The sequence below is a fragment of the Caloenas nicobarica genome, chromosome 1 (genome assembly GCF_036013445.1).
Source record: "Caloenas nicobarica isolate bCalNic1 chromosome 1, bCalNic1.hap1, whole genome shotgun sequence".
Classification (NCBI taxonomy): Eukaryota; Metazoa; Chordata; class Aves; order Columbiformes; family Columbidae; genus Caloenas; species Caloenas nicobarica.
This window is the reverse complement of record NC_088245.1, coordinates 4,537,969-4,682,147: the sequence shown is the minus strand read 5'-3', so window position 1 is coordinate 4,682,147 and position 144,179 is coordinate 4,537,969. Positions and strand designations below refer to the sequence as shown.

Genomic DNA, 144,179 nt, shown 5'->3' with positions numbered 1-144,179 from the left:
TAAACAACATTGACCTAATCTAATCACCTGAGGCGTGAAAAAAGCAAAGTGAATGATTTGCATTTGCTGCGAGCATTCATATCGTAAGGTCCATTTTATGGGCTCGTTGGCCCCACATCCTGCAGGATCTGGAAGCTGTATCTACATGGCTTTTGCATAAACATGGTTTTGCTTTATCAAGCCTCTTTGGATCCCATGCAGCCCATGGCAGCCCAAGCTGCCAGCAGATATCCAGAGCTCAGCTCACTCAGAGCACTGTGTTATCATAGAATCATTTGGTTGGAAGAAACCTTCAAGATCATTGAGGCCAACCATTAACCTAACTCTAGCACTAAACCATGTCCCAAAGAACCTCATCTAAATGCCTTTTAAACATCTCCAGGGATGGTGACTCCACCACCGCCCTGGGCAGCCTGTTCCAATGCCTGACAACCATTTCTGGGAAGAAATTTTTCCTAATATCCAATCTAAACGTCCCCTGGTGCAACTTGAGGCCATTTCCTCTCACCCTACCACTTGTTGTTATGTTGTACAGGAGCAATCCCTCAGATAACCACTGTCACCTTACTCCAGTTACATCCCTGCACCACATAAGAGTAACTCAGGGATGACAGGTGTCAGACATCCCTTTGCTGTGTACCTGTAAAGATGCTTCTGGCACTCATATTGTGTTGGCTTTATTGGTATAATGATGGCTCTATCATCTTCCACTCTATCCTCAATTACGTATCACACTCCACTCGTGGTCCACATCAATATTGTCACCTCAGTATACACGGACCAGCTGACACTAGTTGCAAAAATAAAGTCAAAAAGAGAAGATGGAATGAGACTTAAGCACATCCAGAGCTGCAAGTCAGGCTTACCTGATGTAAAAAAAAAAAAGCTTTTTACAACTTTGTGACACGTATGTCTGGCAGTTGTGAAGCCAAGACTTAGTGCTCCTCAGAAGTTTGCTCCAAGGACGAATGTCCAGGCTGAGCCAAGGAGATGGGGGAGCTGGGGCTGCCCAGCTGCAGCCCTTCCACCTCATTTCAGTTCAGATACATTGCACAGCAGACACAGGAAATCGCTACCCAAGAACACAAACCAAAACATACACGGATCTCTAGTTTCATTTTAGCAACCTCAAAAAGCAGCTGTTTCTTATTAAAAGCATGATATCTGAAAAGCTGGGAGGAGGAAGGCACCTCTACAAGAGATGGGGATGGCAGGAGCCTAATAGATTATCCTCTCCATCCCTCTATCACAAGGCAAGATCAGTTGTACCCAAGACCTTCTCAGTAAATGTTTGTCTAAGTTATTTTGAAAAGAAAACAAAATAATGGAGTTCCCATCCCTTCCCCATGAAAGCTATTCCAATGCATTACTGGTCCTAGCATTAAAATGTTTTATCATTGTATAAACTAATAACACAAGATGAAAAGTTCAGTATGATTTCTCAGTCAAAAACTCTACTCTGTGAACATTCTCACCTCAGTTGTTTATTATCATTATTATTTTTATTACATTACTAGGATTATTTCAATTGCAGTGGAATCTAAAGGTCTCAGGGTCAGGACAAAATTGAAACAAGCCACCAGTTCAAACTGTCAGTCAATGCTATCAGTCAAACCATAGCTGTCAGCCAAACCAAACCAATCTGGTCTTATTGGGACACCCTACACATGCGAAGGCAAGGTCAGCCACAGGGGATATCTTTCTTAAAAAGCAATGATTCAGAGAGGGACTAGAAAGTGCATCCACATGTCTGACCCAACCAGCCCTTCCTGAAGTTTCAGGCTGTGATGTCTTGTCCTCAGTAAACACAGAGAAAAGATAAACCTCTTTCTTTGCCTCCATTGGCTTATTTTAAAGCTGTTGGAATATCTTGCTTTGCTGTTCATGTATTTTGATCTAAACATCCCCAATAGCTTCCTTCCTTTGCCATGTTCTTTAGACCCTCATCCTTGTTACCATCATCTGGCATCCTCCTGAAAAACCTCAGAGCCAACCTGGCACCAACTGCAGTCAAAGATGACTTCTGGATGGTCCAACCTTTAAATGTAGACTTCCCGGGCTGCACTAGAACAGTAGCTTTTCCCTTCACTTGGATTCTGTGCTCAGAGAGACTTGTCCATTGCATCCAGTCTAGGTGTATTTCTACTGTTCAAGCAACAAACTAAGCTTTGGTTGAAAGCATTTCCTTAATACTTTGATTTCCTCTTCAGTTCCTGTCCCCTTGTTTTGTTTAATTTAATAGCTGGGGATGATTCAGAAACTCACAGGAACCCAAGGGGATTGCAGCCACTGGGATTTATTTGCTACAGTAGCCCCGGAGGCAGCACAAAGCATCGAGCTGTGTCTTGTGCTGTGTTCCAGATCTTGCTATCTCTTCCTGCCTGTTGCTCTGTTTCCACCAGGTATCCCCATCCTTGGAGCAGAGTTGGCAGCATTAATGGCAAAACTGGTCCTGATCCTGTGAAATCAGTCCTCTGCACTGCTGTAAAGTATTCTTGCAATCTCTGTAGTGAAAGCCACTGGTCAGCTCTGGGGGAGGGTGGTAAAAACAGTAAGAATTGTTCACTTCTGAGATGCTTATAATGTATGTAAGTTTGTCAGCATGAGGATGCCACTATGACATGAGGAAGAATTTTTTTACAATGAGGGTATTAAGACCCTGGCCCAGGTTGGCCAGAGAGGTGGTGGATGAACCATCCCTGGAGACATCCCAGGCCAGGCTGGACGGGGCTCTGAGCAACCTGAGCTGGTGCAGATGTCCCTGCTCATGGCAGGGGGGGCACTGGATGAGCTTGGAAGGTCCCTTCCAACCCAAACTATTCTATGATTCTATGATGATTCTATGATACTTTTGAGGGTGAGAAGTGGAATCAACCTAGTAAAACTAGGACAAATTTTCAGATAGTCACTCTTATTTTGATGCAGGTAATCTTCTCTAGTAGAGTAAATCCAAGAAAGCAGGTTAAAGACAACTCAAAATGTATCAGTCTGTCAATTAAATAAATGCACCTTCCCAGTCATTTGTATTGACAAGACTGTATTAGGTTAATTAGCTTGGCAGTCAAGAACATTACACATCTTTTAATCTTTGCATTGAGCTTCTCAGTCATGGGTTTTTTCTCTCTTGAAAAAGAAAAATAAATGTTGGGGAAAGATGTCAAATCTTGAATGACTCCAGACAGCAGCTGGGACACAGATAAGTTTCTACTCATAAAAACGTTTCTCCAAAAGACTTTTAAGCGGGGCTTCTATGTCCATAACTTGGCAATTTTTTTTCCTCCCTAAATCAATCCATTTTTCTAAAAAAGTATTACTTTTCTCTACAAACCTTGTGTTACTTATATCCTCAGGACATCAGGCCTACAGAAACACTCCTATTAAAAAGTCAAATGAATAATACATTAAGGAGGATTTCTCTGTAAACATGTCTTTCATGTCTTGTCTTTACTTACTTGTAAAAAAAAAAACATGAAAGAGAGAGCTTTGCTCTACAGCTCAAGAAAGGTATGGAGAAGGATGACAAAGATGTCAAAGAAGTGTGGCATAGCAGCCCAAGGAGGAGCAATTAAATAACCTTGGACTCATTTTCAAGCTGAAGAGGTGGCTGAGGGAGTATGAGAAAGGTCTATGACACTTCTATCCATTTTCTAAATGATTTTCTGTTATTTGACATCAAACAGGTTGCAAGGAGCATTCCCATAGCGGCTCTCCTGGTTTTGCAGATGCTGTATAATGTAAGAGGGACAGGGAATAAGCTCAAGATGTGGGCTGCTGCTTGCAGGCTTCACACCCACCCATGTATCTTCATGCCACATCCCAAGGTAAAAAACATTTGCTGTCAGGTTCTTGCTATGAAGGACAACTCTAGCAGGGTCTGCTGCAGCCTTATTGTTGTAACCTTGACCTGAAAACAAGATAGTAAATGTGTGGAGATAATAAAGACAGTGCAGATAAACCTGTCTCAGGACCAGGGGAATATAAGACATGACAAGGAGAAGCGCCAAGGCCAAGTGCAATGCAGTGTGGATGTAGCCAGGAACCAGTCCCAGAACAGGCAGTTGGTGCCTGTTTTGATCTAGCAGTCTAGATATACCCACTGGTGCAGGATCAGGGATTATCAGAGAGCAGTGTAGGGGAAGGGGACCTGGGGGTCCTGGTGGACAGCAGGATGACCATGAGCCAGCACTGTGCCCTTGTGGCCAAGAAGGCCAATGGCATCCTGGGGTGTATTAGAAGGGGGGCGGTTAGCAGGTCGAGAGAGGTTCTGCTGCCCCTCTACTCTGCCCTGGTGAGACCTCATCTGGAATATTGTGTCCAGTTCTGGGCCCCTCAGTTCCAGAAGGACAGGGAACTGCTGGAGAGAGTCCAGCGCAGCCACGAAGATGCTGAAGGGAGTGGAGCATCTCCCTTATGAGGAAAGGCTGAGGGAGCTGGGGCTCTTCAGCTTGGAGAAGAGGAGACTGAGGAGTGACCTCATTAATGTTTATAAATATATAAAGGGTGGGTGTCAGGAGGATGGAGCCAGGCTCTTCTCGGTGGTGACCAACAGTGGACAAGGGGTAATAGGTTCAAGCTGGAACACAGGAGGTTCCACTTAAATTTGAGAATAAACTTCTTCTCAGTGAGGGTGACAGACACTGGAACAGGCTGCCCAGGGAGGTTGTGGAGTCTTCTTCTCTGGAGACATTCAAAACCCGCCTGGACGCCTTCCTGTGTAACCTCACCTAGGTGTTCCTGCTCTGGCAGGGAGATTGGACTGGATGATCTTTTGAGGTCCCTTCCCATCCCTAACTTTCTGTGATTCTGTGATTATAAATGTTTTTCGGTGTTTCTCCACACAGCAACAACCTCAGTGAGGCCAAAGACCAGAGGGACCAAATTTTGGTCAAGAAACAACCTTCATGGAGGCCCAGGTAAGGGCAACCTAGAGCAGAAAACCCATCTTTCATTCCTTGCCCCATCTGTGGCCCAAAGATGCCCTTTAGATGCTGAAGCTGACTCACAGTTCCTTCTTCCAAGTAACCTCTATTTTTCAAACATTATTCTCCTGTATTTCTAGCCACCTCTGCCAATGCTAAAACATTTTGGCCGTGCAAACACTTTGGTTCCTCAAGACAGGCCACTGGACCTGTGTATCCGATTTTTCTTCCAGTCCCAAACACACTGTGCCTGGTGCCATAAGTGGACCTGTAGTCCTGCAGCAATGGAAACAATTCATTATAATAATTAAATCAGTGTTTCATTTCTCAGTCTGATCTCATTTTTCCTGGCTGTTGGCCTGCAAGGATGCCTCTGGGATTTACTGCGATGTTGCACATTGCTGAGGGAGGCATCTTTGCTGTCTCCCAGCCTTACAGGGCAATTCTTCCTCTGGAGCACATGCTTTGTGCCGTGTCTCAGCCTTATTTCACATCACAATAAGGCTTCTGGAGCCATGTCCTGTGTCTGTCCCTTGCTCCATACCTTTGGGACAGCTGGAAGAAGATCAGACTGAGGGCTCTGAGTATTTCACATTTCACAAAAAGATGCAGATAGTCAAGATGGAGACCCATCTCCACCTACAAAGGTTGCAGTTGTAGACACAACACCTATTAGACCTTGAAGAATTCACACAGGAGAAAACTCTGTGCTGCTGCTTGGGACCCACAAGTAGGTGAAAGAGACCAGTCCCCTGCAGCAAATGCACAGGTAATTCATGGAATGACTTCTTTCTTCCTTAAACTGACAGCTTGGAAATAACTCACCCCAGAGCTGCGTTCTCCTTCTGTGGGAAAGGGAGAAACTGAGGCAGGGAACTTGCTCTGTGCTGTCAAAGGAAAGAAGATCCCAGATTTCCTGAGCTGGGTCCTTTATCTTCCACATCGCACCGCTATACAACAATTTAAGCCGCACAATTGCCAGATCTGCTTTCATGGGGCAGTGGCTGCAGGTTACAAGGAAGGAGCCCCAAAAACCCCTTTCCGCAGCTCTCGTGTAGTCTGCCAGCATCTGGACAGCCCACAGTTTCCTCAGTCTTAAACAATTCCCCCACCAATATTAAATATTCATTTCCTTGATGGGGAGGGAGGCCAGTCGATGTTTTGGGGAGAGGAGGAAACCAGTGTACTTGACTAGAACGTGGGAGGTGGCTAATCATGAAAGTTCATGGTAGAAATCATCAGTGAAAACACAGAAGACAGGATGTTATCTCCACCAGACCTGATTAAGAGCGTTGTTTGGATATCAGAGAACTGGTCAATGAATTTTTTGCCTTCAGGAGAATTGTGCTGCAGGATTTCAGTTTATATATATATATATATATAAACTTATTTCTAACTGGAGGGATGAGGTTGGAAAGTGGAAAGGACATATGGACCCAAGCCATATCCTGCATTTTCAATGTGCATCAGACAGCCTTTGAGTGAGGAAGTTTGTATGATTCCCTTCCACAGACTGTCAACTCTGAAAACTAATGATGACAGGTTACTCCAGGCTAGAATCAAAAAGCATGGGGAAACACCTGGAGATGAACATTCCGATGAAGAACATGGATCATGTTTTAATTGCCTTCTTTATTTCTGTGTTTCAGTGGAATGCTCCTAAAGCAATCATTAATCAATTAAATTCTCATGAGAAAGAGTCAGGGCTCGTTCTGCTTACCTAAACTTAGATGCCTGGGGCCATCTGAGGTGCTCAGGGTATCTGAGACATTCACATAAGGTTGGCTATGCAGGACCCGTGCTTTTCTGGATGTGTGGCTAGAAGATAAGTGTGACAGCATGATACTCTGGCACATCTAAAATGGCACTAGACAGATATGACAGAGCAACTGTCTGGCACTCTCAAAGTCCATGCACCCTGCTATAAAATCAGCTCAATTTTCTGCCTAGAATGTGACATTTAAGTGCAATCAAGCAAGTGATAAACCTGTAAATGCCGAGAAAAGTTAAAGAGCAGTCTGGCACTTCACAGCCAACCATCTAGTTCCCGAAGTATTTTACTAGCTTTTATTTTAAGCTTTTCTTTAGCAAATATAGAATGTCTGAATACAAATTATCACAAAGATCAAGATGTTCAGATCTGAAAACATCTCACTACTACTGTCTGCTTTAACCTTTTCATATTTTACATATCTTTTCCTTAGAATTGTATTGTACTAAAGGATTTCAGAAGCACCGGAAGGCAATGCTTCTACAGAGGGTATTTGTTAAAAGATAATACCTGCTATAAATTGTAGCTGGGAATTATTAGAAAGTGTTCTGGAATAAATGTTCTCCATTAGACCTATGCTAACTCTGAGGATCATATAATTTTGAAGCAAGAAAATATATGCAAATATCATCTGTCTCATAACTGGAAAATGGCCCCAGGCCTAAAAGTTCGAGTGTGGATCTAGATCTTACACCTCATGAAGTGTCAAGAGCTCCAGGCTTGGGATCTTGCTGAATAAAACATTAGAAACAAATTAGAAATAAGACTAACAGCAGCACAGAGAGGTCCCAGCACCCAGGGTCTCTGATGAACCCAACAGGCAAGTCAGGTGTGGAGGCACAGGCAGCAGATAAATTCAGCGATCAGGGGAGGAAGATCATACATCAAGTCTCTAACAGCTACAAGAATTAAATGCAGATGTACTATAACCGCCCACTGTTCCTTTAACCGTATAACTGACATTTCTGACACAGCTGTCCAGCATATCAGCCACATCGACCAGAGATGGAGCAGAATATGGTGAGGACAACTAGAGGTGGACAACCACATTTTCAAAGGAATGGGTTTACCTGGACAGTTATCAGGACTTTTAATCCCTCCCTTTCCTTTTCCCGTTAGCATGCTGGAAGAATAGATGTTCTTATATCACATTGATTTGCATACCGTAGATTTGCACCAGCCTGGGTCTGTTCATGAGAGATATTTATATCCAAAGGAAACAGCACTTTGGGGTGTAGAAATGGCAGCACAGATTGAAAAGAAAAAAAAAATAAAAAGAGAGACAAAATAAAAAAAGGTGAGTTAAGCCTGTTGTGTGTGGTGTCAGCTTGGTACTCATGGAAGATGAGGTCCAGCCTCCTCTTCAGGAACGATGTGGAACAGTAGAAGGTGGCAAGAAATATCTCAGAGGCTGAGAAAATATCATCTACAAGGAAAAGTAGACTGAATTGGAGCAATGTACCATTAAGACAGACAAATTCAGTGCAGACAGGTGGGTGCCCAGTCTCTGAGAGTTACTAATGGCAAATTAACAAAGGAAAGTCATAATATGCCAAGCACACAGTCATATTTCCTTTGATATTCCCAGCCTCCAGTAAGTTGTATTTCCAGGACTTCCTAAGACACAAGTGGTCTACTGGAATCTGATAACCCTCAAGGGATTTTTGTCTGTGTATTTGTCTAAAGTGCTTTTTGAACCTGCCTAAGCTTTCAATGATCACAACATCCTCCAGTGAGAGGTTTCATACATTAATTACAGGGCTTGTATGCTGCATGAAGAACTACGTCTGCAGGTTTCCTTTAACCTATTTCTTTCATATAATTTGATGATAATTTGATATTCTTGTACTAGAAAAGACTGTGGGAAATCATGTCTTATGTGTCATCTCAATGGTACTCATGATTTTATAGGTCTATGATATACCACAGGTTAAGAATCAAGAGGCTTTAGCTGCATTGTGGTGAATTTGAGTTGGACGTTAAGGAAAAAATCACCTTTCTAGTAGTAAAGAGAATGAAATGCTGAAATAGATTGGATGGTAAGAGTATTGAGCTTGACTGTATATGTGTCAAGAAAGCAGACAAGCAATGATGTTCATGGTGCAGTTTATCCCACTCTGAAGTATATGTCCACGTTCAGTCAATTAAATTGCACTTTAAACTCCACTGACTGTGGGCAAGATCTCAAATGACAACCGTGAAGCCTCACCAGCCTTGTCACAGGGAAATAACTAAAGTTAGAGGAGAAGAATCCCACCCATTTGAGACAACCCAGGCAAAGCAAGACTGCCAAACTTCCATCTTTAGCAAAACTGTGCAAATCATTAAAAGCTGCTGAAATGCCATGACAATGATTTGAGTTAATGCCTTCAAATACTTGTTTTTCCTATATGTTCTTTACTGCCAAGCACACATAACACCAGCTCAACTCCCATATACTCTTCTGGCTTTGCAAATTGTGTTGTGAGGCTGCCAACAGTGGTTGTGTTCTGCCAGGTCATGGAGTGGAAGTGAAGCCAAGACAATGAACTATGGTAGGAAAGGATAGCATACCTGTAACAGATATTTTCCCCACTTGACAGTTCAATGCTGTGGCTTTTCCCACCAGGATGCTTCTTCCTGTCCCGAATCTACAGCACTTTGAGGGATTCACAGCTGGTCTCCTCCTCTCTCAGTTGTCTTCAGTACCTTTTCTGTTTGAGTTTTGTCCTTCAGACCTTGCTTAGGCCCCAAGCCAGAAGCCCTCAAAGTTCATGAAGGGACATCCTCTGACTTCAGGAGGGCTTGGCTCACCCAAAAATTATTTCCATGGTGGAAATGATTTAAAAAGGACCTTGGCTTTGACAGGCATCACCAGCATCAAACACCCTCAGCACCAAGGACCTACCTGGATTCCACACCCCATTTGCAAATGAGTATTCAAACTCTTAAATCACAGCTACATTAAAAGCAGTGGAAAGAAGAAGCCTCAACAGTTCCATGTCCAAGCTTCCTCATGGAGCTGATTCCTAAATCACTGCAACCACTATGTCTAATTCCGTGTCAGATGGCTAATGCACCATCTCTCCATTCCTTCCAGGTACCTTTCATTATCCCTATGTCTAATTACCTAAATCTAAAGGAATGCTTTTTTTTTTTTTTTAAATAATGGCCCCTCTTAAATCTATGTACCATAATAACAGCAATTAATTTGAACTGGCCATTTAAAAGCTATTGTATTGAGCTCAGCACAAGCCCAATTGACATGCAAAAGCCTTTTATAACCTGGTACTCTTTGCACTATCATCAATTATCTTCTAATCAAACAACAAAAGTTCCCTTGCAATGCCCCAGTTAAATATCATTACTAAACATTTTGCCATCACTTAGAGGATTAATGGAGCTAATTAAACAACTTGCAGCATGGAATCAAGATCATGGCATAACACTTGAAACGAGGTGTGCACATTTCCATATATTGTTTGAAGTCAAAACCTGCTTGGCCTCTATTGACAGAAAGGATTACTTTAAATGTCAATATCTTTATTCTGTTATTGTTTTCCCCATCTTGGGTGAATAAAAACAACAACAACAAAAAAAACCAGCCCACAAACTCCAATAACAAATTGCTATTGGAAATGTTGGCTTTTCCATGCTCAAAGAAGAGACTGCTCACTTGCTCAAAGTTTTCAGGGGTTGGGAACATAAGGGTTTTAGACCAAGGATTTGATCAAAAATCTTCCAATAAATTTTCCATCAGCGATGAAATCTGAACCCTTCAGCTTTACCTATGTACCTGCTGGGAGGATCTCACTCCATACTGGAGCCCAGCTTCACATATAACTGGGAACTCCTGCTGGAACTGTTCATATGCCACTATATCCAGCAGAAAGAGTTTCGGGATGACTTCTTTCCTTCAGCAGGCTAACCTGCTGCTGAGACTGACCAAGCCCAGGTTAATAGAGCTGTGATTACATGAATATTTCAAGATCCAGTCTACTTCCAAGAAAAGTGTGGGTTTGCAGGTTCAGCAGCTGCCAGGTTTGATGCAGCTGTCACTTTCCAGCTGTTGTTGATAGAATCATATAATTATTTTGGTTGGAAAAGACCTTTAAGATCATCGAGTCCAACCATTAATCTAACACTGTCAAGTCCATCACTAAACCCTGTTCCTAAAAACCTCATGTACATGTCTTTTAAACCCCTCCAGGGATGGTGACTCCACCACTGCCCCGGGCAGCCTGTTCCAAGGCCCGACAACCCTTTCCTGGAAGAAATTGTTTCCGATATCCAATCTAAATCTCCCCTGGTGCAACCTGAGGCCATTTCCTCTCATCCTATCCCTTGTTCCTGGGGAGCAGAGCCCGACCCCCCCTGGCTCCAAGCTCCTTTCAGGCAGTTCAGAGATCAGAAGGTCTCCCCTCAGCTCCTGTTCTCCAGCTGAACCCCCAGCTCCCTCAGCCGCTCCCATCACACTTGTGCTCCAGCCCCTTCCCCAGCTCCGGTCCCTTCTCTCAACTCGCTCCAGTACCATCCACCTTGCAGGATCTCTGTTCTGAGTTATATTCTTCAGATCAACAGCTATGGTAAGACGTGAATGTCTATTTAACCTAAAGAGAGACAAGAGTTGCAAACGTATAATATATGTGAGGACACTTATAGTGCACCTGCCTGTCTCCACTCACCCCAGGTCATTAGCTGAAGTTAGACAGACGGCATTCAAATTTTGGAGTCAGAAATTCCTCATAACTCCCAGCACAATGGATTCCTAATCCACAGTGAGGTGCACACCACTAATGAAATGCTCATGATCCTTAAAGGAAAAGCCTCACCCAGGACAAAGTACAGCACTGCTATTTTGTGTTTACAGCAGCTGCAAGTGTGAAAAAAGTCATTTAGGATGTCTAAGATTCCTCATTGGAGCTGTATCAGGGACTATTCACATCTCCCAGTGACTCTGATGACTATGTTGCCACTCAAATCCACGACAGTGAAGTGCAAACCCAAATCACTGTTCTGCTACCCTAGGAAGAAGTAAAGCAGCAACCTGCCAGTGAAAAAATATCTTAGAAAAACACTATAAGGTGGTACAGCAATAAACAGCATGCTAGGTATTTTCATGTCCTAAGCTACATCTGACAAAGTGCGAAAGGTTCAGATTTGTATTCAGATAAGGCAATCACAGTGAAACTGAAACTCCCTGCATGATAATGAGTTCTTACTAAGGTTGAGGATGTTGGCTGAATGATTATAAAATTTGAAGCACCTACCCAGAAGCAAGCATGTCCAATATTATGTTGCCCAGTGGCACTGAAAAAATAGCCATGAAATAGTTGGTTTATACACCCTCCACATGGAGGCTGTCATTAAATCACTTTCCATTAGAAGGAGAAGACTGTGACTTTTCTCTTAACCTGCCCCACTGGATTGAGCAGTCACTGCTCTGTTCTTGTCTCTGTGTCAAATTGAGCACAGAAGGGTTCAAAGCACAAACACACATATGAAAATGATCCCTTTAGTTTTTCCGTGGTCCACAGTTGGATCATGGAACTGCCTTGGAAGACTGATTGACAGCTGACTGCATCTCTGGCAGGCTGGATGGAGATATCCTGGTTATCCATCTCTGTTCTGCTACGGCCTTCAGTGTGCTCTAGGATGCCACCGTCATGTGTCACATGAATTAGAATAAAGCCTACTCATGTACCGATGAGCGCTTCCTGCCTTCCTTTCAGCCTCGCATACATCGTCATCCTCTGCTTATTATAGTGCCCAGTGCCCGGTCACAAGTGATCGCTTCCTCTTTCTCCCTTTAGGCTGCAGAATGTTGCACAAACAGAGAAAAACAGCCCCTACCCAAACTGAATAAAACTCTCACATGGAGGGAAAGCACATTATTTGAGCAGGGGCTACAAATGCTTGCTAACGGGCTCAGCAGAGCAACCTGATGAAGAACAAGCAAACAGACCTGTGCAATAATAAACGTGATTATCACAGAGGCATCCCAAAAGCCAATTTAGGCATGCAACAAACTCCAAACAGACTTTATTCTAACCATCACTGTTTAGCAGAAAACCAGCTATGAATGGAGTTTATCCAAAATTTTTCAGCACTCCAACAACATTATAAAACACAGGTTTGGATACCAGTTAGGAGTTCAATTACTACACAGCCAATTCAAACTCAAGGGGATCATATCCCAAAAATCTAGAGTGATGATTCAAAACATGTCTTCCCACTCTTACAAAGTGTGGAATTTCAAGGGTATCCAGATGATTTACCAGGTTGGTAAAGTGTCTCAATCCCTGAGCAATGTTCCTTAGATGGCCAGTCTAAGGAGAAGAGTCTTCAACTGCAGACACTCTCCTCCAAAAAAACCGACAAAAAACAAACAAAAAAAAAAAACAACCAAAACCAAACCAAACAAACCAACCAACCAACCAAACAAACAAAAAAACACTCACTGAGAGGTTCCAGCAGCTGTATTTATAGCCCAGCTGACTCTGAGCTGTGGTTATTTATGGTAGTTGTCCAGAAACTTCTCTCAACCAAGGCACTTCATTGGTCAAAGGCCCTGTCTGTCAACCAAGGGACATGTGCATGACCATAGTGGTCCATCAGCCAAGAAGTTTCTGTTGATTTTGGGGTGGAGGAGATGAGAGGGAAGTCCATCTGCCACAGTGATACCTCAAAGTTCAGGTTGCAGGAGGAAGGCCAGATCCAGGACGTAGTTGGTAAGTGGATTAGCTGCGTAAGTTAGTGGTACAACTCCTTCAGCATGTGGGCGACAGCCCTCCCCTTGGTCAGCTGAAGAGCTACTGCCATCTCTACTGCAAGGAACCTTCCATCTCTACTGCAAAGAACCTGGAGAATAAGGTCTGATGTTTGGGGACACTTGGGCATCGCCTGGGATGGTGCTGTAGTTGCCAATCTTCACCTCCTGCTTCACATATGCTAGATTTTGTCCCCAAATACAGAGATGCACCTTCTGAAAGCTCTCCTACATTGTCTTTAGTTCTGTGTGTCTGTGTCTATCTCCGCAGTTTTTCTCAGTTTCCCTTGTGTCCATGAGTCTTTTCAGCTGAGGGACTGATGATGAGTCAGACACAGGACTGAGGCAGTGAAGCAAGGATCGAAGGTTCAAGCATGGAAGACTCAGTCTGTCCACTTTCACACTTCTTTCACATTAGAGAGGGAAAAGTGTCTGTACAGGTATAACAGCCTGAAACAGCTTCCCTGGCTTAGTCACGTCGTTGGTATTGCAATGTCCCCTCTCTTCCGATATCTGGACAAGTGCAATAAGAATATTCGCAAAACTGATAGAGACTGTTGGAGAAGAAAAATACACACATGTATAAATACTCACACAGGCAGGTGGGACACCAGACTGTTCTGTTACTGCAGCTCTCCTTTGTCATCTGGGCATTTCTTTTTAGATTTCCAAGCTGCTGCCACCTCCTGTTTGCCCTGCTCTCTACTTGGTCTTGGATTCAGACACCTGTGGCAATAACGTGGTGTGTCTGTGGGTGTTACATATGTTCATAGGCTCTTTTGATATCCTATGTAGATGATGCCCTTGCTACAGCCCTACATGTAAACATTTCTGCAGATTACAAATGGGTATGACTTGGCAGCCTTGAGTTTACAGCAGGACTAGATGATGTTATAGATCTTTTCCAACCTAAATAATTCTCTGATTCTATATATGAATGTGGATTTGTATGCATGAGTATCTTGCCTTTTGTTGTTTGCATGCCTTTAGATTAATGCACAATGGTTTCACTATTCAAAGATTTCTGGCTCTTAAAAAGCATGGTTTTTCTTCTTAAACTAAGGTCTTAGCCTGCATCTTATGGTACTTTCTTAGTAAACCCCAAACACAGACCAGTTCATATAACTTCTGGTTCCGGCCATTTCACCACCTTGCTTTCTCTCACAAGCACTTTCCTCATATCCCCAAAGACTCAGAAGAAAGAACTCCTTTCACTGACACTGAACCAAAATCATGTAAATATTTCTATTGATCCAGACTTCTAAAATGATTGGAGGTGTGACTACTGTGGTTTAAATGAGCACAACCCCGCTGGAGTCAATGAACTTCTTCTGATTTACAAGGAGCTGTCTCTTTGACTTTACCATCTTGACAAGTTGGATGCTAATTAGACGGTCAGTTCTTCATGAAAGTGAAATTCTACATGAATTTCAGAAGCCAAAGATATGATTCCTAAAGGGAATATATACTGCCTTATCACCACAGTTATTATTTAGCATCCATATTTCACTAGCATCTTGATATTGGCCATGGTGAGAAGCTATCATGTGAGAACATGTCCAGAGCTGTAGAAGCGACAACTGCTGTCCCAAAGAGCTTGAAGATACAAATAAAAAAGAACTGGGGGGAGTGGAGTGGGACACTGCTAGAATGAAATTACAAAAAACAGATGTACAGTCTTAAATGCTAAGTGCAGTAACGTTGCAAAAAGTCATGGCCCTGTGTTCCACATGACCTTCCAATTGCAATATGGAGCTGATTCCCCATTACTGAACATGCAACGGCCTAAGAAATAATATGAATTGAGAGATTGTGCAGTGACATTTTTAAATGTGCGCTAACTTTTAGAGAAAGCCCACGATGAATACTAAACAAGCCCCTGCATTTCCTAGGGTTGGTGGGTAGTATCTGACTTTCCTTTCTCGGTTATGTGTGGTGACCTTTTAAAATCATTCTTGTCACTGCACAATTCCTCTGCTTATTCAGACGAATATTATTTGTTATTCATTCTGGGATTTCAAGAGAATTAAGTGTCTTCTTTTGCTAATAAGTGGAGCCCTGGATTCCCTCACCTGAAAGAGGACTTTTGACTAATGCTACTGTGCATGGAAGAGTGCTCAGAAATTGTAAGAGCATTTGAGTACAAACCAGAGGCACAAATGAAAAGAACTGGTGGTTTCGGTTGTTAGTTCTGAAGCATTTAGCGTTATAGCACCTTGATGCCTCACACGACACCTGGATTAAGTCTAAATCTGCAAGGCTGTGCTGAAAGATAAAACACAAAGCCTACTTATTACCTAAGTCCTACTTAAGCCTTCAAAATAGACTTCAAGTACAACTGGAGTGCTGCACTTGCCTCCTGCACGGGGGACCTTCTATGATACAGTAATGTAATTTCAGAATATGTCTGAGCTTTTCCTTATATATCCTGAAGCAAAAAACAGGATAAATCACTTTGAATCTGACAGCAGAAAAGCAATTGTACGTTTGTTTTTCCTCACCATCTTGTGTTTTTCTTCTCATTAGCAGGCACTACTGAGCAGGATTCCAGCCATCTAATCCTTTCTAAGAACCAAATGAAGCTGGAGGTAAAAAATTGTTCATATACAGACATGTTTTTCATTGTCTGGAAAGTAAAGTGTTCTAATGAAATCTGCCAGAGACAAAATAGCCTGAGCTCCTACCGTAATGACCTAGCATCATAGGGTCATTTTGGCTGGAAAAGACATTTAAGGATCACCAAGTCCAACCATTAACCCAACACTGGCAGTAAACCATGTCCCTAAGAACCTCATCTATGTGTCTTTTAAACGCCGCCCGGGATGGTGACGCCACCACTGCCCTGGGCAGCCTGTTCCAATGCCTGACAACCCTTCCCAAGAAGAAATTTTTCCTAATATCCAATCTAAACCTCCCCTGGTGCAACTTGAGGATGTTTCCTCTCATCCTATCACTTGCTACTTGGGAGAACAGACCAACACCCTGCATGCTACAACCTCCTTTCACATAGTTGTAGAGAGCGAGAAGGTCTCCCCTCAGCCTCCTTTTCTCCAGGCTGAACAGCCCTACTTCCCTACTTTTAATAATAAGTGAATGTTCCAGGACTATGCAGCTGGGGTAAATGTGTAAGGACCCTGGAGTGTGGCTAGGCGATATACTATGGGAAAGGAGGCTATACAGTCTTTTCATCCCTCAGATCTCAGTCTTCTCTGAAGATGTGACTAGACCATGCAGTAGAACCATGGGATTCATTTGTTTACCAACGCACAACAAGAGCTCTGAAGATGCAGCAGCCCAGGCTTTATTGCATGCCAGGGGTCCAGATGACTAGCAGCCACTTGTTAGGATATCCCAAAGCTTCATTTTCACTGCTGTAGTGACAAGGACAATATACAAAGAAGACTGTGATCTAGTGCACAGATATCAACTTCTTGATATGATTGCTCAGCCCTTCCTCCCCTACACCTGTACTGTCACAGAGCAACTCCTTGAAATAGCTACAGGAGCTTGTTTCAAATGAGCTCAGATATTTCCGCACTGTACTGCAAGACAGGCAGCAGCATCAGCATCCCCAAAACCAACCCCAGTGAGGCAATATCCTCCGTGTTCACACCTCCCCAGAGCAGGTGTCTTCACTGCGTGCTGCCCTGAATCACCCCTACACTGTACGTGTGCTCTTCCTGTCCCTCCACCACAACCTTCTCCTCTTCCCACACTTCATGGCTTAGACAGGGTACTGAAGGTCACTTACGGCACTAATCTGTCCTTAATTTCTTTCTTTTTTCTCCTCTGCTCTCCTAACATGAGTGCGAAGTTTTCAGTGCTTCAATTTACCCTGCCAGGCCCCTTGGACCACAGTGGACATAAAGATCTCACAGAGCTGAGTTTCTAAGGGGTTGATGGAGTGGCCTTCAGTCATTCAAAGGAAAGTAGTAATGAACAGTGAGCACACAGCCAAGCCACAGCCATCAAATGCCTGAGGATCTCCCTTTTATTTCTCCCCTCACTGAAATCCCATTTCTACTCCTGCTGGCAATGCTGGAGATACTTGGGTACCTGAGTGGGTTGTAACCCATTGACTGTGGCCAGTGACAGAAAGAGAGGATCATAGCTTACCTTACCATCGTAGAATCATAGAATAGTTTGGGTTGGAAGGGACCTTCAAAGCTCATCCAGTCCAACCCCTGCCATGAGCAGGGACATCTTCACCCAGATCAGGTTGCTCAGAGCCCTGCCCAAGCTGGCCTGGGATGTCTCCAGGGATGAGGTGTCTACCATTCACCTGGGCAACGTGTGCCCATGTTTTACCACCCTCATCGTAAAAAATTTCTTCCCCATGTCCAGCCTGAATCTCCCCTCCTTTAGTTTAAAACCATTACCCCTTGTCCTGTCACAACAGGCCCTGCTAAAACGTCTGTCCCCATCTTTCTCATAAGCTCCTTTTAAGTACTGAAAGGCTGCAATAAGGTCTCCCTAGAGCCTTCTCCAGGCTGAACAACCCCAATTCTCTCATCCTGTCCTCACAGGAGAGGCTTCATGTACCATCCTAACACTGCAGCTGCTCAGGACATTGCTCCAATTACCTTCTCCTCTTCCTAGCTGAGATGTCTATAGCATCTACATCTGAGGACCAGCTATTGCAACTGCCAGAGCTGGCCTGTGGGCACTTGGTTTTCAGAGGGAAGCTAACATGTTTAACGTCATGTCATCTTATTCTCTTCCATGCTGCTGAAAATTGAGTCCATCATGCCTCTTGCTGGGTGTCCCAAAGACGAGGTCATTGATGGAAAAAGCATTCTGGACACCCAGTGAACAGAGGCTATCATGGAAAATCATAATTTTGAGAATTTTATGGCCATAATAGAAAGGATGTGGCATTGGTTCCCTTAATCAGACCCTGATATGTTTCCATCAGCCAGCACTGATGGTAAATGCTCTCACTCCACATATTTTCCTAGCACTGAAAAGAAAAAGTGTTGACCTTTCACCATAACCACTAAAAGAAAGCAAGCCAGCAAACCCATTCCTCACCCAAAACATTCACCACAAGGAGGTCAGGTCTGAAATGTTACCGTCAGCAGCCTCCGCTCGCCCCAGCTTACGTTAACTCTGCAGCAGAGAAAACAGATTTCTGGGAAGTTCAGAAGGAGTGAGCACACTGCAGCACTCAACTGAATAACTCTTTATTAGCAAAATTTCACTGGAAATCACCACTGTCTGCTGGCATCCTTGTTTCTCAAAATAGTTCAAAATAATTAGCTTGCCAGCTCATGTGAGAAACAGAGAATTCAGAGAAATATAAGTAAAAGACCTTCACTGGTCCTCTTTGGCTCATGTCTGCTCATGGAGAGGTTAGAGAGGAGAGGTCAAAAGTGCAGAAAGGGCTGGTTTTTGGCTGGCTGCTCCCAGCTCGGAGGTGACGCTGGTGCAAACCAAGCGCAGGAGGTAGGTCAGTGCTCATTTTGCAGCATGGCCAGAGCGCACAGTGGAGTAGTGGGACATGTAACTCATGCCATGCCTTGGGAAAGACTTTCCAACGGCACAAGTCTTCATCTTCTCCTCGGCCAGGCCTGACCTGTCAGTTCTCACCACATGCCTTGCAGCCAGGTCCAAGTGCAAAAGATGCCTTCAGAGAAGATGTCTGGGGACTCATAACGTGGGGATGTGTGACTGTTTACCCCAAAACTAGACAACACCCTTCTGTGTCCCCACGCTTGAGTCTCCTGTCTACACAAGTGGGAAAGCTGTTCATTTTTAGGGCACAATAAGAATAAATGCATTAAAAACTAGGAGGTACTAATATAGAATCACAGTATCAGAATTATTGCAGTGTATAACCCAGAATCAAAACTTCTCAACTCCTCACCATTAAAACTTCTCAACTCCTCACCATTATGCGAGACAGCACTCAAGATCCAAATTTGTATTAACATCACGGTGTCTGACTGCTCTTTCTGAAAAACTGTTTTATTTGAAAAATAGGAATGTGTGACTGTCTGTCTGCTGAAACTGCACAGATAATAATAATAAAAAAAGAACATTTGTGGATTCCTAGGGGGAGGGTTCAAACCCATTATGAGTGTATGTCAAATGCAAGAGCCCTTACCAGCTGGGCTGCTGGAGCCCATTAGTTTAAAGGAGGTGACTATGCCTCCAAGGAGAACATCTGCCCCACATCAGCAAGCATCATAAGCATCTTCTGGCCATCATGCTTATTTCAGATTTCAGTTACGCTGCAGCTTAAATCTTGGTACAGACATCAGTCATGGCAGGACAACATGGCGTGAGTTGTCAGCAACAAGGCTCAAAACCCAGACATCCAGATCTAAAACTGAAAATATGTCTCATGTTCAGAACAAAAAGCCTCGTATTGTTAGCATAGTGGCAGCAGAAGATGGATCAACCTCCCAGTCATCTTGTCTTTAGAGTACCCTCTAGAGGGGTACAAATTTTCTGTGCTGAATACCGACGCGAGTTACAAAGATAAATGTGAGCATACTTGAAATCCTGATGATCTCTTGACCTCTGTGACCTCCCTGGGCAAAGACTTATGCTAATCTCAACTGAATTTAAACTTAAGTTCTTTTAGCTGGTAAGACAGTAAATACAGAGGATACATAAATACATTACAAAATGAGCCAATTTCATTTCGTTGCCCAAAGAGGTTGTGGAATCTCCATCCTTGGAGACATTTAATAGCTGTCTGGACATGGTCCTGAGCAACCAGCTCCATGTGGCTTTGACAGAGCAAGGGGTTTGGACAAGATGACCTGCAGAGGTTCCTTCCAGCCTCAACCATTCTGTGACTTTGTGATTACAAAAATGACTACTGTTGATTTTGCTTCAGATTCCCCATGCAAGTAATTAATGTTCTCAAAGGATATGTGTGCCAGCAGTCCCGCAAACCCCAAACCCGGCAGTTTGTCTCCAAGGGTCATCAACAGCAAACGCTCAGGCATAGGAACAGGCCAAGATTGGTGTTGGCTTTCAATGATTGTCATTTCAGGGAGACTTACCAGAGATGGTGTCTTTGTGCAGAAATCAGTGAAGGGGTATTTCTTTCACACAATCTATGGGGGGCTATTCTTCAGGAGAGTAAAGGAGCTTTTAATCACAAATTATTTTGTATTTTTCTAGCAGTTTCAAAGTGCCACACCTCTCATGTGGTGTTGACTGAAGCGTGTGGTCACACACCATGAACTTTCTGGCTATGGAGCTGGCTGGGGAGGTTTTCACCCACTCCCATCCATCCATCGCTCACCCCACCTCTTCCCCACCACTGCTGTGTTCACCCAGCCCTTCATGTGGCCGTGCCTTTCTCTCTCTCTCTTTTCCCCCCCCCCCCCCAGTTTTGCTTTGCTTGTTTTTCTTAAATCCAAACCATTTTGCTGCTCTGGCTGAGCGCACGGCGAGGCGATGGGTTGAGTCAGCAAAGCGAGGAAGCCGTAACATGGGGTGGGGAGGCAGGACACAGACAGGAGGGAGGCAGAGTGTGGGAACCAGCAGGTGAGGGTGGGCAGCAGCTTTACCTCCCTCAACCTGTGCCCTAAAATGCATTCTATGTATCTGCTTAAATGGATTATTTTGAAAGCCACCAGCTCATAGCTTATAGAATCATAGAATCATAAAATCATAGAATCATAGAATCATTTTGGCTAGAATAGACCCTCAGGATCATCGAGTCCAACCATAACCTAATTCTGGCACTAACCCATGTCCCTAGGAACCTCATCTATGTGCCCTTTAAATCCCTGCAGGGGTGGTGACTCCACCTCTGCCCTGGGCAGCCTCTTAGTATTGAGCCCAAAATAACCAAGTAAGGACTGAGAAAAAGCTTTGGACCTCTGCAAAATCACAGTTAAGCAAACTTTATGGGTTGGGAATAAATTTTGCTTCGTACATTTGGTTGGTCCTTGGTATGAGACTAGCAGCTCTTGGAGGGTACTGCAACAACACCCGTGATAAGACCAGTATGATGATTTATTTCTCTTTATAGCTTGAAAGAGACAACACACATCTCCACTCAAGGAGTTCCAAGGAAGTTAAATCAGACTGGACCCTGGAGAAATATTCTCCCATAATTACTCAAGCTTTTCTGGTGAAGCCTGGGAGATGTGCACCGTCACACAGTATTTTGCAAGTGGTTTGATTTGCTCACTGTATTTCCTGTCCTCTTCTGCAGAGGACGGGGAGCTCCTGAGCTGGAAGTCTGTGACGGCCGGATGGACAGACCTCTCTTGAGAATGGGTGGTTTGGGGAGCGTTGGACCTGTTGTGTAGTAGAAGGGATAAAATGACCTCTCTGGTCCTTTCCAAGCCTTTTTTTTACAACTGCTAGAAGAGACCAAAATGTAAGCCTCGTGTTAACACGTAGTGCACACTTTGAGCAGAAATGGAAACTGCTAGGGAGGAAAAGGAGAAGAAAAAGCCCAGTTTTAGTGTTATTCTGACACTGAAAATTACCTAACCTGCTGTATTTTCTTCTTTATTTTTCAAGCACATTGACTCATTAACTGAGTTGCAATTAATAGAAAACAAAGAGGAATATCGTACCTTCTTTCTCAGCAGTTATTAAATATGTAACCTAGTTATTTTTCCCACACCTCCTTTAAATTAACAATAAACTGCAAATAATCATCCTTAAAAACCAAACATCAGAGACCAAATATTTTGAGAATGAAACTCTTCAGAAAGGCCCATTGCCCAAGCAGAATGCTCAATCAGTTTATTTTTTTTTTCTTACTGAAAATGTGGGTGGTTTTCAAATACAGGAAAGAAAACACGATGGCTTGTGGTGATATTTTCCACCAGAAAGATGCAGCTTTAAGGGCTTTTGGTTTCCAAATAACCTACACCCACAGGAGTGGCCTCGCCTGTTGTAGAAGGCAATGCCTGATTAGATGTACAAGTCAAGTTAAATGACTATAATAATGTACAGCAGTGTTTCAGTGGAAGCTCTGCGTCAGCTGCGTAATTAATATGGCAGGTGTCTCCCAGACTACAGCGCTGCCGGTTTTAAATATGCAAAAAGTTGCTGCAAAAAAGAAGGGGAAAATCTGTTCTTTGCGAGCCTGGTGGGTAGGACCTAGTTGAAGATGTTCCTGCTCATGGCAGGGGGTTGGACTAAATGACCTTTGAAGATCCCTTCCAACCCAAACCATTCTATGATTCTATACCTGGAAGTGGTCTTAAATCACAGTAAGGAAGGTTTAGGTTACACATCAAGGGAATGCTTTCTGGCAGTGAAGGACAGCTTTGGGACATGCTGCAGTGGGCAAGTGTGGAGCTGTCACCAGAGGTCTGGAGGGACAAGATGGGCAAATAGCCCCATAGAAAGGGCTCATGCTGCTTTTTTTCCTTAGGGGCAGGCGACAGAAGATGCTCTGAGACCTTGTTGTTGCACAGCCAAATGTTTTAGAATCACAGAATCATAGAATGGTTTGGGTTGGAAGGGACCTTCACAGCTCATCCAGTCCAACCCCTGCCATGAGCAGGGACATCTGCACCAGCTCAGGTTGCTCAGAGCCCCGTCCAGCCTGGCCTGGGATGTCTCCAGGGCTGGTTCATCCACCACCTCTCTGGCCAACCTGGGCCAGTGTTTCACCACCCTCATTGTAAAAAATTTCTTCCTCATGTCTGGCCTTGCTGGAAGAGGATGCAAGCTGAAGAATTTTTCTGCCCCTACATCAGAGCTAAGTGGCCCAATGCACTGTTTTGTGTGTGGTACACAGAAACTAACCCTGAGCCTAAATATTTGCACATCTGCAAAGTGATCCTCATGTAACTGGCTGCTGTGTCATGCTCTGTCCCCCAGGTGGGATCTGGTTTATGTGGGGGAGCAATATAAATGGGGTCAGGGAATGAGAGACCATGGGGCTTCATCGCAGCTGGGGATACGTCACTGCAAAGCCCAAAGCTTGCACTTGTCCAGTTGAAGTGCAGGTGGATATGATGGTCCTTCAACCGTCATGTTCCCGCGCAAATTGGAGCAACAGCATCAGCAGCCAGTGGAGCTGAAAACTGAAGTTTGGGATGGACATACATGAGATTTTAATTATCTACAGCTCACCTTCACTTGGAGTGAGACAACCTCTTCTGCATGCTTGCGGTATCAACTTTCTGATGCAAATGGTGGAGGAGCCGACTAGGAGAGGTGCGCTGCTGGATCTCGTCCTCGCTAACAAGGAGGGTCTGGTCGAAGCAGTAAAGGTGGGGGGCTGCCTTGGTTGCAGTGACCATGAGATGGTGGAGTTCAGAATCTCCTGTGGTGGGAGCAGAATACCGAGCAGAATTGCAACCCTGGACTTCAGCAGGGCCGACTTTGGCCTTTTCAAACAGTTGCTGGAGGGAATCCCGTGGGCAAGGCTGCTTGAAGGTAAAGGCGCCCAAGATAGCTGGTTAACATTCAGGGACTGCTTCTACCAAGCTCAAGATCAGTGCATCCCGACGCGCAGGAAGTCAAGGAAGGGAGCCAGGAGACCTGCGTGGTTAAACAGGGAACTGCTGGGCAAACTCAAGTGGAAGAGGAGGGTTTACAAATCATGGAAGGAGGGGCTGGCCACTTGGGAAGAATATAAGGCTGTTGTCAGAGGATGTAGGGAGGCAACTAGGAAAGCTAAGGCCTCCTTAGAGTTAAACCTGGCGAGAGGGGTCAAGGACAACAGGAAGAGGTTCTTCAAATACATGGCAGATAAAACTAACACCAGAGGCAATGTAGGCCCACTGATGAACGGGGTGGGTGCCCTGGTGACAGAAGATACAGAGAAGGCAGAATTACTGAATGCCTTCTTTGTCTCTGTCTACTCTGCCGGAGGCTGTCCTGAGGAGCCCCGTACCCCTGAGGCCCCAGAGGAAGGCAGGACAATGGAGGAGTCTGCCTCAGTTGATGAGGACTGGGTTAGGGAGCAATTAAGCAATCTGGACATCCATAAATCCATGGGTCCAGATGGGATGCACCCGCGGGTGCTGAGGGAGCTGGCTGAAGTCATTGCTGGACCGCTCTCCATCATCTTTGCCAAGTCTTGGGAAACGGGAGAGGTGCCTGAGGACTGGAGGAAAGCAAATGTCACTCCGGTCTTCAAAAAGGGCAAGAAGGAGGACCCGGGCAACTATAGACCGGTCAGCCTCACCTCCATCCCTGGGAAAGTGATGGAACACCTTATCCTTGGTGCCATCTTAAGACATATCAAGGATAAGAGGGTCATCAGGGACAGTCAACATGGCTTCACCAAGGGGAAGTCGTGTTTGACCAACCTCATAGCCTTTTATGAAGACGTAACAAGGTGGATTGACGATGGCAGAGCAGTGGATGTGGTCTACCTTGACTTCAGCAAAGCATTTGACACCGTCTCCCACAGCATCCTCACGGCAAAACTGAGGAAGTGTGGACTGGATGATCGGGTAGTGAGGTGGACTGCAAACTGGCTGAAGGAGAGAAGCCAGAGAGTTGTGATCAATGGGGCGGAGTCTGGTTGGAGGCCTGTATCTAGTGGAGTGCCTCAAGGGTCAGTTCTGGGACCAATACTGTTCAATATATTCATCAATGACTTGGATGAGGGAATTGAGTGTACTATCAGCAAGTTTGCTGATGACACCAAGCTGGGAGGAGTGGCTGACACGCCAGAGGGCTGTGCTGCCATCCAGCGAGATCTGGACAGGCTGGAGAGTTGGGCGGGGAAAAATTTAATGAAATATAACAAGGGGAAATGTAGAGTCTTACATCTGGGCAGGAACAACCCCAGGTTCCAGTACAGGTTGGGGAATGACCTATTAGAGAGCAGTGTAGGGGAAAGGGACCTGGGGGTCCTGGTGGACAGCAGGATGACCATGAGCCAGCACTGTGCCCTTGTGGCCAAGAAGGCCAATGGCATCCTGGGGTGTATTAGAAGGGGGGTGGTTAGTAGGTCCAGAGAGGTTCTCCTTCCCCTCTACTCTGCCCTGGTGAGACCTCATCTGGAATATTGTGTCCAGTTCTGGGCCCCTCAGTTCAAGAAGGACAGGGAACTGCTGGAGAGAGTCCAGCGCAGGGCCACAAAGATGATTAAGGGAGTGGAGCATCTCCCTTATGAGGAAAGGCTGAGGGAGCTGGGTCTCTTTAGCTTGGAGAAGAGGAGACTGAGGGGTGACCTCATCAATGTTTATAAATATGTAAAGGGTGGGTGTCACGAGGATGGAGCCAGGCTCTTCTCGGTGACAACCAACAGTAAGACAAGGGGTAATGGGTTCAAGCTGGAACACAAGAGGTTCCACTTAAATGTGAGAAGAAACTTCTTCTCAGTGAGGGTGACAGAGCACTGGAACAGGCTGCCCGGGGGGGTTGTGGATTCTCCTTCTCTGGAGACATTCAAAACCCGCCTGGACGCCTTCCTGTGTAACCTCACCTAAGTTTTCCTGCTCTGGCAGGGGGATTGGACTAGATGATCTTTTGAGGTCCCTTCCAATCCCTAACATTCTGTGATTCTGTGATTCTGTGATCAACACCACACCCCATGCCTCTCCAGTATAGTGCACTCTGATGTAGACAGGAAGGATGGATATGTAAGTTAATGGTGTGTGAGCAATTAAAATGCAAAATCATCTGCCTCATGAAATGTCTTTTTCTCTCCTGCTGGTAACAGGAATATGGATTATACTCAGCTCAAATTGTTCCAGAAAATAGGAGAGACCTACTCTTTAAAAGCAATTCATTTCCCCTGATTTCCAAAAGCCCAGCGGCCTTTCCCTTTACCTTGACTTGTCCCCCCTCCATCTCTATTTTACTCCATACTTTACATTTTAGGGATCAGTGGCAAGGGCAAAATCATCACAATGGTATTCAAAGAACCATCTCAGCCCATTCAAAGTGAACACCTACAGGTCCTAAAATTTCTAAACATCTCATTGGAATGGTCTGAAACAAAACATCTCTTTTTACAGGTCCGGCGGATGGCAATGTTCTGCATCTCCAATGCTGCATTGACCTTTCAGAGAAAGGCCATTTGAGATTCTTCACCAGAGCATTAGGACCCACACACTGTACCTGAACATGGCCTCATGTCATCTATGGGGGGTATGAAGGACATCCATAGGTCTCCTTGCTATAGCTGCAATCCTATTTGCTTGACTATTAGCAGCAGCAAAGCCCACTCATCTCACAGCGCTGGGTGGATTCCTGCAGGATTTCTCATTATCTTCTCCAAAACCCTTTGCTCCCCAAATTTATGGGGTTTCTTTTCCTTCTTGTTGCTCCTTTGCCAGGTTCACAGGTCAGTTTCCCACTCCAGATCCTCCTGTCTACCACCCCCAGCATCACACCTAATCTTACAGCACAGGAAGAAGCCACAGGACCCGTGGTGCTGAGAACGTCTCCCAGGGGATGTCCCAGGCAAAACCCACCTCTGACACCCTCAAGCCCTGAAAGAGGAGCACAAAACTGGTACCACCTGGCCTTTTTTCACACAACAACCTGGTCCGAGGTTAGGTGTGTCTGGAAGAGAAGATGTTTCAAACACCCATAGCTAAGAATGTGACATGATGGGACAAATGAACAAGGAAAGTCTTCTCTGTTGACTTCCCTCTGCACCCCTCAGCAAGCATCCCCTGCTATACACAAGAACAAAGCTCTGCAGCCTGAAAAAATTCAGCTCGTCTTAGTTATTTCAAATTTTTTTGGTGAGCATTTCTTTGCAGACATGCAAAGAAATGCCTGCAAAAGAAGGTTCCGTGCATACAGCCGCAAAGTGGGGTCCCCTTGCGAGGCTGGAGGTGATGCTCACCTCCCAGCCAGCACCAAGCCCCCGGGGATCGGGCCCTTTTTGGGGGCAAACGCAGGAGGAGGCCGGGGGGCCCAGGGGCGGAACGGGGTGGTGCCGAGGAGGAGGAGGAGGAGGAGGAAGAGGCGGTGAGGGCAGCCCCGGCGGGGCGGGGGCAGCTGCGGCAAGCAGCGATCTCTGCGCCGAGCCGAGCCGAGCCGGGCTTTGTCGGGCGGAGCCCAGCAGAGCTGGGCTGAACTGGGCTCAAGCCGTGCCAAGGAAAGGTGAGCAGAGCCGAACTGAACCCGGCTACATCGAGCCGAGCTGAACTTGGCTGAACCAGGCTGCGCCGAGCCGAGCTCAACTTAACCAGGCTGCACCGAGCTGAGCTGATCTGAACTGAACTAGGCAGCGCCGGGCCGAGCTGAGCCGAGCTGGGCTGTGTCGGGCAGAGCCCAGCAGAGCCGGGCTGAACTGGGTTCAAGCCGTGCCAAGGAAAGCTGAGCAGAGCCGAACTGAATCAGTCTACACCGAGCCGAGCCGAGCTAAACTGAACCAGGCTGCGCCGAGCCGAATTGAATCAGGCTGCACCGAGCTGAGCCGAGCTCAAATGAACCAGACTGCGCCGAGCCGAGCTGATCCGAGTCAAGCCGCTCCGAGCCAAGCCGAGTTTTGCTGAGCTGGGCCGAGCCGAGCCGAGCTGCGCGGGCAGCAGGTACAGCCTGCGGTGCGGAGCGGAGCGCGGCGGGGATGGCGCGGGCAGGGCCGGGCAGCGCTGCGCGGCCCCGTGCGGATGTGCGGGAGGTGCGCAAGGGAACGCGGTGCGCGCAGGAGGTGCGCAGGGCAGCGCGGGAGCCGTGTGCGGGCGGGAGGTGCTCAACGGGGCGGCAGCAGCGAGAAAGTTTGGGGCACCCTGATGCTGTTGGCACCTCATTTTACCTGGGGCGCTGCTCAGCTTCAGCTATCAGTTCTTGTTCTCTTACGGGATTTTAAAGCTCTCAACTTGAAACCTAGCCAGAGTTCTTTTTTCTCTTTTTTTTTTTTTTTTCTTAAGTAAGAGTCTAAATTGCTTTCAACTTCTACACCTGATGCCTTTTGCGACTGTTTGTGGTTTCATAATCACATTTTCCTGCCTTTAAAAAAGTGTTGTTTTCTCCCATGTGCCTCCGTGCAATACAAAGAGGGGAACATGAGAAAAAAACCAATGAAAACTGACTATAACCAAAGCGTTATTCAACTCAGTAAACAAACTGGGGAAAATATAGAGGGAAAATACTTTCCCCTGCTATGTTCTGTGATGTTTTGTAGGTGTTTCTTGGTTACAGCAGTGTGTAATAAGACAGCTGGATAGAGGTCTACTTCTAGAGGAGATGCTGTGTCTCAGTATCTGGGTATATAATTTTCGGATCAAATTCGTAATATTCTAAAAACTACCACTGTTTGAAAGTAGATTTAAGCGGTACAGAGAAATTAACTGCCTCCATCCCTCGTCTGCTGTGGAGTGTTGTGAGCTGCATTTCCTTTTGAAGGAGGGGTCTCAAAAACCCAGCCTGGCTGCTCAGTTTTGAGACTTGGGTTATGTTCCCTGCATGCACGTTGAATGCTGATGAAGTTAAAACTCCTGGGTGCAATCGAAGCCTTTTTAATTGTAACTACAGTGCAACTAACTTCTCAGCTGTATTCTCCGGTAGTGTGATACTTTGCAGGGACGGAAAGCTTTTTATGGGCTCTCTTTTAAATTTCCACCAGCGAAACAACAGTAGCAAAGAAAATGACTTCGGCAGCTGAAAGCCGCTCAATTGAGTCATGCTAATAGGAGATTATTTAGTGGGGTTACTAGAGCAGGAAGAGATAAAGTTTCACTGAACTTGCTATTAAAAAAAAAAAGGCAGCGGGTGGGAGGGAGAAGCAGAACTATTTGCGGCAGATAGGGCAACGTTCTGACTTTTGTATTTTTGAACAGCCAGACCCTTTTGTTCCTGGACCTGTGTTTTTTATATTTTTTTTTCTTCTTCTTCTTTTTGATTGAAGAAAGGACTCCACATCCCAGCTGAGGCAGCCAGGCATTTTGGGGTTTCTGGGGAATGTAGTTTAGGAGCCAAGTTGAGGGACCAGCAAGGAGCACCTGCTCCAAGGAGGTTCCTGTCCCACCTGGTCGCAGTAGAATAGGGCTGCATTTAACCGAAGGTATCAGATGGCCTCCTAAGAAAGCTGCTTTTGTGGACCTGCCGTTGGCTGAAAACCTGACATCAGCGTTGAACCTAGATCCCAGCGCAGGGCTCTGGGGTGTTGCCTTTGTCTCTTTTTTGGTGTCTAGGCTGGACACGAGACTTTGACATTCACCAGCCTTCACTTGCCAAAGCTGCCTGAGCCACGCTGAAGCCCTCACTTTCCTCACATGACTTTTTGGCCAACCCCTGTGAAAACACCTGATAAATTAATCATGCTCAGCCTGTGCAGAGGTTTCTGAGTTGAAAGACTCCCTCCTTTAGGATGATGCTACAGTTGCACTGGCATAGGCAATGCAGAGCTTGGTTAGACTTTCTCCCCACTTCTACGTGTCCTTTGGGATCATTTTCAAAGCCCTACCAAGGATTCAGGTCCCTATGCTGAACCTCCATCCTGCATCTCAGCAGCCCCCCTGTGCCCAGGATGTTTTTGTAATCGTGCTGCTACACTGGGTAAAACTTTTCTTTTTTTTTTTTGCACCTAGGAGAGCTATGAACAGAGGGTTATTACACTGCCAGGGTGGAGCTAACTGTTTTTTTTTTTTCCTGCCTCAAGTGTGCTTCCTTTCAAAGAAAGTCACTCAGTTGAGTCTCAGAGCTTCTCACGGGTGCACTGTGTGTCTCACCATCGCGTCAGAGGTGGAGACCTTCAAAGGAAAGGCTTAAAGGGAGAGACGAGGAAGGAGGGATGGAGGGAAGGAGGAGAACTGCAGCAGCTTAGCTTCCCAGCGTGACAAGTTTCTATTTTTCCTCCTTGGGATCTTTTCCAGGTTAGTCTCTCTATATCCTCCCACTGTGTTCTGAAGAAAGTGGTGTGGTGAATGTAACTTCTGATGTCAACTTTTTGGTTTCTTCTCTTATTGCCTGGGTTTAATTGCAAGTAGCTCCACAGCAGCCTAAAAAGGAGGTGAAGTACTGACCACCTTCCAGGGCTTTGTCAGGAGGGCTGCTCTATAGGAGCTGCTCTAGGCTTTTTTTCATATATGTTTGTGGATCTTAGTTAAAACACTTGGCTGCAAATTCTGCTGTCGCTTCCCATTTTGCTGAAGCCAAGACTTGTGTAAGCAGAGTGCTGTTCTTTGCCTAAGCTTTGAAAAAAACAATTCTCATAACAGAAAAGGAAGAGAAAGTCTATACGTTAGTATGAACATCCAAAACTTTTACGCGTGAAAACATCTGTAGGACTAACCAGAGCCTTGATTCTGTAATCACAGGTACCTACAGCTCGGTATGCGTGCACAGCTCCCTTGCAGGGTCACTCACGTGCCAGCTGCCCGTTCTCACATAGAAACGTTCGCTGGATGGTGTTTGTGATGGCCATCAGAAGGCAGTCGGTGTTAGCCTGCAAGCTCACCATGACGGCTTGTTTCCATTCCGTCGTGTTGTTCTCTGTTTGCCTGCACTTTCATCCTCACCAGAGAGTCTTACTGCTGGTTGTAGGCCTGGCTGGAAGGAAAACATTGGCAAAGGCAGCATGAACTACAAACCCTTCTCTGTAGCCAATTGCAAAGTACTTTATGTGTTGTTGCTTGTTTGTGTTAATTTTGTGATTTATAAGGCCTGTTGAAGTTTTTTGTCACCACCAACCAGGTCACGTGCAGCAGCATAGATAGGGTTTATTAACTTTGATGTGTGTGGAACAAATGCATGTTGCTTTTCAAATTAAAAACAGCTGTTTTAAGCAACAGATAATTCCTCTGGTTTGCATCGCACCTTGTAGCAACACCACTGCTTTGGAGCAGCTCGCTAGGGCAGAATCGTGCCATCCTATTTTGGTGATATTTTTAGTTCTACCTATGTGTAAGAATCCTTTCATGTGTTTGCTCCTTTTGGGCAGAAATGCTGCATGGAAGAGGTGTACGGTTGTATAGAATGTACCCAGGGCAGGACGAAAAGAAAATGGTGCAGCTTTCACAGAACTGTACCTTATCTCTCTTACCACTGTGCCATGTGTGTGGTGCGGATGCAGGGTTTAGTTATCTCTAAAGTGAATTTCTTGATATTTATCTGAGCTGTAAAGAGCCCTGAGATTTACAGACGATAAACTCTACATAACATTTTTCAGATTTTTGTGAATGGTCATTTCCACATCACGTTTGACCTGTTTTGGGCTGGATTGCTTCTCAGTAATCATCTGCCTCAACTATTATGTCTTTTAATTTGCTTGGCATTCATTCAAAAGAAGTGTAGCCCATTTTTCTTATCGCTGTCAAGTACAAATGTCCCACTTATCTTCAGGAGATACAACAATGTAGTCAGAACTTAGGCATAGGAAACACCAACCCTGAAAGACAAAAAAATTTCCAGTTGATAACCGAGTCATAACAAGGACATTGTGAATCTTGTGGCCATCTGTGTATCGTGCTCAGTCCCATTCTGTTGCTCCTGTGACTTCAGTTATGTCTCCTGAAATTGCCATTTCATCAGAGACGTGAAGGGAATCTTAATGCTGAGACTAGTTTAGGGTATCCTCACTCTGCCAGGTCAACAGGGGCAGAAGGGCTGGTGGGTACAGCTCAGCACTTTGTGCTGTGTCCTCTGCAGTGCTTTTCCTCCATGGGCAAGTATTTTAACCCGGAATTGTTTGACTGGCGCTCTGTCACTAAGCTGTCAAGTACTTGACCTGCATGTCAGTCTGGACCTGGCTATAAAAGAGGGGTAAAACCTCCATGCTTTACATAAAGATTGTGGAGGAAGTAGCTCTGAACTGCCTGGGAGGTGCTTGAAGGTGAAAAGAGGAATCTCGGCCAGCAGAACAATGTGAAAAACCCCAGGATATCCACAAACCAGGCCATGAACTTGACTGAGCGATGTTACTGGGGCTGGGCGTAGACTTCAAATGAAACAGAGCAGAAAAGATTATTCTGGCCTATTCTGTTGCCCAAGGTCAGGGCACTCTTGCCCTTCCATCAGGAGATGACGCCACTTCTCCATGGGCAGAAGAGACTTTTTGTGGAGAAACTGTACCTTTCATGGCATAACTTTTTATTTATATCTCATTGGTAATGCCTGCTGAATACCTGAGTTTAGAAAAAGAAAAAAGCCCTGCATCTTATCCCCACTGATTATGAACTAGAAAAACAGAAAAAAAAAAACCAATTACAAGAAGTGTCATTTTTTCCAAGAGAAATATGTATTAGTTTACCAAATTGTTGTTGATGTTTGAAACTGGTTTGAAAAGGTCATTCTAGGCACTGGGGGTAACATGGGAGAATATGTGAGCGTGCCTGCAGAAGTGGATCAATGAGTGGAGCTGGTGGAGTAGACCTCAGACTCATCACGACAGCAATGTGGGGCAGGAAAAACCCAGTGTAGGTAGACAGTCTGAGAAGAAGGTGCTGATTACAACGAGGTGGGCAGAAGATAGACAGGTACATGGTGAGAGATGGGTGTGGGACTGGAGGCAGCTAGTAGGTTCCTCCCTACTGCAGAAGGGTGAAGGTTTAAGCTAGGGATTCGCCTGTGTTTAGGTCTAGCACACTGTATGGAAATGATCTTCAGCCTTCTTGAAGCTTTGCCTCTTTCCTTGGCTTCATTAGCCTCATTCCCAGACATGAGGATTCATGCTTAAACACCTTGACAGAACAGCTAACACAAGAGCATCTTTGTTCTTTGCTCCTCGTAAGAAAGAAAGAGACACTTCCAGAAAATGTTCCTGAGACAGACTGAGCTAATTACATCCTGTTTGGTGACAGCCAATGCATAAGACCTTTCTGCCTGCTGCTTCTTTGTGGAAGGAAGTCCACGTAGCCCCAGAACTGGAGAGGACTCACTTGGTCTCTGCCATAGTGCAAACATGCCTTTTCCTGAAACTCCCACCTTATGGGCAATATGGAGCCACTGTTTACTTTCTGGGTGGAAGGTGAGGTCTCAGGAGATCCAGCTCAACTTAGTGAACCCAGATGTTTATCTTAGGTAGCCCAGAACAAGTCCCAGTCCAAACTAAAGTAACCCTGCCTGATCATGCTCCCACAGTGATATTTCTTTTCCTTGCTGGCACATCTTTCGTGTTAAGCAAAGGACTGGGACCTGCTGCCCACCCTTTCCTGCTGGGCAGGATGCACATCTCCATCTGATAGCTGGTGCAAGCCACAGGATGTGCTTCTGAGAGCAAGCGTGTCCCATTCTTTATTGTGTATCTGGAGTTACTGGATATGCTGCTAAAATAACAGGGCTGAGCACTGTTCTGCCATCAGCAAGACCATTTAAGTGTCAGCACAGTCCCACCTCTGGTTGTGACCAGTTCGAGCAGTACTCCGGCAGGCAATAGCATATGATAGGGACTGTTCCCTGTAGGCAGGATGGATGAGGATCTTCAAGGAAGGGAGATATACCAAAGGGGTGGATGTGCTTTTGCTCTTGGGACCGGGGAAGGTATCTTGGTCTACTTAGTGTGGGACATGTGTGTCCATGTTCTGCTGATCCCAACAGTATTGCTTCATTTCACAATATCAAAATGCCTGGTTTGCGTTTAGTAGGAACTTCATGGTGTTCCACAACTATCTGAAAGGAGGTTGGATCATGGAGGGTGTTGGTCTCTTCTTACAAGTTGCAAGTGATGGGATGAGAGGAAACAGCCTCAAGTTGCACCAGGGGAGGTTTAGATTGGATATTAAGAAAAATTTCTTCCAAGGAAGGGTTGTCAGGCATTGGAACAGGCTGCCCAGGGCAGTGGCGGAGTCACCATCCCTGGAGGGGTTTGAAAGGCATGTAGATGAGATTCTTAGGGAAATGGTTTAGTGCTAGTGTTAGGTTAACTGTTGGACTCCATGATCTTAAGGGTCTCTTCCAACCAAAATAATTCTATGATTTTATGATACTATGACCTAGAATCACCTACAGCCTACGAACTGGTCACAGGACAGAAAGCAGACATACCTTTGCCCTCAGGAAGGGATGTAGCCAGAAGCAGGCAATGAACCCAATGAATTGTCCTTGCATGCTGCATATAGCAAGTTTTGGACCTTGGCAGAGAAGGTGAGAAGAAATGGCTCTCCCTGGTCACCAGCATGGACCTGGTCCTCACTGCTGTGTCTGGGCCAAGTGTTGTGGACTAAATCACAGCCCTAAAAGTCATCTATGAGGGCACAGACTCCTCCAGACTCCTCTGTTTCTTACCCTGATAAGCATGAGGCATTCAAAAGATCTGGTAATGGTACAGCAGACAACTTCTAACCCAAACAAATTTTGCTCTAAGGCAAACATGGATTCCTCTTCTGTCATCACGCCTGGATATTTCTTTGCAGAGCAACCACCCACCCAGGCCAGGAAATGCAATTCCTGCCTCATACGCCATTGCACCACAGGTTTTCTGGAAAAAACAAATAAACCCAATCCATCCCAATAAGTAGAAAGGCTGTTGCACCACTATAAACGCACACATCTGCTGAGAGTGTGGATTTAATGTAACTCCTCTCGGGGATGCAGGGATCAAGGGTGAAAGAGGATGTGTCCTCAAAGCAGACTGGCTGTAGGGCTTTGGCTGACTCGTTTTGTGAAGTTATTCCGGTGTTTTCCAGGAGAAGAACCCCTCTAGCAAATGTACTCATAACTTTGGACTGCCAGTAAGGTTTTCTTGGGTTTGGTAGGTGTATATTTTGTCCCCGTCTGTCCTCATTGGTGCAGTAACTCAACACTTTGGAACCAGTTCTTTCCTTGGGACCAAACATGCAGCAGCAGTAGCGTCACTGTGAGCTAAATGTCTCTGTCTGAGGGGCTGAATTTAACCTGTAATCTAAATAAACCACCCAGGTATGTGGCCTTAATTTTATTTTGTAATTAAAAAAGAAAAAAAAAATAGAGAGAAATGCTAGTGGCAGCAGGATTATCTGCAAACACACACATGTAAGGTTGGACTAACTTTACTGAAACATTCAGGCTTGTTGCAGCTTTGCCTTGACACAAGTGAAGTACTAATTCAGCTTTGTCTTTTAACAACCCTGTGATATTGTAAGTAGCAGATAACAATCTACAGGGATACGCGAGGACTCCACAACCAGCAACAGGCCAGCATACTAATGAAGAGGCCAAGTTTTGGGTTCATCTAGCACTGTAAATCCCCATGAACTTCGCAATGGATTTCTGCAAGTGCACTGGGAGCAGAAATTTATATTCTATTTTATTGCAAAACTAAGCTTGCATATGATGAATTTTTTACTTGGATTCAAGCCTTTTCTTTTGAGGAGGTTTTTGATGTGGTCATTTGATTTTGCTGTGGAGTTTCTGTGTGCTGGCGAGCCTGCTTCTCTCCTGGTGTAAATCAGCCATGGAAGTCAGGAATAGCTGTGGTGGTGGAAGAATCAGTCTCAGTGAAAAAAGAGGCGTTTTGGGCCTGATATGTTGAAAACAGAAAGAGCAGCTGGGGCTTATAGAGATTTGTTCTGGCTTGCGAATGGGATTTAGACAAGGTCATACCCTACTTATCCACGGAAACCAGAGAGACAAATGCTGATGTGGGAGTCACTGTTCTTTGTCTTGAAGGACTGTGTGCATGTTGAGAGCTGAATTTCCCCTCCCACCCTTGCAGTAACACTTGCTATTTATGTTTTGATTTATAACATCAGTGAAATAGTAAAGAACGTGCATCCTCCAGCTTCCGTTTTCATCGCCTCTGTCCCCTCCTCCCCCTCATACAAGGGGAGGGTGTTTGTCAGAGCAACTACAGATGTTGGTGTTAAACCATTTGAGCAAATTAGATAAAGTCTTTTGAAAATGGCTCTGTCTTTCACTGTCCCCACCCCTCGTCAAAGCAAGGTGGTTCTTTGTAGTGTGTTTTCTAGAGAAAATGGAAAGGATGGTGCTTTTACCAAATCTTATAATTAGAAAATTCAGTTATATAGCTTGTGTCATTTTTTCCAGTTCCTAGTTATTAGCACTGTCCTTCTGCCCTATTTAAAGAGTTCAGAGTCCGTTGCACTTAGGCAAAGCTGTAGAACATCATTGTGTCTTCAGCTTATTCATCTCTCTTTGCACTACATGTGTCAGTTCATTTGGGTTTTGATGCAGAAAAACACCCATAAGCTGGTCTCTGAATTTGTTTAAGTGCTGACTGGTGAGACACCATGGCTGGGAGCCAGTCCCTCTCATCTCAGAAACCTACATGCCAGACAGACATCTCCACCTGAACTATCTGCCTGGTCTCCGTTGGCTCTTTCTCAAGAGGCATTTGAGGCCACCAGGCATTTGACCCATTTTAGTCATTTTAGTTTATATGGGGATAATGGAAATTGAAAACCCAGCAGGTCTCTCTCTTTCTGTCCATTATGAAGAGAGCCTGGGGTGAATAGTCCATTTGCAGTTGTATACGGAGTAGGTAGTAGAGTGAATTTCTGAGGTTAAGTGTCAGGAATCCCAGCTGTACATTGGTTTGTTTGGGCAAAGAGGAAAGGGAAGGGGACCTCCAGTGTGTCAGGATCAATATGGACCCATATCGATGTGGAACAGGTGGCCATAGGCTGGTTCCTGAAGACCGTGAGCCTTTCTTTGGGGCAGAGGGTCCCAGTAGTAGAAGCATCACCAGCTACAGCTCATGGACCTCTCTTGCTAATCACACAGAGAGAGGCTGTGGCGGTGGATGAGGAGTGAGCAGCGGGCAGGGGCATGGTAGACAAGCAGGATGTAGTGTTAATTAGATGAGCTTTGGACCACAGTACTGATGTGGGTCTCTGAGACCGCACCTGGAATATTGTGTCCAGTTCTGGGCCCCTCAGTTCCAGAAGGACAGGGAACTGCTGGAGAGAGTCCAGCGCAGGGCAATGAAGATGCTGAAGGGAGTGGAGCATCTCCCGTGTGGGGAAAGGCTGAGGAGCTGGGGCTCTTGAGCTTGGAGAAGAGGAGACTGAGGGGTGACCTCATTAATGTTTATAAATATGTAAAGGGTGAGTGTCAGGAGGATGGAGCCAGGCTCTTCTCGGTGACAACCAATGACAGGACAAGGGGCAATGGGTACAAACTGGAACACAGAAGGTTCCACTTAAATATGAGAAGAAACTTCTTCCCGGTGAGGGTGACAGAGCCTGGAACAGGCTGCCCAGGGAGGTTGTGGAGTCTCCTTCTCTGCAGACATTCCAACCCGCCTGGACACCTTCTGTGTAACCTCATCTGGGTGTTCCTGCTCCGGCGGGGGGGTTGGACTGGATGAGCTTTCGAGGTCCCTTCCAATCCCTAATTGTGATTCTGTGTGTTTCTGCGAGTCTGTAATTCAGTCCTTTCAGGGAATGCCATGCATGTTTGCTGAAGTCCCAGCAGCCACCGATATGCCCCTTCATGGTGCAGCTCCCACTTGCACAGCCCCTCTGAAAAATCAGCCTCTGCACTTCTACGTTAGACAACAGCTACACTGTCACCTCAGAAAAATGGACTCTCCTCCTTTTGGGAGTGGTGACGAAGGGGTGGTAACTGATTATAACCTTTGTTATTGCTAGAGCAAAGCACCACCTTGATTTCTTTGGTCATTTCTGATCATAGTAAAAAGAACCTCATTTGTCTAAAATAAACAATCATCTGTTGTATCTTTGCAAATCCTGCTATGGCTGTAACTCATTTCATCACACGGAGGTGACTTTTGAGGTAGTCGCCGTTTGGGATTTTGTGAGTGCACCAGGACTACCCGCGCTATTGCAACTGGATACCTGAGTGCACAACTGAGCTGTTCTCTGGCCAGGGGTGCATGCAGGAGGGACAAACGTCTTCCTTGCACACTGTGTTGATTAGCTGAGAGTGACGCTGAGGTGAATCCTTCGTGGTTCCTGGGGATCGCAAGCCACAGTATTCTCAAGATAGCTAGTGTGGGATGAACATTTGTTTGCTTTATGTGACGCTCTGTGCTACCTCCAGAGCTCAGGGAACAGTGTCAGCTAATTAAAACGGTGTGAGTTCTGGGGAAAAGGGAAGCAGATATTATCTGCTCGATCTTGAAAAGGCTCTGGGAAGACCTTATTTTGGCCTTTCCATACTTAAAAGGGGCCTAAAAGAAAGATGGGGACAGAGATTTTTAGCAGGACCTGTTGTGATAGGACAAGGAGTGATGGTTTTAAACTAAAAGAGGGGAGATTCAGGCCAGACACGAAGAAGAAATTTTTTACAATGAGGCTGATAAAACACTGTCCCAGGTTGCCCGGAGAGGTGGTGGATGCCCCATCCCTGGAGACATCCCAGGCCAGGCTGGACGGGGCTCTGAGCAACCTGAGCTGGTGCAGATGTCCCTGCTCATGGCAGGGGGGGGAATGGATGAGCGTTGAAGGTCCCTTCCAACCCAAACCATTCCTAAACCAAACAATTCCTAAAATTCATCTCCAAAGTCCCTTGTGTCACAGAGAAGGAAGGTGTGGATGTCCAGTGTGGACTTCAGTTACAATCTGAGGTTTCTCTGACAAATTCATCTACATTTTTTGAGGAGTATGTGGTAACACCAAGCACACAAGAAGCTTCGTTCCTGACAGATGGCTAGATAGATATGTCAAGGATGATGTAGATGTAGTCTGCCAGGAGGCAGAGGAATGAGCAAAAAGCTCTTTTCCTGCCCAACATTTCCTTGATTCTGTGTCCAAATATCTTTATCAGATTTCCAGATTAAATAAAGACATTAAACACCTCTACTGCTGAACAAGGTTAACTGCATGTATGAAATTGTCTCTGCAGAAGGAAGGATATTAATGTGTCCTATTATCGTCCTGCCTCCCTCCTTATGACTTTTTTGTTTAAGGTAAAATAAAAAATAAGTGCAGACACTGTCACTGGCAGGAAGTTCAGTGCATTAACAACCATCCTAATACAAGATAGTGAAGTATTTGAGGGAAATTCCACCTGTGTCATTAAATATATATATATATATATGTATATATATAACAAGAAGTCTGTGAACTAGTGCCAAAATCTTACAGAAATACAGGAACTGCTGGGCTAACGAACAAGAGGCCAAAGGAAAGGAGATATTGTAGCTGTATCTCAGTTCTAGATATTTTTATTTCCCTTGCTGCATTGAAAAGCTCTTTGAAATAACTTTGTGGGCAGTGTTTGAAGAACTGGGCATTACTGCTTCAAGTTTGTCCTGTGTTTGTCAGAAGGCAACTAAAACCTGAAAAGAGAATTCAGCATTTAAATACAATGGGTATAATTATTTTGAAAAAATTTATTTTGAGTTTGTGTCACCCAAGTGTTGCAGAAATAGAATGATACAGGAAATTAAATTAACCAGAAGCTCTCTGGTAAAATAGGAAAGCAAAACAAACAAGTTTTTTTAAATAATCTGAACACAAAGGGAAAAAAATGCACAAAAAATAAGAGATTTATAAAGGAGAGTAAACCGAAGAGTTGTGCATGTTTCAGATGGGACAGATGAGGGTGCAAGTTTGCTTTCTTTCAGGGCCACACAGGACAAAAATTAATTAAACGTGAGAAAAAAAACACATTATGACCTCGCTTCAGGGACAGGACCTGGAGGGGTTTATTCCCAATAGAGTCAGTGGATCTGCTCTGCTTCTCTTTCCAGTTTGCAGAAATAACAAGGATTTTAGCTTTCAAAATTTTGCCTCTCCAGAGGGAGGTAAATTCACATTGTTTACCGGAAAACAAGAGGCATATCTGAAAGATTCTTCTTTTGATGGCTCCTTCTATATGAGCAGAGTAATAAGGGTCGAGGAGTGTCCCTGAGCACTGGACTCTCTTTCCATTTCTAGAATGACTTTCAGAGCAGATGGCCCTGGACAGGTGGGACATGTGGGGTCCCCACCTGTATTTTACTTTATTTTCAAGCTATTATAACTGTTAGACATGAACGCATCTGGTCGTGGATCAAATCCTACAATCCGGGTCCTTTTCACTGGACATCAGAACATCAGCTGTAGATCTTACCTGATTTTGGCCATCTTTGGGGTAGACGTAATCACAGTGGGGAAACAGAAATTCCAGGATAGGATTGGAATAACCTATTTTAGATGTCTTCTTCAAGATGGGGTGATGTACACCCTACAAGTACTTATATCTCTTTATTGGATATGATGGGAGCTGGGGTGATAGCTCATATGTGCGGTGCAGTTGTCGGCATATATTCATGTGAATCCAGCCTTAATCTCTTCACTGACAGTGAAGCCAGGATTTCCCAGATTTCCCTTTATTCCAAACAAAATGCAGTTGCTGCATGTCGTCCTCCATGTCATCATTCCTGCTTGGTGCAGGCCCCTGTGTCCATGTTGGGTCAGTTGAATGGATGCAGCTACAAACTTGCTTGTCAAGTAAAGAAAAGAAGGAATGTTTTTAGAGAACTCTGTTCCCTGATCCCATACCATACACGGACACCGAATTCCTGGAAGAGGTTGAGAACTTGCAGTTTGAGAGGGAGTGGAAAGCTGAACCATGTCTTTGGACATAGCCTGCATTTAATTCAGGTTAAAGCAATTGTTTTGTGGAGACCTAAGGATAGCGAGGCATGAATTCCCTGTTGTTAAGACCCAGCTATACATGTGTCTGCTAGAATTTTTGTAGATCACATCCTAGAGTCCAAGGATGTATGCCAGGAGCACTAGCATTCCCAGCAGCAATTTTCTGCAATTTCCCCAGTAGGATGAATACTAACTCTTTCACAAACTTAAATCTGTTCACCTGTGTTAACTCCACTGCAGCTAAATTGCTTTGCAAGATCTGAAAATAATCCTGAGACTCCAGTCTTGTGCACAACAAATGCAACAGGAAGAAATCACATAAACACGGCAGACTCCAAACAGTCGTGTTTGTAGGCTATATATAAAAGACAAGATCCTGTTACTGATACATGCGACTTGCTCTTAATGCGACATCACAAGATGGCCCGGAGACTTTTAAAGAGAAATACCCATTCTAGTGCTTGCCACTGGCCCCAGAAAAGTCTGAAAGCCTCATTTCTACATGGCAGAGGAAATGCTTTTCCTGACTCCACTGTGTCTGCAAGTGACAGGGAATGGTTTGCATGGACAGCATCACAGAATGTTTTGAAATCAAGTTGTTCCATGATGTTTTGGAAAGCTCTTTGGTTGCACGGAGTCTGGGGTTGTGCCAATCCCACCAGAGACTGCTGGTCCTGCCTTTCCTTGTCCCCTCCCTCCACTGCCTTTGCAAAATGCTGCAAATGGAGTGACTCCTTTTTATGAACAGGCTGGTTTGATCTCCATTGAAATAACAGGTGATATGGGCACCCAAAATGAAAGTCACTTGAGAGTTATTTGGATCCCTGTTCCCTACCATATGGTCTGTGGGATATGAGGAGTCAGGGGGCAGCGGAAGGGACCTCAACCATCGCTGTTGTCATTCAGTGTCACTCCTGAAATCTCCAGGAACACCCTGAGGTGTGTTGGTTTATGCTCATGTGCAGGTCTCCACCAGCTGTATAAACAGATCTTTGCAAGGTCAGGACCTGCCTTTCTGGCTGGGTGGCACCTTTCAGGAGGTGAAGGGAAGTTCATACCCTTCAGCTGTAACTCCTGGTTCCTTTCCTTCTTGGTGATGCTGATCCTCAGATTATGAACTCATTTTGCGTGCACAGTTTTGCCTCAAAAATTGGAGAGAGTTGGAAATATTTCCTCTGACCTCTAGAAAATGAGGGTTTGATGACTTTAGGAAAGGAGCATCTCAAATCCAGAAATACTTCCCTTCCCCTCTCAGCTGGACTTCATTCAGTAAACTGCCGTTTTTACTGCATCATGCATCCTTTTTCATTCAGCAAAACACGAAAACGTAAAACCCACTAAAGGCAGCTGCCCTTAATGCAGTTCTTCCACTGACTAAGAGCAGGATCTCATTTCTTCCTCTGTCCTTAACCACAATTAAGGATATTAAGGAGTTTATTACTTCCTAATATAATCCGGGAATGATTTCCATATGTTGCATTATTCTCCAGAGTGGGCAAATCGCCTGCAAAGCAGGGCGCAGTATTGCCAAACCCCAATTACACTGTATTTGGTGCTTTACTGGAGAAGAGGTTGCAGGTGGCCCTTTATACAAAGACACATTTCATCCTTAGTTTTCAGATACCTTGTAGTATCCTTTCCACTGGGAAATTAAGCAGACACTTTCCATATCCATTGCAGCTGCTTCTAGTGTTAAATTAAACTGCTGCTATTACAGTGAGACGTTGCTGGAGCTGAGTCGTGTTGTTCCTTAATTGTTTATGGCTGTGGATTCCAGCCAAGCAGCAGTCCTGTAGTGGCAAATGCTGGAGATACGACCTGGAAAACAGATGTTTGGGCCAAAGCCAAGGTGGTTTCAGGAAAGACAGCAAGTGAGAAGCAGGAAACCAGTTATCTGTCTGATTTATTGGACAGGGTGAAGAAATTTGCCCCAGGGCAGAGTGTTCACACGGGGATGGTACAACAGTAAAGTCTGATTTTAGCTAGCTTTTAAACCAACCTTTGCAAGGCTTACGTAGAGAGCTGTTGATTTGCTAGTGCTAGCACTAGGTGTGCCAAACCTACATGCTTTGCAGCTGGGTAGAAAATTCTTGCTCGTTTGCTGGTGGCTGGAGAACATCTCACACAATAGACGGGTTTATGTTAAGTCCCAGCATAAGTCTTCTAGATCTGATACAACACAGGGGACTCTTTTAAATTTAATGGTTTGGGGAATCTCATCAATACCATATCTCTACAGTAGAGGTGCTCCATCCTCAGGCATTCCCCTTTGCCCTCAAAGGAGACAAATGAGTTCAGCATATGCTAGCACTAGGGTCTAAAATGGGACCATCTCATGACCTGAAGGTGCCAGTTTCTCTCTGTTCCTCTGTCAGGAGCCCAGGTAACTGCCTCACATGGAAACACCGATGCTGTAGACATCTAAGATTATGTGAGATCCGTCCCACCCATGTTTCCACAGAATCACAGGCTGGTTGAGGTTGGAAGGGGCCTCTGGAGGTTCTCTTGTCCAAGTCTCCTGCTCAAACAGGTCCACCTTGAGCCAGTTGCCCAGGACCATGTCCAGACAACTTTTAATATGTCCAAGGACAGAGACTCCACAACCTCTCTACGCAGCCAGTCTAGAGCTTCCTCACAAGGGCAGCAGGAGGGACAGGGCTGAGCTCTTCTCTCTGGTGACCTGTGACAGAACCCAAGGGAATGGCAGGAAGATGTGCCAGGGGTTTAGATTGGACATGAGGAAAAATTCTTCCCCCAGAGGTGCTGGACACTGGAACAGGCTCCCCAGGGAGGTGTCACGGCCCCAACCTGACAGTGTTCAAGAAGAGACTGGACAACGTCCTCAGACACATGGTGGGGTTGTCCTGTGCAGGGACAGGAGTTGGACTGCATGATCCCCGTGGGTCCCTTCCAACTAAAGACATTCTATTCTAGGAAACCTGTTCATGAAGCGCTTGATTGCACAGAGCCAAGATGGAGTATCACACTGCAGGGCGGCGGGGGGAAGGTGAGGGGGTGTCCAGCTTAGTTTTTCTTAGTCTTAAATGCCACTCTTTAGGGAGCAGATCCACAGATCTGAACAGGTATTTTGTAGCACATCAAATGAGTGATTTTTGAAACAGTGATATTAGTATTTAGCAGGACAAGATATTTTCACAGTTTTAACTATATTGTAACTACATTTATTTAACTGAAATGCGCCAGGCTTAAACTTTTAGCCCTAATTTTGTTTCTTTAAACTTGAGCCAGTTAGCATTACTACATATTGGTGCTGAGGAGTCATCAGAAAATGTTTGGCGCCCTTTAGCAACACTGATGTTCTCAGATGCCCGGTGTGTTGACTAGTAATTCTGGTTAGCACCCTGAATTTTTCAAGCTGAGTTTCAAAAGTCCTGGTAAGGGAGCACTTACAGCCCTCCCTGCACCTCCTCCTCCTCCTGTTTGTGGAACAATAGGTTCTTAAAGCCAAGGTTATGGGAACTGGAGATTTGGAAGAGGATCTATAATCTTCTCATGCCCAGCAGTCACCAGAAGAATTAATGGAATATGGTAGAGGCAGAGAGAACAGATCTCCTTTCACACAAGGGGCCTGATGCAGATGTTTTGACAGCTGGCTGTAGTCTTTGGATCTTGTTAACTTTCCATACTGATGCTACATTGCACAGACAGAACATGCAACTCCTTGGATTCCACTCCTGCTGTCAGAGACACTTTGTTTTGTTTTTCCTTTTGTCTTTAGACTAAGTAGGCTTCTTATTTTTTTAAACAAAGGGAATGCCTAAACAAACAGAGGGAAGAAATATATATGCATACATTTCTTCATGTTAAAGAGATTTTTCCTACCTAGTTTGGCCAGATTCCTCTGCTTCCGTCAGTCCAGGCAGATATTTCAGCCCTTTTGTGCCATGGACCACTCATACACCATTCACTGTGCTGTTGTGCAGTGCCACAAATGCCTGTCCTCAAAGAGCTATCTGTGCTTGAATATCTAAATGCAAGTGGCTTTCCAGAGTAAGTTCATCAGACGCTTGGCTATCGTGTATCTGAAACACCCTTCGGAGAGATGCCTCTCTCACCCAGAGAGTAGGATTATCCTAATCTCCTATATCCAGCCCCAGGTGGTGCTTTGCCTTTCCCACCAGCTTCTGTAAAACTTCAGAAGTGCTGATGTTTACCCAGTTGAGGGCAATGCCACATGCAGAGGTCCTCAGACAGTCTTCAGAGGAGATCTGATAGCTGCTGGTGGCCCATGATCTGTGCTTTCCTAGGGATACACAGTAGACGTGGGTCACAGGATTTTCATCCTATCCTGTCCTCCCCAGAAAGCTGGTGGTTTTCTTCTCTTTTAAGCACAGTATCTCTATCAGAGAATAGCTGCAGTTGGCTGCATGGGCCATCTGTTTTCAAAAGTGAGAGAAAGGGTTATAGTGTGAGTGCTCATTACTTGTGAGTATTCGGTCTAGAATAGCTGGTGTTGCAGTCCTACTGCTAATTGTAGCTGTTTATCTTCATTTCATAAAACAGGAAGAAGGACATCCTCGCCATCTCCAGGACACGAGCAAAACAACCTGCTGCGACCTGAGCACGTACTAACAAAAAGGTGTTCTGACTTTTACGGTTGCCCTAGACTTTTGCACAGGGAGGCTGATGGAAACTCATCGCTCCACACTGCTGGGTAAGAGAGAAGACACTCAAGCAAGGGTCTATGTCTTGGTTTCTCAAGTTTTCCTCTCTACTTTATGGTCTTGCCTCCTGTCTCCTTAAACAGAGAGTCCAAGTAGTAAAGCCAGCCCAGCCAGAGGAGCAGTTATCCTCATCTTTTCAGCTGCAAAAATCCTTTCCATGCTGTCCAAAACTGTGATGAAAAGAGAAGCCCCTCTTGCCAGAGACTGAAGTTGTCTGTCAGGAAAATACCATTTATAGGTAAGAAGATGCCTTTCCCAGCAATGAATCCTAATCTTCTGTGAAAGGATAGAGAAGATGCCCTTGGGATAGAGCATTTTATGTACAAAAGGGAAAAAATATACAGAAGGCTGCATTCCACATCACACGTCATTCAAATTTTTGCTGTTGTATTAGAATAATATATTGTTGTCAATATAGTTGACAGGTATCAGCTGGAGATAGGACTCAAGTCTTTTAACTTTGGTGGTCCAAGACGCAGATATCTGCAGCTGAGTTCAAAGTGCTTCTTGCTCCCCATTGACTACACAGGGAGCTGGGAACCACACGCTCAGAAGTTGACACAACAGTTGGGTGGTAAATCCCAGTCCTTGGGCCCAGGTGGCACAAGGATGGGCATAAGCTACAACAGTTAATAATTTAAACTTCTGGCTTCACTAAGTCTTCTCTTTGGAAGCTCTGAAAGAGTCTATAGAGAAGACCAGCCCAAAGTCTTTGTTGTGTTTCTTGGCATCGTGATTTTATATGTTTCTGTTTTCAGCTGCTTAAAATTATCCTGAGATACCTTTTTTTTTTTTTTCCTTCACTCTCTACACAGTGTGGATCATATGAGCTGAGTTTTCTCTTAATAGCTTCACTATGAATATGGGTCAGCACCCTGGCAGTTGAATGCCCGAGATCATTTCCATGCTGTATATAAATAGTACGCAGTTATTTCACAGTTTCATGTTCAACTTGCAGGCTTCCAACAGCCTCGTATTCCCGAAACCCTTTCTATTCTCATAGCATTTGGGTTCTTGAACACGTGGCTCAATATAAATTACAGCGGGGGCAATCCCCGCCAAGAAGGTCCCGATTTAGCATCTGTGTATTGTCCTTCTCATTCCTGACGGCTGGTGTCGAGTCACTAGTACTCAAAGCTGCTTTTACGGGTCTTTCCAGTCCTGCGATGAGTTCAGCTACACGTTTACGCCAACAGTTGAGTTACGCTACCTTACGCACGTTAAACGGTCAGTCCATCATCTTGAGAGACAGTGGAGGAAGTCAGAGAGTCTCCAGTTGGATGGATAACTAACGGCCGGCGTTCCCCTGCCCGACAGAGATAAGAGGCTGGTCAAAAACCAAGGGAATTTTTAGACTCTTCCCAAATATCGCCTGTCTTTTGTTTGACACAGGACTTGTCATGTCTCCCTTTCTGCGTATTGGTTTATCCAACTACGACAGTGGCCCTTACCTGCCGTCCCAGGGGGAGGTGATTAACCCTTACTGTGCTGTGATGGTGAAAGAAGCCGTGGAGTCAGGTAAGTGAGGAGTTGTTAAATATGCACGTGAGCTTTTACAAGTCATATATGCACCTTACTGTGTCGTTACTCGTGTGTAGGAAGCACACAGGTAAATCTTCATGAGGGTTTATAAAGTGATTTTTGTGTCTCAACACAGTGCGGGTTTGGGTTTGGCATGGCCCGCAAGACAATCTGATTTTAAGATGGTGCCTAACAAATCTATGTCTTCAATTTGAGATTATTACCAACTGAATTACAGGTCCCAGCATGTGACAGAGCAGATGAGCTGAGCTGTATTCAGTTTCACTTTTCTATGAGCAGTTGTTGGTTTGTCAGTGGGACTCCAGACAGATGAAATCCGGGTGTCCTAGAAATATCCTGGGAGGGCTGATTTTGTTTATCACGTATGTTTGAGTGACTGACAGGTCCAGCAACTTCCATTATTTAAAAAAAAAAATCAGCTCTAAACCAGCCCTAGTCTTTGCAGGGAGAGTTAATTTCTCTGTGTGATTACTGTGCCATGTAAAATATTTGAAAGTGAAACCTGCTGAACTGTTTTTTGTGCCTGGATATATGGATTGTTGCACAGTTTTCCTGATTGAACAACATTAATGAGTCTTCATTGGGAAAATGTTTCTTATATGCCTGATATATGAACATAGTCCCAGTGAGAGGATGAAAAGTTCTTCAGTTCTGCTTTTCAAGAAGCATGAAGAACTTCAGTGTTAGGGAATTCCTCATATTGGCTGTTATTTATCTTAAATACTTGATAAATTCCTCACTCGACTGCTGTGATCCTTTCAAAATTTAAGTCAACTCAAAATTTCTTTTCTATACGTTGGGAAACCCCATTATTCTAACCTCCAGAGGATGTTAATATAGTTTTTAAAAAATAGAATTTTAAAACAATTCATTATTTCACTCTTTGCCTCTTTATTTGGGGTTGGTTTGTTTGTTTGTTTAATTTTGTTTTGTTTTTAAAAAGAGTCAGAATTTATTACATTGAACTTTGTCTTGGCTTAAATTACACTTCAAATGATTCTGGAAGATGTGTTACTGGTAAATTCAAAAGGAAAGAAAATACTACATTACAAGGTATCCCTAAGATCTCACTTTTTACTGAAAATATGTCCTATTTCAGCTCTGTGCAGGGCTTGCCTGTTTAATGAGGCCTTTGAAAGCCATAACTCAGACTGAAGTCTCTGTTAGTTCAAAAGTGAATAAAATCAATTTGGACAGAACAAACCTATATTTATTTGTATTATACAAAGTTGAAGGCGTTTTCTGGCATCTAACGAACAAAAATATACTAACTGTGGGATATAATTTTTGTGCTCCTGAGGTCCATAATCGTAGTAATAATAATAATAATAATAATAATAATAATAATAATAATAATAATAATAATAATAATACCTTTACCAACAAGAAATTGAAAAGTGTGTTTGGGGGAACTTTCCTCCATTAGTGAGAACTGAATATAGGAAAAATTATGTTCTTCTATTAGAAGATTTCTGTTTGCTGGGGTGTAATTGCACTCATCCAGCCATTGCTCAGGGCATGATGGGGCAGCCAGAGAGACTCATCATGTCAGTGACAGCAGCAGGAACCTCCCAAGATGGATTCGTCTCAGACCGCCCCCTTATAGTGGGTTAAATCACCCATGGGAGCTGTTAATCTGCAGCTGGTGGAGGATGTTTAAATGTGTAGATGATGGCTAACTTTACCTTAAGGTGACTAAGAGAAGATGAGACCATGGTGGGACCCGTCTCCCTTATCATTCCAGCCTTCTGCAAGGATATTGATATCTGAGCAAGTCAGCTACCCTTACGTTATAGCCCAGGGATTTCTACGGTGGGATTCACCTCATCTTGAGGAAGACATCCTTAATGGGTCTGATGAATCACACCCTAGGAAAGCCCAGTGCTCTCCACTGACTCTGAGGGCAGTTTAGGCAGTCTGCTCAGATGTACACATCTGATGTTGAGTGAGATGAGCCCGACTCTAAATGCCAGAAATGGTCTCGACATGACCATCTCAGGGAGCTGTCATGCTCAAACAGGCTTAGAGAAGGCAAAAGGCAACACAGGTCTCAGGACAAACATTAGCTGAGAATATTCAAAATAGTTGCATCCCTGCTTTTTGATTTATTTGGTCATAGTTTTCTCTCCAACTCCCTGGTTTCACAAAACACTTGCTACTCAATGGTCATGGGATTAAAAGAAAAATTATATTGATGTCCTGATGTACAAATTTTGGCTAAAGTGGTATGTCTGAGCAGCAGGAGTGAATCAGCTGCATAGGTGTAAGAGATGTGAACAATCCTGATGCCCAGCCTTGTGCTCTGACACATGGTTATTAAGATTTCTTCAGGGCAAACGTTTGCTGTATATAGCAGTGAGTGCAGAATGCAGCGCAGGATGTGCCTAAACCCAGAACTGAATCCAGGATAGATCCAGTCCCAAACCCCTGCAATCTCTGTGCTGGAACCATTTTGGTAGATGACTCTGCTCCCACTTTTGCAATGTCATATTATGGATCAGATATATACCATGTGTAGCATTAGCAAAGCATGAGAAAGTGGGCCCCTTTTTTGGGTGAGAGCATTCTTTTTTGCAAAGGGAGCATTGGTAGGTGGTAGATATATTTGGTTCCCCCAAAAAGGGATCTTCAGTCTAACTTTGGGTTCATGCCAAAGGCTGCTTTGTCAACCAGACATCATGTCAACCAGTCATTGGGACAGAGGACCCCAAGGGTCTGGGGGTAATGCGCGTCATCTGTGGACACAACGGTATCACAACAAGGGCATCCTAAGAAATTTCAGAAGCTCAGGAAAGATATTGGGCAGCCTTTTTTTTTTTTTCCCACTTGTTCATTTTTTAAAAGGGATCCTGGTGGTTTTTTATTATATAATCTTAAACAAACAAAACCTCCGTGTAGTTAGGAGTGTTTATTACTGAAGAGAAACCATTTCAGAGATCATAAGTGCTTCTGAGGTATAAAAAAATCTGCCCTTTAAGAATGGCTTCTGCCTTCACGAGCCACCCGGCCCAGTGCCATTTCACCACCTGTCTTGGTGACATTTGCTTTGTGAAAGATCCTGCTCTGTGTTTGAACTCAGCAAAGCCTGCAGGAAAAAGTGCTCCCAGCTACAGTGGAAGCTGCTGCCTGGGAAGGACAGATTCTATTTTATTTTTCAGGAACACAGGGTTAAGTTAATCCCTGGCAGAATTCCACAGGCGTCAGTGGGGACGTGCTGGGGGTGACTGTCTGATCCCATATATTGCCCCGTTCATTCACATTCCAGAGTTTGTTTATTTAAGCTGTATGTTTTGGAGTGTGATGCAAACCAAAGCACTTATTTTGCAAGTGCTGTGTTTCACATCTGTGGAGTTTCACTGATGTAGCAGACAAATAACAGTCCTTACTGAGATTTCTGTTTTCCGTGATGCTGGGAAGTTTGTGTCTCATTTTCATGACTCCTTTCATCTGCTTTTGTTGAAAGAATGCCTTGAATATGTATTTGCAAGCTTGATAGGAATGAATTAAGCCTACAGACAATGAGCTCAGTATACGATTGCCTAAATCTGCACTTAGTGGATAGAGACAGATTCACCTTAGTTTGAGGTGCTCTAAATTTTGGCACAACTGAATTTGAACCTAAGATTTAGCTGCACAACTGCTTGTCATACGGGGCAGGGCAAGGGTGAGAAGTGATTTTATGCTGCAGGAATGATCTCCCCTCAGTTTTGCGACACAGAGCAGTGCTGATGGTCAGAGCAGACTGCAGCTCAAATAAATTTTATGTGATTGAATCAAGTGCAAAACTGCTTCGTGAGAGCCAGGTGTTGGGTTGTGGAGTGAAATTTCAACAAGTCAGTATGGGTTGCAGGATCCTGTGTGCCTCTCCTCAGGAAGATGCTTTCTCAACATAAATTTATCCAGTGAGTATAGTTTACATCAGTGGCTCTGGCAGTTGTTTCTCCTTTCATAGGAAATCAGTGTACGGGGTGGTGGAGGGAGATTTTTGTTATAATCTCACAGCCCTGATATTTGTTTGCTCCCCAATAAACTTTAATTTCCTGAGATGAATATTACACAACCAGGAATCGCTGTTTCTTTTTTTTCTCCTGCCTCCAATAATTTTGGAGCTTGTTTACCAATTTTAATCCATCCTGAAGGTGTAGTACAAACCTCAGAAATCCCTGAGTTCCTGCTTGTGTAAGTCAAAGCTGAGCAGAGGACAGAAACCTGAATTAGTTCTCCAATCTAGGGGAAGATTTTCTCCATCACATGTCCTGTTCCAGGCCATCAACTGTGTTTGCTTTTCCAGCTGGGTAGGATGAGGGAAAGGCTGAGATTATTGGAAATAGGAGCAGGGTCTTTAGGAGACAGGAGTCACAGGTCTGCCGATCACTCGACCGCTTTTTATTCTCTTATTCCACCAGCTTGGGCATTTTATGGGTCGAAAATTTACAGAGGGTAACTGTGACATAGAATTTACCTTGAGTAAGCACCCAAAACTTTTACAGGGATATATGAAATAAAATAGGTTGTATGAAATAAATAAAGCCGGCTGAGAATCTTTTGAGAGAGAACTAACTAAAGAGAGAACTCTCTTGGCAGCTGATGCTTGATCTCAGAGGTACCCTTCATTGTCCCTTTCTATGAAGGAGGAGGAGCCCTCAGCACAGGAAACACATGGACCTGCTGGAGAGGGGCCAGAGGAGCCACAAGAATGATCAGAGGGATGGAACACCTCTCCTATGAGGACAGGCTGAGAGAACTGGGGGTGTTCAGTCTCAAAAGAAGGCTCTGGGGAGACCTTATTGAGGCCTTTCCATACTTAAAAGGGGCCAATAAGAAAGACGAGGACAGACTTTTTAGATTGGCCTGTTGTGATAGGACAAGGAGTGATGTTTTTAAAGAAAAGGAGAGGAGATTCAGGCCAGACACGAGGAAGAAGTGTTTTACAATGAGGTTGGTGAGAGCCTGTCCCAGGTTGGCCAGAGAGGTGGTGGATGCCCCATCCCTGGAGACATCCCAGGCCAGGCTGGACGGGGCTCTGAGCAACCTGAGCTGGTGCAGATGTCCCTGCTCATGGCAGGGGGGGCACTGGGGGAGCTTGGAAGGTCCCTTCAACCCAAACTATTCTATGACTCTATGATTCTACGAATTAATGAATGCAGAAGAGGTACAGGAAAGTTTGCTAGGTTGAAAATTATGCATTGTTGTAGATATGATCGCAGATCTGCAAGACAGTTCATGTATTAACATCCCTGAGTTAGCTGGGACGTACCAACCGACCGGGCGTGCTCCAGCAGAATCTAATCACAAAAGTGCATCCAGCTTTTGGGGTATTGAAGTAAACCTGTTTGATTTTGCATTGCCATGGGGCAGATGATACATGTAGCTTGTTATCTATGAGAGGATTCACATGATTACAAGTGGATATCCATGGTGTCAGAGTCTACATTGGAGGTCTGCTCTACAGAGTTAATAGAGTCAAGAGTGGAAATTTCTTTTCCAAGGTAGATGTCTCTATTGGGTCAAATGAACACACCCTAACTCCCTTGATTTATATTGATTACATTCTCTTCACTGGCTCTGAATAGAGCCAATGTTCAGACAGCTCAGATATGGGCATACACATTGTAGACACCTAAAGTTACACGAGATTAATCTCACCCCAGGTTTCACTTCACACAGTAACCTCCTAAGGCACTCTAACAGCCCTTAGACACTGTGCCAGGAGAGATACCTTAAAGTGGGTAATAACACAGACCTCTCTCAAGGACTGTAGCGTGGTGGCCTTAGTGCAGATAAGAATCAAGTCCGGTCAATCCAAACCACTTCTTGTTGACAGAAAATGGCCAAGTATTTGTGCAGAAGAAGCCCACCATGTACCCACCCTGGAACAGCACTTTTGATGCCCACATCAACAATGGCAGGGTGATGCACATCGTCGTCAAGGACAAAAGTGCCGAAATGGTTTCGGAGACCACGGTGGAGCTCAAGGTGCTGGCGGAGAGATGCAAAAAGAGCAATGGGAAGACGGAGATATGGGTGAGCATCACTACCTCCTCTTGCAGGATGTGATGGGGAGATGCTGTGGGTTAGGAGAATGTCTTGTGTCCGTGCCAGGCTGTGACTCTAACAAGGAGGGCAGTAGAAACTGGCTGCCATCCAAAGAACAATGGTTTAAGTCTACTTGGGCATGACTTGAAGGAAAGAATCCCATGCATATCAGAAAAAAAACCCAAAAAACCAAAAAACCCTACATGACACATTTGTATTACCTGATGCTATTATATTAGCAAGGATTCTGGTTCATGTGAGCCGTGCCCATATATTAATCTTCACTTAGGAAACCCATTGGGGACAAACGGTAATATGAGTGGATAAGTGTGAATTATTTTATGTGCTCTGGGGAATCAGCTTTAAAAATTTAATCTAATATCGAGTAGTTGATTCACAGCTGCCTGACTTGAGAGTTATGCCAGAGGAACCCCTTTAAAATCACTGGAGTTATAGTGGAATAAATTTGAAGTAACAGTCTTCATAAGGATGCTAAATGTAAGGATGTGTTCCCTGGTAGTCCAAGCAAGAATGTTCTTGATAATAGTCTTTAACATGTAATATTCTGTAGCCATGTCATGAATAACAATAAAGTGGAAAGACATTTGGAAATAAACTGATTTCCTGATTTTTTTTTTTATTTTGTTCTATTTCTCATGCCAGTTCTCAGGCTAAGCTACTTGAGTTAAGCAGAGAGTAGAAAAGTCAAAAGATCTTGGTCACTTAACAGACATAAGAGCAAGATTTGGTGGAGATTTGCATATTTACCACATAACTTGGAAGGAATTGAGGTACATAGGGATGGAATTGTAAACCAAAAGGCTCTGCTCGGCATCACTCGAACTTCAAAGGCACAGGAAGCAGTAGCTTGGTGGAGAGGAGACAAGACACATAGGCTGGGGTGCTGCTTGCTTGCAGCAAGGGCAACAGGACCAAGATAAGTGGAATTGCAAGACCCTAGTTCTCTTGTGTCCCAGCCCGGTAGCAGCTCCTGAGGTCTTCTCTCAACTCACTCCCCAATACAAGTCATGACCTAGAGAGTGTGGTCCCAGATATCCCATCCTGCAAGGGTCAAGAGGGGAGAGAATAAGATTTTTCTCACTTTGATGTGGATGGGAAATGCTTCACCTGGAAGGTGAAGGTCACCTTGCTCGGGCTGTGCTGCAGGTGGGTGGGGAAGGCACAACTGTAGTTCTCAAGCTGAAGAAACCCTTGGATTTAGGTCTCCTTATTCCAAGGCAAGTGGATTTGGATTTATAAAGGCACCCATGGGTGGAGGTTCAGATAGGTGGGAATTTCCAGGTCCAGTGGGAAGGTCCAAAAAATGCCTGAGTAGTCTTGTAGAATCACTCACATTGACTGTAATAGAAGTTCAGACTTGCAGAACAAAGCTCCTAAAAGATTTCAGCATCTTTTAAGTACTTGTCTAAACTGGCTGGGATTTTTTCAACATACTCCCACTTCCCCCTTGAAAGATCCACTGGGAATTACAAGTTGTCTTTATAGATAATGCTGGTCCTGGGCTGGGTTCTAAAAACCTGCATAGAGCTTCTGTGATTTAGTCACATTTATCTCTTGTATCATGCTGCTCCAAGAGTTTGGTAAAAGATGATCTAACCTTCTCTTCCTATAGTCGCTCCTACGCTGCCTTGTTGCCCTACACAGGTATGAGCAACCCAAAAATTTGCTTTCATTGGCATTCATGAATTCCCAGTGGGAAAAAGAGAGTGCTTGAGTCATCTGAAATGATTGTTGCTTCTTGAAATAACTGTTTAATGGTTGCACTTGTCCTTTTTTTTTTCTTGTTTTCCACCAGCTAGAACTGAAACCTCAAGGCCGAATGCTGATGAATGCAAGATATTTCCTGGAAATAAGTGGCAAGTGATTTTGTTTGTTAACTGATAGATGTGATTTCTGGTTATATGGGGCAGACATGGTGTCTTCACTGAAAGCAGTGCCTATGTTATCATTGATTTATTCATAGGAACCATCATAAGAGTTTGTTATGGTTTAACCCGAGCTAGCAATATAACCACGATAGCCGCTCACTCACCCCCCTCCCCACCTCACAAATAGCGGAGAGAATCTAAAGGGAAGGGAGAAACTTGGACTGAGATAAACACAGTTTAATAAAATAACAAAATACTAATACACTTCTAGTAAATATGTACATAAAATAGAAATAGAATATAAAATAAATGATACTCAATGCAATTCTTAATGAACTCCATCCACACTGAGCAGCCAGTCCCAGGAAACAGCAGCTGGTCCCAAAACCGATCCTAGAGAGAGAAAAGAAGAAAAAAAGCAGAAGGGCCCAGAGGCCTCTGCAAAATGGCAGGATGGCAAAAAGCCAAACTAACGAAATTCCCAAACAGAACTCCCCCGAGCAGGTCTCTGAGAGCAAAGAGAACACAAGAGAGACTGGAAGATCCCGACTTTCCTCAAATATGAAGCATGATGCTAATGGGATGGATTACTCTAACTGATCAGTCTGGATGTCAGTCAAGCTCTGCCCCATCCATCCCCCCTTCCTCGATACCTCACACCTGTGGGCAGAGCTCAGAATGTCCTTGGGTCTCAGACCAGAGCAATTAAAAACATTAACTCTGTGCTGGGGTGTTATCTTCTTGTCTCAAACTAAATAATGACCATGCTAGTTATGAAAAATATAGGTTTTTAACTGCATGAAGAAAATTAACTCATTTTCAGTCAAACCAGTACAGGGTTTTAAATGAACTCTCCAGAAAAACCATTTTTATTATACAGTGGGGATGAAGATCGATTATTTCTCTGTTGTTTGCAAGGCAGATTTTTGGCCATTTTACCACCAAAATTGTAGATTTTCTCATTATGCTAAGTAAGATAGAATAGATACATAAGGAGCCAGCTCACTCTGAAGTAATTCTACTTGTATGTATGCATGTGACATGTGCTGTGATGTGCATTATAGTGTCGATGTAAAGATCGGGGTACAATTTACAGTTGACAACACCTCAGTATACGTGTTAGTTGGGCTTTTAAGATCAAGAACAATCTAGGCAAAACAGGAAAAGAACCTAGAGAGTGATTCATCTGATCAAATGCAGGTTTCTGATGCAAGGTGAGCTGAGTCATTCACTGGGATCCATCATCTGCTCCAGCTTGATCTCCAGGGACATGCCAGCAGCTTAGTCACGCTGGACAGGGGACATAAAACCATTACCATGTCTCCACTGGGAACAAAATGCCACCTGCAGTTTGATGTCCATGTGAAATGCATTTTGCTTTATTGAAGAAAACGTGCTGCAGTCCAGTGCTCGGTCTTCTGTCTTTGATGCCAAAGTTCTCGCTGCCTTTCACAGATGTGGGGTGAAGCTCTAAGGTGTAGGTATCTAAAAGGACCTTCCATTTATAGAAACACAGAAGTACTGAAAGCAGCTAATAGCATGTCTGTATTGATATTTCCTTCATCCATTCCTACCTTTAATAAGGAATAGATTATTGTTGCCTCCTTTTACGTTGTAAGATATCAGCGAGGCCAAAGCATAGAAAATGTAATCTGTATTTGTATTACAAATAGCAAAATCAGCATCAGATCACACAGGGGGGCAGTTTCCACAGAATACCTATGTAACCTGCTGTGCAATGCGTAAGTAAATCAAAACACAGACTGAGAGTGAGGTATTGTGTGCACATCTAGATTTGTAGACACAAGCAACATATATAAGTGCACTTGTACATGAGTGGTCAGAATTGGTTTGTTAGCTGTTCTGAAAAGTTTAAACGTGAACTGTGAATAATGGCTTAGACACAGCAAATAGCAAAGCAATTTTTGGCATGGAAAAATAAGAAAAATAATATCTTGGGAACATACATATGTGCTTACACACACACATACAAGCACACAAAAAAGCTTCAATTAAATGCCCACATATGCATATATACACATTTACATTTGTGTGCATACATGAATAATTATTATTTTTTATGTAATTTAATCTTTTTTAAGGTATAGTTCTTCAGTGCTATACAAATTTAGAATTTTATGTTTAACTGCAAATTATCTATCCTTGGGAATTTTCTGGTCTATGTTTCAAAAGCAGTGTTATGAATATTCAAGGAAGATAAGAGTCCCAATTTTAAAGTCATTTTAGTGTCCCTGTAGGAATGGTAGATTAAAAAAAATCCAGATGTGTGGGTTTCATAAAACAGTATTTCTTAAAAATATTCATTCAAATGAGTAAATCATCAACTCCAAGCACTTAGTGTTTCAGCAGCTGCGTTTTCTCAAGATGCCTCATCAAGACAGGGTACCCTAAGAAATCTTCTGTTCCCTTTCCCCCCAGATGCAAAGGACCTATCTGACTGTGAGAATGAAGGCTTCTTCTCCTTGCACCAGCGCAGGGGAGCCATCAAACAGGCCAAAATCCACAATGTCAAGTGTCACGAGTTCACGGCCACCTTCTTCCCACAACCCACCTTCTGCTCTGTCTGTCATGAGTTTGTATGGTAAATGAAAATAGATCTGTGCTTTTTCCCCGTTTAAGTCTAGGGACCAGTTCTGCTTCTCCAGTGACTATCTGTGCTTCTGCTGTCAGTAAAGGCAGCAGGACTGGACCCTTGGCATCTTACATGTAGAGTTATTGCATCACTTCAAGGATGTGGTTCGCAGTTTTAATTCCAACTGTGAAAATTCCCTTCATTTCTTAGTTTATTTTTTAGGAATATTTTTGTCTTTGGCCAAATCCACAGATGTTTTTCATCAGCCAAGTTTGCTATTTGGGTATTGTGAAATTTGGAATGTGAATATGTGCTGAAAAGGCTGTGAAAACCAAAGAAAATCACGCCACAGTTATATTGAAGATATTTAGATCAGAAAAGCACTATAAAGACTGATAAGAAAACAAAGCTATTTTATTCTGTTTCTTTCATAAATGTTGCTGTCCCTTTTTCTGTGGAGGCTTTCAGAAAATTCAGAATTAACCATTTCTCTGTTTATTTCAGGGGTCTGAATAAACAAGGCTATCAATGCAGACGTAAGAAAATTTTTGTTGTTGCTACTATCATTTTTCACTTGATCTTTTCTTAAGGCATTATTATATTAACACCATGACATGCTTGTTCTTTCAGAATGTAATGCTGCCATTCACAAGAAGTGCATTGATAAAGTAATAGCCAAATGTACAGGATCAGCAGTCAATAGCAGGGAAACAATGGTATGTATTATTATTTGACTGCTTCTAAAAAACCTGAGCATCATTCAGATATCTCCTACATCACTGTGAAACAATTTCTGATGAAGCAAAAGATGCTATTGAACTAAAAGCAAAAAGTTCTATTGAACTAAAAGCTGTGTGATCAGATCTGTGCCTTTTGTTTTTCATGTTCCCAGTGGTTTCATTACCTCCTACTTGCAATTTACTCAAATGCAGTCACTGAGTAAGCAGTCGCTGAATCAGGACTGATATTTTTCTAATGTATTACATGAAGCATTGCTCGGAGGGAAGTCGTGGACATGAGGTGGAGGTTTACTGGAGGAAGTTCTTCACTGTTGGATGCTAGGCAGGATGTCACACAATTTTCAGAGCAGTATTTTAACAACTCACTCTGTGTTATCTGAAATTTCCAAGCAGTCAGTGTAAGATCTAGCATCTCCACTATTGTTTATTTTGTTTTTCTCATAACCGTTTATAATAAACATTCCTTTTTGGTGGCCAAAAGTGGAACTTTAACTCTCAATAGGACTATTCCCTTTCTCTTACTTGTGTCCCACAGGTTCTGTTTCCTTCCAGTCCCACCCTGGCTCCTGTTCTCCTTTTACAGTCTTTAGAGATGAGATGCATCTCACTTGCCTTCTGACATCTCCAGGGTAGATGTATCCAACTTTGTCATCACCTTTGACTACCTGGATATTAACAGAAGAATAGTTTGGGTTGGAAGGGACCTTCCAAGCTCATCCAGTGCCCCCCCTGCCATGAGCAGGGACATCTTCACCAGCTCAGGTTGCTCAGAGCCCCGTCCAGCCTGGCCTGGGATGTCTCCAGGGATGGGGCATCCACCGCCTCTCTGGGCAACCTGGGCCAGGCTCTCACCACCCTCAGTGTCAAAAATTTCATCATCATGTCTGGCCTGAATCTCCCCTCTTTTAGTTTGAAACCATAACCCCTTGATTAGTAATTTTAGAAGTACTCCTGTTTTTCCATTAAGCATTAAAGGAATCTGGGTGTCTAGCTGAGATGCAAGCAACTCTCTGGTCAGATAATCAAGCCCAGGGATTACCTAAGTGCCACTGAATTGCACAGACGTTATATATCAAATGTTGGCTTTGTATATCTGAAGGATAGTTATCAACAGTTTCTTCTTGTTGTTCATACCCAAGGATACATGGGCAGTAGGCATCCCATCTTCTGTGGTACAAATCTGGGGGCTGTTATTTTCCATGCAGAGCTGAGATGGAGAGGAGTGAATTGCCAACATGACTTTTCTCTTGCAGTTCCACAAAGAGCGGTTCAAGATTGACATGCCTCACCGCTTCAAAGTCTACAACTACAAGAGCCCAACTTTCTGTGAGCACTGTGGCACTCTCCTCTGGGGCCTTGCACGGCAAGGGCTGAAATGTGATGGTGAGTTCCTGATGTCTGTGGCATGAGCTGAGCATGGGAGTGGGATGTTGTCTTTAGAGAGTTGCAACCTAAAGAGACAAATCTCATTTATCACATTTGTCTATGAGACCTGTATGAGATGGCATCCCGGGTGGTTAAGGAGTGGTCAAGGGGACTGTTCTTCAAGGAGAATCATTCTTCAAGGACACCACTGTCAGCATATAGAAAGATATGTGGTCTATGAGACTGAAGAGTCAATTCCAAGAGAGGCAAAGAATATCTCAGTGCCACCTTTGATCTTCCCAAATGACTACTGGTATTGACTTTCATACTCTATTTTCACTATCAAACAGACCGAAGACACTTCACCATCTTCATAATCCTATACCAACAGGGAGATCCTGTTCTGTGATTGTGATTTACCTATGAACTGATAGACTGTGGAGTTTTGGTAGCCTGTCAGCAAAGGCTGACAGATGTGGCAATACAACCTTTTGCCCTGAAGAAGATATAAAAAAACCCTTTGTTTTCATAGAGAACCAAAAAACTACCTGAGTGCCATCTCATGAGACATAAATGGTGCCCAAGCTTTGAGCTGTTTATGCAGCTGATCTTCACCCTTGGCCAAGAGTAGCTCATGTTCCCGCCCAACCTACTGTCAAACCCTCTACAGCATATCTGTTCTTTGTTGTCCTGAAACCTCTTATTCTTTCTTTCAGCATGTGGCATGAATGTCCATCACAAGTGCCAGACAAAAGTAGCAAACCTTTGTGGAGTCAACCAGAAACTAATGGCCGAAGCTCTGGCAATGATAGGTAGCACCCAGCAGGTAAATACTTTTAAGCTGTAAGTGACCTGGAGAAAGGAGGATCAATTATTCAATGTTTGTTTCAGTGCAAGAAATAAGGGCATTGAGTGCAGCACTGTGGGTAACAAGTTCAAAGCCAAGAATAGGAAATGAGACCTTCATGGAATAGGTAAACTCATTGCAGCAACTTCTGGAGGTCAAAAGTTTTCATGGGTGCAATTGACAATCGCTAGTGTTCATGGAGTGGAAATCCATTCAGGATTAATAGAATAATTAATTCTCTTAATAGAAAAGTACTGCCTTTGAATCAGGAAATCTCTGAGAGGCATATCTTTGGAGTTAGGGAAAATATTCTAAGGAGATGGCTTTGCATGCCTGAACTCTTCTCATGTCTTTATCTGGTATCTACTTGACCTTCACTGCACTGCAGAGAGGACAAGACCTGGATGGATTTCATCCTGTTTTGATACAGCTGTAGTTGTTAATATATTATTTTTGTAACTGAGATTGTGTAACATGGTCCAAGGCAGAGTGAGAGAAACTTGGTTGTCACTTGACAATTTCTTCTGTGACTCTGTGATCTGTTTGGAATGAAACTCCCCAGATCAGGGACTCTCATGAAGAGACGTGGGCCCTGAGGAGAGGATCTAGATACTACTGTCATATAAACAGTGTATGAACACAGAAAATTGAATTAAAAAGAAGGAAAAGTAATTTGTCACAAGACCAAAACCATAAAATAATTTAGAGACACTAGTTCAAATTCAGGATTGTTAGGACACCTCTCAGCTGTTGAGTAACCTCAGAGAAGGACAATATCTGTAGGTACTCAGTCTTCCATATTTAGGTTACTTGGGTATCCCAAGGCAACATCGTCATCTATACAGCAGGTATTTTTCCGTCTATACCTTCCTGAAGAGCTCTCTACCAGGCTTAGCTCTGCAGAGTTCTCACATTTATTTGATAGGTAGTGCTACCAAATCTCCAAAGATGAGTTTTTTCTGCTCTTGCTTCTTTATTTCCTACCTACTGTCTCCCTACAGCTCCGTGCAAGGCGTACTTTGAGTCACCAGTAAGAGGTGAAGAGGGTAAGCAATGGATACTTTTCCCAAAGTACTTTTCTAATTTCCATAAACTTAGACTTTGGGGACTTCTTGAGCTGTAGCTGCAGTCTTAGTGTTTAGTAGTCCTCAGAGGATTTATCTTTCATGCTTTTGCCTCATCACTCTTGAATCCAGACAAACTCTTACCCTCCACAACACCCTGGGACAAGGGTCCTCTCCACCACTCCTTCAGAGTGACATGTGGACACTGTACAGGGGTGAGGCTACAACATGATCCAGCTTCTGGTATTTTTCCAGATTTCTCTACAAAGAGAGCTATTAGGAAGGAAGTTGTTAATTAAAATGTCGTTTGTGTGGATAGCCAGGGACTCAGACCACTGTGCAAAATAGGGGATCTCTATACTGGCAGTACAAACACCTGTTAACACCCACACGTATCTCAGAAGAAGACTCGCTGAAGGCTGTGGATTCCTCTAAAAGTTAGGTACAGAGATGCTTTTCTCATAAGCAAAGACCTTTTCTAGACCTTGGCTTCTGCGACAGTCACACTCAAGAAGCTGCACTGTCCATAAGCTCAGAACATGACGTTTGGCTCAGAAGTCATTTGCTGTTTTCTGTAATCCAGGCTCGCTGTCAGCGTGACACTGAACAGGTCTCCAGGGATGGACCTCTTGAAATTGGCTTCCCAGTTCCTGTGAAGGAGGCAACAACGCTTCAGGCATTGCCAGCATCTACAACAGGAAAAAAAGGTAGTTTCCCTTAGTGATATGGGGTGGCAGCCTTTGATAATTTTTTTGTTTGTACATGGTTAGGTGGAGGTGATAAATCCTGCATGCATTTTTCCAGGCTAGAGCAGAACATATCCTTTCTCATCCCAGGATATCCACAACTTTTCCAAGACGCGTTGCTTGGGCATAGCAGATATCTCGGATCCCAGCCTGGTTCCTTCCTTCTCTATAAACCTGCCCTTCCACCATGACATCCCATCCTCTGGTGGCATGAGGCACCAACCACCACTCATTCAGCTAAACTCTAAACTCTCTTTGTGACTCAGCACTTGAGCACACCTCATTCTTCCACTGGCAATAATGTGTTTATTCCCTTCTTGGGACTCATAGACTGTAAAATCTGAGAATTTCAAAGAGCAACCAAGCTCTAAACAGGAGATTGGGAAGTTCTGCTGAACATCATGGTCAGTTCTCTTTGATTTCACATTTTTGCGTGGGGGTTGACATCCAGTACTTTCAAAAACCATTGACAAATTCCCACTTCATTCAACCAGGAGCTGATCTAGGTGTCACAGCCCTCTGTGCTACAAAAGCAGACATTTAGGAGGGTGAATGAGAGATTGGGGTAGAGTGTTGATTAACAGACCTTGGACAAAGCTACTGGGGGCTCAGGGGCCTGAAATTAAAATTACAGTCTCCTGGGGGGATCCCTTGTTTGTCTGGTTTGTGCTTGGGTCAGAGAACTCTGAATATTAGGAGGAAAAATGTCACTATCTTTTATTAGACTCTTGTGGTGTGGGGAACGAACTCAAAGTCTACAAAGTCATTTTAACCCCCCCCAGCTTCATGGTTCATGGTGCTCCTCCAAGCACTGTACTGTAACTGCAAAAGACCTCCAATGGCACAAGCTTTATCTGCTAGAAAAAGGAGGGGAAAAAGTACAAGCGAATCAATACTTGAACCTAGCAAGGATTGGGACAGTGGGTCCTCAGCTCCAACCCTAACCAAGCGTAAAGATGAGAGCCCAGACCCCACCAACATCTACTTTCTCAATGAAAGTTAATAACTTCCCTGCGTGGAGATAATATCCCAAACCCAAACCTAGAGCAAAATGTCAGAAGGCACTGGCTAAAGTACAGCAGAGCCACATTATACCAGTGCTCTGGCTTTGGTCCTGTGCAGCATCAGGCTACCAAGTCTCAGAGGCTGGTTTTGGTACCATCTGAGCTAAGAGGACAGTGCCCTCTGGCCCCCCAGGGGAAATAAATGATGTCCCCATCTGTGGTTATTTTCTTTCTTTTCAACGAGTAGAACTGGCCATGCTGATGTGAATCAGTAAAGCCCCAAATAGTTTCACATCTGTCTTACACGTGGGTCTGTTTGTCTACTGAATAGTGTTCTTGCTGTTCAGCAACTTAGGACAGTACAGCTAACGTGCACATGAGTGCATGGGATAAATCCAGTAACGGACAGGATTCCTTAGAAGTTCATGTACATCCAAGTGAATGGAGTATTGAAGAAACTCTGAGTAGTTCCACTCCAGGAGAGCTGGAGAACTTGATCAGAGCTTCACATCCAGAGCAGGGACCCGAAATGAAAGTGCTGTCCCATTATTTCACATGCCATGTTTTCCAAGGGTCTTGAAAAGCACTTAAAAATATGGGACCAAATCATAACATCAACCAGCAAGATGGAATGGAGAACACAGGAGGCCAGAAATAAAGGGTTTGCTCATGTTTTTCTGCCACAAAATATAAAGACAGATGGAGGACTTCGTAATGCTACTGAAGTCAAGATGGAGTTACACTGGAGTAAAATTTCCTCTGGAGAGAAAGCAATGTGGGAGCAGAGCCAGTCTAATTAGTAGATGTGGCCACCTCATTTCTATTTACTTGAAACACACTTTTAAAACTCTAAACACAATACCTCTAAGTGTTCTGGGGATTTTCTGCTCGTTTCCAGGGGTTTATTTCATAGAATCACAGAATCATTTCAGTTGGAAGAGACCCTCAGGATCATCGGGTCCAACCATAACCCAACTCCAGCACTAAACCACGTCCCTAAGAACCTCATCTAAATGCCTTTTAAACACCTCCAGGGACGGTGACTCCACCACTTCCCTGGGCAGGATGTTCCAATGCCTGACAAGCCTTTCTGTGAATAATTTTTTCCTAATATCCAATCTAAACCTTCCCTGGCGCAACTTGAGGCCATTTCCTCTTGTCCTATAATTTTCTTCTTGTCCTGTAATCATTTGAATGTTGTGATGTGTGTTGCAGAGCCACAGGGCATCTCCTGGGAGACTCCGGTGGAGGGCACAACGAAGGGGGAATCTCTGATAGAGTCAGACTCAGCAGAACACCCCCAGGAGCAGCAGGAGCACCAAGTGCAGCTAAAACTAACCATTGAAGATTTTGTCCTGCACAAGATGCTGGGGAAGGGCAGTTTTGGCAAGGTAAGCATCAGGGGACTGAGACAACACTGCATATATCTGCAAATAGCTTTTATGGCACTAAATAGCATATTGTTTGAAGGCCGCTTATGAATAAACATCTCCAAGCCTTCAAAGAACTCTTACTCTGGCATGGCTGAATCTTGAACTCAGTCTTCTCCTTGACTAAGACAAAGGTCTTCCTTGCCCTTTCCTCCATCTCGTTAGTTGTTGTCTCATGAGAGTCCATGACAGGAGAGGAAAGTAGCAAAGTAAAGCCACAACTTCCCTTTCTACACAGGTTGAGAGGGTCTGGGCATCCACAGAGAGCTGGTGGGAAAGAATCTCTGTGCTGTCCTGCTCCATGCAGCCACTCTTGCCAGCTTAGCACAGCCAGCTCCGTGGGAGGTGGAAGCGTTAGTTGAAAAGATGAGTGTGGGTCACCTCCCCTCTCCAGAGCAGCAGGTCCCCAGCTGGAAATGCTAACTGCTCTTTCCCAGCTCCGATCTGTGCTGGAGCGTGAAGCGGATTTTGCAACAGCCAAGAATTTGTGCTTCTGAAACAAGAACCACCTGTTTTCAGTGGATTCATTAATCTTGATGAATTGTAGATTGTTCTTCCTTCTTGCAGATGTCCCCTGGAAGGGGACTCATGTTTTTCAGTGCCAGCGGAGAGCTGCGTGAAGTAATTTCAGAGGAACTCACCATTGTGTTTTCTCAGCCAATACTGAGAATGAGTATCATTATGTATCGCCTTGCTCAGATTCCCAAACATTTCCAAGGTGGAAACTGTGCTTTAACAAAGGGCTGCTTTTTGCTTTCTAAGTGATCTGGAGGAATTGCTGCAGCCAGTTCTTAAACTGGTGACATATATGCTGTGTTGGCTTTCCATACTTGAAAACACTTGGCATGTCTACACTCTGCATGAGAAGCAGAGCTGAGGCATCTCAGAGCTAAGCCAGAACATCCCAAAATCCACAACCCAGACTAACCTGGACTCAAGAGCATAGATGTTATATAAACATTTATGTTGAAAGGAAAGGACATGTGGAGGTCATCTAATCCAACCTGCTGCTCAAAACAGGTCTAATCAGATGAGGTTGCTCAGGGATTTGTCTAGTCAAGTTTTGAATTCCTCCATGGAAGCAGATTCTGTACCTTGCTTCAGCCCCCTGTGTTAACATGAACTCTCTGAGCCTGCAAGCATCTGCATCTCTCTGCAGTGCACCATGTGGGTGTGGAGAGGATGGGCTATTTCGTGCCCTTCTGCAACAAATGTCACCCACCAGTTTCCTGTGTAGGTGTTGCTCCTGGTGCCCTTATTTGCCTGGAGCGAGATTCACTTCCCCATAGAGGGGACAGGGTGTGCAGATATTAGAGCCTGAGGGGTTTCTCCAGCTTTGCATGGACCAGGGAGCTTGAGAGCCAGGCCCGTAAGAAAGTCCCCTCTGCATGAGGTCTGGCATTGCTACCTGCACCTTGGAGGTCACAGCACAAGTCAGAAATGCATTGCATTTCCCAGTTTCCCCAGGAGAGCAGTGCCCGGCACAGAAATGTGGATAAAAAGGGTGTTTGCAGCATCAGCACTGCTAGCATTTCTGGTCATTCACTGCAGAGACAGAGGGAGGCTCTAGGCTCTACTCTCTGTCTCGTGCTACAAAGTGAAATGCAGTAGTAGCCAAAAGAGTAAATAAAAGTTTTGTCAGGGCTAAAAAATGTCTGAGCTTACTCAGTAAATAGTGTCCGATAGAGAACTTCAAAGGCCTTTTTGATGAATCTTACGCATTTATTCGGTCTATGGGAAACAGCGTCGACAGTCTGTTAGCGTAGAGACCAGGACTGGCACTGCCTTCCAGTGGAGACTTAGTTGCTTTGTAGTCTATAGAAAACCCTTCTCTACTGCTCCTTGTCTCAGTTTTCCTGCCTATTAAAAATAGAGGTGCTAACTCCTTTGGGACATGTTTTGCTCGTCTCAGAGAAGAAGTCTTGCAAAATCATGGGGGTCCCAACCTGCCTGCTCAGATGTCCCACTAACTGGGAGGAAGGGGAGAAAGGCATATCTGATCTAGATCATCTAACTACTGGTGGACATCAGTTTACACCTGCTGAGGAGCTGGTGCAGGATATTTGCATTTCACAGGTTGACAAAGCAATATTCTATGTTTTGTTATTTAAAGTCAGAAAACAGGAAATGTATCTCATGAGGATTTGCATAAAGGTAGTTTCTGTTATCAGAAGCGTTTGGCTTTCTGACATGTCCTGTCCATGTAGGCATGTAGCTCCTGCTCTTGTAATCACCAAGACCTTCTTCATCCTTCCCAGGGGTTCAGCTTCATAAAATTATCCTGCGTGTGGGGAACGAACTCAAAGTCTACAAAGTCTTAATGGTGGAATTTGGCCTTAAACATTACCTTTGTTAAGGTCTACCCTAGTAGAGCTCAGCTTCCAGCCTTGCATTGCTGTGTTGCCCATGATCTTCTCTATTCTGAGAGAAGAGCATTGCCCTTTCTGAGCAGCTGTTTCAACTCTAGGTGTTCCTTGCTGAGCTGAAGAGCACAGACCAGTATTTCGCTGTGAAAGCCCTGAAGAAGGATGTGGTGCTGATGGATGATGATGTTGAATGTACGATGGTGGAGAAGAGAGTCCTCTCCTTAGCTTGGGAGCACCCATTCCTGACTCATGTCTTCTGTACGTTTCAGACCAAGGTAAGACAAGGATCTGTCACCTTCCTCCATGGGGTGAGGATGGTTTGCTGAGATACAGATACTTAGCGAAGTGCTAAAGTCTCCTAGATGTTAGGGAGTAGCTTGGACATGAGGTGGCGTGAAGGGAAGGGATTTTCAGGTTAACCACTTGGGAAGTGGCTCCAGAAATTTCATCTGCCTTTCTCACATTAATGTGGGGGGTGCATTGGAGGATAATGGCATCCAAGACAGATTGAGGTGGTTGTGCAGAGACCCACTCTTAAAATCTGCATCTTAAAATGCGCAAAGGCCACATCCACAGCCAGGGTGTAGATGTGCCCACAGTGGTGTTATCTCAACCTGCTGGACCACGAAGCGGTATGCTGCAGTGACTAGCCTGGATCAGAGCCAGCTCAAGAAACTCTGTTTATGGAGAATAAACATACTGTCATTCACTTTGGGAATCTTCTTTGTCCCCAGTTACTGTTAAATTGCATCAGACTCTTCCTAATTTGTGCAGGACCACTGGTGGTGAAGGATGGAGTTCAGAGGGGCAGCACAAAGCATCTTCATCTGAAATCCTGCTTAGGACTCCAGCCCAAGATTGAAGTGACATTTAAGTGGTTTATATATCTTTATGGCCCTATATGGCAATGAACCACCAACTGATTATCTTTCCAGAGACTTTTCTACAGTCATGACCAATCATCTTAACACCAAAGCACACATAAGGCACAGAAATAGATGATGGAAGGAAATCTGAGAGATTATCTTATCTATTCAACCTACCAAAACCACTCCTGAGAGATGTTTGCTATCCCAAAGCTCGAATTCAGAGGAACATCACTCTCTCAAGGCTGCTTGTTCAGGGTTTTGTTAGGATGCTCTCGGTCCCTGCTCAGTCCCAGGATTTAGTGATACAAAACACTGCTCGATGTGAGGTTAGGACCTGCTCAGTAAGAGCCTTGCTGCTTCTGCAGTGTCAGGAGAAACAAATATAGCCTCTGTGGTATATCCCAGTCACCCATGGGATGTGGCACCTGTCTAAAGACAGATTAAATTTATAACAGGGAACGTCTGGGAACTGCTGTAAGTGATGTGACACTAAGCCCAGGCATTCATGTTTAACCCCTTCAGGACTGTCAGTGAGTACAGCATGTCCTGGGAATGGATCTTTGCCTGGAGAGGAAAGGAATTAATTCCTTTTTTTTTTTTTTTTGAGGGGGAGCTAGATTTCAGAGGAAAATATAAATGACCGAACTCCAAAATCAAAGAAAATTAAGACTTACTTACAAAGATAAAATATTCACATCAGTCACGGCTCTACAAGGGAGCTTATACTCCAGGGAGAGCTGCTTGTGCTGCCTTTATCTCTGGGTGCCCAAGGGGATGTGGACTGATGCAGCAGCAGGATCGTTTTGTGGTCCAGCCCTGGTCCAACCCTGATATGGAAGCTGGAGGTCAGGTTTGGGATGGACACAGCAGTGGCAGCCTGCAGCTCAGGTTTCAGGCAGTGCCTTCGTGCAAGTACCCGCTTCCCTCGGGAGACCACAGCAAGAAGATGACAGACGAAACAGAGCCATGACAGGAGCCAGATGGGATTTACTGATCATTTAGGGGGTTAACCGTGCTTCTGGCTGTGGCTGAGGCAAGGAAAACCTGCAGGATGGAAAAGCAATAAGTGCCAGGCTCAAAAATCCAAGTGATCTTTTCCTACACTGTCTTATGGGCAGCATCACAGTATAGCCCTCTTGTCATACAGAAAGACTCTCCATCCATCTCACCATTGCCAGCATTGCCATTTTAAATTCATTTGATCTCTCATTTTGCCCTCAAGTTCACAGATAGAGAAGCCGGAATGTGGCTGAAACCGGGATGTGGCCAAAGCTGCTCTGGACTGTGAATGATTTCTAGCTTATGTTTTTCTCCTCTGACCTTTGCAAGCCAAGGGGTGATGCCTCAACACATGAAAGTCATTGAGAGCAGGAGAGCCGTGACAAGCCCTGGACAGTCTTTCACAGCTCAAAGGACAGCACGGTTCAGTTGTAATATCTTTTAGAGCAATTATTTTAGAAGCCAGGGCACTGCTGTGTAGTCCCTCTCTGGACTTAAATATTGAAAATTTGAATTTTCCATTGAAAAATTGATTTTTTTTTTAAGGTTTCACTAGATAGATAAGTAGTTTCAAACAGAAATTCATATATCAATGTCTTTCTGAATCTCTAATGCTTTGGCTTGCAAGGTTTCTGAGCTGATTCAGTTATTGAGTCCTCTGCGAAGGACAGTAAAAATAGGAATATTCCTACACTGAAACAAGAACCTCAGTATTCCCCATGTCTCCAGAGGGGAAAAAAAAAAAAAAAAAAGAAAGTCATATAATTTGTTGACAGTTCTTTGAGCTCTGGGATGAGTTTCTTCCTGGCCTCAACCCAGGTAATTAGTGAATGCTCCAAAAATATATAAAGCTTGACAGCCCTTCAGACAGGTTTTTATAGGCACCAGGCACCTAATGCTCCTTTTTATCCTGCAGGGATATCCTGAATGATCAGTGCTTTCAAAACTCAGAATACTTGTCATGTTTTGCTACATGAGAACAAATTCAAATTCATGAGGTTTTTTTTCCCCAATCTGTTTCTGAACTTGACTGTTTTATTTCACTGCAGTAATCTTTGCATCCAGATATTCAGCTAACATAATTATATGGTGTGAATTTTAACAACAAGCTCAGAGAACTATTCTGTTGTATTACACTTAAAGGGACACTGTTATGTTAACGAGGAGGAAAAACATGTTCATCATTCTGTGAAACCCCAAAATTAGTAATGCCAAAAAAATGACTAGCATCCCAGTGTTTATGTTTTATTCTTCTTTTTGCATTTCACTGATCTTCTGGGATAAAACTAGGATTTTCCTTTTTGAACATCACTTTTGCTTCTGTTTCTTTACTTCATTGACACGTTATTCACACCTTTTACCTAAATGCAAATTAAGTCCTTAGTCATTTTGGCTTGTAGCACAAAATAGTAACAGAAAAGCCTATCTCAACCAAAAGAGAAGTAATCTTTATAGCAATTTAAAAGGCAGTGTTACAGAAACATTTCATTCTTTCTTTGCTAATGTATTATGTCTTTTCAAAGTCCTAGTGATGAACATTCTCACATGCTGTGCTGTTTTGATATGCTCAATACTGACTTCAAAATCTTTTACATTGGCAGGAAGGAGAAAAGATTTTAAATAAGGACTGTGATCCTCATTTAAAAATTCTTAGGCTCTGTAGTGTTTTCTATTAGTATTTTCAGGAGATTTCTCATTAAAATTTCTCCTCAGAGGAAACTAATTCCTACAAAATTTTCCAAGGGCAATTTCAGTTTTCTTCTGTCTCTGCCTTGCCATTAGAAGGACGGGGCTGAATTACTTGACCTGAATCAGAGCATGTAGGTTGGCACATTTGTGTTTCACACTCATTTGATGTTCAGCTCCATTGCCTTCTGTGCCATGGACCCGCTGAGCAGCCCTGGATCAGGCCCACCTGCCCTCCCCAAGCAACGCAGGATCCTCTATGACCACAGCATGGCTGCAGGATGCTGATGGATTGCAGGAGAATCATAGAATTGTAGAAGCATTTTAGTTGGAAGACACCCTCAAGATCATTGAGTCCAACCATTAACCCAACTCTGGCACTAAACCATGTCCCTAAGAACCTCATCTATGTGTCTTTTAAACCTCTCCAGGGATGGTGACTCCACCACTGCCCTGGGCAGCCTGTTCCAGTGCCTGACAGCCCTTTCTGGGAAGAAATTTTTCCTAATATCCAATCTAAACCCCCCCTGGTGCAACTTGAGGCCATTTCCTCTGATCTTGCCACTTACTACTTGGGAGACCACCACCCTCCATGCTACAACCCCCTTTCATGTTGTTGTAGGGAGCGATAAGGTCTCCCCTGAGCCTGAGAAGTCATCCTGCAGGGAGATGAGGTTGTAAGCCTGGACTTCCAGCACTGATGAACCACTGAAACACAACAAAATATCATAGAATTGTAGAATCGTAGAATAGTTTGTGTTGAAAGGGACCTTCAAAGCTCATCCAGTCCAACTCCTGCCATGAGCAGGGACAACTGCACCAGCTCAGGTTGCTCAGAGCCCCGTCCAGCCTGGCCTGGGATGTCTCCAGGGATGGGGCATCTACCACCTCTCTGGCCAACCTGGGCCACGGTCTCATTACCCTCAATTGGACTGACTAAACTAAATGCATGACAACAATCTTGGTCACAGGATGAAGTGTTCTATGGGGTCAGACCAGATATCTTTCTAGCCAGCATCCAGTTTTTGGTGTTGACCAGGAAGGAAGAGTAAGGAAAGTACAGGGCAACACAGTGATTTTTCCCTTGCACAAACCATCCTATGCCCTGGTATTCAGCCATTTGGGAGACATGGTCTTGAAGCTTCAAGGTTTCTAGATCTCCATCCTCTTAGTATTTTTTGTGGGATAAATCAGCTTGGAAATGTCTAATTCAAGGCCACTTGGCCAAATTTGAGCCAACTGTTGGGAAAGCTGGGGAAGAACTGGGAAATTTAAGGAGGCTTCAGGGATTTTTACCTCTTGCAACCAGCAGGCAGGAAAATTGGCAAGTTCTCACTCTATCCTGGCCAAAATTTCAACATGGTTCAGTAGAAATAGCAGTGTCTCAACAGAGATTTGGGATTTCAACAAGGTTCTGCCAAAGAAGGTGTGAGCAGCTGTAATTATAACATCAAAAATACAAAGTCTTAACAAGACACTTCTAGATGGTGTCAGCCCATGTGGCAGAGTATATTGGCAAGGAAAAGAGGGATCCAGCTCATAAGCATAATTTTTTAAAGTGATTCATTAAATATCAAGTATACATGTTCTAATTGACTTCCTGGTGTCCAACTCTGCGAAAAATCAGCCCAAAATGCATTCAGCTTTGCCTGAGATTTCTATAATTCTACAACGTAACTGCTCCTTGTACTGGATAAAGAAAAGTTGACATTTCAAAATGAAAACATCACTCTCTTTCCCTCTGCTTTTCAGCTGAAAAAATACTTATGTTTCATAAATTTGACTACTTTTTGTTTAGTTTTTGGTCTGGTGACTTTTTTTATCCCCACATTTTCACAGAAATTTTTATTTCTCGCATTAAGAAAATTAGTCTCTTTCCAAGATCCCACCCAGTGCTGATAGGGAAAACCACTTGTTCTGGCAAGACAGGGCTGATAGTAACTCAGTTTACCACTGTTAGTGATGTACTCTGCCTGCCCTGAGCTGTGAGAAAGGGTCTTGGGATCTCAGAACTCAAGTGAATGGAGCTTTGCCAGCCATCTTTCCGGCTTTATACATATATATTTTTATATATGTGTATAAATACATTAATGTGCTTTGTACCAAGTAGACGGGCACGCAAAGCTGAGCATCCCAGATGAGCAGTTTAACATGCAGTCAAAAATGCTGACAGTGCAAAGATTAGAGTGAAAAATAGGTCATGATATCAGGGATTGAATTATTTGACAGATGTAAGAAATGCTGCCATCTCCAGAAGATAGACTGGTATTACACAAGAGGAAAAACGTGTTTAAACCAGAGAACAAAATGAAGCCTGAGGTTGCTTTAATCTGTAACAAATTGGCTTTGCTAGTCCCCAGGCAGTGCAAACAGCAATGTTAATACCTCCTTTCGTCACCTATTAGCAAAGAGTGACCCCGTGTTAGATGTTCCTTGTGGGAATGTTCCCACTAGATGGGATGCTGTGATGGGACTGCAACACTAGGTGGGCGATGTGGTGGAGAAGGACTGAGAGGCCTTTGGCTCCCACCTATCCCATGAGATCAAATAGATCCATATCATGGACGAGCACCCAGACTGGGCTGGGCTGAGCTGCAATAAATTGTGAGACAAGAATTAACTGCAGGAGTTGCATCATGTCAAACCTTTCTCTTGGCAACAGCCAACCTAATTCAATGGGCATGCAGTGGGTTTAGGTCATATAACGTGCATTGAGAAGCCTTCTCCACATGGAGCTATTTGCTAAGGTAACTGCTCTAAATACAGGTAAAGCCACACTGCCCTGAAGCATAATTATTATTAATAGTTATTCTGATATTCATCCACCTGGAAGGCCTGGGAAGAAGAATTTTTGCTCTTCAGTAAATGGTGCTAAATTGTATATTTGTATGTATGCAAGTGCTTTCAAATGCAAAAACAAAATCTGAAAATCTCTACAGAAAAAGTGCTCTCGAGGGCTTCCAGCTGTTTTGAGGATGTTAAGAGCCTATTATAGGATGTACCTTCAAAAAAGATCAATTTAAATGCTGCCTGCTTTATACGCATTGTTTATAAAGTTGAAAGCAAGTCTGATAGTGACTATTCATTCTCACAGCAGTTTTGTTCAGAACAGAAGCAGGTTGGCTAAACTCCATCCCTGCCACGTCCTGGAGAGGCAAAGAGAGTGTGTGGCTCTGCAGAGAGAGGTTCAGGTCAGCACAGGGACTGAGGGATTGATAGGGAAAAAAATTGGGTTCTTGCAGTAATCAAGTCTTCCAGCACCTGGCAGGATCAGATTGACTCGGGAACCGTGTTATTTTGTGTGCAGGATGCAATGGACAAGGCCCTGGAAGATGAGGGAATGGCTGATATGTGGATGTCCACAAGATAACTAATGCCAGCTATCCTGTGTCAATATCCATCACTGAGCACAGAAAATGCTTTTACAGTCCTCCTTGAGCTCTGTGGTTCTAAAAGATGGCCCCAAACTCGGCCAAGAAACCAGACTTGTTCTGATCTATTGTGCAGGTCTGGAACCATGACCAGAAGTTTTGTCTGAGTGTTTGCTACCCAAGGATGCTCTCACGGGGGGGTCGTCTTTTATCTGTCTGTGAGGTGGGCAGGTAGGGTGAAGGGGCTCCTCCTAAGCCTCCTTCAGAGCTCTGTAGGTCTCATCATTGAGGAACAACATTCCTGTTTGTTTGCTTAGCATCCCAGAGCCAGGGCCATCATAGGGGAGAAGAGCGTGATAAAGACACACCATCCCAGCTGCCGCATCTTGAGAAATAACCACTTAACCAAATCCCATCTGCTCCAGGTGCTGACAGACTTCAGAGCGTGGCAGTAGCAGACAGGAGCCATCAGATAACTTTCCAAGGACAAAAAGAAGTGTAGGTCAGAGCCTGTCGGCAGACATGCCCTCCATGACATTCTAACCCTTTAACCTCTAGCTCACTGTCGAATTTTTGGTGGTTTCAAGCACGGGTTTTGCCACTTCCCATTTTTAAAGTGTTCTATGCCTCTGTAGATCTCAGGCTTAGGAAGCTGTCTCCCAAAACTGGTTGCAGCTTGCACTGTTTGATTGTACCTTGCTACTCATAGTGACTTAGGGCTAATCGCAACTAATTTTTCTCCATGGGCCATTCCAGTCAACTGACCTTTGTAAGAAGCAAAGGGAATTTCCAAGTCTCAGAGCAAAAAACTCAAAATGATGCCATCTTCCTTTTCAACGGCATTTATGTACAACTCTGTAGCACCTGGTAGATTATGAACTTCAGTATTAATAATGCCTAAGCCAAGTCCATAGTCTTCAGCTTCATAGCTTTAGACAGTTGAGCAACTGAGTTCACATAAAGATCTTTGGATGACAATTAATCTGAGAGGCTCTTCACCTTTTCATTCCTCAGATGGCAGAAGGATGCTGCCAAAGTCCACAGTTTCAAGCTAGAGTCCCCAGTTCAATCAAATAGGTGCATCAGATGGTTGCTCAAATCCATGAGCAAGCAGAGCATGACTGCTGAATAAACGTGGACTTCAAGTCATGCTTAAAGATGTGTGAAAAGTTGTAGCCAAACTCAGTGGACTTTCAGGAAAACCCAAGGGCTTTCTCCTTCCCAGTCCACTGAAGCTGAATCTGGACCGTTTGAAGACCCATGAGGTTTCTTCTGCCCCAGTGTGATACACGTGGCTGCTGGTCTGTCGCTCACTAAACCTCATCACATCCCTGAGTACCTTCGCACAGAGCATCTGTTCAAGTGTTTTCCTGGACGGGCTCCTGAGCCCACATCGCTTCCATGATTCATGCATTTCTATACTAAATTGCCCATCTTCACTTTACCTTCTTACTCACTTAAACCAACTTATCTACACAGACCTCTACAGATGCAAGACCTTCAAACTGAAAACCTGCACCCATGTGGTTTATTGGCAAAATTTGTATTCTTTCCTTGGGAGGCCAGATCTGGCCCTGTGCTTTTTGGATGACAGGTGGGATTTCTAGCCAGACATCCGTTTAAATAAGAGTACTGTAATTAAAAGGATCTGGCTAAAGAAATTGCACAAATTAGAGCAGGCAGCTGCTACTTGAAAGGAACAAACACTGCTGTTTTTTGAAATAGCCAGCTCTTGGCTTGCTGCCAGACATGCTTACATTAGAACTTATGGATAAAAATCTTCCTTCAACTGTTAAAAATATAAGTGAATAGAACTCTATTTTCCTCACAAAAAAATTGTGATGGGGAATAGGCAACAAATGGAAGATATTCATAAACTTTAGCAGAGCCTGGAGATGACAAACTTCAGATGGGTACAGAACAGAGGGAGGCTTTTGAGGAAAAGAAAAAAAAAATGTACTGCATCCATTTTATTTTATTCATCCATTTATGCACAAAAGCTGAGATTCCCAAAACAGAAGTTTAAAGTGGGAACATAACTCATTGTGCAGTTACTCTTCTTTCAGAAAAGGGTGCCACTCCTGCTTTGTAGGTGCAATTCGAACTGGAAGGGAATGGTCTGAATCTGCCTTCAGCTGCAACCAGCGAAGTGGTTGAGTCACCATCCCTGGCGGTATTTTAAAGATGTATAGGTGAGGTTCTTAGGGACATGGTTTAGTGCCAGAGAGGGTTTCTAACAACCAAAATGATTCTATGATTCTGCAGGGGCCTGGTGGTGAAGTTATGGCTGATGAGATAACGAGAGTATCAGTGTTGTGTATATCACGGACTGGAAAGGAAACCTTGGTGGTCGGTTCTGCTCTTTACTCAATACAGAAATTCCCCTCATCATTTCTGTGTACCATAAGGAGAGTTTTCCACTGCCCTGGTAGAACAGCTGATGGTTGCATTCAACTGGGGACAAGGACTGGATCTTTCTCCAGTCTTCTCTCACATGCAAATACTCAACAGGTATCTAGAAATATGATTAATTCATGAATCTTTCCTCTAGCAAGTTAAGTCCTGCCTTATTTAATAGACCAGCCTCCAGGCTTAAAATCAAGTGTGTGCTTAAAACAGGTCACTGCATCTGGCCAGTGCCTCTGATAACCTGATGAAGTCAGACTCATGTGCCTCCCCAAAAGATGAGCAGGAATGCAGGTAACACCAGCTTGAGATCACTCCGTGGAATGGACAATGCACTGGGCTGAGGACCAGAGGAGACCTGGGATTTATTTCTGCCTCTTCCATTAGTCCCCCAGGAAGTTTGTCCATCCATCTTTCTGTTAACACAGGCACTGCAGAGTTGCTCATCACCTTCTAGCAAGCCTTTAGGTCTGTTGGTAAAAATCAATGGCACCAGCTGGTTATTAAGTGGATTTGCAATGTTTGCTAATGCTGTTTATACAAATCAGAGCAGAGAGGGTGAGTACGGGCTTAGAGAACAAAGAGAAGAAATGAGGAATCTGAAAAAGAAACTGCTTTATTTCCAAAACCTTTGCTGTAATCTTTTTCTTCCTCTTTTTGAGTACTTCCTGGGTGATTTTTTTTTTTTTTTTGACTTTTATCTTGCCCATCCTCACCCCGTATTGTCGTCTTGTCTCATTCTCTAGGAAAACCTCTTTTTTGTGATGGAATACCTCAATGGAGGAGACCTCATGTTCCATATCCAGAGTTGTCATAAGTTTGACCTTCCCAGAGCAACGTAAGATGTTACTATCAGTTTTTGGCTTGCAGGTCGCACACATGGTAGAAGCAAAGGCAGCACCTGGGAACACCAGGGATCTTCATTTTGTACCCAGCTCAGCTACTGTCCTGTAGAGGAAACCTTGGGCAAATCATTTGACCTCTCTGCTCCTTACTCAACCGCAAAGTGGTGACAATGCTTGTGCTGGAAGCAGGATCACGCTCCATCCCAGCTCTCTCCAAACTGAACAAATCAGACATGCAGGTTATCACCCTGACTCAACAATGGACATGGAGCAAGTCACTTCCCCTCCCTGTCCTCTTTCCCCTCCCACAGAAGGCTTTTTAGAGCCCATCCACACAGTTGCTTTGAGTCAGATGTGACCTTGTTTTGCATTCTTGGTCAACCAGTGAAGCTATTTCTGTCTGGAAGCATTGCCGATGCTGCTACACCCTCATCAGCATTGCACGTAGCCTGCAAACCAGGGACCTCCTTCTAGCCTGTGACCTGGCTCCTGTATTTTGCACTAATCTCAGCATATTCCCACAAACATTTGTTCAGAGCCAAGAGCCGGGCTGGATAGGACCTGTCCCTTAGGCTGCCCTGCTTGCTGGATCAGTCCCCTTCCCAGGGCTGCAGGCCCTCAAACAGAGAGGGGCTCCAGAAGGGCCATTCAATCCACCTGAGATCATAGAATCATAGAATAGTTTGGGTTGGAAGGGACCTTCAAAGCTCATCTAGTCCAACCCCCCTGCAATGAGCCGGGACATCTTCACCCAGATCAGGTTGAAGCGCCTGCACTGTCCATAAACAGCCCCAAGCATGCCTAAGGTCTTATTTGCATGGCCCATGGTTGAGCGTCATTTTAAAGCAACCTGCAGGTGTCTTCTGTGGATTACAGCAGCTCTGGGGTTGCTCTTTGTTGTACTCATTAAGTTCTTGCTCAGCCCATAATTGGAGGCCCAAATAATCATGGACCCAACCTCCACCCTGGGCTTACCACCATCAAAGAAATCTCACAGATGCATTTTCAGCCATTTCTGGAACCAAATGTCTCATTCTTTACAACACTGCATGGCCTATAGCCAAGCTGCGGACCTGCTTAAGCTGAGGTTCCCAGTCCAGTGATCAGATGTGAAGCTGATGTTTATTAGGAATAATGGGATTTTCCCTTTTTCCCCTTAAGGTTCAGGAGGAGAAAAAAAAAGGGGAGAGATAAAACCTAGCAAAAATGGAAAAGGTAAATTTAAACAAAAAACTAATACACCAACAGGGAGCTAAAAATTTATTTCACTTTGATTAAAGTAAATAGAAGAATTAAATTAAATGAAAGGTGCTTCTAATCCTTCTATGAGCAAAAGGTATTTTAAAAGTCAATATTGAAACCACTATATGAATTAATTTTTATTTAATAATTTAAAAAAGCCAGACATCCTAATATAAATCAGTGCTTAATTTGATGATTTTTTCAAAAACATTTGAATGTTCAGAATTAAGGGCCAATGCGCTGAAGACTGAGGGATCAGAACTGTACAACACTGGAGGGACATATGACCCCGCGGTTACATTTCCTTCTGGGAGAAAACTTAGATTGTGCAGCAGTGCTTCAGCCTTATGCTGCCTCTTTGCAGCAGGATGTGGTGGTGTGTTTTAGGCAGAAACCTGTTGAGAACAAAGATCTCAAACTCAAAAGCACTCCAGAGAAAAGCCACCGAGCTGCTAGTTCATATCTTGGGTAAAATTTCCAAAGCAAGTCGTAAATCTGAGCAGTGAAGAGGTTGGTTTGACAAGCCGAGGAGACTGTGGTCCCCAAACCCAGGTGCCCACCTTCCTATCCCCTTGCTGGGGCCACTCCAATGTTTGCATAGCAGCTACTGAACATGGCAAATTATAGCTTCTCATTTGACATCTGAGGCATTAACTGTAATTTGCATTTTGCAGTCTGGTGCATAACTGTAAATTATTGATTTACTTTAAATATGTAAATAAGGCAGAAGGATAGATACCACCCATTTTGCCTTCTTTGCAACAGGGATGATATCTTAAGGTGAGGCAGAGTAGGCTGTAGGAGCTGAATGGTGGTTTTTGCTCCACAGTTGATCTGGAGACATGCTTGGGTACTGACGGAAACGTCCTCAGAGTCAGTTACACATGAAAAAGATGCAGCTAGCCATGCAGTGTGCCTTCCAAATCCTGAAGATGAGTAGGCTCCAAATCCCTACCATTTCCAAAGTAGTTTCAATGGGAGTTGGGCTGCTAGCTGTGTGGCATGCTTTTGGGAATCTCATATCATCCATCAGTAAAACCCAGTTACCCTCAAGCCTTCTGGAGGGCCTGCAAGCTTCCTGGGAACTTAATGAAATTTGGGACAAAGTTTCCACCTTTTTGGGTCTAGACGAAGTTTCCACCTTTCTGGGTCTAGTTGAAAGCAACTGTTCAGAAGCATCCGTTCTAACTTGTGCCTTCTGCCACTCAGGTTTTATGCTGCTGAAATCATATGCGGGCTCCAGTTCCTCCATTCCAAGGGCATAATATACAGGTAATTTTACTTTGTAGTGTCTAGCACATTAAACCTTTTCTGCTGCCCTTGCCATCACTAATGGTAACTGAGAGGCTGTTGCTTGGATGTTCTTACTAGTATTTCATTTCTATGCAGATTTCTTTTTTACAGAGTCTGGCTCTTTTATTTTGAAATGTGTAGGAAAGACAGTTTTGAGCCCTTTTTGAGAATCCACTCCTATTTCAGTTAATATTAAAGCAAGCCCTTTGATGCTTTTACACTGAGTCATTCATACAGCACCCAGTATAGGCACCCAGTTTGAGTTTTCCATGTATGAAGGTATATAAGGTCAAGCTAGGCATGAGAAATTTGGTATACCTGCTGTGCTGGTTATCCTGGTGACAAGCTCAGCTTAAGTAACAGCAGGGAGACAGTGATACACCTTTATTTGGGGTTATTAATAGGTTTGCTGTGCGCAGTTCCATGGGGAGATGGGACTCATCTCACCTACTGTCATTAATCTGATCTAGCCACTCAAGCTCTTCATGTAGTAAGCAGATTGGGCTTTTTTAGGTTCATCAAACCTGTGTTAGAGTGTGTATGAGTAGTGCCCATCTCCACCAGCAGGCTCTACAGGGAGCAGATGGGGACTAGGTGGGACAATGCAGGCAGCTGCACTCAGACAGAAGAGTCTTCTCCTGAAGTTACTGGTGTAAACTTAGTCCACAGTGCATCAGTCTACCAAATCCTGAGAAGTCCTCTACAAAATCGCCCATTCCGGCTTTTGCTTGACTTCCCTAGGAGCTTCAAAATTATGCACAGATGCTTTGAACTAATGCATAATTATTGTGCTTCAGACTTATATAAAAGGACAGAGATAAGATAAGAGCAAGAAAGGCTGTAGAAATCAGGCCATAGTCTGCTTTCCCATGTCCTAACAAAGGAACTAAATTCCTAGGGAGCTCTGGTCCAGGACACCTTCATGGCAAAAGTTAGTTACTACATTGCAGCCCTCTGTAAAAGCAGGAAGAAAATAGCTTGTCACAAACAAATGAGAAAGCTCACTAGAGCAATGATGTTTGCTGAAACCAAAATGAGCTTATTTCAATGTTTGTCATGTAGCGTGAACATCAGAACAAATGCTAAAAGTGAATGAGTTGGTTACAATCCACTCTCCCATTAGAACGCAAAATTGATTTGTATAAACTCTCCTTATTATTCAATATTGGTACTCATGTGGGAGCCATTTATAGCCTTTATTGACCAATGATGGCGATTGCGTAAACATGAAATCAATATCATCGGCACTAAGCTAAGATGATCTTTGGGGTCTTAGCAACTTTCAGGCTTTAATTATTGTTCTGGAGGACTGAAGTGGAAGAAGCATTTTCTGAAGTGCCCAAATCACTTAGCCACGTCTGTCATTTTAACTCAGGCTTCTCAGAAAAGTTGATTTAAAATATCTGCAGGACATTGTGAGTTTGTGGCAGGGCTGTTAATGCTGACATTTTGTTTATAATTCATATTTTTATTTGGAATTGCTGTATCAGTGGTGTGTCAGGGTTTGGGACCTGTTTCCTTGTGAAAGGAGAGATGGTTAAGAGTCTGGATTCTTGGGAAACGTGGGCAAATTGGGCTAGCTGGACATTGGGCAGCATGGTGACAGGAAGAAACAGCTCATTTTGAGGAGTCAGGGCAGCATTGCTTTGGGTACCGAGCTTTCAGATACTCCTTTTTCCTTTTTTCATTGACGACAATGACAACAAGGTCAGTTGACAATGCAAAGCCATCAGTATCTCAGTCAGAGATAACTAAGCACTTAAGAAAGTTAATAGAAATCATTTTTGAAACTACATCGCTTGCGATGTAGTGAGAATAATGAATCCAGCTGTTCTGTCTCGCACACCCACATTTGGAAATGTTGGCTTAAATTTTAATGAATGAGCTGAGGCGTTTTTGGCAGAAACTCCAGTCCCTGGAGCCAATGAGTTTGAGACTCATCAAAATAATGAAAGTGAACTGTAGGTGATGGGTTTTTTGTTTTGCTTCAATCTACCAGATGAATAAAAGCAATGCTGGCAGCCAGAGATTGATCTCAATGGTGTAACTAAAATAAGTCATTCCAGCTGGAAATTGTGAGATGAGTGTCTGCCACTTGGAAGGCAAATATCTCAGTTGTCTCTGTACTTATTTTTGATTGATGACTCCCACTTTTTCTTGGGCCATATTCTAGCAGCAAAGAACAATTGCCTCATGACATTAATTTAATGTGTAGACACCACAAGGTCCCCCACCCTGATTGGGACCTGGCCGAAGGAAGATGAGCTTTGCACAGAGGGAGGCTGAACATCCTTCTTTCCTGCAATTGTAGGTGATCATCTCAGGATCATCATACATTAGAAATTACCGTCTTTGACAGAATCGAAGCCATTTCTGAAAAAAACCCACACTGTAAACCAGTTGTGACCAGGAGGGTGGCTATATAGCAGCCTCGTGGTTAGGACTCTTGCATGAGATGTGGAAAATATGCGTAGGCTGTGAATCAGCAGTGGTTGGAAAAGATCAGTGGTAACCTCGACTGTGAGCACAAGCAAAAGTTGTTTCTCTGTGCTTCAAGAGCCCTGCGAAGGAGCAGTGATTGATAGCACAGGGTAGGCAGTGCAGGAACATGGGTGTTCTGAGACCCCATAAGCCAAATCCTACCTGCATCCCAAATGAAGTGCATCATCAATGATCCTAACACCTCCCCGAGTCATTATTTCAATGAAAAGCAAAACTTTTGGATAAGATATAAATAATTTAACATAGAAGCCAGGCCAGCCTTCCTTTCTTTCTGCCTTTTTCTTTCTTTCTTTACAAGCTTTTCTCTCCTTTCAGAAGTTGTTCCCATGTGAGGACCTCTTTGTTCTCTGTCAATGGCCATGAGTCATCAGCTAGCTTGCTTTTATTTCCTGCTCTGTGCATTTCTTTTTTTTTTCCCACTCTGGGCTCTTTGCTTCCCACACTATCTCAGAGCCTGAAACCTCTGACAAGAGCTTGGCAGCTGTGTGTGAAGGGTTTTGCAAATCCCTGGGGCTCAGATAGTGCAGCCCAGCAGTGAAGAGGTGGTGGGTATTCTGGTGGTGTCTGGGATTATTCTGAACTTCTTGCAAGCCATGCAGGGCTTGTGAGTCCTTTCTTCTTCCAACATTTGTAGAGCCTGCACTGGGAAGGAGAGCTGGCAGCAGCTTCAGAGAGAGTCCTGAGACTCCCAGTGAAGGAGAAAGGGTCCATTAGCTGGTCCCTTCTTGCTCACCTTCTCCAGGTTGTGTTGGGGCAGAAGCACCAGCTGTTGCAAAGCCCTTTTTAGCTTCACTATTCTGCATCCTCGAAGGAGACAGCTTTTAGAAGATGTCTTGCATAAAATCTTCGCCAGCAAATGAATCAGTGCTAGGACAGGAGGAATGAGGAAGAGGGATGCTGAAGTCCAAGAGCAGATCCTCGTTCGGCCCTCAGCCTTCCTTTGTGATTGTGACGTGTAGGCACTACATGGAGGCAGATAGCACATTAATAAGTGTCACCTACTTAAATAACTTGTGTAGCTCTGCAACAGTTTAAAAGATGGGTTTCTTTCTCTTCCTCTGCAGAGACTTGAAGCTAGACAATGTCCTCTTGGACAATGAGGGGCACATCAAAATTGCTGACTTTGGGATGTGCAAAGAGAACATGTTTGGAGATGCGAAGACAAGTACTTTCTGTGGGACTCCAGACTATATCGCTCCTGAGGTAGGTGTGGGGTCCAGGGAGACCAGCAAGCTGCTGTGGGACAGAGAACATGTCTTAAGACATGACTGCTGGTCAGTGGTGGAGAGTGCAAAGAGTAATAACCTGCTTTTGTTATTTTGTTATACTAGCTAGTTCCAGGCTAGAAACTGGATTTCGGTTTGACTCAGAACCTGCGTTACTGTCTGGCATTGCACATCTTTGTGGCTAATTCCTTTTTTGTGCAAATAGGCCTGTGAATTAAGTGGTGCTTGGTTTAACCAAGAAACAGAATGCTTAATGGAAATCAGTTCAGGCCATGGCAGAAGAAGCTCCAAGAGATGGGTCCTGCAATTCAGGGACAGAAACAGCGTGAGGAAGGGGAAGCATGTTCCCTAGGTATCTAACAGGCTTCTATGGCTGTACGAGCTCCTTGATAGCAAAGAGGGAGCTATGGGCACTTCAAAGGGATGTTGTTCATCACAGTCTAAGAGAGAAAATAGAGAAAGGTGGGACAAAGTGCCCACCTGGAGCTAATTCTCCCTCCTCATTGATTGACCGCCTTTTAGATAGAGAAGAGAGGCTGGGTCCATGATAAAGCAGAGACTGGGGTTCACCTTCCCTCTTGAATATGCTCTGATACTTGAATAGGGATGGCACCCATAAGCTTGGACTTCCATAAGCTCTTGCTTATGAAGTCTTGAACTACTTCTTCATCTTCCATAAGCTCTTGCTCACACAGGTTCTTAGCTGCCTGCAAACACAACCTGCATCACGAGCATCCTCCCAGAGCTGAATAAGGCACTATATGCTCTGAAGAGGCTCTGTCATCAGAGGCATAACCTTAAAACTGAGCATAGGCTTGAAGGTCTGGGTAGGTAAAGATAAAAAAAACCCAAACCCAATAGCTGCTTGTAAAAGGGATGGAGATACTTGGAGACATAAACGTGAGAGTGGTTATACATCCCAATTTTTCCCCTCTAAATGCCAGCAGTCAGAGGATGGGTTCCAGCTGTCTGGAGGACAGCTGGAACCCAATGTGCTAACTTTGAGTTCTGGACTACCTGTATCTCTGCTTTGGCTGCCCACAGTGCCAGAGCACCTAATGTCCCTGCACGAATCCATCCCTGGAGGACATGCCTCCACAAATTGTCTCCTGGTGAAGGAGGCTCTAAAACTAGAGATGATGGAGTTGTATCATGATCAGGCTGTGCTTGAGCCAACAAGGGCAAGGCAGAACTTGTAGCTTGTGTTAAGGTCCCGCTCTGTCCCCTTGGCTCAGAAAGGCTGGGGCTTGCATGGAGATAGTCTCCAAGATCCATGCAAAAACACCAACAGTTCCTCTTCTTCTGGAGTTGATATTTACTGATAGTTGGTGGAAAAAAGCTGAACCTGGCCTCCATGTGCCTATAAAATAAAACTGAGTGGTCACAGACACCACACCACAGCTTTCCCTTAGGAAGATCCTTTGTCCTTCCCCTTATTTCTTTCAGTATTTTTCCCCAGACATAAACTTGTTCTTTTTTCTTTTTTCTTTTTATTTTTTTTTTCTAGTAAGTTTAGATGTTTTGCACTAGATCCCTCCAGAAAAGAGAAAGCTCCCTTAACCTGGTGACTTCACACAATTATAGATCTTACTATAGAGAGGCTTTGACTAATTAGGTGGCAAATCTGGGCCTAAGAAAACATTTTTCAGCTCAGAGAAGAACCTATGAGTCATCCATGTATCACATCTGACATCACTCTGAAATCCATTTTTTTTACTTTCAATATCCCATTTCCTAATTCTAGTGTTTTCCTGATGGATATTGATACTTTCCAAATAGCTTTTAAAGCTTTTTTTTTTTTTTCCCCACGATAATTCATTGATCTTTTACTGTGCACCAAGGGCTCAATTCTGATCTAGGTTACACCACTGACACAAGGGCTGGTCTCTTCAAATCAGTTGGATTTGTATTGCCTAAGAGCAGGTGTAAGTGTGCTTTGCAATCAAGCTGCAATTGTCTTTTATTCCCCTTCAATATGCTTTTATTAAAAAAAAAAAGAGGAAAAAAAAAAAAAGCTATTTTCTGATCCTAAAAAAAGAGAGAGCCAAGTGATAATCCATTACCTGTGATTTTACTTCATAGAAAAGAGAAAGACTAAAATAGCTCAGGGTTTTATTTCTGCACTATCATTTATTTTAGAGATTCAATGAGTGCATATAAAACATTTTAGCTCTAAATTGAAAGCACTACTAGAGTTTATGGATCACTCTCCCGCCAGAGGCAGGAGCACTGGACTTCTCGTCAGTATTTCAATGCAGCTGCTAGCACTGTAATTTGTTGCAGACCCCAGACCTTGGCTATAGCCATGCAAATAAGGGGGCTTTGGGTCAGTAGACAAGCAATTTTTTAATTTTAAAAGATTATTTGGAAAAAAAAAGTACTTAATCTGAAATGAAATTCCTGAGTTTATTTATTTTTTTCCAGAAAATTGCAAGGCTAATAAATTTTTTCTCTGACTGCCATAAACCGTCTAATTTCGATTTCCAGATATTTTATACTTTAAAAGATAGAGCCGTATAAAAATAATGTGTCTTTTCAGAAAAAAAGGTTGGGATGATTTTGTTTATAAGTGGTCCAGAAGAAATACATTAGGGAGTCTTGCTAATTCCATTTTTTTTAGCTCTGAGCAAAACACATTGTTTATATTGCATCTTATATTCAAATAGCTCTTTTGTCCTTTTTGCATCTCCTCTTTTGGCGTTTTTGGAGGCAGATGTGTTAGCCATCAACACTCTACATCAGCTTGGGTTTAGATTTTTGATATTAAGGTCCTGCTTTTCTAGATGCCACAGGTACATCAGAGGGGGATACTTCTCACCTAATGTGCAAAAGTTCATCCCAAACTGAAGCATTAGATGGCATTTTATAGTGTGGAAGGACAAGCATCCCAGAAAACAAGTCATCCCTTCCAGTCTTAGGTGTGTAAGTCAGTTAAATCATCGTTTTCTCTCCACTGGCTATAGAGAGACTCTGGATAATTGAATTAATAAGGCACATAACTTAGACAATAAGATGAATCTGGATCCGTGTGGTAATTTACAGGCAATAAAGACAAGGTATGAAAATGGTCAAGATCACCTCTCTAAATCATAATTTTTCACTTATCAGCAGTTTCATATGTGCTGATCTGGATAGCTGTTTTCACTGGTATTAAGCTATTTCCAGGACTTATCATTGATACCTACACCATAGCTTTAGCATAGGGGATCACATTGCAGCCAAGCTGTGGGGTCAAGAATAAAGATTATGCCTTAAAATGAATTATTCCCCTCTCCAGCTCTAAAATCCTGGTAAGAATCCTAGACATCATAGTCATCACATGTACATTTAAACATCCGCAATGTAGACATCTGTATATGAGCAAGTTGTCTAGGCTCTGTGGTAGCCCAAGGAGACAAATACGGGGTTGCATTTAGATTGCAGGTAGATACTTGGCTCGATGTCTAGTTGATTTAGTTGAAGATGTCCCTGCTCATTGCAGGGGGGTTGGACTAGATGAGCTTTGAAGGTTCCTTCCAACCTCAACTATTCTATGATTCTATGTCTAAAGTTGGACTAATTCTTTTCATTGACTCTAAAAGGAGCTGATCGTAACAGGTTCAGCTCTAGGTATCTCCATAACAGATACATAAAGGCAAGTGAGATTAATTTGGCTTTCCCAGAGGGGAAGTTTGAGAACTTGGTGGTGTCTGGCCAAGTCTGTAGGGGAGGAAAATGCCACATCCCTTCTTAGAGAAGCTCATCACCCCAACCAACCCTCTCTGGCCCCCACACATTGAATGTAGACTTCTCTTTATGGCTGACACAAAAAGACACCAACCAATGGACTGACCAGGGACAAATTCCCATTCCTCTACCTATAACTCAGTTGGTGTCCAGCGGACAGATCAGCAACTGCTTCATCATGCTTTTCCTGGGGCAGATTTTGCTGGGATAGATTCACACTGTTTCTACTGTCTGATAGTCCTAAAGTACCCTTACACTGCTATATCTGTAGTTTTAAAATACAGCTTGTGTGAGTTAAATCAGTCCCAAAACATCTAATGATTTGTCTTCTTGAGCTTCACAAGCTTGATTTGAACCCTTGGGATAACTTGGAGGGCAGGAAAAAGATTATTTGCCTCACTTTTTATGTTTGAGATCTCTCCGGTAGCCAAGGATTCATTCAAGTAATTTAAGAGTTACACGCAACCTGTTATCTGTAGTGCAAAGGACTGTTTTGGTACCCAGGTGGGGCTGTGACTTGGAGCGCCTCAAACCACAGCCTCTGGATCTCTGGCAGATGATCTGGCTCCATGCTGCAGGCAGGGGGAAGAACTTCTGGTATCGCACTCAGTGCAAAAGCAACTATTGAAAGGTCAGGGTCTGGCCACTCTTCTGAAGCTGAAATATTCATGTCAGACATTTTTCTTGTCTTTATCACACCTCTCTTTGGGCAGATATTGCTGGGGCAGAAGTACAACACCTCCGTTGACTGGTGGTCCTTTGGTGTCCTCCTGTATGAGATGCTTATTGGCCAATCTCCTTTCCATGGCCAAGATGAAGAGGAGCTTTTCCAGTCTATCCGTATGGACAACCCATTCTACCCTCGCTGGCTTGACAAGGATGCAAAGGACATTCTGGTGAAGGTAAGAACTACCACACATTGAACAGAAGTCTTTTTGCCAGAACCGTCGTCTTTGATTTGTGCATCTCCAGCTGTTGTTCAAAGAAACAAATTTAGTGTGTTAGGACCAGAGGGAGTCACTTTCTTGTCTGTGCACCTCAAAGCACACGTGACCTAAGTCATAAGGCCATCTTTATGTCTTCTTTCTCTTGAATTGTGATGATGGCTGCTCACACCCAGTAAGCAAGTTCACAGGGTATCAGATACCAGCAGAAGTCGGTTTCTTTGCAGAGCAATCCCTAAGGTGCAAGGCATACTAACTCCTGGAAAAGATATTCTGCCGGGCTTCAAACTAAGGTTTACAGTGACTCGCTGCTGGCCAAATAGAGTAGCAAGAAACTTCTACCATATGTAACCCAAGTCCATTTTGAGATGACCTTCAACAGTAAAGTGCTTTTTAAAGTTTGCTCTCACCTCTGAAGTGAGACATATTGGCTGTATTCAGGTCACCTGCTATCAAGCGTTGCCATTATTCATCTCCATGGACTTTAGAGGGATCTAGGATCTGGTGCACTATGGGCCAACTGGTCTGGAGGCCACAGACATTTTACTGCAGATGTAAAGATGAATTTTAAACTATTCACATCCACCATTACAGCAATATGTCAGCACTACATCCTGCTCATAAATATTAAGAGGAGCTCTGAAGCATTTAGTGGTCCTGGAGATGTTTAAAAGACATATAGATGGGGCTCTTAGGGACATGGTTCAGTGCTAGACTTAGGTTATAGTTGGACTCAATGATCTAAAGAGTGTCTTCCAACCAAAATGATTCTATGATTCTATGAAATTCTCCCCCAGAAACCCTTCAGCTGCTTCTAGAGCCAAATGGCTGCTGCATCACCATAAAAGCATCTATGACTAAAGAGAGTATGTTTACACTAAACTTAAGAGTGGTCTCAGACCTGCATATAACTGATGGTGAAAAGATATGCCCTCACTTCTAGCTTTTCCCTGTTTTCAGCAGAATTAGTTATCCACAGGACTTGTAGCCTGCAGTGTGCTGCAAACACAAGCTATCTGAATTGGGTGTCTTCTGACAAAAGTAGAGGGTTGTCGGCATCTGAGCTAGTCAGTGGAGAGAAGAAAGCACTTCCAAGGTATCTTTTATCTCATCTTTAAATGTGTAAAGGAGGTCAGACAATTTGCACCTAAGATGATTCTTTTTCTCTATTAAAGAATCAAATACTGACGCTCCAAGTGTCTGAAGGTATAGGAGATGAATGCAACCCCGCATAGGCTAAGCTAGTATTTTCGCAAATTATGTTTATATTTCAACCATAAATTTTTTTCTGATAACAAGAAATTGTCCAAATAAAAGCACGCAAGTGTGATCTGGGTATTTCACTTGTGTAGTTGCACATTTGCATGCTCAGACACACGTATTGTTGCCGCTGTACCAAATTGTCCTCTCTGTCCCACAAAGGAAAAATATGACCAAGTTCTCTCAGTTTTGGCCTGTTAGACTAAGAATCCAAACTGGTTCTCCAATTAGAATTTTAGTAAGGTAGAACACCCTTCACACTCTCACCAACCATGCTCGAGTTTGAAGTCTGAGACCATATCTGGTAGGACTGTCCTAATGAATATACTGTTATTTATAAAACGATTAAGGTATTTCTCTTTCTTCAACATTCTAGCTTTTTGTGAGAGAACCTGAGAGGAGACTGGGAGCAAGAGGGAATATCCGCCAACATGCCTTTTTCCGAGAAATAAACTGGGAAGCTTTAGAAGAAAGAAGGATGGAACCTCCTTTCAAACCAAGAGTGGTAAGGATGCATCTTCTTTCAGTTCCACCCATCTCATGTCTTTCTTTCCTGCATCATTCATTCATTCCCCAAATATTTAAACCCCCTAGCACATGCCAGCAATAAACCAAAGCCAGGACCACAGTAATGTTATAAACCCATCCAGTTAAGGGCTTTGTCCAAAATCTTCAGACACAGGTCTTTAATGTCAGAGACTTCAAATCCTGTTTAGATTCAGAGAGTCAGCATTTTAAGGGTGGATAAATGTCTGCTTCACACTGGAACTGACAGTTTTAGGCACCAAGTGAATTTTTTCAAAATGCCCTCAAACTTTCAGGGTTATCTGCTGGAGCTGATCTGCACATGCAGTCCCTCTGTCTAAAAGTAGATGGAGGACCTTGGTCTTGGGCAGTCAGAATGGCGAGTGTTGACTCTGACTTAAATGTCCAAATGCAGAATAAATTGTTCACAGGCTGTCTGGTATGTTGTGTGTATCAGATACAAGCAGCTGAAACCATCTACAATTGGGACCTACCACAGCCTCACTCATTGTACAGTCGTTGGAAATACAATTGTGAACTACGTACCTCTATTGATTGCGCTGCATGACCTGATCATCATAACTCCTATTTTCTGATGGCTATAAGCCCAGGTCTGGTGTGCCCACACCTGAGAAACCGTAAATTACTCGTCACTTTCTCAGTTTCCATAGCAGGGGTCTGGATGCCACTTTAAAAACCTTCCCTTAAACACTTAAGTGCAATCCTTTCTGTAAGGATTATCTTTCACTGCACTGCAGAAGGTAAAGAAGGAAAAGCAGTTTAGGTAACCAGATAGGCGGCTAAGTCAGGATGGTCCTAACTACTAGTAACAGTCCTGTAAAACTATTAAAGTCCTATTACTAACGATAATATAATTTAATAAGTGCATCATACTTCCATTTTACAATCCTTCACAAGTGTTGTTTAATTGATGGGTCCAGTCCACTGTGTTACAAAGCTGTAACATCCCTGTCTTGCAGAATTAATGGATCATAGGCTCAGTGTCTACTATATAATATTTATTCCCATTACTACTTCAACAGGATGGTAATAAGTGAGTAATTAGAACTGCCTGCTGGATATTAAGAGCTCAGACAGAATGTCACTGCAGTTTGATGTTACTATGCATTATTTAGGCTGGAGCAACTAACCATTGTGCAAAAGGCCAAGAGCAAGGCATTGCGGGTTCCCTGGCTGAGCTGAGCTTGCTCCCAACTAGTTGACCTGAGCCCATAGGAAGCAGCCAGATAGGGCCAGTACCATTGTAATGAAGATGTGAATATTAGTGGTCTGACATATGTTTTTTTCCTTTTCTTGAAGAAATCTCCGAGTGACTGTAGCAACTTCGACAAGGAATTTCTAAATGAAAAACCTAAACTGTCCTGTGCTGACAGAGCACTGATTAACAGCATGGACCAAAATATGTTCAGCAACTTTTCTTTTGTGAACCCTAAAATGGAGAAAATATTTTCCTGAGATCTGCCTTACAGAAGGCATTTGAGTTTGAGTAACACTTTGTCAACTGACGACTATGCATGGTTATTTTTATCAAGAACCCACCAGAAAAACACCTCAGTGAAGGTCTGCACCACGCCTGGAGGCTTCCAGCTTATTCCAGTCCATAGCAGATGCCAGCCACTCTTCGCTAATGATGGTATTTTTTCGTGGTATCTTTTGGTTGCTCTTCTCTCTGTTCCAAATGTTCTCCAAGTTGAGAGCACCTGAAAATGAGGAAGTGACAAAACCTGTTCCCGCTACTCATACACACAGCCAATGGGTTTCTACATATGAAAAAAACTAGTATATTTGAGCTTCTGGTGGTGTCAGTGCCCATTTCTGCAGTTCTCACCTCAGCCCACCTTCCTTCTAAAGGACAAGTGGTTTGCTCAAGGCCTGAGGGCATCTGGAAAGACTTCAGGCTGGGTGCTGGGGTAACCTCCACTTGTACACATGCAGAATTGTGTGTGCGCGCACAGAAGTTTTGAAGAAGAAATTTTGCTCCCTACACACTTCAAAAGTAACATTCACAGGTGTTAGGGTTCGATTTTGCTCCACTGGGACAGAGACTTTACAGGTGCCCATTCATGCATCTCAGAGGCCCTGGAGCTAAGGACTCAACCCCAAAGTAGGATCATTGCCCTGGCAAGTGTCACCATCTGTACAGAAAACCAGTGCTTTACACTGAGAACTTGATCAGAAAGGATGGGAAGTTGCAGTCCAGCAGAAAGCCTTGAGAACCCCTGTTGTAAAGCTTTAACTGATCTCACACATGCCAGGTTCAGAGCAAAATCTGGGCTTTCTGGACTTTTATCCTCAAATGGCATAAGAAAGCTGGGAAAAGTTTCCTCAAACTGGCCTTCCGGTCACAGCATTGCCATGTTTTACTTGAAAGGTGTTAATCAGTCCTTGAAAAGGCTTATATATTATAATTTCTGTTGTTCTGAATGATGTCTCAGCTTTTTGGCATGCATTGCAGACATGGGTCACCAAGTTGAACTCAATGGTCACAGAGCAGGGCAGCACATCAGGCGAGGGCAGTCCTCTCCTTCACTTCATGACATTATGCTGTGTGTTCTATCTCTTTGCGGTCCGTGGAAATGTAGATGGGTTCGAAAAAAAACCAAACAAGTATTTTCTGTGATCCTTTCCTCATGGGATCCTTTTAAATAAAGATGCACTGTTTTCTGAGGTTGGAGAGATGTAGAACTGCCCAGTTACTGCTTGTCACGGAGACACCAGTTAAATACTATGTCAAAATTAAGTCAAAGCCCAAATAGAGGATTCTGTAATAGCTTAGACTTAGGTAGTCACCTCAGCTGGTGTCAGGCTCTAATTGAAGTGTATACATTCGGAGCTTCATTGCAGGAACCCCTCCAGTCAATGGAGAAGAGAAGCTCTAGAAGGTGAGTCATCCCCAAAATCAGATTCCCTTCAGAGGTGCTTTTCTGCTTCTGCTGGACCAGGCTGTCAATTTGGACCTCCCAACAGAATGAATGCAGCCTTGCAGGCAGTGCTGGGGTACCGCTGGCAGTGACCGCGGGCACCGAATCCTGCAGGACCAAAAGCAGAAGTGCCTGATGTCAACAAGAGAAGTAGAAGGCCCCGGAAAAGGCTTCGGTCCAGTGACTCTCACGAAATCCTTGTTTGTGCTGTGTGAAACGCAGAGGGCATCTGTGCTCACAGTTTGTGCAGCTGGTCATCGTGTTTAATTAGGACAGTTGACATGATTTTTTTAAATGCCAATGCTGTTTGTACAGTTTAATAAAATGTCGTGTACAATTGGAAAGCAGGAATTGAAGTGATTAAACAGCGACAAAGAACAGAGGTCCTTAGAAAAGCCATTAAAATGGCTCTGTGCTTTCTGTCGGATGGTCCCCATGGGAATTTCAACCCATAAACACACAGGATCAGCAAGCATTTGAACAACTGTAACTATTCCACAGATCAGTATCTAAACCAACGATTTGGCGCTGTGCAAAGGTATCCAAGAAGAGGGTAAAATGTTCCTTTTCACTACAAGAAGGTGACATAGCTATAAATGGGGTCTGGTATCTCAAAGGCGTTGCAGAACCAGATGTGGAGAGGTCGGTAGCATTAGAGAACGATTCAGGCCATCTTCCTGTGGCACCTGAATGAGGCTGGATCAGCCAAGTCCTGGGAGGGCTTGACTCTTTCCACATAGAATCATAGAAGAGTTTGGATTGTAGGGGACTTTCAAAGCTCATCTAATCCAACCCCTGCCATGAGCAGGGACATCTGCACCCAGCTCAGGTTGCTCAGAGCCCCGTCCAGCCTGGCCTGGGATGTCTCCAGGGATGGGGCATCCGCCACCTCTCTGGGCAACCTGGGCCAGCGTTCCACCACCCCCAGTGTAAAAAATTTCTTCTTCATGTCCAGCCTAAAGTTCTCGACCTTTACTTCAAAACCATCACCCCTTGTCCTATCGCAACAGGCCCTGCTAAAAAGTCTGTCCCCATCTTTCTTATCGGCCCCTTTTAAGTACAGAAAGGCCACAATAAGGTCTCCCCAGAGCCTTCTTTTCTCCAGCTGAACACCCCAACTCTCTCAGCCTGTCCTCCCAGCAGAGCTGTTCCAACCCTCTCATCATATTTGTGGCCTCCCCTGGACCTGCTGTGGATGGAGTCTGGATGGTCTAATCAAGACTAGAGATTGCATTTCTGAGCATTTGAACATTGGCAGTATCCCACTCTAAACGCTGCTTTGCAATGGCACAGTGGTTTGTATTTAACACTGATGCAGGGACACCCCAAGAGCATAGACTGAGGAAGGAAGGTGCTGAATCACCTCTTGTGGTTAAGTAACCTAAAAGTAACTGGGTTTAACAGCTCTCTGACCAGAGGCAAGACTCACTGCACTCCAGCTGTGGTCCCTTGTAACTAGAGCAGCCAAATATGAGAGGGACGTGTGAAAACGCACGTTTGAGTAACTGCTAGAGCAGACATGGTGTTAAGCTTACTGTTGGGCTTTTGATGCAAACCACAAGAGGTGCCTGCTTGTCTCTGCAAGGTGTCGTCGGTTCAAAAACCAAATAAACCCACTGAGGAGAGGGAGGGAGGTGGGGAGAGGTGGGTATGAGCCACCACGAACGTGCAGTGCTGTGTGTCTCACCGGTGCCATAGCCTGAAAACCCTTCCAGCTGTGCCTGTGTTGTGCGAAGAGTGACGTGGTAAGCAGCAAGTGTTTTCCTGTGGTGGCAGCGATTGAGAGATAGGAGCCGATGAGGGCTGATAGCCCAACACCCGCACGGAAATGAGCCCAGGTACCTACAGAGATGCTCCTTTGCCTTGGCTAAACCTGGCATCTCCAGACCCATGTTGTCTTTTCTTCTTTCTTTTTTTTTTTTTTTTTCCCTTTCCCCTCCTCCACAAAATGTTCATTTTATGGCATAGTAGATGTGGCTTGCCAGTTTTTCTTATTCACTCATTGAAGGCCCAATCCTGTTCAGGAGCCCCGTGGGATCACGGCACTGCTGCAGGAGCATGGCACCTGCAAACGTCAGGGTCTGACCACCATCACCACCTGCTTCAGTTCAAGTTTTGGGAGCCCTCACCACCCAACTGCTCCTTCCACAGGCTTGCTGTTTCCTCAACAGATGCATAAATTCCCACTTCTTGGCATTCACCAAACTTAACCTCAGGCTGACAAACAGGTCAAGACGAGCGGGAGCCACCAGTGAGTGACAGCCCTGATTTCAGCCCTTCTGCAAAGACCTCCAGGGTTCTTCTAGGGGAGGCTGGTTGGTCTCACAGCTTCTGAGCATGCAGCCCAAGTATATGGTTTCCTCTCTCATGGGGAAGACCACACTCCATCCTACACACCACCATGCTCTTTGCTGCCCATGCAGAAAGGCAAGGCAACTTTTCCTGGTGGTAACCAGTCACATCTTGCAGTGGAGAGGTATCACCAAAAATCCCTGTCTGCCAGTACAACTCCAAATAGTGGGTGCTGCAAGTAAGTATGCTCCTCCCTTTATGATTTTTTTTGTACCATGGGCACTTAAAACCCAGTAGAGCAGCTAAGATCGTAACCAATACATGGCCCAAAGTATGCCTTGTGGTGCTGTGAAGCCAGCAGGCTTCTCAGTGCAGACCACAGGAAGCATTTCTACCTTCCTTCCTTACAAAGTTTTATCTTTCCCACATCACAGCAGCCAGGACAGCACATCCAGAGCTGGTGAAATACAGGATTTTACGTATTTCTGGCTCTTCTGTAGCTGCCATTGTTTGCAAACCACTGGTCCTGTACAGTTCAGAGACTGTACTTGGCAGGATGGGGTCTAGTCTACTGTTTGGTAACAGGCGTGATGGAGTCTTTTGTCCTCTATATTACCTTAATGTTTATATACAAAATGATGTGAAATAATTGAAAAATAAAAGGAAAGTGAAACAAAGAGAAAACGTCATTGGGTTGTGGAAGATGAAACAAACACAGAAAAGGAAAGTAGGGAAGAAACGAGTGATACAGGTTGGTATAATCTTATGCAACACTTCCCTTCATTCAATGGTTTCAATTACAGCTCTGCTGTTTTATTTCAAAGCCACCAATACCATCCTAGAGTTGCTTTTGCAACTGAAGCACAGGATTTCTAGAGATTTTGGAGGATGGGAGATTCTGAGACTAGAGCAGATGAATGTCTTTAATCTGGCCTCCTGGGTGACACAGAGCAGCCACTCTTACCCTGACATCTCCCCCAGAAATCCAGGTATTTCTTTCCTGAATCTGGATTCAGGTTCCAATTAAAATAATTGAATTCAGCTGTCTATGGCATAGGAATGCAATTTAAGTGCTCATCTTTAGTCACCTAGCATCACTGAGACACCCTGTGGTATCCCAGAGGAATTCCACTGAACATGGGTCTCTCCTACAACTTGTGGCATATCCCACAGCCCTATTACCCCTCAAAATCCCCAATAGAAGTGGACACCTCTGCAAAAGCAGCTGAATCAAGCCCAGTGATTGAGTTCATCCTACAACAGACACCCGCACTCAAGCAGCCCAGTCACTCCGTGTGGTGGGGACAGCATGTCACAGCTCAACACATGCGATTTTTTGTGAGGGGCTGGGCTTTTTTCTTGGTTTTGCCACTGGGTTGCAAACTTACAATCTCCTTGACTGCTGTCCTGAAAAGGACCAAAACCAAGCACCTTTTGCCATGGTGCTCAGCATCCTCCCAGCCAGAGGAAACCTGCAGCTGGTGGCATCAACTAGTGTGAGATCCATGGTAGGCACGCTGGATCTACATGTGTGAGGTAGCTGCTTGTGGGACGTTTGCTGGCACTGAGCTATCGAAACAGCCTGAACTAGAAGCTGGCAATGTCATCATGCTTTGACCCTGTCAAGGAAGAACTCTGTAAGAAGAAACTTCAAAAATTCGTCATCAACATGTTTTCTGTAGTTCCATAAAGTTCTGTAGTTCCATAACAGTTCTGTAGTTCCATAAAGAAATTTTATGAAGGAAATTCTTGATTCTCCTGGTCCTCGTTAAGGGGGACCAGAGGACACTGCATTCGCACCCTCATTAACAAGCCTCTTCCCTTCTCCCACACTAAAACAATGACAACCAGAGAGGCACAAAGCTCAGTGTTTATGTTCTTTTGAGAACTGTCTTTGCTTTCAGTCTCCAAAAGGACACTCAGTTTCATTTTGAATCTGAGGATATGGTGAGTCAAAAATTCAAAGTAAATATTTTCCAGAAATCTTTGTCCACCTCAATGAAAATCATGCAGAAACTGATGCAAAGCCTTAACACTTTTTGAGATTTCTTCAAAAGGTCAACAAGGTCTAGATGATCTCTCAGTGATGTTAAGTTGGAGCAAAATCGAACTACCAATATTCAACAAAACTTTGCAGAGAGACGTGATGTAGTGGAAAAACAATCCTGTGGCTGAGGTGTTACTGAGTCTTCATAGACCTAGATTTATTTCCAGGTTCTACTGTACATATCTCCTGTGTCCTGGTGCAAGGTATCTTGCTAGGTTCTGACTTTTCTTCCTCTGAATGGACATACTTCATACCCCGTTGTTCTAAGTTGTTCACAACAGAGGCTCATGGAATAGAATTCAAGCTCAACTAACCAGACTTGACTAAAAGTATGTAATCTTTAAAGTTCATTAAAATTTAACTAGCTGCATCCAAAGTAGTCACCTACATTTCCTCTATTGCCAGTGGAAAGGGTCCCATTCATCCCATTCTAAGACAGGTAACCAGAGGTGTCCACTGAGCTTTCTCTCCCTCCGCTTTCTAGAAAAATAGGCAAGCACTGCCCTGTGTGTATTTGTGCATCACCTTGTGCACCACTTTGGGGTTCAGTGAGGCCTTGCTCTCAGGTAGATATAGTAGTGTCAGTGTATAAATAAGGAGAATATAAAAGTGCCTGGCTGTGAATGAGGCTTGTTTCTCCCAAGACTGGTGCTGAATGACTGTCATGATACTGAGGTCTCTGTTGTGGCACCCTCGTTTGATAACTAGAGGCAGGAACATCCAAGGGGATGATCCACCTCACCATCCACCTAGCTAGTCTAGATTTCATCAGTTTATCTATAAGACTGTTATGGACTGTGTTGAAAGCTTTGATAAAATCAAGATAAAGAGCATCTACTGCTCTCCCATCTTTCACCGAACAAATAATTTCATTGTAGAAGTCTTTTGCGCAGGTTGGTAAGACACGATTACTCCTTCATAAATCCGTGATGAATACTCCTAATCATCTTCTCATCCATTACAAGTTTGGAAATTGCTTCCCAGAGGATTTTCTCCATCAGCTTTCTCACGGATGGAGGTAAAGCTTACCAGCCTGCAGATCCCTTAGCCTCCTTCATGTCTTCCTTGAAGACAAGAGTGACATTTGCTTTTTTTATTATTCTGCACTCCAGTTGAAGACTAGGCTCAGGATGTAAGTTTTAATCACTGCAAAACAAAAAAGCTCCTGGATGTCTGTCTATGTGGCTGGGTATAGCCCAGCTGTATTCTGCCTGCAGCTATCTTAGAAAGCCCCAGCTCCTAAGCCACAGACCTTTCCCACAGTCCACTGCCATAAAGAAGCTGAAGCCCTTTTAGGAATATTTGGTAAGGTCTTGGGACAGTCACTGGTGGGTTGGGATCTAGCAAGGTTCTGCCCATATGTGCCTTGCCTGAACAGAGCCTGGGTCCGTGCTAATGTGGTGGGTGTGCTTGGGCTCTCCAGCTTCCATGCAGCTCAACCTGCAATTGCACCCAAAGGTGACTGTGGGTAGAGAGTGATGAACCGGTCTTTAAAGCCATCCAGGACCCCAGTGTAACAGATATGTAGCACCCCAGAGTATGGTCAATCAATTACCCTGAGATTTCTTATCAAATTGATGATGTTCCATCCAAAGCTTCATGGGCTGAATGTTTGGCTAAATAACTCGAGTATCATAGGAGATGCTCAGTTAAGACGAACCTACAGGAATGTTTAAGCGCACAGGCACTCTTTCTCATTCTACGTTTTCATATGTTACATTAAAAAAAAGTAATGTCTGTCCCAAGAAGCAACCGGATTTTGTCTTGCTTGGACCCCGCTATCACTCTACCCATGCTGCTCCACTGCCTGAACAAAAACATGCCAGTATACAGCAGCTGGAGAGATTAAACATTATTTTAATAATCACCTAGAGGAAAACATGTTGTTTGAGTGGAGAGAAAATAAAAATTAAGCATCACATTTAATTTATGATGTGGCCCTTTTTTTTAAAGGAATATAAACAGAAAATATTCAGACATCAAAGGAAGAATCTCGCTTTCACTTCTAAATTATTGTTTATTATTGTTGTTAGCCTCCCAGTAGCGAAGGAAATGAGCTCTCCGGTAATCATTTCCATTTAATTTTCAGCTCCTTTCTGTTGATAGCATTGTCTATAACCTTTTTTTCTAAGAGTCACTTTAAATTGTGTACTTTGATATTCCATTCCACTGGCAAGGAAAGAAAAATCGGTCCTAAAAAGCCAAGCTATATATGAGCTCAGCAGGATAGTGTGATATCTCAGAGAGTATATTTATTTTGAATCATTGATATTTTCTACCAGGTTGAAATTATTCAAGATACCACCTCTCATTGCCTCTCTTCTTCCCCTCAAAATATCATGGGGCCAAAGTAGTGGAGAAAAAGGGACCTAATAACAACCCTCATTTAATAGAAACAATAATCCACCCAGCAAATTAACTGAGTTCTAGTCACACCAGGCATAATGAAAAGAGTAGAAAAAACTGATAAAATGGGGAAAGTGGATCACACTGTTATCATAAGGATAATAAATCCCAGAACACAGTGGCATTTTTGAGATAGTGAGGTAGGAGTCAGCAGTGACACAAAGTGACCTTTCTTGGAAAATATTATTTTAAACTTAGTAATGCATTTTAGTTCTTCAGGAGATCTAGATCTAGAATTCGGGTGGGAAGGGGAACTTTAAATGTTTCTTTGTGCTGGGCTGTCTCCACACCAAATAATTCTTCTTTAGGTGGACTGAAAAGAAAGGAATAAATAGAAAGTCTCCACAAAAAAAACCCAACAGGTTTGGCTGAAAACCAGCCATCTTTACACCAAAAGCAGGGCTTGAACCTTCTAGAATGAGACATTGCTTTAATATTTCAATTAAAGGCCTTGTCTGAAAAGCAGCAACACTATTATATGCTTATGTTGACCAACCACTAAAGGGAGACAGTTTTATCAGCTCAAGCTACTACTATTAAGAGCAACAACCACCCTGAAGCACTTCCCATCTTCCAAATGGAGGGTCTTCAATGGATCTCTTGGGAACTGTGACGTGGTTCTTCATCAGCACAGGAGAATATGGGAGAATAAGATCTCCTGCACCCAAAGTCTACCAAAATTTTGGGTCTAGACATAGCTGAGAAGGTGACTAGGTAAGATCAAGATATAAGCTGGGACTGCAAAGGATGACTGCAAAACAAAAGATGCATTTGTTCTTGGTGTAAAGAAATAATAAAGTCTGACCGCTATGCTGTAGCTCTCTGAAATACACACTTCTTCCTTGCCATCAGTGCTCAGCCAAACACTGACGCTGAACAGTGGTGAAACTGTTGATCAAGCTCCTCAGTTTCAGAAGAAATAACCAAGTATTCAGACGGAGGCAGCTTTCTACCATGTCTTACCACAGGTATAACTCTTAGTGTCCCTAGTATGATGCCAAATTTGCTCCAGGGAATCAGACTCAAACATTGGCCTATTCCTTTGATCAGAGATTTTGGATTAATCTTGTGCTTCTTCAGTTCGTACTGCTGTTATAGAATGACTTTGGCCAGACACTAAAACACTAAGAAGTAATTATTACTGTCAGAGAAACCTAAACCACAAGTCAATTCACCTTGAAGTAGATACTCATATAATTCGTACTCTAGACTTCATCAACTGTTCTGATAAGGTGTCCATTGACTATCACAGGACCAGGAGAGCTGTCTCCCATGTAGGGGCCTAAAGTCAAATCACTTCAAGTTAGGAGAGATGAGTCCCCTCCCAGATGAGATCAGAGCAAGATCACAGCCTGCACTAATTAAGCTGGAAGCTGTAGAGGGAGCAGAGTGGTTGCATGGACTTCACGGTCCATGTGGGCTGAGTGAGCCTCCCCATGGAGTGCTGAGTATTTATTAGCTAGATAGCAAGCACCAAAAATGTTGTGAAGAAGACCCAGCTGCTGTGATCTCTGGGGTCTCTCTGGCTATGTTTCTGGTGATAATACCAACAGGCTGAAGATATTACCCCAACCCCTCCCTTCCCAGGCGTGTAAACTCTGAATAAGGAGAAATCAGTCCATCTTGAAGTGACTCCATTGAGAAACTTCAGTGTTGTTATTCCAGATATACACCACTGTAAATTAAGCCAGAATCCTTTGGTCCTCATCATTTTGGGTATCTCCTGAGGCCTTGACAATGGCAGGGCAGCAATGGACTGGGACCTCTTCCCTTTGTATCATGCCTCTGCACTTCTGCATCCATCTTCACGTGCAGATGTTCCTCCTCCTCTCACCTTTCATCGTGCAGAGGGGTGATTTCATCCAGCCAAAATGATTTCAGAACTTACTTTGTGCCAGCCGTGCAGTGGAGGGGCTGCAGATGCCCTGGTGAAGCCTCTTGGTCTGCTCCAGAGCAAAGTAGGAAAACCTCCAGAAGTCTCAATAAATTAATTTGAATGAAAACTCATTCAAGCAGCTTTAATGGCTCTCAAAATATTCTTCTTTTCAGGGATAGAAGTCACTTTAATTTACTCCCAGGTATAGTATCTTCCTTCAGTTCTCTCCACAGTGTCCTCAGCAAGCTTAGGACTTGGATCCACAATTCCTGAATGCCTGGCTATCTTTGAATATGGACATTTAGTTCATATCAGACTCTCTCAGACTCTTTCTCTCATTCACTCACTGCAGTTTAGATTATTCCTTCCTTTTTACCCTGTCAGTGGAAAACTGACATTTGCTGATGTCAGGATCTCTGAACAGATGGGAAAGCAATATTGATTATGCAGTTGAGAGTAGGACATAAATAGCTTGTTAAAAGTAAATAATAATAGTTTAAATGCTATGTACAAACCTTTATAAAACCTAGTGAAGCAAATCAAATAATCCTTCCAGAAATCTAGCCGAGTTTTTAACAAGGTGATGAAATTAGAGAGCCTTTTTCACTTACTTATGTTAGTGCTAATGTAAGAGCTGATTGAATTAACAGTCTGGAACTGCTGGAGATGAGGCTGCCTTCAACATTCCAGCCAAATGAGATGTTTGCAGCTGATGTGAGAAAGTGAAAAGTGAATTGATGAGGGAGAGAGAGCAGGAGGACAAGAGCTGCAGAGCACAAGCCAGTTTTGTTCAGAATAGAGAGGGAAATTTATTTTTCATCATAAATTCAGTGTCTGGGACCGAACTCACTCTGCTGTGTATGACATTCAAAGTGGGGTCTAAGGCTAGACACAATATAAAGCCGTGGATCAAATGTATCCTTATTGATTTTGGTTCACGTTTGATATGTATAAAGTCCTTCTGAACTAGGGAGTGTTGTAAAGTCCGTGCTCAAAATCTGTCTGTCCCTCCATCCACTAACTGCACAGTACCAGCTACTCCAAATAGTCATGACTCTGAATGGTCATGTTAAGCAGAAAGATGGATTAAAAACTCAAGTTTAGGCAACAAAGAGGAGATTTGAAGAAAGAAAAAAGATTTAGAGCTTGGGCTGCTATTACCACCAGGTGAACGCAACACTTTCCTGGTTTATGCCTGTGCTGGTCAGTCAGAATCAGGACAAGGTCTGCAGCAGAGACTGAGTCAGTCCGTGAGGAGTGTTATAAGCAATAGCTCAAGCTGGGGAACAGGATATTTTTACCAAAAAAAGTGCATCTTGCAAACTATTCATTTGGGAGAAGGCAGAGTTATTCTGGGGTTTGATTCGTTATTGTTTTCACATTAACCTATTTCAACTCCAGCTCAACCAACAACCAAGAGACCGTTCAGCAGCACAGACACATTCATAGACGCTCAACCAGCCGCACAAGGGCATGAACCCGTGCAGATGCACCCGTGCACCCACACTGACGACAGAGCTGTCCCTTTCCCCTGAAATGATGGAGATGCCTCCTACCGAGGAACATTGCCTCCCTCAAGTGTTCATCACTGCTGCTGCTGAAGGAAATAAGCTGGGATCAAACTGTGTATGCCCCTCTTATCCGCTCTGGTGAGACCCCCCCTGCAGTGCTGGGCCAGCTCTGGGTCCTCAGCACAGGACACACATGGACCTGCTGGAGAGGGGCCAGAGGAGCCCCAGCAATGACCCGAGGCTGGAACAGCTCTGCTGGGAGGACAGGCTGAGAGAGCTGGGGTGTTCAGCTGGAGAAGAGAAGCTCCAGGGAGACCTTATTGTGGCCTTTCAGTGCTTAAAAGGGCTGGTAAGAAAGATGGGGACAGACTTTTTAACAGGGCCTGTTATGATAGGACAAAGGGTGATGGTTTTAAACTAAAGGAGGGGAGATTCAGGCTGGACATAAGGAAGAAATTTTTTGCAGTTAAGGTGGTGAGAGCCTGGCCCAGGTTGGCCAGAGAGGTGGTGGATGAACCATCCCTGGAGACATCCCAGGCCAGGCTGGACGGGGCTCTGAGCAACCTGAGCTGGTGCAGATGTCTCTGCTCGTGGCAGGGGGGGCACTGGATGGGCTTTGAAGGTCCCTTCCAACTCAAACTATTCTATGATTCTATGATAGCAGTATCATACCTGCCTTCATGTCCCCAGAGACAGCTGCCTGAACAGAACAGGGATTCGAAGCCTATGGAACTCCCTAATTGCTGATCGACCTGAGACATTTGTCCTGAGCCCTGATTTTCATCTGCAGTGTGGTCCAGCACCATGAAGAAGCCTCCTGCTTCTTCCCACCCTGATGCAACGTTCTGGGAGGAAACTCCTTTGCTTATATGACCATTTGAAAGCTTTCAACTATTCATTTCAGGGAAGCTGAAACACTGTAAACAGATTCTGTTGAGATGCTCTCAGCTGAAATTTCTTTCAGATTCAAGGTGTTTTGGAAAAGTCCTTATTTAAAGAAAAAGCAAAAGAGATCCCAAAGACTGCCATTTCAAGCAGATTTACTCTTTCAATGCAGAGGTAAATATCCGGCGCCAAGACTTTCAGCAGAAGCCACAGCCTAGGAATCTGAGACGTGGACAGGCTGGAGTACAGACCAATGCAGTGAAACAAAAGTTCCTATATACTTTTTTAAGCAGAAAAAAAAACAATTACAAAAATTGAAATAATAACTTTACATGCAATTAAGAACTAACTTGAGGAACTCACTGTTGAAGAATAGCAAGGAGTTTAACAACACACCAAATCTTTTAGTAATTTTTCATGATACTCTTATGGGATAGGAAAAAATCATGAGAAAACTTGTAGCTGGTCAGATCTATAGCCCTCAGGATGGAGAAACTTCTCTCCAACCATGGTGAGGAGTCCTCGTACAGCAAAAAAGTGTAGGAACAGAGGCAACCTCCCGATTTTTCCCCCGCTTCAGCTCCAAAGCTTAAAGTAAAGAAGGAATTGAATGATCAACAGAAAAGCTGGTTTTGTTTCAATGGCAATACAGGAGGGATTTGGGTAAAATTTCGTTTCCCAGATTTGCCAGAGGTTTCTGGGTTGATTTCAACAAAAGGCAAATATTTTGTCTGCACCATATTTCATTTCCTATAAAATAGAAATGACAAGTCTTCTTTAAAAAGAGGTGTTGAAAGTATAAAGGCATAACTCTTTGGACATGTGCTGCTAATACGGTGCTGAAAAACACAGACATCTAGATGAGAAGACCAACAAAAAGAGAAGTTGTCATGTTACTCCTGATTCATGTTTGAAAAAGAGGGAAAGAGGGAATTCCCACAATGAAGAATTTTCCATTTGAGCAGAAGGATGCTGTGTAACAACACTAAGGGATCACACCAACATTAAAGGGAATTGCTGATATAAACAAGTTATTTGATAAATTGAAACACTTTTTTTTGCCTTAATTGTTCACAAACAGGTGGTAGTTTTACTAATTTGTTCTTTATTAAAAATCATTGGTGTAAACATATTTTTATCTCTATGATAGAAGGGCAGTAGTGTTCTCATTACTCCTTCCTGCCTGTTTGTGCCACATGTTGGATATTAAATCACAAACCAGCAGTGATGACTGTGCTACTACCGCATCAGCCATCTCTAAAAAAAAAATCAACCAACCAACCAAACAAACAAAAAAACAAAGGAGGAAAAAAACCTTTCATTTTTTTCTGTTGGCAAATTATCTGCAAAAAGCTCAGCATGGTTTGAATAATGAAAAAAGCTTTTACAGATGGCCACAAAAGTGTTTGAAGTGAGAGTATTCTCATGAATATTTATTCCCTAGAATTCTCCCGACAACTTTACTTTCTGCACGTATTCTTATGAGTAAACACTCAAACAATCTCAAAAAAGCAAATAAAAAGGTTTTGCACATAAACACAGGAACACTCACAGATTATTTATTTTGCAGCACTATCCAGAAATCTCACCCAGAAGAAAAGCCCTCTTGTGTTCAACTCTTTACATGCACAGATGAAAAATCACCTCCTTCCTAAAGAGCTTGGTCTAAGTGCACAAAAAAATGGCATGGTACTGTCATTTACAGATGAGGAACTGATGTTGACCACAATGGAGAGGCTTGCCGTAAATTAGATAGCAAATAGCAGGATCACAGAATTAACCTCTGCCCTCTCTGAATTCCCATACTTCCACAATATTCAGATGTAGATATTTTTTGACAATCAGAGATTTAGGGCCTAGAAAGTCCTTACAGTCTTTCATAACTCCAAGAAATGTGCTACCCTATACTGGTTACCCAATATAACTACTTCATAGTTAGTGTCAGTACATACTTCACATCCTAGTAGAGGCAAGAACTGGAATTATTCACTTTAACGAGCACGGACTATTTTGCCTCAGCTGAATTCCACATTTATCACATGATTTTTGAGACAAAGGCAAATTTTTTTATGGATTGCCGTAGTAAATAGTTTCTGGATGGCATAGCACGTCAGGTGCAAGGCACAGAGGTATGGAGGGTGATGTATTCAGTTGGGATACTTCTACCCACATGGTTCTTTTACGTGAGTTGAATCATGGCAGATTATGCCCGGCTGAAAGGAAACAGTATATTCTGTGGTGTTCAAAGATGTCACACTCATTGCAGAGCTTTGGGAAACCAGTGAGTCAGCAGGAGGAACACAATACGAGTTCCAGCTAATAGGCAGTTATTTAAAACCAAACAAACAGAAACAAAAAAGCCACTTGTGAATTCAACAGATACAGTGAATTCGCTGCTTTGTAAAGGCCAAAGTGTTTGCACAGAGGAAAGGGGCACTTTTATTAACATAAAGGTCACTGCAGTTCAATTACTCATTCGAATGAATTATTCAGTACTTTCTTTTAATCTCGTTAAATGTGGAGGTCTGTAAACAAATTTTGAAGATGCAGGAAAAATCAAAGACCAGCAAAAAGCAAGTGCAGTGATGAAATAGCACCGGGACAGACACCTTATAGATGCGCAAAAGAGCACAGCCAGATTTTAAACCAACCAAGGAAATGTACATGAAGGCTCAAAACGCCATCTAACTTCTTGTGAACCACATCTCTTCCCATGTGTCTCTTGCCTTCCCTGTGCACGGCTGGCTCGTTGCAGTTATGTTTCTAGTAGTGTTTAGACAATGGAAGAGCCTGTGACCCACAAAACCCACCACTGAATCCTCTAGATCAGGGGTGTCAATCTCATTTTCATCAGGGGCCACATCAGCCTCACGGTTGCTTTCAAAGGGCTGAATGTAATTTTAGGATTGTATAAATGTAACTACTCCTACATTTATACAGAAAAATAAATTTCATGGAATTAGGTATAACTCAGGTTTCAGACTGTAACTCATTGCCTTGTTGTCCAAGGCAGTGAGATGCTTAACTTCCTTTAAGTGGACGCTGAAAACCTGAGGATACCTTAGATGATAAGGAAAAATGTAATTAAGTTCTCTGGCACAGATCTAGTCTCTCCATGTCTGTACATAAAGAAAAACTCATAAGGGCCTTGGATGGACTCTCTAGACATAAGAAATAATGTTTTTCACTTTTCTGTACATGGTATGCAAGGACAGAAGCTCCAGAGCTGCATGTTCAGCATCTGGTTGTTGGAGGTCTGCACCTAGTTAAAATATCAAAATACTGGAGAGGAAGAAAAGAAAAAAACAAAACAAAACACCCCACAAAACTGTATCTTCTGTTTAAGAATCGTCTGTGCACAGACTTTTAATTGTCAACAACTCATTTGTCAGTCACAGTTACCTGAGGAATTCTTTGTGCAGCCATCTCTTTATCTTTGTAGCCTGTTCTTTTGCAACAGCTGTCTTCATTTGCACTTTGTTAGCCTGGCTGGGTGATGGTCCTGCTGGAGAAGTTCCCTTCATCTGCTGGTTCTAGACATCTCTGTTCGGTCAACGACTTGAACTAACGACTATTCTGGTTAAAGGGAACACTCAATTTACAGGAGTAACTACATACTATATATTCATATAATGAATTCCGGTTGTTCGGCTATTAAAAATTTGGGTTCACTTACAGCCCTGCCTAAGCACAGAGTTAAACCTAAATGTGAGACTCGTGTTCACTGTAACCTTCCCCATAGTGTTTTGGTAGATGGTGGCTGGAGACTTGGTACAGCTGTAGTTTCCTCTATGGATTTTTTCTCTCCTGAAGTTGTACTCCTCAGATTGAGAACAGAATAAAATTAAAAGAAGTATTAAACAAGCTGAAATTGCAGAGATTTGCTCATTGTCAGTCTGAGCTTGTAAACAGGGGAAAGTTGTGGCAGCTCTGAAGTCTGATCTTGCAGATAATTCTACGAGTTTTCTAGTTCTTGTGTGCAAGAGAAATGTCCTCTCTTCTGAGAACTCCTCTTCCTTGTAACTACAACTACTTCTTCACGTGGCAATAGAACCAGCCTTCTTTTTGTAGTTCAGAGATATTTTTTTTCTCTGAAACAGAAAAACACAAAACACATTGCAAGTAGATCACCTCTGTGTGTAGCTGAATTGGATTCAAAAAGAACAGACAAGTACAAAACGAAGCAATGGCATGAAAGAAGGCTCTCCAAGACAGAGTTGGCTCATAATCAATCCATTTCCAGAACAATTTCAGAGAAAGCCTTCAAGGAGACTAATCTCAACCATATTTTGTGCTACTGTACTGGCTCTAAATAGCTCCTTTCTTAAGCCTTTTGTATAGAAAAGGACAGATCCAGCAACACCCATCTACTGTCGTCTTCTCTTGAAAACACTGCTGTGTCAGTGCCTTCCTGACAAAAGAAAGAAGGGGCCAACAGATAGCAGACAGGATGGAGGTGGTGTTTGCTCGTTGTCCATCATGAGAAATTAGTCTAATTGCAGTACAACACCATTGTGATCGCATCTCTCCAACCCCAGAAGGTCCCGTCTCCTTGGGGAAGAAGGAGCTCCTGGGTCATTGGTCTGGTTGCAACTAACACATAAGGTTGAGATGTCCAGATACAGTTCTTCGATGAGAAGGCAATACATGTGCTTAAAATGATGCGAGGAGTCAGGCCAAGCCTGATGGTTCAAGGGATGCAGCCACAGAAGAAGAGCAAGTGTTGCCTCAATTTGCAACCTTTTATTTTGCGCTCCAGTCACACCTCCCCAGGTAAAAAATTGTATCCTTTCCTTCAAGGCTGTTGCTCTCTCACTCGCAAGGGGAAGTCTTCATTTTTTATATATATATTTTCAGTTTATTTCAAGAACTATTTTTCCTCTTTATCAGAATAAACCTGCAAGACAAAGCTTTGAGAAAGTTATTGCTTTCAGTCCTCCTAGCACAACCCATAGCAGCTCCCGTGCAAGGCAGAGAGAAATAGGGAAATCCCAGATCGTAAAGTCCAACTGTTAAACAGGATGGTTTTGCAGAAATGTTCAGCAGACTTCATGAAATCCAATGTGCCCACAAACTAGCACCCCAAATACTGTATTAACACCAGTTTGAGCAAAGGAAGGATTTCAGTCTTGATTTGCTTCCTTTTCTAGCTAAATAAGGCTTACATTCCTGTTCTCTGATTGCCTCTCTCCTTATTTCTTTCATCATGCTCCATTCGACTTCTGGGTCTATTAAAAAAAAATTAATAGACAGAAAGGAAAGAATCCCTGCAAGGAAAGTCACCATGGTCAGGGCCATTTCTATGGTCCTGAGGTCCCATGCGACAATCTGTTCATCAAGCTCAAGTATTTCACCCTTAAGAAAAGTCCCATCAAAACCGACTTTTGAATTGTTCATTGACCTATAATAAGTTTTGGATGATGGAAGTTGTCTAGAAGAATACCAGCCAGCAAGGGTTTAGAAAATTGAAAAAAAAATATATAATAACTGAACCATTAAATCCAGTGCCCAGGAAGATCTTTAGCTGTTTAATTTCTTGGGATGGACACAGCAACACACGTGATAAAATGTGCCCATTAATGACAAAGGCAGTAAGAGCTCAGCAGTTGTGACTTTTGGTTTGCACCAACCAACTGGCTGGTTAGCAAATATGGGTTCACAAGTCAATAATTCTATTTGTATCACCAGATTATTCCATATTTCTCTTTCTGGCCAAAGAGATCCTCAAAGATTCACAGAGTACTGAAGAGGGAAGAGGAGAACTTTCCTGAAAGAAGCTATTTCTTGCCATATTTCTCTAATGTGGAGGACAACACTAAATACACAGAGAACATGTGACCAATAATCTTCTCTGTGTTCTTGGAATCAGTAGATAGGGATTTTTCTTCAAATTCAAATCCCAACTGATGGTCAGTTATTGCCTAATTCCTTTGAATCATTTGTAGTTTTTCCACAACACCACTTTTCAACTGTTGTAAACCCAGGTTGACCGTAGGTGTGGATCACATGTATAGTGATCTGATGTCGTTTGGATGGAAATAGCTCTAACTTCATGACCTTCCACTAAAGCTTTTTGGCAAAGGTTTTTTGCTGAGAAAACAAGGAAGTTAAGAGGATATTTTGTTGCTCTGGGTGACCAAGCCCACTGATTTGTGACAAGACTTTGAGTCCAATTGAGGTAGGTCACATCATTTCTTCTTGTGCCCACCCAGGTGACTGTTACACCCAGAGTATCCTACCAGCACGCTGTGCTTGGTGCTTCCAAATTTGAAATCTACCTTCCTAATGAGTTGCTTTAATTAGCTGTTTGAGTGGAGTTTTCTGCCAGAAAACTCATTTGTTAAAATATGTATGGAAGGTAAATGCAAAAGCATATCAGTCATGTGTCTTGAAATCCAAGTGAATATCCGTGGCAATTATTTGACAGTAATCGCTATCATGTAGTGAGTCTGGGGTATTTTTATGCCTGGAACCATGATTCCTGAGTACTGAAGGTGTCTGAGGCTGTCACATAAAACCACTTCACTTGTACAGTTGCTGAATCCAGTTGATGTTGGGAATGAAAGTCATTTTCATCTGACATCCATTTGTTGGTTTAAATAAATGAGCTGTCAATCACAGCTAATTTCCTGTTGTTGACTTGGGAGTAACTCTTAGTAGAAATAAGCCAAATTTGTGCCAGGGAATGTTCTAACATTTCACAAACAAGGACAGTAGCCAACAGTGTTCCCAGCAGACTTGACCAGTTTTTATCTACATAGATATATATGGAGTATGTGTATCTATACTGGTGTAGGTATGTCCAGGGGCACCTGGTCCACAGTGGGAATTCCTAGTTATGCCTCAAAACAGATGACATAACAAATAACAGCACTTGGTCAATCTTATCACTGTTTCAAAACCATGGTCTCTAATCTCAAAGCTTTTACAAACAACGGTTATGATATATGTGTTTTGTAATCAGCAGAAAATCTGTCATTGCTTCAAATCTGGCCAAATGTCACCTGGTATCTCTTGCAAATGTCTAGTGCAGGTTCAGATCAAAAACCAGGAACCTAGGTGACAGCATCGTAGAAATCACATTGAATGATAAATACAGAGATTGCTAGGAGCACCTTTTTCATACATATAGTTTAACTGGGCAAGATTTAATCTGGCAATGCCCTGATTTTCATACAGTCATAGAATCATAGAACAGTTTAGGTTGGAAGGAAGCTTCAAAGCTCATCTAGTCCAACCCGTGCCATGAGCAGGGACATCTGCACCAGCTCAGGTTGCTCAGAGCCCCGTCCAGCCTGGCCTGGGATGTCTCCAGGGATGGTTCATCCACCACCTCACTGGCCAACCTGGGCCAGGCTCTCACCACCCTCAGTGTAAAAAATTTCTTCCTGGTGTCTAACCTGAATCTCCTCTCCTTTAGTTTAAAACCATCACCCCTTGTTCTATTGCAACAGGCCCTGCTGATACATATTTGGCTTTCTCATGAAGGTACTTTCCTAATGCGGGAGATACTGGTTTGTGAGGCCAGGGATGGAGAAACAGAGCCCCAGCATTAGGCTGAACCTGGGAAGGTGCCTTTGAGCAGGGACTCCTAAAGGCTCAGGACCTTGTAGGGAGCCCTTCCCAGCTGGTGTAGGGCTGTGCCATGGTCCCGTCGCTTCACACAAGCAAACAGTGTGTTATGTGTTACGTGGATGTACTGAAAAGAGCTTTCACACCTACTTTCCTGCAGACTTTTTCCAGGCACCCAGAAAATTATGCACTCTTTCTCTGTGAATAAGGTGAATCCCTGTTTCCTACCACCATTTCCCATAAGTAGTTTCTCTGGTGGCCTGGTGATCAAAACACTGGGGTGATACTGAGAACCTTTTTTACCAGGTAGGTGAAATCTCACACCCCAAGGTGGTACTTGCTCTCTGCTCCCTCCTTGTGTTCTGCTGTTTTTCACAGAACCATAGAATAGTTTGAGTTGGAAGGGTCCTTCAAAGATCATCCAGTCCAACCCCTGTGCAGTGAGCAGGGACATCTGCACACATCTCGGTCCCTCCTGTCCTCTTTCACCCCTCCATCATCATAAAGAGATGCCTACAATGTCATTTGGTACATCAAAACTGATGTGTCTTGATGTTGCTCTGCAAACCAGTGAGATTTTATCCTACCTATAGGGAACCTTGAGGCAGCAGATACACAGAGGTTACGAACTTGGGGGAAGAGCCTTGGCAGATCTATTCAAATATACAAATTTTAAATAATAGGAGTCATTAATTAACCTCATTGTACCATATCAGTGGCCTGGGAGAAAAGCTTTTTTGTATAAAGTCTCTTTTAAAACAGACCAAGATTGTCTTTAATTGTTCCAAGAGCTGTTCGTGGGAATTGCTGGTCGGATTTAATAATGTGTGATAATCAAGTCCAGATATAGCCCTTCAGACTAGATAATGCAAAGTTTGTATGCACTGAAACTTGAAAGGGTGGGAAAAATTCTCAGAGGCCTGATTTTAAAGGGTGGTTCTAGTGACTTTCCGGAGCATATGTCATAGGAATGAGCAAGAAACTGAAGCTCAACTCGGAATACAAGTAGCACGTACCTTTAATCAATTCTGATGTGTGAACAAATAAAAGTGCTGTCTGGAGACCCTGCGTGCGATGAATGCTTGGAGGCTGGCCTAGACTTTATGCCCCTGCCTTGTGTTGATCCAGAGTTTGCCAATAGTTATTATTTTTCTCAGGAGAGCTGCCAAAGAGATTGAGAATTTATAGCCTGTTTGGTGATGAAAACAGTGTCTGTCCCTTCTCCAGAAGTGAACACAAGATGGTGCTGCCATCCACCGATAACCAGACTTACATGTAGCTTTACACTATTCGTACTTCTTAGGATGTTTAAAACAAACCCACTTTGGATCCTCTTTTGATGAAGCTTGCCCAGAAGTCTCTGGGATACTGAGAAGAACAAGCTAAAACATCTCTCTGGCAGCCTGGCTCAAACAAGCAGGGTTAAACTCATGTTGCGTGAGAGCTGCAAGCAAAGATGCCGTGATGTATATCTCAAAGACTCATCTTAACTCTCAGCCCGGGGAGAAAATTCCCCAGGGGACAATGACCACCACAGTTATCTTCTGTGATGAGTCTCCACAGGAGATGATGCCCACCATCCCTTGCCTAGATGAGTAGGGTTCATGCCACAATGCCCAGCAAAATCCTCATTAGTCCAGGCAGAAAGTACCAGGTGGCAATTGCAATACAAGCTGAGCAAAAACTAGCAACAAAAAAATGCACTGTCTGGGATTATACTGTAACCAAATTCAAATCTGCTGTGTCTGCAGTGTCCCCACCACAGTCAGCATTTGGGCAAGACTTCTCAATCTGCTGTGGGTGCAATGCACATTCCCAGGCCAGTTCTTTGCTCCTCTCTAAGGAAAAGATAATGACTGATGTATATGAGACTTGAGCCACTGGACAAAGTTAAGCCATCATCAAAAAAAGCACAGGGAAAAGAAATGTGACCTACCACAGAGATGGAAGTGGAGATGGAGATGGAGCAGATGGAGACTCACTACTCCCAGAGTCATGTGAATATGTGAGACTCACTCGGAAAAAGACATGCCAGACTAACAAATTTTAATGAAAACACAGGAATCCAATTCCTCACAGACTCAAAGACCTTCCCTGCCTGACTTCTGTGTCTAAACCCCATGGGCAGGTGACTAAGACATTTATGAACCACACAACTGTGTCCATTGCTGTTGCACAGGGCTTTTTTGTGCCCAGTGACTTTGTCTTTCCCTCATCTGGGGCCCTTACAAGCCATTAGAGACTCTCTACCCAGCCACTCGCTTGCAAAATCCATGGGAATTAAGGTTCCTGGGGGACATCGCTCTCTCTGCTGAGAGTGATTAAAACCAGCCAACTGGTCCAATTGTTCTTGGTGGGATATGCAGCATTGTGCAAGCCTCTTTCCAAAGGAAACGAGGCTAAAGGGAAATTTTTTCCTCATTGGGGAGACACACTTAAAGAGCATAAAGCAGATACCCTTTTCACAAGGAGGCACAGGGCTGTTGTGTGGTTTTGGACTCTGAGGCTTGCAGTGATGAGCACTGCATTAGCCTTTTCCCACTCCTAATTTCTTGGCTTCCCAGTGCAGAGTGCATTTACACCTGTGACTTTCCCACCTCATGGGGGTTTTGCCATGGCAGGACTGGGGGCTGTGGCTTGCAAAGATGTGGCTTTGACATTTTCTCAGGTGTTTTTTTTCCCATCAAAACCTGAATGTTTTCCCCCTTGCATAGTGCATCAGTGGAGGTGCCTCGTGTTGCCACGATGGTAGAATCTGAATTGCAGTCCAAGTAGGTGTTGGTGACATGGGGAAGACGGCAAGTTGATGTTGATATTTATATTTGCACAGCAGCCTGAACCAAACCAATTTTCTAATCTCAGCCCCCACCAACTGGTGTGATGCCATTCCTAGGAGTCTCCACTGCAGGTTTCCTTCTACAACGCATAGACACATGTTTCTAAAAGTCAGTTCTCCCCTCAAAGTGCCTCTAATTTTAGGCTTGGCTCTGAGACCCACTTGCAGTTTGACAGTGTGTTAACAGTTGAGTGGCTGGAGTTGAATAAACCGAGCAGTAGAAAATTGCAGTATGGCTCAGATGTGCACCAATTCAGTGGACAAACTTCGAATACTATGGTCAAATCCTCATCTTTCTTTAGAGGTCTACTTAACTAATACTTCACTGCAATTATGTTGACTTTTGGTAGTAGCCAGTCTACTTCTTTGTGCTGGTCTGCCTTCATGGTGATTTTTTGGAGAGACCTGCCCCTCCTAAAAAGACTGCTTGCAACTACCTGATACTTTTTTGCTGTCACACAGCATCCTCCTTTCTGTCACTATTTCTGTGACATCCTATACTTCTAGAATAAATATAGCATGGGTGGGGTGTGGTGAGAAAAGCCTTTCACACGCAAACCCACACAGCTCACTAGTCCTAAGATTTGGATTATTTAAAAAATTGTTAACAGGTGATCAGCTTTTAGAAAGGAAAAAGCAGATCAAGAAAAGCTTCTGGGGTACAAATCACACCAAGCCTGAGAATTTCTGCTGTCTGAGAGAGCATCTGCTTTTCTGGGTTACCTACTGGTACCACTTTAGCTTGTCAGGGACAGATGGGGAGGATCATAATATGTTTGGGAAATCTCCCATATCGTGGCATTTTGGGTCAGGTCCTGGCATTACAGGAAAGCCGATGCTGAAGGGTAAGACCCTCAAGCAATATAGTGTTGCAGGTAAGTCACTGTGTGTTTGAGTCCCAAGCTGTGATAGTCATGCACATCCCATCTCGTTGACGTATTAATGCCGCAGATCAGATGATACCAGCAAGGGCAAATCCTGGATGGGATTGAAACCAGTAGAAAAGAGGTGACAAAAGTACACATTTGAACTTCTAGTTGCCAAAAAGTAATTCATGAGCAGGCTAACCTACCTGGCTGTGATTCCTCTTGATAGCATGATTGCACTTCGTGTCCTACCATTATGTCAAACACTTCTGAGCCAAGAGGATGAGCAGGCTAAAAGTCTGAACTATCCAATGATTGCGCTACAAGCCCGAAGAAATTAACCAATTATCCCATGAAATAGGGCTGAAGTGTAGAAGTTTCACAATGTCTGTGATCAGAGAAAAATGAACATCAGCTCAAAGACCATCAGCTATAGAGCTGGCCTGCTCCCTAGTCTCTTACCAATGCAATCAACCAGCCAGGACTCACCTACCCCTGCAAAGACGTACATACAGCTCAAGTTGAACAGGACCTGCTGGGGTAGAGACAGAGAGCAAAGTGATTGTTCAGGAGGAGACACAGCTATTAGCATGGATCGGTCAGAAATTCAGGTCCTTACAGCTGCTCATTTCATAGAATCACAGAATTGTAGAATCGTAGGATCATATAATAGTTTGGGTTGGAAAGAACCTTCAAAGCTCATCTAGTCCAACCCCTGCCATGAGCAGGGACATCTGCACCAGCTCAGGTTGCTCAGAGCCCCGTCCAGCCTGGCCTGGGATGTCTCCAGGGATGGGGCATCCACCACCTCTCTGGGCAACCTGGGCCAGTGTTTGACCACCCCCACTACAAAAAATCTCTTCCTTCTATCTAGTCTGAATCTCCCCTCCTTTAATTTAAAACCATTACTCCTTGTCCTATTGTATTTCATCTGATTTATCACTAGTTGAAACATTTAGGCCAGGCACTAGGCAGGAATACGTTGTCCCAGCCACATCAATAGCCACATAAATAAGTTGAGGCATCTTTCCTCAAAGGTCAAGCACTGCTGTGCTCCCTGACAGCAGATATATTTGGGAATACTGCCAGCAGCAAAATTATCTATCTCACAAGTCTCTTTGATTCCTAAAGGAATGCACAGAAGACTGACTCTGCAATGATATGGACATTTTCTGTCCAGGACCACTCTGAGAACTGTCAAACTCATTCATCAGCTGCTGCTGTACAAATGGCAATAGCATTCACTCGCCAGCAGCTTGGCAGGGGTTCGGAGCAGTGACCTAGAAGTTAAAGGCTCTTTGTTTATTGCTAATCCCTGGAGCTATGCAGTCCCAAAGCCCTTCTCTTTCTGTGCAACACAAGACCAGCTTTCATAGCCGTACCCTGAGCCCAGTGAAGTCAATAGAAAGGCTGTTATTGTCTCTGGTGACCAATGCGCTGTCCCTGGATTCTGCAAAATTAGACTGGCTTCTGCTTTTGTTGTAATCAATACAGTTATTACCAGTGACCACCACTGAATCCAAATGGGACCATAGCATGTGTCCCTCAGGAGTCCTAGTGATGCTGAAACCTGTGGTCACCTTTTTCCATGTATTTTACAGGATGCAAGATAAACACTTAGATTTCCAGCAGGTCTTTAGAATTTTCTAGGTGTCTTTTACCCTCAGAAGGACTTCTTACAACCACACATGGATCACATACTCCTTGTCCGACCTCTGCGTAACCCTTTTTCAAAGCTTGCCTACATCTCCTGGAAGTTACTTCTGGTGTGATGTGAAACCACTGTTAGGTAAAGCAACACCTTTTCTAGTCCAAAAAGGAGCTGGGAAATGAGGGGCCGGACAAACAAATATCAGCTAGTTGATTTAAACCAGCCGAGAACCTGTTTTAGTGTTAAAAGCAAAATCTCCCCTGCTCTCCCTTGCTTTGCCTCATTAAAAATGTCGCTGATACTAATTAGTCCTTGATAAAGGTTAGAATGATTCTCAGATTTAAAAAAATACGGCCAAAGAACTTCACCCTGCCAGTCTTGCGACGACTGCAACCGGTCCATGTCTGCTGATCCTTTCCAGGAAGACTTCTTCAAGTGATGGAGAATTTACACCAAGATATAGTGCAGCATCGTGGTACCAGCGGCATGTCACGTGGGATTCGGGACCTTCAGAGGTGCAGGTGGTTTTCTTGGCAAGATTAATGCTGTGACAATCTATATCCAGCATTCTCTGCCAAGCAGCACTGTCTCATTGCTGATGGTCTGTGGCTTTTGCCCTTCTCCAGAGCCATGTGGCTCTACTTAGCTCAGCAAAGACCTCTTTCCTTATACCCAGGTCCAAACGATTGTGTATTTAAGGGAAAAAGACCCAATCCATACTTCCTTTCCAGTGTCACTGTCCCATGTGAGTTGTGTCTACTATCACGCTTGAAAATAAAAGGTCTTGTTTCTGTCTCTGGATATCTCCTGCTCCTGCATCCACCCACTGTCTCTCTTTGGAGAGAACATGAACAGCCATGAAACTCGGAGCCAGGAAAAGGAGGATGAATTGCCCTCTGGAGTTGTCATCTTCTCCATATGGGCTACAAGGAGAATCAAAACAGTATTTTACACTGTCCTTACCTTTTCAGTGACAGAACCCAGGTGAAAACTAACCCACTGGAAATTCACCCATCCCACTGACCATGACTAAACCATGCGTGTTATATTTTTTCTGTAATGTTGAGCTACAGTGTTTTGGGCCAGATTTTCCAGAAATGTCTACAATTTTGGATTATTAGGGCAGGTAAAATGACTTTTCTAGAGTGAGCTGGAGATCTAGGCACCAAAAAAAGTTTGTGCATGTTTATTTTCTACTTTCTTATAAATTTTTTCAGTGGAATTTTGAATATCCAGAAACGATAATTGGCTCATTTTTTAAAAATAAAAAAAAAGATGAGTGGCAATTTCTATGCTGAATTCAATTTGTTTAATGTGTCAGCAAAAGGGCCCAAGACAGATGGTAGTGAAGGACTGACATTTCTCTTTACGGCAGTAGATGGAGCTCCATCCTCAACAATGTCCCTTTCCAGACAGGCGAGCCCACAGATATTTGATGGTTCTGCTGGTCACGTCTTAGAGCAGGTTCATCCAGAAGGGGACTAGGTGCACAAAGGAGATGAATAAGCAGGGGTGGAAAGAATGAAATAAATGCCAGGACTGGGAGCACTGCCTGCTTCTCCAAAGACTTTATTTACCAGACATTTACTAAGGGAGCTGTAATCCGCTTTCGCACCATGCGATATAACAGGGAAACTCACAGCTGAGCTCTGCAGAGGGATCTGGACTGGTTAGATCATCGGGCTGAGGTCAATTGCATGAGATTCAACAAGGCCAAGTGCCAGGTCCTGCGCTTGGGTCACGACAACCCCATGAACGCTGCAGGCTCAGGGAAGAGTGTCTGGAAAGTGCCCCGTGGAAAAGGACACAGGGTGTTGGTCAACAGCGGCTGAATATGAGCCAGCGTGTGCCCAGGTGGCCAAAAAGACCATCAGCACCCTGGCTTGTGTCAAGAAAAGTGTGGCCAGCAGGACCAGGGCAGAGACCATCCCGTGTCCTGGGCACTGAGGAGGCCAAACCTTGAATCCTGGGGTCAATTTTGGGCCCCTCATGACGAGAAAGCCCTTGAGGTGCTGGAGCGAGTTGAGAGAAGGGAACGGAGCTGGGGAAGGGGCTGGAGCACAAGTGTGATGGGAGCGGCTGAGGGAGCTGGGGGTTCAGCTGGAGAACAGGAGCTGAGGGGAGACCTTCTGATCTCTGACCTGCCTGGAAGGAGCTTGGAGCCAGGGGGGTTGGTCTCTTTTCCCAAGTAACAAGTGATAGGACAAGAGGAAATGGCATGAAGTTGAACCAGAGAGGTTTAGATTGGATATTAGAAAAAATTCTTCCTGGAAAGGGTTGTCAGGCATTGGAACAGGCTGCCCAGGGCAGTGGTGGCGTCACCATCCCTGGAGGGGTTTGAAAGACGTGGAGGTGAGGTTCTTAGGGACACGGTTTAGTGTCAGTGTTAGGTTAATGGTTGGACTCGATGACCTTGAGAGTCTTTTCCAACAAAAATGATTCTATGATTCTATGATATCAATGTTTGCACTCTCCATAGCATGGCTGTATCCAGCCCTGAGACCAGCAGTCTTCTCCAAGAGTTGTTTTACTCAGCTTTTCAGTGGGATTGCTGAGGCTCTTCATCAGATTCCAGGGATTCCTTGTATAATTGCCTGATAAATAACTTTACTAGCCTGCAGTTTCACTCTCCAGATCTGGAAGACTGTCCTTTCTTCTGCCATGGTCCCTGAGCTGTTTTTCTGCTTCTCCTTTCCCATGCAACAGGTGAAGTCCTGCAGATTGTTTTAGTTGATACAAGCTAAAACCTCCTCTGGAATATGATCTTGCTTCATCTTCAGGACTCCATAAATTCCTCCGGCATACTCTTCCAGACCTGCTGCTAGCAAGTTTTCATGCATTCTCTCCCAAAGAGGAACAGAAAGAGAGTTCTTCATCTCCACATGCTTGTAGAAGCCGTAGTTTTGAATATTACTTCCTTGAAGTGGTCTAAAAATGAATCACTGTGTAAGCACAACACCTTCCTATTATTTATGGGTAGGCAAATCACAGAAAGCATTTTAATAATACCGTGTTTATCATCACAAACACAAGAACAATGTTTCCACAAGACTGAGCAGCTGCAGTCTGAAGCCTTTAGGTTATTGTGAAAGGAATCTACGAAAATGTGAGACCATCTCAGCCTCTAGCAGATCCTAAGCTGGCTGCAGTAGAAGGGAAAGTTTATTTATTATTTCTAAATCCATTTTATTCTAATCAAGGCCAAACAAGCTGTTCCTGGATGACAGAACCTTCCTGGATTTGTTGATTTGAAGCTGGTGGTTGGCCCTTCAGTGTCTGTGAGGTCCAGTGGGGCTTTTCCTCTACTTCAGGTTTTAATTTAAATTCTTTAGTGCTTTGTAATGGCTGAGTTCGTGGTATAGTTCTTCCCTTAATGAGGACATTATCATGTTCTCCGTCTTCATTCTGGCTACTTATTTTCATTAAACTTCTTGAAATCAGTACTTTTGCAGCCTTTGCCTCCCTGCCCGGTTCACTTTAAACAGTCTCAGTATCCCAAAGCTAATGGGGTGGAAGGACTCACCTCAGCTGTCCAGCATCCTGACAGCCTGAAACTGAGGATGTAGCTGGCAAAACACAGGATTTTGGCATGCTTCGAGAATGAGACTGTTCCCATGGATGTGACAGTGTCACTGGCCTCACGAATTCAAAGAAAAGGTTATATTTCCTGTGACATCAATTACAACTCTTGCCTTAGTCTCTGCCTATCTGAGATGCTCCTAATTTGTGGATGGACAGATTTCTCGCAGAGCTGATTGCCCCTGTCCAGTGTATTCCTCCCTCTCTTTCCTTATCTATTGCCAAGAAAGCAGAGGCAAAGTGATTGCTCCCTGGTAATCAACCCACATCTCTGCATTAAAAAGGCAACGTCAGGTTTATGTGGCTTTTAATCTGACCTGAAACAAGGTGTGGCCAGGCAGAGGGAAGCAAGCTTCACAGCGCCAGTGGGAAAAGCTGGCAGATGTGATTTGCCCTGTTGACAGATGATGAGGGGCAGTGCCCAAGCACGGAGACAATTTTGAAGGAGCCATGAGTCTGCAAGACACTCAGGCGTTTTCAACTCGGAAACTTTTCAATCTCCTCCAGCAATGTTTAGGATTCTCGTGAAGAGAGTAGCCAGGTAAGAGAGGGAAAGCACTTATATTTTTAAATCATTCAACCCACTGTGGCAAGGGAGGGAAGCACCAGGAACGCATTTCATAACATCTCTGATGTTTTCCCCTCTGCAAGAAAACATTTTCCATTGTCGTTCTCACAGTCAGATAAGATCAAACAGTGCACGGCAGAAGGGAGGTTCTGACTAAAGCTATTGTAACTAATTTCAAAGCTGTCTGGTCTCAGGTAGGAGCTTCATGAGAGCATCATGTGCCATGAGAATTCAGGTTGGAGGGGCACCAGGGCTCTGTCTTGTTTATTGTTCTTGCCTGAGTCTGACCTGGAAGCCAAGGGCACAATGTACCCTGCTCCTTTCCTGTGTCCTCCCAAAGGCAATTTATTCTCAAGCTAAGCCATGGCCCTAAAGCAAAATAAATTCCTGTGTTCATCTCCAAATACAGAGTATGATGCAATTAAGGAAACCTTCACTGTAAAATGCGTCCAGTGCAGAAAAGGTTGATGGAAAATGATTGACAAAGAGTTGTCCTGTGTCACCCCTTATTGGCACTCCTGACTGTAGCTGAGTCTTTCTCCTGCCCTTGGGTGATCTTCACCATTACACTCCCTGTTAGGAGGAATTTCTGTAGAGTTCACACTGTTGGCTTGCGTTCAGTTTTAAGACAGCTTGTAAAATATAAGAGCCAAAGTGTGGCGGGGGGCCCATCAAGGTGTTCCCTTCCAAGCAGTCATTCTCCTTGTTGGGTTTCCCAGCTTATACCCACAAAGTTCCCCCTGGCTGGGAAGAACTATGGATCATCTGAGATGCTCATGAGAAGGTCTGAGAAGGATTTCTGGATCTGTTGATTCTATAGGAATGGGCTCCACAGTCCTGTTCCACCAGTTGCCCAGACCATGATGTCAGGTTCTTGGTGTCGCACTGAAGCTGGACGGACACAAGGGAGCCCCATGTCCAAGCAGGCAGCAAAGGCGTGTTGGTTGTGACCAGGGCTGCAGAGCATAGCATGAAAGGTACTGCACACTGTGTCACCTGTGTCTACAGGACCTAGTCATCACTCATGTTGGAACAGGTCAGTGCCTTGACATCTTCCTCTAGAAAGAAACAACATCTCTATTCAGAAAACTAAATAAATCATCTAGTCAATGCAGTCAGTAGTTTGGAGAGTGACATAACTCCTTCTGTATCAGGCACCTACATATGACTAGCTGGATTCCTTCCTAGATTCTGTTACCTATTTTAACTAAATCTCCACTGGGCTCCCAAATCACATGGAGACACCACTGTCCAGATGCCTACACTGGGTGCCTGTATCAGTAAACTGAATCTGATGCCTGTGTTGGCTTTCCAAGATGGAAGGAATAGCTTGGTCCTGACCCCTGGGGTCTCTGACCTTCACAGAAAGGAAGCAAAAAATGTAAATGGAAATTTTTCGTCCCTTGCAAATGGCCCTGGAATTCTCAGATCACTCAGTGCTTGTTCTTTGGACACAATAGGTGGGTTCATCCCACTGCAAAAATACAAGACTGTTTTTAAACCACATTGGATTATTTTTATGGTAGATTGCATTACAGGATTCCAACATGACTATGAAAGAACCCCAGTACTTCTCTTTCCTTGAAAGGCGTCTGAGAAAATATCTTGATATTGTCTCACTTGAAAATAAGTAGAAATGAGGTCTGGAGAGGTGAAACTACAGTTTTCTCCAGGGGTGTTCAGTTATTTGGAAATAGTGACTGGGTTTCCAGACAGGCAGAGAGGACAAGGGACCTGCTAAGATGCATCCCAGAGTCCTGGGCTACAAAAATGACCAGAGGGATGGAAAAGCTCTGCTATGAGGACAGGCTGAGAGAGTTGGGATGTTCAGCATGGAGAAGAGAAGGCTCCAGAGAAACCTTATAGGGGCCTTTCAGTGCTTAAAAGGAGCCGAAAAGAAAGATGGGGACAGAATTTTTAGCAGGGCCTGTTGCAATAGAACAAGGGGTGATGGTTTCAAAGAAAAGGAGGGGAGATTCAGGCCAGACACAAAGACATTTTTTACAGTGAGGGTGGTGAGAGCCTGGCCCAGGTTGCCCAGAGAGGTGGTGGATGAACCATCCCTGGAGACATCCCAGGCCAGGCTGGACGGGGCTCTGAGCAACCTGAGCTGGTGCAGATGTCCCTGCTCATGGCAGGGGGGTTTGACTAGATGAGCTTTGAGGGTCTTTTCCAACCCAAACTATTCTGTGATGATTCTATGATGGTGACAAGGCAGGTCCTCCAGTTATCCCAGATTGTGGAAAACTGAGGAAACTGCAGTCAGATCTGTGGTCACATCACACCATACATCAAATCTGAAGAAAAAAGACCTGAAATGCATTTCACTCCTAACTGCACACACACCCTGGAGTCCTGGCCTGCCTCATCACAGAACTTCAGTCAGGGTCTTTTGCGATCTCCATCATTAGAAAAGTCTTTGCACATATCTGGGTTTTAATATGTGCAAGAGGTAGCATAACAGTGCACCAGTCCACAGGTGCCAGCTATTGAAAAGCAGTGTTTTGCTTATCTTGATCCAGCTCTTACCAAGACTGCCACTCCTCCTTGTCAATGGAATTTGCTGGCATCACTGCAAGTCTATTCTGTGTTTTCAACAAATGCCACCGCAGTGCAGCGTCCTGGGCTGTTGGCAGATATTCTTTAGAGTAGGAGGGCATTGCTCTGCAAGCCTTTGCTTTGAGAAAGAAAATTCCCTAGAATTATCATATTAGACCCTATTCCCAAAACATGCCTAGACATTACTTAGGATGGGCTGTATTATAGTGTCCTGCCCTAAAAGACTAACCACCACTGAATTGGTTATTATTTGCTTATCAAGGGCATTGCCGTTACACCAAAATAATTGGAGATCCCTGTCTCCCTAGATGCTGTTCAGAAAAGAAAAAAAACTTTTAACATGGACACTTATGCCCCAAAAAGCATGTATGGCCTAAAAAAAAAAAAAAAAAGAGCTAAATAAAGAGAAGAAAGAAACAAGTGCAGAAAAAGTGCACTATTATTCAGTTATTAAATACTTTGGACCAAGCACAGATAAATGCAAGGACAAAACTGTAATTCCTTTACCTGCATGTGGTCTGTCCAAAACTTTCTGAATTCATTTTCAGGGCAGGTCTTTGGCAAGAGGGAGTGGGGAATAGTATGAGGATTGTTTAGATTTTGTTGAATCGTTTGAACTTTCAAACTTAGAACAAAATGAAGCCAGTTATTTTGTGAAACTCGGGGTATCATGAAATGTTCCTCCCTGCAATTTAAGACATTGTTTGTACAAGCGAGATGCCCTGATTGGTTTCTTTGACTTGGTAACCGAATGCAAGACTGTGTTATGCAAGCTATAATTATTCTTATTTGGAAACAATTTTCTCTTTTACTTTCAGGATTCTTTGGGGAATAAGAGGCAGCTCAAAACATCAAGGTTTGCCAAAGCTAAATATAATAAAATCTTGCAAAAAGTTTCATTCGGTTCTTAATCTGTATCATAGCAATTCTGATAAACTTCAAATTTGGCAGAGGAATGTCCCTTCTTCCAATCTTCTCTTGGGTACCAAATGTTACCCCAGTATTATTGCTTCAAAGTAAAACTCACTGGGGATTTAGTACAAATGAACACTTCAGGATCTAACTATTTCAAAAGAATAGCACCAAGTTCTCTGAGATTGGAGAAGCAAGCTTATAAACTTCAGGGTTTACACATTTGAGAAGAAAAGTAAAGGAATGAAAAATCTCAGGCTGGCTGGAAATTCAGCCAGGGTTGAATCCTAGTTTAAGCCTCCACACCAACAGCTTGTCTACACTAGACTTCTGGTTGAAACATCATTTTCTTGCAGACACAATTTGCACTCTGGTTTTAGATGAAGAAGCACTTCTATAGCTATTCAGCAACCTTTATTTTAACTACCATGAAGGCATGGCCCTGGGAAAGTAGTATCCATGACTGTTTAGTCTTTCCATTTTGAACTGTGCCATACAGAAGAATATGAGCATCCCAAAGCTGTGAGACAGGTTAACCTTCTAGGCCAAGGGATGGAGGGATGATATTTTTAATTATGAAGGTCTCACTCCAGATCCTTCTTCAGAGCCAAATGAGGACTGTGATAGACAAAGGTTTTATTTTTTCATCAGGATGAAATTAGATTCAGCTGAGCTTTCAGGTTTTTTCTATGTATTTTTTTCCTGATAGTGTACTTCCACAGTCTGAAGGATGTACACAGCCTTGCAATTGGTCCCTGCCCTTGGTCACTCTGCTCCTAATAGCACGAGGGCAGTTTTCTGAGGAAAGCTATGGTAAATGGGAGATTAATCAGGTTGTTATATATCAACCCCTGTCTTGTCCATCAAGACATTTTGCACCTCTGGGCACTGCACCTGCAGGTCTACGCCAGAGGACACTGCCATTGCTGGGAGAGCGATGCGTCCCAGTACAAACTGGGACAGACACAAGCTGCTGTGGACAAAGCCATGATGTGAGATGGTCTAAGCCACAGCAAGGGGCTGAGAGAGGGACTCAGATGTGCACTCTGCAGCAGAGGAGCAGGAGCAAGGGCTGCTGCCCACCCGTTACCCCACCTTCACCTACCACCCGCCTGGGAAACGCAGATCTGTAGAGGCAGCATATGCGGACAAAGGCTTTTTAGCTGCTGAGGTAATTCTTCTACCTCTTTACAATGATCTAAACTAGGCCAACACAAGCACTGATAACCTAATTTCTTCTGCTCCAGCGATTTTGCCAGGAGAGCAATGGTGGCTCCCAATTGTCTTCAGGCTCAGAGATGCCCAACATCAGGGTCAGGGTTGAGCCTGCCTGTAGGTAGGTGACTAGATGTCCTGCCAAGGTGTTGAAGTTCAGTTCTTCCTTTCTTTCCCATTTTCACAGCAAACACCAAAAATATGAACTCCTCCCTATCCATACCTTGGGCATTTCCCACCACTACGAGATGCGGATGACAGCACACACCCCGCCAAGAGAAGACAGGGAGATGAGGGTCTGCTGTTTTGAAGCACATTTCATCCAGGCTGCTCGTTGAAGCCCCATCCCGCACGTCCACGCTGTGCTTTGGAAAGGACACTACGTTTACCTCTCTCATGCCTTCACCTCCCCTCAGCTGCAGGATCAGGAATTTTGGCCCAGAGCACCCAGGGACAGCTACATCCAGCTTGTCCCATGCCACGCAGCACGTTGAGGGAGATGATTCTGCCCCTGTGCTCCGCTCTGGTGAGACCCCCCTGCAGCGCACAGGACAGACATGGACCTGTTGGAGAGGGGGCAGAGGAGCCACAAAAATGATCAAAGGGATGAAATAGCTCTGCTGTGAGGAAATGCTGAGAGAGTTGGGGTGTTCAGCCTGGAGAAGAGAAGGCTTTGTGGAGATCTTATTGTGGCTTTTCCGTACTTAAAAGGGGTCTGTAAGAAAGATGGGGACAGACTTTTTAGCAGGGCCTGTTACAATAAGATAAGGGGTAATGGTTTTAAACTAAAAGAGGAGAGATTCAGATTAGACATGAGGAAGACATTTTTTACAATGAGGGTGGTGAAACACTGGCCCAGGTTGCCCAGAGAGGTGGTGGATGAACCATCCCTGGAGACATCCCAGGCCAGGCTGGACGGGGCTCTGAGCAACCTGAGCTGGTGCAGATGTCCCTGCTCATGGCAGGGGGGGCACTGGATGAGCTTGGAAGGTCCCTTCCAACCCAAACTATTCTATGATTCTATTATTTCAAACCTGTCTGAGATGATGAGTTTTTCCGGTCCAGGTAGTGGTACTTCATGCTGTGAGTATGGCCCCCCATAGAGCCAGCAGCATAGATATAAACCCAACCCTCCAACCTTATGCCTCTGCCTCCCCTGGAAAATGACATCACTCTAGACAATTTACTGTTAATCAATAGGATTTAATAGAGACAAATACAACCTCGAAAGAAACAGCTGATGCAGCTGTATCTTGTCAGCAGTGGACGCCTCAATGTGAGCAGAAGCATGATCTGCCTTTGTTGGCATTTTCTGCTTTGTCTCTGATGAGCATTTGTATCTCCTAGTTAAGGAAGTATGGGCAACTCTAAAAATATATAGATAAATATATATATAAAACATTGCATTAAAGCCCTGGGATCTATCTGTCAACCCAGTATGATGCAGCAACATTACTAATGTTTGTTGTACTGTTTCAAATTACCTCATTTAGAGAGGAATTAGAATAAGCCTGTGCATGTCCTAACCCAGACAGTTGCAGGCACATTAATTTTAAAAGAAATACATCCACTGAATTGCATATGGTTATCTTTTTCTTTTTATAAAGGCCATGAGTGTTGCAAGTTAATCTGTGCCTGCACAACTAGGCATGAATTACTTTCTTACGTTTTCCATCAGATAAGTGAACTTTCAGGTTGTGATGATAAAGTGTTGGAAGCTGACAGATGACTGATGTTTGGGAAACTGTAATTTGGCCTCCTCACTCACCAGGACTAGGTCCTCAATTTCTTCTCTCCCAAAACACCTTTCTTCTCCATGCATGGGATGAGCTGCTCTTCAAGGATGGGTCAGTGTTTTGCTGGGGAAGGAAGGAGAGCTGTAAATGAAGCAAAACTGACAGAAGCAGCTACTTGTAATGGAAGGTGAATTTCCCCTGCTAGACTTACCTCTGAAGAGAATTATTTAAATCAGCTCCACAAGGTTTTACATATTATTTCCGTATCAGATTTTTGTAAGCAATCAGTGCAATTTCAGGCTCATTTAGACCCAGGCTCATGGGTCACTTTAGTGCAGGGCAGTGTCATGTGCAATCCAGGCTGGAAATGTTTTTCCACTGACATCAAGAGTTGAATTTGGTCCAGAGGTGACTTTACAATCTCAGGAATCATCTTTCTTCTCTACCGAGTGTGGCCTCCTTTGTTCACAAAGCAGTGTGACCTGTGTCAGCTATTGCTCAGCAGAAAACGAACAGGGAAGGAAGGATTTGGACTTAGTGGGTTAACTACAAACTGGATTTAGGTTTCTTGGGTTACCTACAAACTTGTTCTTAAACCATCAGTGAGGGTGACAACTAACCCTGCCCTTCCAGCTGCCAGTGTTTAAATACATTTCCGAGTCTTAAAAGCAGGAAGCAAGATGATAAGTTAGATTACCTAATCATTATCTCCAGTAAGGAGGGCAGCTGGGTCAGTACAACACTGCTTAGCATGACAGCCAGTGTATAAATAGAATCAATACTTACAGACCAGGAGATTGCTGGTGACCAAGGTTAAAAGCATAACTAATGTATAAATATTCTACTATGATGCTCAGAGCCCACTTGTATTTCCTGGATGATCTGTGCAGAGGGCAGAGCATAATCAGCATTCAGAAATGACCTTGTTACGAGCATCGAGGGATCTCTGAAGGCACCACGGACAGACATGAGAGGGCTGGCTGGCTGTCAGCTGGGGAGGGTGGATCTGCACTCCCCATTCGCCATTAACTCCCCAGGCGATGACGGAAATCATCTTTTTCCTTCCCCCTGACCTGGAACAGATGCAGCACAGGACTGTCATGAGGACCGATTCGTTAATAAGATACCGTCATCCTGCATGCAGGCAGAAACACGAAAAATGCAGGGATGCGCTCGGGCTGTGCCATGAAGGCAGGGAGGCTGGCATGGGTCTGGAGGAGTTTCTCCAGGTTCAAGCTTCAACAAAAGCTGAGCCAGCTTGTCTTCTAGAGCCCACAGCACCATTCGCACAGCAAAGGGACCTCATTTAATCACCGGGACTGCTGTGGCAGGCAAGAGAGACAGAAATGGGAGGCTCCGGCTGCTCCCTGCTAAGGAGCAAAACTCAGTTGACAAAGGGCAAAGAATAAGGGTCAAAACGATCCCCAGTGATTTCAAGAGGCTTTTAGGCAGGTGAACAAGGAGCCAAAGCAAAGTCTCAGCCTGGGCCACATTCTGCGTGAGGAACTGTGCCTTGGGAAGCCAAGGATCAAGTTTTCTCTTCCAAAAGCCATTCCCACCAAGTACATGTTATCAGAGAGGGCTCAAGTTTGTGTATTTCCTGAGAAACCTCTCTGCCATGAGCCACGGTTGACGAGCACAGCCTTAGCTTCCAATGGTGTTTTTCCATCTGTTACTTTTCCCCCCAAAAAATTATAACCGCATCCATTTTTAGAAACACAGGCCCAGGGTTGCTCTGCAGATGAGTCTGGCGTTAACTGTTTCAACCTTTGTGACTTCAGAAAGCCAAAAATCTCCGCGGGGCAGGATATGGCTTGAGTCAGAGGAGGAGGAGAGTGAGAACAGAGCACTTAAGGGGCACGGGCAGCATTTTTTTGTGTTGCAGCATGTGCCCTGGTGGAACAGAGGATGCCTTATCCTGCCTGCACAGCTTTTTCTGACCTGCTTTTGACCCAAGAAGCATTTGCATTCATAAATACTTGAGTCATACCCCTGGGAGGTGAGGGAAGGAGAGGAAAGGAAAGGAAAAGAGTGGGTTTATCAACTGTGGGATCGCTGCAGGGCTTGGAAAGAAATCTTTCTCTTCTCTCTTCCAGTCCAACTGTAAACTAGCCTGCATCCAAGAGGGCTTGTTTATTAGTCTTTAAAATGAACTTTTGCCAAGACAGCTCTCCAGTCGGTGACCTTCTGTTGAGAGGATGGTGAAACGGATTTACGGGGTCATCCTGCTCCCCATGATGCCACCAGAAAGGTGTTGACTGAATGACTTAACTCTCAGAGACTTTACCCAGTGCTGCTGCTCTTTCTGGGAGTAAAAAGGCCTGAGAATGGTGTATGCCGAAACTACCCATCTCTCCTTCCCCAGTGAGAGCCCAGAGAGATCAGGGAGCAATGTGAGGACAAAACAAAGTGGGTGGTGAAGAAGGACATTGGGAAAATGGAAATAGAGTTCAGCATGTAACCAGAAAGATTGGAGTACCATAGACATCCAGGCACTTCTCCACATCTAGAATATGAAGCACAATTCTTGTTCTCCCAAAGAGACAAGCAAATCTGGAAGAGATACAGGGAAGAGTGATAAGGAGGGCTGAGATATGTATCTGACCTTTCATGTCTAAGAAATTAAGCATTTCAGCTAGAAATGGAGTATTGCAAGTGGAATAAGACATCTAGAATAACCTGAGTGGCCTGAAAGAGGTGAATGGGAAGTGATTGATCACTGGTACTCCATCCCTTTTATTGATGGGGTACCCAAACAGCCCTTTGGCCCTCCCTACCATGACCACTCCTATACCATGCTGTGATGTGTGCTGGGAATTACATGGAGCAATCTCGATACATAAGGTCCACCAGTTTCTACACAGAGAAAGCAGAACTACTGGACAAATTTCTGAAGATCCCAGCAGATCTCTTCAAACCAGCACAAAAGAATACATCAAGGAGCTAAAAGCCATGTTTTTGGAAAATACAGATGGCCACCAATCATTGATAGCTTGCTTTACTGCCAGCTGCTAGACCAAAATTCACGGGGAACATCAACCTTATCTTTAGTTCCTGAGCTTCGGCCCTGCCACCATATTTTACTGACAGAGCTGTCAATCTCATATCAGTGTGTCCTGACAAGTGGTCTTCCTTCACAAAGGATTACACTTGCAAACACATGCAGAAAGGCTATATCTTTTTCTGCCAAAAAATCATTTCATGCCTGCAAGGGTAGCCAAGGCACTCTATGCAGAATAAACTAGAAAGCCCTAGGGATGTACCTAAAGGACATCTATTCACTACGCAAAATGAAGATCTTTAGGGACTTGCTCCTCCTATAGCACGGGAAGTCCAGCTCAGCCAGATTGGGGTGATGAGTGAAGGAGAAAAGGGCAAAAGGCAAAAGAATGTTTTTCCTTTCGTTTATGTCTTTCTACAGTAGGTTTAAGCCACTGCCAGAAGCTATTTCTGTAACTGCCTGAGGAAATCTGCCTGGAGCAGTTCAGTTTGGGTAATGCTCAGGGGGGACCTTCTGCTCTCACTTCCCAGTGGCTAACACCAACTTTTCATAGAGTCATAGAATCATTTAGGCTGGACCCTCCAGATCATCGAGCCCAACCATTAACCCAACACTGTACACTGAACCGTGTCCCTTCTGGGGAAGTGATTTCCAACCAGCACAGTGGGCATCTTCAAAGCGCCAAGTGAGTGGTGCTGCTTAACCCACTGAGCACCAGTCACAGTGCTTTGCTCTTAGTTACCTTCCACATCAAGGAAGCATTTGAGCAGTATTGGGGGTGCTTCTTGGAATCCTGTGGTGACATTTGTGTCTTGTTGAATTCAAAACATTGTGCACTTCAATTTTCCCAGTGATCAAATGGGAATAACTCCGACGTCTTGCCCGAAGAGTTGTGAGGGAGGTACAATAAATGTTGCAAAGAGTCGAGATAGTGCTGTAACAGGAGCTGTAAAAATACCTACAGAAAACAGAGAGTCCTTTATACTACCATTGGAGTTGATGAGCAATGCATGCTTGTATAAAAGTCAGATGACTGTTGGAGTGTTTCAGGCTCTAGTTACATGTGGCACCAAAATCACATCATCTTATTTCCCAGCTTTTGACAGAGTAGCCAAATATTTACACGTGGTTTCCAGTTTCATGTCAGACAATGTCATCTCTGCCTGAAAGCTCATCTCATGTCTGAGGAAAATCTCTCATCTGAGCCCCTCATCCTTTTTTTATGCTGGTGGTGGTTTGGGGGGACTTTTTTTTTTTTTGTAATCACATTGCAAAACAAATTTTGCTTGCACAAAAGCAAGCCATAAGCATGAGGGTGAGCGAAAACCTGACTTATCATCACCAAAATATTCTTCCCCATCTTCGCAGCTTTAGCCAAGGTGATGGGCTCCGTGCAAGAACACATTCCTCAGTGCCAGATCACGTGTTGGGAACCTGGACAGGAGTCAGAGACACAGTCCCGTCACACTTGCATGACTGCTATCAGATTTTGATTCTCTGCCCCCCAAGAATTTTGTGCACAAGTAATTTGCCTCGAGGGAAAGCACCACAAAGCCCAGTTGCAAAAGGGCACAGTCTCAAGGCAGGTAGCACCCCAAGAACCCCAACAGCACAGTCAAAGTGTTCCCCACTGAGCTGAGTGGCACCTGAGGAAGAGGGGACATGTTACAGGCTTGGGGACAACCACTAGATGGGGGCATGAACACACATGTCCATAGGGCCCCAGCTAGACCGCGGGAGCATGAACACCAGGAGGTGACAAATCACCAACCTCCTCCTTTCCCTTGGCATGGCCCAGGCCCCTCCAGGGAAATGGATCTGCCAACGGTCCACCACGTTCATCAGAGCTCAGCCATGCATGCATGCGTGACCGAGATACCAGGGCACTCATGGTCTCTCCACTGGGATTAGACTTGACTGCCTTATGGGTTTTGGAGGCTTAGGCTGGACCATGAACATCAGTAGGAGACCCCATGTGTCTACCACTTGAGAACATTACTAGAGCTGTAGAGCTTTGCTCTTGAGATCTGCTCCAAGAGATTGTTTTCTTCAGTACTTCCAGCCAGGTAACTATCTCTCAGAATATAAAAAGAAGTCTGCCCACTTCTCTTGAGACCTCAGCTCTTCAGAACCATCATTGGAAACAGCCTGCAGGGCCGTCTGCCTCTTGAAGAGGTGTCCCACAAATTGGCTCTGACTGAACGCGGCGCTGCTTTCGCAGAGCCTGGAGGGACCAGAAGAAGCGAAACCTCCCCCCGACCCCAACATATCCTACGTGATCTCTTGGTGAAAAAGCAAGTTCAAGAGGCTGCCAAACACATCAGCCCTGGAGCCTGAGCGACTGGCTGAGTCGACTCTGCAAATCTGTCATGAACTGCATTTTATATACACACACGGATATATTCCCCACTCTAAAAACAGGGAGAGAGGGGGAATTGGCCTTTAACTGGGAATGCTAAATCCTGTTTAATGTTACCAGCTTTGCAGAAATGTAAAGACGCCTAAACAGATTAAGCTAACAATGTGTCATCAATTAAACAGGGGCAAGTTTTACAAGGGAAGAAGTTTTGGCTAACGTACTGTGCTGATGACACATCCATGGAAAGGGTCCTCAAGCAGGCGCCACTTCATACCCATCCTGTGGGTAACAAAGGAGACAATGGAACTACGTGTGGAGGTTACTTGAGTCTCTGACCCCATGGGGGGATAAGACAGAGGAGAGCATCTTCCCTCCTTGTGTTCCTGATGCTGTTCATATTTTTTGCAGAAAGTCAGCTATTCAAGGAGCCCTCAGAGGGGAGGTCACACAGCCAGCTTCTCTCCTGAAATGACTTTTTTCACCCCTCAAAACAGAAAGATCGCATCATTTATTGTGTCTCTGCTGAGCTACATCAGTCTGGCAAGTTTTCCCTCTGCTCTGAGGCATGAGGATCGGCGCATACGCTTCAAAAACCTCTGGGAATTTGGTGGTATATGGCAAGACCTTATGTCACACAGAGGTTATAATAAATCCACATCCCTTTTCATCCTCTAGCACCTTGTGGTCACCACGCTCTAGAAACATTTGATCTGAGATTTTGGAGCTGCAAGTATTCTGTCCAGACATTTCCCAGCCAGCCTAAAGCTTGATAGTCCCTGCCCGCCCAGAAAACCAAGTTTTTCAGATGATATTGTTTTCTCTCTGTGACTGAAGCTACTTGTTCAATGCAAGAAGAAAACAGCTCATTGTGAAGCCTGTCTTTACCACTGGCATGTGACAAAAATATCTGTTTCTCCTTTTTGCTAAAGTCCAGCTGCTCTTTCACTGATAGAAGGGAAATCCCTGCAAACAGAGCAAAGTCGACGACACATGGTCTGTACCCCGTGAGTCGGCATGGAAAAGTTCTCCTCATTTCCCCTCTACCAGCCCAAAGCTGCTGAAAAGATGTTGTTGTTGTTTGGGTGGGGTTTGTTTTTTCAGCTCAGCATTTTCTGGTGTCTAATGCCTGACCTTGACTTCTTCAGTTATGCTTGTGCTGTCTTCATGTGCAGGCATTGAGCAGATCCACATCTACTTAGCATCTCAATTCAGAGAAAACAAGCTGTTTCCAGCCCTTGGTGGCAGAGGACGAAGAAGTCTCAGTTCTGCAAGCTGGTGCATTTTACTTCAGGGTGAAGTTAGAAGCAACTTTTCCACGAAGACCTTCTCTTGTCTAGAAACACCCCTTTCTCTTTCGCTTGTTCTTTTCTCTTTTCTGTTGAGATACAGTCTTTACTGCCATGATTGCTATGACAGCTTCTGTTGAAATTCTGGCTTGACAACCCTTCTTGAGGGACTCAGAGGGCTTAGCTCTGCACACTTGAAAAGCTAAGCTCTCTAGGAGGACTTTCTGGGCTTTTTGCCCTAAGACCAACAAAGACTTTCTACTTGATCCAAGGAGTTCCAAGAGACAGTAATGGGCTTATTTGGCCAATGTCACCAGCCTCTTTAGTGTATTCTTTATACACTGAAAGAAAAAAAAGAAAGCTGATTCAGCAGACACAGGAACAAATACCAACAGGGAAAAAGGCACAATGCATGTGCTGGCTGCACTTTTGCCTGTTATTTCTCTTTTCCTATCTGATTTCCTTGTTTGCTGCACCCAAGAGGTTCGCTTGAGAAAGTCAGATTTCCAAAGCCAGTGGATTCTCCACAGAGATTTGACTTTGTCCATTTTAAACACTTCCTACCCCAAACCACAAAGGGTATTGGTAAGTCTATCTGGAGACAAAATCAAACAGGAATTCAAGCCATGTCATAATACAACTAAACGGAGTCAAACCAGGTGGCAATGGTTTCTGTGAAGGTTTGTGTGCTCAGATGCTTTTTTGTTTATTTGTTTCTCTTGGTCTTCCCTGGTAGGACACAGACAGTAGTGGCTGAAGAGAGAGGCTGTATGCATACATACCTCCTGCAAGACTTGAGATGTCATTCATTGATCCATTTAGTGCTCCAGCTCTTGCACCCAGTGTCCCAGTGACCCACTCTTGGCCCTCTGTCCTGTAGAAGATCCGTCTTGGCATGTTGCTTGGATTAGTTTCCAAAAACAACTCTGTGTGAGCTGTCACAAGCTCATGGCAATTGTCCATCTGAAAATCTTCATTAGACATTTCTGGTAAAATCTGTGTGCTACTAACTGGCTTTAAAATGAAACTTTTAAATGAGTCTGTGTCTTTCATTGGGTCAATGCCCCTTCAGGTACACCTAAACAAACTCAGATACTTAGGCTGGAAGAGAGGTTCAAAATATCAGCAGTTCAGCCAGGTCAGAGGGATTTGGATAACTTGCTCTCTTCAGGTGCTTTGAAAAAATACATTTTTGCTAGAAGCAGCACAGCCAGAGCAGGTAGCATGGGAGCAAGGCTGAGATTTCATCAGGTACAGGAGACCTTTTTACTTCTTTTTCCCCATCTACGAAATGAGGATCTAGTTCCTCACCCTGACCTCCCTTTGCTTTGTAAAGATCTTTGAGATCAAGGGCTGAAAAATCTGGATAAGACCCTGGCAACATTGTTATTTACCCACACAAATGAGAGAATGGGGTCTTGCAAAGAAAACATTTGGTTTTAAGTCACTCCCCCAGCTCTATAGGAAAACAGTCTATGCACAGGCATGAGGAAAAACAAGCTGTCAAACAAGAGTTTTGCTTTTTCTTTTATCTCCATCTGCTCCCCAACTTTCACGTGTTTCTCTTAGGCAAACATTTTCAGCCACTATTGCTACTATTAGAGAAACATAGGAGTATATGAGTGTGTGAGAGACCGTGAGTACTGCCTTGTTCTGTATTTGTTTCAAAACATAATGAAAGTGGGCAATGCTTATTGTTACAAGCAAATTTAAAAAAAAAAATTAAAAATCCAGATAATACTCAGAAATAATTGACATCCTTTTGTTTATTACTTGCAGCAGCAAAGATGCCTTGTGTATACATGAAATGTTTGTCTTTGCATCCCTTTCTTCCATGTTGCAATATAACTATACATTTCCTTTGCTTTCTTCTTTTGCCCTGTTCTCAGATGCCTGCGCTCAGCATCCAGCCCCCTTCGTGGCTTCTCTATGCACATTAGGCAATTAAAACTAAGTGAGATTGTCTTCTGTTACCCCTGGCATTTGGAGCCACAGAAATGTATCACAGGTTTTAAAGGAAGTAAAGGGCAAAGACTTCATGTTACACCAAGGCAGAACTTTGTGGGCTCATTAGAAAACTACCCGTTATTCATCCCGCTGAGAGTGAAACTAGTCTGCCACAAAACAGCCCAGCAACAATCCATTCAATAGATCATACAGATTTATTCCAGAGTATGGTTTGGTCTCAACTCAATCATGGTTCATGTTGCTGGACTCTTAGATAACAGGTGCAAATCGAGCATGTGTGAAACATCTTCAGCTTCAGACCTGAGATTTAACTGAAGCAAGAAAAATCAGCCTGAAGCTGAAATCACTTGAAATACCAAATCTAAATTGAGACAGAGTAAGCAGTGAGAAAGACGACAGGGGATGCAATGCTCCATGGCAAATCTTCAGAAGCTTTTTCACGCCCATGTGAATATTTGTCAGGGCAGACAATAAATCCAACCCTGCCAAAATTTTTTATCTGCTTTTGGTTTCAGGCTTCTGCTAGAAAGGACTCTTTGGGTCTGATTATGTTATGTACATCTTGTGAAATTCATGGAGGTTTTATTCAGAATCAGGCAACAATACACAATCCATCCCTACCAGCCAGCAAGCAAGGGGATAAAATTAACCAAGCACCGTGAGATCGCTCAAAATGATTCTTTAAAAAGGGATTTATCATTCTTCAAAAACTTTATCGTTGCAGCCTGACCCTGCCAGTGGACTTTGGCACAGCTATGTGACAGCCACTCTGGGTGACATGTCACAGTCCAGAGCTGGAGTGTGAAGAGAGGAGACGTTTTCATCCCATCTTGCCCAGGGCAGGTATTGCGGATCCTGTCGCTCCTCTAAGCCGGCTCGGTATTGTTGACTTTGCTGCAGACAGTCAGGCTGGGGCAGACTCAGACAGCAACAAACCCTTTATGAAAGCAGCTGGGAAATAGAAGCAAAGACAACCAGTCACTGCCAGTTCCTGGACAAATTTAACCCTTCAGGTTGTAGTCTGGTCCCGGTATTCCCAAACAGCCTTTTTTCCATGATTCACACCCATTCAGCTCTTTCCTTCACTCAATTAAACACCTAAATTCAACGTCTCTGGAAATATGGGGTTAGAAAGGACCTCCAGGGTCCACAGTCACCCCATAATCCAATCCCCACCCTAAGTTTATACAACATTCTTTTAAAAGCTGATGTGTGCAGAAGGGGAGTTTCCTCACTCCCCGAGCTTGCTGAGAAACTGTCCCAGAACTCTTTGCCATGGTGATTAGGTCATGTCTTTGGTCCTAAGGTCTTACGATTTACCCAAGGCACACAGCAACTTGGAGAACATGGGGAATAAGATCTCGTGGTGTTTCTTTTCCCCAAGCCATGGTAGCTCCAGAAAGTGTAACACAAGGTGGCTCCAATTGTAGGTGATGGCATCAGTGAGTCAGAAGGATTGGAGAAGATAGTGGGAAATTAAATCAGAGCAGAGAGGAGGCAGAGCTACCTTCAGCCTTGAAGGCCATCTGCTTGGAGGTTTAACTTCTATCGCGGTGCTATGGGTGCAAATATTGGCTCTTAAGAAGACAAAGCACGACAGTTTATTCTGAACTGAGGTAACTGAGTCAATGCTAGACCAGCAGATGGATGGACAGAAGGTGACATCCCAGACAAAGCCTGACACTCCCATAAAGCATCCCTGGGATGGAGCTGGGCCTGTTTTAGGACTAATAATATGTTTGTGCTCATCTGTTGAAGACAGCACCATGCCATTTCACAGCTTCGCTTCACTGAGGGATGTTGGATTGGTTTCAGCAACTTGCCAAGCCCTGCCAGGGCTTCTGCCCCAGGGGCAGGTGGTGACCTCCAAGCAGAGAGCAAACCAAGCAAAACCAACGGAGAAGTGTGGTGGAGTTGGCCGCTACAATCACAGCTCAAGATGCGGTGTTGGAGGAGCTGGACCACCGATGACAACATATCCGTGCTCCTTGGTGACAACAGTGCCTGTTTCCCTCAGCCATTGTCATAATCACAGTCCTTGTGAAGGATCCCAAACCCAAGCCACACGTGGGTTTTTGTTGGAGCAGTGCCAAAGGCCTGGGAATGTTCTCTCATCTTATCTGTGTCCGTTATAGCTTATCTCTCTCATTTTATTATGTCTAAAATAGATCTTTCTGCCCCAGGACCACTAAAAGCGCACAAATGACATTCTGTACTCACTGTCCACTCTTTGCTGAGGAAGCTGTAAATATTGCAGCATCTGCTGAAAAATGTAGAACTGATGTTTCTTTGTGGCAGGTCCTCATTTTAAGTCTCAGTGCTGTGCGTTCTCTTCCTTAAAAAGGCACTCTCTGAGATGCGTTTGCTTCTCCCAAGTAGCAAGCGATAGGACAAGAGGAAATGGCCACAAGTTGCACCAGGGGAGGTTTAGATTGGATATTAGGAAAAATTTCTTCCCAGAAAGGGCTGTCAGGCATTGGAACAGGCTGCCCAGGGCAGTGGTGGAGTCACCATCCCTGGAGGGGTTTAAAAGACATGTAGATGAGGTTCTTAGGGACATGGTTTAGTGCCAGTGTTTGGTTAATGGTTGGAATCAATGATCTTGAGAGTGTCTTCCAACCAAAATGATTGTACGATGCTGCCTGGGGTCATACTGGACATCAGTCTGCAGGAGGCACTTACACAAAATGTGAGTTTCATTAGGAATCCAGTGCATTTAAACTGGATCTACTGCACGAATGCTTAAAAGAGGAATCTGACCTTATAGGTAAATTAAAAGTTAAATATATTACCATCTTTACCCATACACTATCATAGAAATAAACAAACCCACATATACATGGTGGGGGGTGTGTGTGTATATATATGGATGGATGTGTCCATGTACATCTATGTGTTTTTCAGGAGGTTTTACTCATTTATATCAAGCAGATGAGGGCTAAGTGGGATTTGCCTCAGCACTTATCTATAAGCCTTTGGAAGATTCCTGCATTCATCTTCCCACTCCCTGAGCAATATGTAGATACAAAAAAAACATTTTTAGCACTTGTATCTACCAAAGAGATGCCTTGTGCTGATAAGCAATTTTCTGAAAGCCTCGCATCGTGATTGCACATGTACTAACATTGATAATTACAATGATAAGAAGACTTAGCTTAGCTTATGTACAGCCCTGTTCGTCAGCAGGTTGCAAAGTGCTTCCAAGGAAAGTCATCCTCTGAGCCCTTTTTGAGGATGAAGGGATGTAAAGAAGCATGCCTGCTTGAAATCAAGGAGACAACTTGTTCCTGCCTGATAATGAGGTCACGGTGTGGTGACAAGCTGCCAGCTGTCTGCCTTTCATGTTGTACCTACAAAGGCATCAAACCACCAGACACCGGGTCTCTTGCTGTAAGACAGACCTTTGCCCCATCAACCGGCATGAATCAGCTGGTGTATTTGCTTTCATAAGGTCCTGTGCCCCAAGAGGTATTTAGAATTTCTGTTAAAATGCCATGGAAATACTTGGCAAAAGCACTCAGGACAAAGCTCCTGGGCACAGCACAGAAGTTCAGTCATGTCCTGGGACATCCTGGCACAGGCAAGGTCAGCATGGTGGGTACGCACTACTGGGGTGTGTTCCTCAAGCGCAACGAGGTCCCCCCTGCTTGTGAGACCTCCACACTGCGGAGGACTACCAGGACAGCTGCACTCACAGGCTTGGAGAGGACTTTTGATTTGACTTACTTACCTTTTCCACTTTCTTTCCAGTAAACTGGAAGTCTTAACTAGCTGTCTGACAGTCGCAGGAGGGTTTCATTTAAATTTGCTGGAATTAATTTGTCTGATCAGTGTTAGCCAAGTTAATGGCCAGTGCATGAAACAGCCGGTTATTTGGATATTTTTTGGCTCTGGGAGAGGTTAAGCGAGGACAGCACTGAGAGCTACATCGAGATTTGGCAGCCCCAAAGGGGAAGTCTGTCTCAGAGAGCAACCGCCTGTTTTTCAACTGAAAATGCATTTCCTCTGCTGCCTCTGAAAGTAAAGGTTAAACTTAAAGTGGAGCTTTAGAAACCTGGAAAATAAAATTAACAGGAAAAAATTTGTTTATCTTTTCTTCCTCTTCAAATATTGTTTTTTCTGTCGTTGTCTTCTCTTCTGTCATTGCAACACCTCCCCATATTGCTCTAACAGATTTTTTTTTTTGGGTCTCAGCAAACCTGTCATCCAGCACTTCCAGCTACCAGGAAGAGCTTCCAGGTTTCCTCACTAAAATCCAGAGAAGCAATTCACCTGAATACCTCTTGAGCTTTCAGACCTTGTTCCTCCTGACATTAGTTTCTTATGCAGAGGAATAACAATTCCCATCTTACAAGGTTGCTGTGAAAAAAAAAAGAAAAAGTGGGAATCATAGCCGGTGGTAACTAGAAATATGTCAGCAGTGGTGATAAACGTTTTGAGCTGGGAAAGTTTAAATTGTTGTGTTTTATTGGGGGAATGTCAGGAACTTGAGCAGGCTGCTAGGCGAAGCTGTGGATACTCCATCATTGGAAGTGTTCAAGGCCAGGCTGGACGGGACTTTGAGCAACCTGGTCTAGTGGAAGGTGTCCTTGCCCATGGCAAGGGGGTTGAACTAGTTGATGTTTAAAGTCCCTTCTAACCTAAACCATGCTTTGATTCTATGATTCCCTCTTCCCTGTATAAATATATACAGTTACTCCCTGACATGGCAGGTACAAAGGAGGAGGAGAGCTTGCCACCCTTGGTGTGTATCGTTCAGCTTGGCAACTACTGAGTCTAACTTCAAATCATAATGGATGTGATGCACAGTGACAGCTGACCTTTGAGATCTGAGACAGGCAAACCGCTCTGAATCTCATTAAGACCATGGTTTTGTCACTCAGCAGTGATTATTCGCAGACGCAAAGGTTGGAGCCTGAGGCGGGTCATTGCGACCATGCCATCAGCCTGCTAGTGACTCATCCCTGCTTTCCTGATTGAGCTGGACCACTTTGTGGGAAAACACCCAGCTTGATTTAAGGTGTAGGAATGGGACTGAGTGGATCAAACACAGATGCGTCTAGCAGCACCTGAACTAGTTGCTTCCATCATCAATAGAGAGAAACAACCGTGTCCAGATTGTGAGTCATTTAACCTAAACAGGGCAAAGGAATCACACTTTCAAGTGCTTGCTGTTTTCCAGGAACTAAGTGAGGAACTGTCAGTGGTCAGCTCAGAGGTGACATCCAAACAATAAACGTCAAGTGCATCATTTAGCTGCTTAAACATTGCCATCTAAGGAAGAGAAGTCACCTATATGTTGTCCTCCCAGTTTCACACATCATTTCTCAAAATTCTATGGTTTTCTAGGGATTTCTAGAGGGTCCTCACTGGGAGCACTGGACGGCTGGAAGGGAACACAAACTGGGAGCTGGATAGCTGGGTTTCAAGCACTGCCCTGTTGTATTCCCAGAGCTCCTCAGATTTTGGAAGGCAGGTCCAGTCTGCCCTTGGCTCCATCCAGCTCCCAACTGTCCCTCAGCCTCCCCTACCAAGGACAGCATGTAGGGAAACAGCCTTCCCATGTGAGTGCAACCAACAGGTCAAGTGTGGTCAACATTGACTTTTCAGTGGAGATTCCTTATCTTGGGTAGGGACATAGAATAATCATAGAATCATAGAATAGTTTGGGTTGGAAGAGACCTTCAAAGGTCATCTAGTCCAACCCCCTGCGATGAGCAGAGACATGAACCACTGGGATGCAGTGGAATTATTTCAGAAGGAAAAGCAAAGTTCTATCCCTTTACTTCCTTTGTCAAAGCAGTTTTTATGGTGCAGAATGCCTTCTCACCTCCTGGGAAGGTGAACATACCAGGCTAGGGACCAGGGAATACTTTCAAATCTCTTCCTTGTCCCTGCTCATTGCAGGGCGGTTGGACTAAATGACCTTTGAAGGTCCCTTCCAATCCGAACTATTGTACAGTTCTATGATTCCCTGATCCCTCCATGCCTGGGGAAAAAAAAGAAGAGCTTTCCTCTTCTGTGGCATAGGTTCATCTGCAACCCCAGAGAGAGCTGACCCAAAGACCTTGCTGAGGTACTGAAAATACAGGGTGAAACCACTTGGCTTCTGATAGGCATGAAGGTCAGATTAGATTATCAAGATGTTGCTCTCTGGCCTGCAAAGCTGCATATGATTATTTAAAAAACAGCACTCCAAAGGAGGCCAGTGAGCCCAAACCTTCCACTGTTGTCTGTTAATTGCATGGTCTGTATCTCAATGCTGATGTGCAAAGATGTGTCTGACCTGTTCCACCTGTTATCCAGGAAATCATTTATAATAATAATAATCAAAAAGAAACCATTGCCTTTCCTTGAACTAAGTGAGAGACGGGATGACTGTTATCACACTAATGTGCTCAGAACCTGCGCATTGGTTTTAGGCACTGGGAAATGCTCAGATTGATAAGGGAAGCTATAAATCACACAGAATCACAGAATCACAGTCACAAGCAATCCTGGCAGTCACAAGCATATTGGACGTGGCTGATAAGTTATTGCTCTTTCCTTTCGCCCTGCAGCAAGGTCAAGGGAGGCAGGTGTTGTAACACCAAGAGCAATTCATGGCTGTGACTTCTGTGACGACATGAGTCACCTCCAGCCAGACCAGAGCTGGTGACTCCAGGCTTTGGGAGGACTTTTCCACATGCAACTTCTAGGTACTTCTTCGAGTCTGGCCAAAGTGGGTCCTGTCTTGGGTCTGACTTGTGTATGGGGTCTGTGGATCTAGCCTGGGACATGGGCTTCCCTTGACAGCAACATGCACAGATCTAAATCCCGACAGATATTATAAATATCTCAAGGATGGATGTCGAGAGGATGGACCAGACTCTTTTCAGTGGTGCCCAACGATAGGATGAGGGGTAACGGGCACAGACTGAAGCACAGGAGGTTCTATCCGAATATAAGAAGAAACTTCTTTCCTTTGAGATGCCAGAGCCTGGACCAGGCTGCCCAGAGAGGTTGTGGAGTCTCCTTCTCTGGCGACATTCAAACCCACCTGGACACATTCCTGTGTGATCTGCTCTGGTGACCCTGCTTTAGCAGGTGGGTTGGACTGGATGTTTTCCAGAGGTCCCTCCCAACTCCAAACTTTCTGTGGTTCTGTGAGACGCTTCCCAACAAACAGCTGTTGAGCACATCTGGGCAAGTAAGAAACTTCAGGCACCTGGGTTGGATGGTGCTGGTGATGATTACTACACCATGCTGTCAGCGTGAGACAGTCATAACACGGTGGGGCATCATAGAATCATAGAATGTCCTGAGTTGGAAAGGACCCACAAGGATCACCAAGTCCACCTCCTGTCCCTGCATAGGACAACCCCAAAGAAGAAGTGAAAGCATCTTTAACATTGTCCACTCCTTTTTATGTCTCCAGTAAATTCTATCTGAACCAATTCAAGGAGACAACCGTTGCCTTTGAGTTCATTTCCTCCCATTTCTTCCTTCTAACTCTTCTCTTAGACTTTCCTCTCCATTTACACCTCTGTTCTCAGCCCACCATGTTTCTGCCCATCTGGGAGGTTGCTGATGTTGTTTTACTCCTCCCTGTTGCCTTCCAGGTTGCAAGCGAGGCTGAGAGTCTGCTCTTCTTGCTGGATTAAAAGGCTTTCCTGAAATTTCTCTGTAATTTGCATTAATTTCTCTTGAATGCTCATGAAACCAAGCACGTCTCAGCAATCTCATCACTCCATCGGTTTGAGGGTTGTCTACCCATTCCTGTGCATTAGGTTTATGCACTTTCTGTATAATCGAACGCTCTTATAATTTTCCTGTGAATTTTTATGCCCACACATACACAGAGTTTTATTTCTTTTCCCTTGGGGAAAATGAAAACAAACAACTTCATTTCTGCTTAAATTCACTTGAATCTATTTGTTTTGTTTTGTTAAGCGGAAAGGAAGCATTTTGCTTGGGTCATACTGATCTCATGCTCTATTTTCATTAAACAGGGACTTCATAAAAGTGCTTTCCAGAGTCTTGGACCCTTTTCTTCAGCTGTGAAGCAACCTCCCAGTATGGACAACGTTTTCCATGGTACACCCTGGACCTTGATTCTCATCATGACCATTTCAATCCAGTGAGAGAAGTGAGTGCAG

General features: G+C 44.0%; 1 protein-coding gene across 1 annotated transcript; it reads left to right on the top strand.

The window, feature by feature from the left end:
- The first annotated feature begins 27,355 nt into the window (after positions 1-27,355).
- Positions 27,356-93,260, top strand: PRKCQ (protein kinase C theta). Its single transcript, XM_065629675.1, has 20 exons — positions 27,356-27,882; positions 45,298-45,448; positions 45,542-45,696; positions 46,851-46,976; positions 52,825-53,024; positions 54,853-54,913; positions 57,365-57,527; positions 58,023-58,054; positions 58,149-58,234; positions 59,512-59,641; positions 60,340-60,449; positions 62,118-62,241; positions 64,500-64,675; positions 67,182-67,355; positions 77,158-77,249; positions 79,708-79,770; positions 83,358-83,496; positions 87,959-88,147; positions 89,826-89,954; positions 91,295-93,260. Exons 4-20 carry the CDS (start codon positions 46,859-46,861, stop codon positions 91,448-91,450), a joined length of 2,142 nt encoding a protein of 713 aa, XP_065485747.1. The 5' UTR covers positions 27,356-27,882; positions 45,298-45,448; positions 45,542-45,696; positions 46,851-46,858; the 3' UTR covers positions 91,451-93,260.
- The last annotated feature ends 50,919 nt before the right edge of the window (positions 93,261-144,179 follow it).

Bases quoted from the DNA above. Each gene is read 5' to 3' on its own strand.
- PRKCQ (XM_065629675.1), top strand. From the start codon at position 46,859: ATGTCTCCCTTTCTGCGTATTGGTTTATCCAACTACGACAGTGGCCCT. The intron at 46,977-52,824 runs GTAAGTGAGGAG...TCTTGTTGACAG, and splicing joins GAAAGAAGCCGTGGAGTCAG to AAAATGGCCAAGTATTTGTG. The intron at 58,235-59,511 runs GTATGTATTATT...TTTCTCTTGCAG, and splicing joins TCAATAGCAGGGAAACAATG to TTCCACAAAGAGCGGTTCAA.